The following is a 144,179-nucleotide window of genomic DNA, read 5'->3' on the forward strand; positions in this document are numbered from 1 at the left end:
GCTCTGAAATCTTCTGCTGGTGAAATGTGCTGCAGTGGGTGGAGAAAGGAGGCCTCATCCCTCCCCAGAGCATCAATGTTTTTTGTGATCTCAGGCTGCCAAAAAACTTATCATTAGTTTTATAGCCCCAGAGAGGTTCAGGGCCACAGCCAAAGAAAGACTGAAGTGCTCGAAGCAAAGCTTTGTGGGACTTCAATTGCCAGAAAGAAAGTTAATTTCCCAAACTTTGCCCCCCAATCTGTGTATGGTTGGGTTTGGGTTGCACTTCTAAGGCACCTCACTTCCCCCCTACACAAAAAGAGAGGGTAGGTGCCTGGGTCTAGGCTTTGCATTTCCACTCTACAGGTCAGCAGTCTATACCCTAGATCATGTACTTCAGACCTTGGAGCAGGCACGGAGCAACGTTTGCCATGCCAGGGATTCTCTGCTGCTTCATTTTTTTTTAGTTTTAGTGTTCAAAAAACGGGTAGATGTGGCACTTTGGGACATAGTTTAGTCTAGTCTACCCTTGATTGGTTTAGTGTGGACTTGGTAGTGTAGGTTAATAGTTGGACTGGATGATCTTAAAGGTCTTTTGCAACCTAAACGATTCTATGATTCTGTGATTTCTGGAGGAGGCTTGGCTGGTGGCCGTGCAGTGCTCCTGCCTCCCTGACCACCCTGCAGATAGACCGTAGCCATTCCTCTGCTCTCACCCAAAGTCACTGCAGAGCCTGAACTCTGACTCCCAGCTCACTCTTTTCTGTTTGTTTTCAATGCCACGCGTGTCTCAATCCCGTGCATACTGTGTCTTTGTGGCGAACACAATGCATGGGCGGCTCTCTTCAGTTAATAACCAGGCGATGAGCAAGCCTGCAGCTCCTCAAAGCACAATGAGGAGTTTCGTAGGTGCTTTCCAATGTTTTGTTGCAAGTTCGTGAAAACTGTCCCAGGGGTGTACTAATGCCCTTGCACATTTCAGAAGCTGCAGGCAGGGGGATTTTGCAGAACCTCCTTGCATACAAGCTCTTGCCACAGAGAGGCAGCCTCCGCCAGTAAGACAGAAAGAGGAAAAAAACAGTGAATGGGAAAGAGGAGCTTTGTAGGAAGCATCAGTAAATGGGAAAATAGGGACAGTATAGTCAGGATGTGAGGCTGTGCCTGACCCCCTCCCGAAGTGCCCCTGCACTTTGTACTGTGGATGGAGGCAGCACTTCAACGAGGTGTTTTACCTACAGTAACAAGATTAGGTTTTCCTGACCTGTGAAGGCAAAAAGAAGTTTTATCTGATGTGAAATGACAGTCATGTCTTTGCAGCAGCTGGTTTTCAGGGCCAGGGCAGCAGCGGTAGCTATCCTGATGGTTTCTGTGCCCTCGCTGAACAGCTTGGGGGATTCCCGAGCCTACTTTCTGCCACCAAGGGACCTTGCAGGTGGAGATCACTGCATTCTAGCACGGTAGGCAGTCTAAAGAGAGCATAAACAATAATTTACAGCAGGTAGCGATTTACTAAAACCGTGAAAACCATATATAAATTTCACCCGTTCAGTTAAGTGGAGGACTTGCCTGGATTTTTTCTAACTGAATATATGGACCTTTGTTCCTTTTTTTTTTAAACTGGGAACCCTGTGACATCAACATTCCTGAGGACAAAAGTCCTTAGCTTTCCACCTGCAAGTCAAGGATGTTTTTCTATTAAAATCCTAATTGTATCAATGAGGTTTATTCATTGTTTCAAAGCTACGAGTAACAATTAGCATGCTGATGTTCACTGATTAAGAGAGGAGGGGGGGGGAAAGTCTAAGGTAAATAAATCAACTTAAAAATTATCCTTTTCTGCAAACAACAGCTGCACAGGAAAAGGAAGACTGTTAGCCATCTTTCACTGATGTACTAGGCTGATCCAGTAGATGCGTTTCAAGTACTCTGCGGCTGCAAGTTAATATATCCTACACTCCACAGGAAAGAGCCATGCAGGAAAACAAAAAAAAGGCAGAACAATTGTGTGAACCGAACGCCCCATCTTATTCTGAAAACATCTGGGCCTCTGAATGTTTCATTCATTCATTTGGTTTATTTGGTGCCCAAGCATTAGCAGCCTGTCTCGGTTAATAATAGAAAAAGCAAATGTTGATGTAGAGGTCCTTTGCCTTTTATTTGGTAGGACATGGACTCAGAAAACAGGAACTGCTCGGGGGCTGAGGCTATACGAAGCATGATGAGATTCAGTATGGAGGAGGATGGCTGGGACGTACAACGCTGGGATTATGGAGGGGATAAGGAATGCCAGCAGTTTTGGAAATACTGGTTTATCGAAGCCTCAGTTCAGCACAAAGTACAGGAGTGCTGTAGAAAAAGACTACAGGGGTGAAAGAAATAAATGGAGGATGAAATGCAGACTCAAAAAGTCTGGGATGATTTTGGCAGAGAGATTCCAAAAAACCAGGATTTTACCAGTCAGGATGTCACAGTTTCCAACAACTTCTGTCAAGCTCAGCCATGGGACTCTCTTTCGGTGCTGAGGAGTGTCCTGTGAAGGGTTAAGTGGCAAAAGAGCAACTGCTTCATTTTAGGTAAATAACACAACAAAGCCTGGAAATGCAAATTCGTTCAGAAAAAGCCTTTGAACAATCTTTTTTTTCTCCTCTCAAAGTTGTTACATTCTAGAGGTTTAAGAAAAGTCCTCACTGTTTATTGTCGAGTGTTTATTACTGCGGATGTCAGGAATGGCTGACAAGTTTACATAAAAAATTCCGGATCTTAAAATTTTCCCAGTTGTTACTTTTCCTTTTCTACTGCTTCATCTTTACAGAAGAAAGGGATTAAAGTGAGGTATTTTGTTGCACTTTTTCCTGTGGTGAATTAACCCTTTACCAACAATGATAATGAAGACAGCGCAGCTATATGGAAATTAACTTGACAGCCCATAAACACGAGAGCCTGTTGTTCACTGGATTTCATTTTAATAGGCATTAACAAAGCTTTTGGGTTAAGTAAGCAAATGGAACTAGCCCCGAAACATTTCATTTCGTAGCCATTTTCACAGGGATTAGCTATCCGTCTGAAAGGCTTCTGAGGCTTCATCTGGCTTTTTAATTCAAATTGTGCTGAATCCATTGCAATTCCCTTTTGATCCTAAAATGCTACAAACAAGTAAATAATATCCATTGTGGATCCTTACATTTCTTGGTAGGTGTCAGATTTATAATGAGAAATCTGAGGTTGGAATGGTGCAAATCTGCACTGCTCTGCCAAGGGTAGAGCCTGCCTATTCCCAGATCTTAAGTTAGTGGGAATCTTTATTCTACAACAATAATTTTGCCTTAAAAAACATCAAAAGTACATACATGAGCTTAAGGAACAGCTAAGCCTGTTTCTCCTCCTCTCAAATTTTAGGCACAGTTTGTGCCTGGGCTGAACTTGAATTGGCTACAAGCTCTGTGGGTTGGGGCACCAAGCTTGTGTCGCTCTGCAAGTTAATCAAAATTGAAGTGACATCTCACTACAGACCTCAATGCTATCATTCTGCTCATCGTCATTCTCAACTATCTTCCCCTCCCAGAAGTAATACAACAATTAACAACTGGGTAAGAACAGGAGCATACTGTGCACACTTTATTTGCGGGTTAAAAAGTGCGGAGTAGCCACAGTGCCTAAGAATCAAGATGAGTGGTTTTAATAATCGCTTCTGACTGAGAGCAGCATATGGGAAATTAAAATAATGCTTTTATACACGCTTGGGCTAACCAAGTCTTCCAGTCAAGAGAAACCACAGAGCTTCCTAACGAGACAGTTAGGAGCTCGCTGTAGGAGTTCCCATTGGGCCCACAGCCAGTGATGGTGGTACCATGCTGGATGGCCGCAGCTCTGCACAGAGGCATCAAAGCTTGAACACTTTGGTGATCCTGAACAGCTTAACGGAGTTGTACCACATTGTGCCTGGCATACCAGAGAGCAGCCCCCTATTTCAAGCCAGCCCTGTAAAGCTGAGGACCACACTGTAAGTGACACAGTGAGTGCATCCTCCTGTGACCAGGAAACAACTGAGACTGAATGGTTCTGGGCAGAAGTCGGTTGGGGCTGACACCTGGCGTAGGACCATACCGGTGGTTGCTCACTGAGTGCTGCAGGGATACTGCTAAATTGGGGCTGAAGAATGCTGGTCAGGGGGTGCTGATGTTAACGCGCATCACAGGAATGTAAGTGGTGTAGCACTACCATGTCCATTGATACACGCTTCTCAAAGTATTGAGTGGATGGAGTTGGGTGATTGATGGAAAATTGTTTTCCCAGGGATTCATGATTCAGCCATGGTTGCATCCTTTTCACCTGCCTTCATACAATTGTTTGTTTGCATAGATATTTGTGAAGAGTCTTTTATTTATATGAATAAGTATTATTCGCACACAAGTGAATGTACTGACACATGAACAAATGGGTTCCCAGAAACACAAGCACGCTGTCTGTGGAAGTGATCACCCTGACACCCTATACATACACACTTACTTGATGCGAACGTGACTAGAGAAACCAAATGTAAAACATGCAGGACAGCCAATAAATGTCATTAATGTATCCCAGCCAGGAAGGAAACCAGCTATTTTTAAAACAGGGATTTATAAATATAGCTGAATGTAAGGCATGCTCTGAAGAGGACAAGCAGGACTCGAAGATGCTCAGTAGCTTTCCTGGAGCACACAGCTTATTCACCATCCTTATTACTGGCCCAGACCCAAGTAGAGCAGAGCCTTTCTAACATCCTGTTAACATGAGTGTCTTCTGGTCTGTTAGCTAATAGCATCAGCACATCAAAAAAGTCTGTAGAAATATGTGGGACAGGGCTTACCACTTCTGCGGGGCTCTGTTGCAGATTTCTGACTCATGAGCAGTGGAGAGGTTGAGAGTGGGGTTTTCTGTGTGTCTGCCTCATGCTTTCAGGCATGGACGCTCACCCTGTCTTGTGGCACACATGAACCTGAGCATGGTCCTTCACAGGTTGGGCCAAGAGAGCATCTCTCCACATTCTTTCCTCTTTTCAAGAATTCAAAAAGTCCCAAAAGACTTAAATTGCCCTAGCAAAATCCCAACACAAGCACCTGTGCCTTACAGCTCATTCAAGACTCTTGAGTCTCCAACAACAACTACTGGAGGATCCTGCCGTGCAGCTCCTGTAAGAAAGATGTCCTCAAGTGATGTACATGAGTAGGATCCTTGGATAGTGGTGTTGTCTGAGACTCAGGAAACTGAGAAGCTCAATGCCTGGAAAAGTCTGTATTTCCGTGCTAAAGAACAGGAATGTAAATATTGTATTAAGATCTTGTATATAACATCTGTGATCTCAACAAAGGGGAGGAGGAGGAGGAGGTTGTCATGAATAAAACAGCAATGCTTACTACTCAAAGGTTTCTATTTCAAAGATTTTAAAAAATATTTCATGTGTTATTTGCAAAGTTGTATACTAATTAAAACATGCACTGAAATATTTATTAAGACACTGCATCTCTCTCTGCTCCCTCTCTTAAGCTGACTAAGAGATATTATATCAGCTGCTTTGGGGTTTTGTGTACAACAAACAGCCCAGAGGCTTAATTTTGTGCAGCACTTCTCGAAAAGCTATGACTGCAAGCTGTGCTTCAGCAGAGTGTAAGGTTGAAATGTAGCAGGATATTGCTGTTTTAATGTTCCTATCACATGGGTATGTAAGGCATGGGAGGTAATCAGTAACTGGTTATTAAAAATCAATTTACTCCAGTGTTCTACAGTGCAGACATCCACCATCATAAATAATGTAAAAAATTTTAACTTTGTTTTGAATTTCCTAGTACATGGATTAAATTTTCTAACTTTTTTTTTCTTGGAGCTGCAGTTCCTGGAAAAAAGAGGCCTTGGAAAGTTGTTGTGGGAGCATTAAAACATTTCTGGACTGATAAAAAGGACACAGATTTTATCTTCTTAATTTCCTGTTTTGAAACCATTCTTATGATTTCACAGCTTTTATTAGTGAATTCACTTATTAGTGAGTTTTTGGGTTTCCCAGTCCTGCCAACATTGACTACATGCGCTAATTAGAAATTAACATAATACTTACATTTTAAGGTGATTTTTTCCACTCTTCCTAAGTATGAAGACTTGATTTTATTCTCTAAATTACAGTTGTAGCCCATAGCATGAGCTTTTACTGCGGCTGTTCAGGAATTGTGTTTTTAATAGCTGTTTTCAGTAGCTTAAAAGACTGTTGAATTTCAGTCCATTTGGGGATGTTATATTCCAGAGTGGGAGTCGACCTTCTCCAAACAAATTTGGAGAGGCTGGAGGAAGAGAGAAAATGTTTGCCCTTCTTACTGAAAAGAGATGAAGACCCTCAAGAAAACTTATTGCCTCCATGCTTTGAAACGATGGCTTACTTTCACACACACAACCCCCCATGTTTAAATGCCATTATTATGACGGTAAACTTATGCATAGAGAAGGTCAGAAATGCCACAATTACAACAATATACTTTCGGGGGGGTTCTTTGTGCATTGTGATGTTGACCCTACGAATAGTATTGTGTACTTTTTCTCTGTAGATGCTACACTTTGCCGAGCAAGTTGCTTTCACATGACTCAAATATTTCTGATTTAGTTATAAATACTGGAATAGAGGACGCCAAGCTTCTCTCTTCTGTTCTACAGTACACTAGATGTCTCTTTTGTTATCATTACAAATACCCAGTGGTGTTAGACCTTCATGTCTCTCCTACAAGCTCACAGAGCGCTGTGGAGGAACCATTTATTTGGAAATTAGAAGTATCTATTTAACACCAAGAAGGATATTTGGTATTCTAAGAGCTGGATTATACCAAGGTAAGTGAAATTTCTTTCAAAGCTATTCTAGATTCACATAGGTCATAGTCTGGGGAGAGGCAAGCCTCAGTTACAGGTTCCTTTGAGGCATTTCTGCGGCCTCAAGGCTTCTTGGACTCACGTTCTGTCCACAGCTTTCTCCCTTAAGCAAGGAGCAGGCATCATAGCCACTGGAAAGGGTTTCTCCCCCTTCCCCTGTGCTCCCCACACATCACCAGCCCAGCAGCTGAGCAAGGACTGCTGCTGCACGGAAGGGATTCAGTGGTTACATACCTTTTTTTTTCCAAAAAGCAGCCTCAGACTGATCACCAGTCTGAACAGCAAACCCAAAGCAGACAAGCTAATGCAGGAATGGCAGGAACCTCATTCAGAGCCAGTTTGAAACGCAGCAAGCCCACCGCCTCCAGATTGTGCGGACTGTACTACTGCATGTGCACACTGGTTCTTAACTGTATTTCTTTGCAGAGGACTTTTTGCTTAGCTTAGTTAAATGGCAAAAAAATGCCGAATAAAAGATCATTGCAAAAGGTACTATAATAAAAAATGCCTTGTGATTAGGACAAGAAATATCAGCAAAGGAAACTGTGGTTAAACTTTATTCCTTACTTTCCATCCATCCAGTGAAGTATTGCAGTACTACTGTGGGAGGCTGTGGAAATGCCATCCTGGAGGGTTTTAAGGACAGGTTAGCAAAAGCCTCCCAGAAATGGGTTAGGAACTGCAAATCCTGCATGGGGGTAGAAGAACAGACTGGATGAGCTCTCAGTGGTTTTTTTTCTAGCATTCATTTCTATAACCCACCAGACACCAGAAATGGGGCCGCTATCCCAGTTTAAAAATGATTCCTGGAGAAACCTGTACAGTTTATTTGCGCTGTGATGGATCTTCCAAACCCCACACTGAGCAGCCTGCCTTGTGTGGTCCCCAGCACTTGCTGCTGTTTCACACCATCACTGAGCTGTCAGAGAGAAGAGCCTGGCCATCACCACTGGGGAGAGCGGCTGTGGTGGCATGGCAGCCTGGCGCCAGCAAAGCCTTTGGCTGCGGTGCCACAGGCAGTCACTGCAGCAGAGCCATTTCAGGGGAGGGTGCATGCTCAGCCCCCCAAGGGCTGCAGACGCCTCTCCCTGGTGGAACCACGTTAGCTTTCTGCTTCATCACTTGTGCAACTGCGGCTGCCACGCAGCACACCAAAACAGCTTAAAGCCAGCTACGCTGCACTCTAACATGTTCAAGTGCATCCAGCATCCACTGCTCTGCACTGACCTGACTGAGTCACCACTGTTGGAAACCTACACTTTGGAACAGCAAGAGAAGTCCATGTCACTTTGCCTGCAAACTGGACTGATTGTCTTTCCACAAGGAGAACAAACAAAACTCTCTTTCAGGGACTGAATTTCAACCCTTCTTCCATCACACTCCATCATCCCCATGGCCATTGCGATAGTTGGTGGTCTAAGGAGACATAAAAGCTTTAGCTTAACTACTGCACCGTTCTAACAGTAGGCACCAGTAGAAAAGAAAAGCTAAAAGGTTTTTCAACTCTTTTAAGATCTCATTTTAAGATTTTAAGTCCCAACAGAAAAAACAGTGTAAGTGTGGCTCACACCGTCTTGAGGGGACAAATGAGCTTAGACAACTCAGCAGCCAACGAGCAGAAGACGGGGAGCTACCAAGCAGGACAGCTTGATGCCAAGAGCGAGCAGGGAGCTGATGTGCCACCAGCTTCATCTGAATATTCAGGAAAGTTAGTTAAACGGTGACACCTTGTCCTGGCACATGTCCCTATCCTCTCCTGTAAAACAAACCCTGGCACACAGCACATGTCATGTCACTTGCCTTTTTTTTTCAGAGGAAGAGCAAAAAAATTCGGCACATTTGTGAGACATCTGCATTTAAAGGCACAATAGCAGAGAATGTAGATGACTGTGCCCTTCAAAAATAAATCCCAGGGCATGTTTTCACAGAGTGCTTTGTGCCCTGCCCTTGCTAGACTGGGGAGTCTTAAGACCACAGTCACATGGATTAAGGCAGAAGCATTGCATAGACTGAAGGTATCAGCCACACTAGGCAAAAATTTCTGGATTACGATGCGTAAAAGCTAGCGGTAACTGAGATGGCAGAGATTTGATAATGCTCCTAAAATTGCCTATGTGAGTTTCCTGGCTGTTCATGGCCTGGAGGAAATGCTTTCTAGGACTAGGGTGGTGTGCGTCAATCAGCAGTTCACACCTGCCAGAGAATTTGTGGGGGGAGCTGTGTAAAAGCTGGATGCATTTTGGGAAGCTGTGGGGCGAGGTGGTAGGCAGGGTAAGTGCAGCAAGAGCAGACGGAGCAGTGGGCTGTGCCAGGCTGGGCAGGACACAGGGAGGCTGGCAGAGGATCCAGGCTCCTTTTTGGAAATAACTCTGAGGTGCAGGTCTTGGTGGGGCAAAACAACCACTTTGTTAGTGCAAAGCGAGGGCTGGGGGGAGGGTGGCAGCTTTAGGGGAGCTCACCCAGAGCTGAGTCCCCTTTCCCCCCTGTCCACCGCTTTCACTTGCAGACATGGAAAGTGTTTGGCAGGAGGACTGTATTCCCCCTCTCCCAGCTCACCTGGGAAAAGCCCAGGCAGTGGCCACTAAAATGTCTCCAGTAAATCCTCCCTAACACCCTCCAAGCCTGTGCACTCCCCTCAGCACTGTTCAGGCAGCCTGGGTGGCTTGCATGGTGGCTGGACCCTGCATGGGACGGTCGGCCACGGAGCAGTGACTGGAGCCTGCCAGCTCTGCAGCAGCAGCCGCTGAGCCAGTGTGGCTGCCGTTAGCAAAGAAGTCTGAACTCAGGAGCAAAGAGCGTGCTTTCCAAGGAGATTATTTGGCATTTAGTGGTTGGCCTCCCAGATGATGGTGCTGGTCATCGTAGCAGCAACTATGCATTAGCTGGCTTCAAGCACAAGGTTCATCTTGCAAATTACAGATGAAACCAGAAAAGTTGATCAGAAAGGAAGACTCTTCAAAACTCAAAGCTCATGTCTCCGGCTTGATGGAGAAGCAGGTTTTTCTCTAGTAGCAGGTAATTATTCTTCTGTGGAGTGTAGATTTTGTGAAATATCACAAAACACTATCATAAATCAGAGAAGGCTAAACCCTAAAACCTCACATCAGAGACACTGGGTTCAGGCTTCCCCTGGAAACTTATTGCTCTGGCTCTTTATCCAGGCCAAATCCAGGCCGAGGAAGTGCCCACATTAATCCATTTAAGAGGGAGGATCACAGCAAACGTCTCATGACAGCAGCTGACCTTATAAGAATGCCTCCCTCACCATGGCAGAGACTTGACATGGGTGCCTGAACATGCAAAGCATTTGTTATTTTGAACTGCTGCACTGGGACAAGAGTTCATAACATCCTTGGGATCCCCAAGCCTTGTTCTCTAATTGCTTTTCAACCTGAAATCCAGTCCGTTCGGAAGAACTCAAGTAAACGTTTTGCAGTATTCAAATATCTGAGCTAACTTGGAGAAAGCAGGATCTTTAGTCTCCACAATAGCCATTTCTCAATGGAAATAGAAGGGAATTGTTTTTAGGTAAAGAAATATTTGGTTTCAGCTGGTTAATAAAAAAAGAAATTGCATGTGAGAGTTTGTATTGTCAAATCCTCCTGTTAAATGTAGAGAGAGAAGGGTTGCAGAGCATGGCTCCAGGCTGGGACAGTAATACAGCATTATCCCTGTTCCCCCTCTGTTACAGCTTTAAAAATGATCTGCAGGCTGCACCTCAAGACAGCTCAAGAAGAAGGGTCTCACGGAGCGGAAATAAACACCATGTTTTATCACCACAAATTCCTTCTGTCTCCTGCCTGACTCAAGTGGATGTAATCTAGGCTGGAGGCCTAATGTTCATGTACCTTTTGATATCTTTCTGACTGTGTAAAGGAACTGCAAATGGGGCATAAGTATAATTTATACATACTATAGCCTCACTTTTCATTGCCCCAGTACAGACTTGCTAACTGTGAGACTCAGGCCCAGAAAGTTCACATTAATTCAGGCATTTGTTGTTTCTTTAAAGTGTAAAATGGCAGTTGTACAGCTGAAAATCCCAGTGGCAGCACCGTAGCTTCACAAGAGGAGACAAATAAAGCATTCAGTGTTCAAAAAATACCACAAGGGCCAGTCTCGGTGAATCTGCTGATCTCCCCAGCATCCGTCAAGCAAAGTCTTCTCAGAGAAAAAGCATCTGTGTTTGAGACTTCTCATACATCCGACAGCTCAGGAGGTGACTCACACACTGGGGGGGCTGGTGTAGAGTCAAGCTGGCCAACTTCAGTCAAAACCAGTTCTGAGAGCAGAGAGAGATGAGCGGGAAGAAAGAGAAATGGCTCCGTTGTTACAGCCACGCCACGTGACCCCGAGCCCAGCTGGGGTCAGGGCAGTGGGGAGGCTGCCGCTGCTTTCTTTGCCTCCCCCTAGGAAATCTGGGCTTCGAGACGTTTTTTGCTCAGCCGTGGAGCAGCCCGTGGCATCGGGCTGCACTAACATCTAAGTCCGCACAACCAAGGGATCAGTGGCGGGCAAAGGCTGGCAGTGACTGCTTACGCCCCGTGACCACCCTGCCAGGCAGTGCCCCAAGAATCACGGCACTCGGTGTCACTAGAGCTAGGATCCAGATTGCATTCGCTGTACCCCAACCTGCGTTACCTGAAGTGGGGAGGAGGAGGTCTGTGAGGAAGGGAGACCCAAGCAGTCAGCACAGTGAGAGAGCTTTCTGGGATTTGATACTGCTCCCCTTAGAGCATCCATCTCACCTTCCTTAGTCCTCTGCACCAAAAATGTTGTTCACAATTAAAACCGGTTCTTAAAGGCATGCAGGCTAACTCTGCTGTTTAACAACAGATAGTAGCAATGCATAGATAAGTTCTACTTATTTTCTTAATCTTACATTAAGCCAGGAATATGTGTTTACATTTGGGATTTCTAAGTATCATGCTTCTCATGTGTGCCTGATTTTTAATGATCTCCTGAATAATTCATTCTAAAAGCCTCTTTATTTTCTTCTCTCCAGTTTAATTAACCTCTTGGTGCAGTCGTTGGGATTTTACCATAAAAGCATAATGCATTTTGCATTAGCGTGTAACTCATGCTGAAAGAATCTGAGTGCAGCCACTAAAGGGTTAATAGCAGGTTCTGACTTAATGCCATTTTATTATGGATGATGAATAATAATAGAACATTTTCTTTATATGCCTGAGCACTACCTTAGGATATCCAGGAAGGAGTACTCATCCTGCCCAGCGCCACCGGCCAGACCTTGGCACACAGCTTCCCCCTCGCACTGAGACAAGGGCAATATCCTGCGTTAGTTTCTATGGAGTTCTCCCTACCCTTCCCAAAAGACTGAAGAAAGCTCCCAAACGTATGCCGGTCCTCTGCCAGAGCCTCAGGTGACAAATGTTATAGGAGATACGATTGCCATGTCAGAAGACTCTTGACTGACACGTGCTTTTGGGTTCCCAGGTAGAGGCTGTTAGGGTTGTTACCGATGGACCCCATTGACCATCCCATCCAAAGGCTTGGACTTCATCAGTAGAAAAGAGCATTTCTCCTTTCTGCTGCAAGTTGGCAGTGATTATCAATAACTGAGTGAGCTAAAGCTCCTTGTTTAAGGAGCTACATTGCTTTCTGCAAGAAGAAATATTTTTTTTGCTTTGCAGATGCAAGTTGGTATAACGTGGTAGTGGACAAGTCTTTATGAATGCCCACGTATGAGGTATCTTCTTATTTCCAACATATCTTCTGTCCCAGGGTTTCTAACTGCCCTATGACTAATTGTCCTCAGCTCTGTCACCTGGGTGAGGACACCAAAGGGAACCTTTGCTTGCTGACCCCACCAGGGTGCTTTAACTGCAAAGCCAGCTTTCCTGCAAAATGTCCCCTGTGCTCATACAGGCTCTCAGCAGGGGCAGGGGCAGGTCACATCTACACCTACTTCAGAGGCAGAAGACCCTCCTGATGCCTTCTGCCATTTATCCCATCTCTGGGCAAGTTTCTGTATCCCTTATTTGGTACAGAGTCATACTTGACCAAGTCATGCTTGGGTCCCCTTAGTGCGAGATATTCCCAGTGGACCAGCTGAACATCACTTTGGTCCTATGGCGAGGGATGGCACGGGGCCATGTCAGGCTGCGCTGGGCCAGGACCCAGAAGATGTGCAAGAGGTCGCAACAGCAAGGAGCTGTGTTTTCCCCTGGGCTTGTGAAAGATAACCCATCATTAGATAAAAGCCCGTCCCTGAAGATTAGAGAACCACTCCTAAAATAGGCAAATGATTAAGCCTCAGCTGGTTTGGTCTGGACTAATTAAGGCCAAGTCTTTGGCTGGGAAAAGTGACATGGGATTTAAATCAGCCCTGCCACCATTTCAGGAAACAGATTCTCTCATGCTGGTTTTTTTTTTTCCCCCTGTAACTATTGTCCGGGTTCGGATTGTCAAAACACTGAGTGGCGGTTATTCGCTGTTAATTATTTGATCCTTTCTTAAGATCCTCTTATGCAACTGCTTCACTATGCAATTAAACAGCGGCAGGTTGCCACATGCCAGGCGGGGTATGAGGAAGCCGGCCGTACCTTAGATAAGCAGCGGGGGTTGGCGGGGCGGCAGGGGCCGGGGGCTGCGGGCCAGGGGCCGTGGGTCGGGGCGAGGGGGACGCGGCGGGGGCAGCGTTTCCTATGCACAAGCTGCACCACTGCCTCGGCTTCCTGAGCATCTGCGGCTCACGGGACGGGCAGGCCTCGCAGCTTTCCCAGTAGAGGCCTTTTGCTTCCTTTCCGCTGAGACAAAAATATAATAAACCACCTACATTTTGCAACAGGGCTAAACTGAAACCGCCTGGGTCAGGGGGTTTCTCTTCTCCCTCACTCCTTGCATATACACACATGTATGCATACAAATACAGCCTAAAGAGTGCGGCCTCGGCAGCAGTATATAAATTTGAGAGAGACAATCCAGTTCCTACGTTATTTTTCATGGGATTCGCAGTTTGAAATCTTTTGCAATTCTCTTTACCAGACCTTTTAGACATTTATTCTTTCTTCAGTGCACAATGCAGCTCAAGCTTTAATCAGAGAGGCAACCACTGCCTCCATAAGACAAACAATGACTCTAAATTATTTTGGTCCCAAAGGTTTCTGGAGACATTTGAGGAGTTTGCATCCTGGGTTTTTTCTGAGTGTGGATGAAAAGCCAATACTTTCTGAGTCTTTGATATTGCAGACTGCAAGGTGTCCCCCGCATGACCACAGGAGCTCAGAAAGGGACAGAAATGGCACTCGAGTGGCTCCGTTCCCTGTGATTTGAGGGAGCTCAGAGAAGGGATCACAAAAGCCGGAGCTGGGCTGCCTTTTGCTACATGGGGGTCTTTCACCTTGCCCTGGGCAGCAGCTGGCATTGGTACCCCGGCTGGAGATGGGGAAAAGCCTCACCGCTTTCCTTCAGGTGCTCTCTCCTGGCACATAAAGCCTGGTTTGCAGCTTATTTAAGGAGAAATTTGAGGGACAGGTTTTTATCTGTGAAACCTGAGGTGATGTGGTCCCTGGGCACCAGCGCCTGCCTCACTCCTTGTAGGACACCGTGGCCAGCTCAGGCACTCCGGCTGGGAGCCACGTGTTTCACGGGGAAGGTGCCGGCAGGTGACATCTCCAGTAGTCCCTGGCACTTGCTCGTCACGCTAATCCACCCCAGCCTCAGTTTGTGGCTCTCAGCCCCTGCCCTTCTGGGGAGGGAGGGGAGCCCAGCGGGCAAGGGGGGTGTTTTTAGGCATGGGCATTTGTCCAATGGTATAATGCCAGGGTTTAGTTTACTAGGTTACCTACATGTATAAAAATGTGTTTTATTTTATTGTATTTTAATACATACTAAATGCTTCCAGCTCCAAAGACTTCTCTGAAGACTAATTTAAAACTTTTTCTGTGTTGTACATGGAGACCATCATACTGTTCTACAGAAGGGAACATATGCATGAGGACATTACAATAATCCGTCTCTTGGTGTGCCTCTTTATTAATTTTTTGGTAAGACCTTTCCTACACATTAGCTCAAAGAACTAGTATCCTGTATCTGGGACTTCAACATTAAGAAAACATTCAAAGACTGTTTGCCTCTGAAGTCTTCAAACTTCAAACTCCCAGCAACAGTTTTCAGAGAAAAGAAACTAGCAGTTTGTATTTCTTACATTTTAAGTAATTTTAATATTTAAGGAATTTTAAGTTTAGTTATAAACTATTTGACTCAGATCGTTAAAAGCTGAACTATGAGTAGAAAAAATACATATATTTAATATTTTTTCCTGTGTAATCAAGTAAAGATTATGCAGCCAGAATTTAGGCTGTTTGTGTTTTTCCCTTGTAATAAGACGCTATTTTTTTCCACAACATATCCTAGGATTAGAAACATATACCAAAAGCAGTGCTTAAATCCCAGCCAATTTAGATTGTTTGATCTTGTTTGTTCCCAAGCTTCGTTCTCAGCCAAGAAAGTTAGAATTCTCTGTCCTAGCAGATTATTATCATCTAAAATTATTTGCACTGAATGAAAACATATACGAAATGCAGATAGCTTGTGGGCTTTACAGATCACTGCGGAGGAAATTCCTTCAACATACAATCTGTCTGTCCAGCTGTGACTTGCTATGTGTTGAAACCTTTATATGCTAAACATATGGTATACAGTTTAAGTCTCCTCATGCTATGGATAGCACATCTTTGAAGGCATGACTTTAAAATGTTCCTTTGCTTGGGAGACCTACCAATGTGCAGCAATACTCTTTCGTTGGGCACACTGAGCCGATAGTCGCTGACTCTTTGCCAGCAAATGAATTAGGCGGGGGGACAGGCTCAAGCCATGCCTTAGCATGGTTTACGTGCTGCAGAAAAAGTCCTATAGCCCCAGCAGGGACTGTTTTATAGAAAACCTCAAAAGCTGAGCAGAGCTGGTGTTTACATACCAAAAGTGTGACTTTTCAAAGGAAAAAAGACACTCAGAAGGTTTCTGTTGCTGAAGAGTAAGTTTTCCTTATCGAGGCGTTTGTGCCAGCACATACACTGCCATGTTGTGTATTTAAAGGTTTTCCAGATCACCCCAACATGAACCCACTTGCTGAATTTTCTACCTGGGGATCAGCTTTCCAAAATGTCTAACTACCCTGTGCATCTCTTTACAGGATAGCATTGCAATGTTACAAGAAATGTCATCTAAAGAGCATAGCGTAATCCTCCACCATAAATTATGTTAGTCAATCTTCTGGAAAGCTGAATTGCCAAGGGCAAAACACCACCTCTCTGTGCCTGTCAAACTGGAGTAATAATAATACTTACCTATATCACAAGGGTGCATTTAGGATTAATTATGCCCCCTCATGCCAAGGATTAATTTATCCCATGGCATTCGGTACTGCCACCCATTAGTGGTAATTTGTATAACTAATTATTGTGAGGCCTGCCTGCCAATGTTTTCTTACACACACACACGCACACTCTACATTAACTTCTTTCTAGTAGACTTTCTGTCACTAGCAGAAGTTTTGAGCAGATCTTTCCCACCTAGGTCTTGCTCATGTTTTCCTTATCTTTAAAGCAATCTTGACTGATGCGTCCCCAAGCAGTCTGGGCTATTTGTCCATAAGGTGCAAGTATTTCCTGCTGACATTTTAGGATACGCTTCCAAGCATCTTTCAGAAAAGGAAGTAGAGTACAACCCAGAGAGATCCTGCCCCAAAAGCAGGCTGCGAATCAATCTTGCAGCTGGTGGCATTAGATTATGGCTTGCAGCTCACCAAGAAGACTGTACAGCTCGGTCACATCAGGGCTGAGGTAACACTCACTTCTCAAAATTAATTGGAAACCTAGTTTCCATTTCCAGAAGTCATTTACAAACTGACTGAAACTGTTAATGATTAAAGGATTCACCTCCCATAGCTTCACCAGTATAAATGCCGGCTTTGTAGGCTTGAGTGATTCATCCCGTCACAGGGGAAGCATCCAAGACAGGTGAAACAGTCTCGCTGTCGGTTACAGAAATATACCGGAGTGGGGAGCTTGTCCAGGATGCCTAACTTTCAGACAGCCAAAATTAACTGCAATTAATCCCACTTTAATATTCTTTTGAAGATTGGAATTAGTTTGTAAAGTCACTGCAGCCCGGAACATCAAAGGTCAGTGAGCACCTCACTTGGGCTCTTTTCCCAGTTCTGAAAATGTCTCTGCATCACATGAAACTCTGGTGCTCAGTGAAAAATGCCTGCCCGGTTGTATATCTGAACTTGTGAATACAATGTCCTGTATCTAGCACAGTGCACTATACTGTTTGCATTCATTAAATCCTTTTCCACTGGAAAATTGGCTCTCCAGCTTGGGCTATGCATGACACATAGGAAGGATGTCTGTAATCACTTACACAAATGTCCATATCCTTCTGTTTTTCCTGCTCCCTCCTTACTGTCTCTCATGCCCAACCAAACTGCATCTTAAACTGGGAAATGACAAGCCATGAAGTATTTTCGATCAGTTAGAATTACGTTTGGGTCTCGAGTATCATAAAAGCCAGAAAAACTGCATTTACTAAAACCTTTTTCTCTGAAAATGTATTAATAATGTATGATCATACTTTGTAGATAATGCAATAATTGCTTGCTTGATTATATAGCCAAAATAATAATTTTCAGAGATGTTTGATTTTTGCCTGGTGACTACATTTTGTATCATTTTCAAGGCAACAGCTGCTCATCTATTTGTTCTGGTTCAAAAAAACAGCTCTAAATTGAAAGTGAATTACTGTAAACCTTCCACAGGCATCTAATTTTACTTTAAAAATACATGCAGCCTAAATGGTCTTATACTCAGGAGGGGAAAATCCACACACAAAGTCCATGTTCAGAGAACTCAGCACACTGCAATTAGCATCACACCCTGCCAAAACAGACAAATTATGCACCCAGCGAATGCGCATTCACACACACACACGGGTGCAAAAACATGTGCTGTCTTTCAAATCTGGTTTTTAAATGTTGATTCTGCTTCTTTGCCCCGACATGATGGTATTTTATGTAGGTTTTTAAAGTACATGCCTATTTCACTAAATAAATAAAAGTAAATACATAGAAATGAATAAATAAATAAATAAAGGTAAAAAAAGAAAGTAAATAAATATAAGTTGTAAATATAAGTAAATAAATAACTAAATAACAGTTAATAAATATAAGTTGTGACCTTGGCTAGGCTGAAATGTATTTGAAAACCTGTTTGGGTAATGATGTGCAAAGTAATGGACTTTGCAAAACCTGACCTCCAAAATTGAACCAATCCAAACAAACATCTAGGGATAAAAAAGTACCTAAAAAAAAAAAAAAAAAAGATATAAATATTTGCCTTTTCCTTAAAGAAAAGGGAAAAATCCAATGGTGGGAAGCAGGACAAAGCTGCAGCTGCTTAGCTTATCTGCTTCACTTTTGAGGTTGTTATAAAGATACTCTGCCTAAGGTTTTCAAAAGTCATCACCTTTGAACTGACTGTTTCCACCTACTTCTGTACCAACATGACCAAGGCTTGGTGAAGGCCCCAGTTTACAACCTTGTCCAGACCAGCTTGCTTTCTTTTAACGTGTGTAGGTGTGTTTTCACTGCTCAAATTCAAGGGTGAAGCTCTCTTCAGGAGAGGCTTTCCCACCCCAGGTCTGATGCCATGCAGCAAAACCATCAAGGAGACCATGCTGCTGCTGGGCAAAGCCCACCCAGAGAGGACATCCACCCTCACGTTGAGGGCCGGCATGGCTGGTACATCACCTGGTGAAGCTGAGCCTCCTGCTATGGGCATTGCTGCCCCAAGGAGGAGGCTGTTTGGAAATCAGATTGCACCACGGACTGTTGATTTTTTATTGAATTCTGCCAACTCCTGCTTAGTTTTGCCAGCTCCTTTTCTTTTAAACAATGGGCAAAGTGCTTTATTTTTTGCATAGATCTGGGTACATTATTATCTAGTTGTCTTCTCCCTTATTCAAGTGTATTTGCACCATGGCCAGGCCTGAGGTAGGAGGCAATTTAGGGCTTGGAAAGAGTTGTGACCAGATGTAGCGGGCAGTGTAAATGGGCTCCCTTCTACTCAACCCCACTTATTAGATCCTCATTCAGGGTGCTGCAATTAGATGAAGTAATGTCTGAGACTAAAAGAGGGAGAATGACCTTGTTCTAGGATTTTTTTTTTTAAATAAGACATTGAAATTAAAACAAGGAAACATTGCACTGGAGAGGAAAATGCAAGAAAGAAGTTGCCAATCTGGTTAGCGAGAGGCTACTTAAAACCTGTTTCTAAATGGGAACTTGGGGTGGAGAAGGAGAAGGAAACACCTCAAAAGGTATGGTTGGTCATGGCATGCAGGCTAAAGATAAGAGCATCAAAAAGAGAATCTGTGCAAGGCAGGTGGGAAGAGGTCGGTGCTCAGAAATGACCCCGTACATTTCGGGTGGGAGGCAAGGAGGAGCCGCTCTCACCCCTGCTCCTGCGGACACCTCTCCCTGCCTGGCTGCACTGCAGTGCCTCCTCCTTGTGCTGCCTCTGCCCAGTCCCCTGAGACCACAGGAAAGATTTCAATAAAAATGCTAAATCCTGGGAGACAAGCTTAAAAAAATTAAGAAAGAACAGAGGCAATCTATGCGGTTATTAACTGCCTGATTTAAGGGGTGATTTTTGCAGTCATTATTGACCTGATTTCAAATCTTAAAATATAATAAAATATGGTTAAAAAAAATCCTTAAATGATCTACCTCCAGTCACAGCCATAGGTTGCTGTTCTCTGAACAGGCAAATGTAGCTGAGGGAACAAAGTGGGAGGCAAGAGCTATGATACTTCTTGATTTCAGCTGGTTCTTCATACCACGCAGCACAAAATCCTACCTGCTGAAGGACCAGATGCTAGTTTGTGTTGTGTCTAAGCATGAATTGAAACCTTCTTTAAACCAAATGTAATGGGAACTACCTCTGTTTCAATAAGGCCCTTAATGGAACGGCGCAGGCATCAGCATGAGGCCTGTTTTTATTTAATACATTTCATTATTCATGATCTAGAATTTTACAAAGGAGTCAATTAATTACAGTCGCAGAAAAAACAAAACTGGAAGGTACATTACTATGCTGCTGCCAGTAGTTAAAGTCAACTATTTCTTTGCCAGGAAGATTTTTTTTCCTTCCAGCCAAAATTAGCAGTGCAATTACCCCAAATTTCTCTGTCTCCTTGCCCCCGGAGCAACTCCTTTAGGTGGTGGAGGTGGGTGCCACTGACCCCGCGGGGTGCCTCCCAAGGGGGCTGTATGTCTGATGATGACACCTGTGCCAGGGTAGCTCGGGAGCTGTGTGACTCTGCTTCGAGCTTGCTTCTTCAGACTGCACAGACTAAATAGTACAGAATACACGCCTTTCGAGCCCTCAGCTCATCTAGCTGATCTACTTTTATCCTTTCTATATACTTCTTCCCACATACTTCTGAGGCAGGCACGGAGGAGAAGGGGAGCAGATGCGCAAGGGCTACAGGTGGGTGCTGGAAAGCACTGGTGGGATGTAATGAAGAAGATGCTTTGGCAGGAGCCATCCTAGTAACAACGAGAAACCTCAGAGGCGACCAGTTAGTTTAGCAAGTCGCATCTGTGGGGCAGTTGGTAAAGCAGTTCTTTTGACGGACTTCTCAAAAATAATCACATCTTTTTTCATGACAAAAGGCCTCTGGACACCAGGGTGAAAAATGCTGCTCAAAGGCTAGGTGGAAGAATCATAACTTCTGAAGTATTTGTTCTTCTTGTAGAGTCTCCACGGAAGTCTATCATGCATAGTCATGTCATAATATGCATAATATGCATAAGTCATAATGCATAGACTTGTAGCTGGCTGTCATAGCAGCCCTGTACAGCCCACTTTCTACAGTTGGGTTAAAATGCTAAAATCTATTGCAAAAGGATTATATTAAGTGTGTCTGCTTGGAAGTGATAGACTTTCTGAAGCGGTACTGATGTTCAGGAATGGTCTTTTCAAGTTCGGCATCTACTTAGCCAGGAGGGAGGATTTGGACATTATTAGACAAAATGAATCGTATTCATATGGTGTTTATAAAATACATTTGGTTGTTATTTCCCACTGCAGCAGATGGTACCCAAAATAAGAAATTACCTGGAACCTCATTACCAACTGCATCAAGTCTGCACAAGACTGCTCAGGAAAGTAGGAAAATATTCAACGTTTTCTTTTGAAGGCGGCTTTGCTTACTTTCAGTCTCTTAGAAAAGAAAGTTCATGGAAGATAGTCATCACAAATATCCACCTTGACACTGGACGAAAAGTTAGAAGAAATACCCCTCCTCATGCTGGAGGGTACCAACTATCAGTCACTGCCTTGGGTTAAGAAGACACATCCCCACCATGAGGCAGCTATTCCCAAGGTACATGTGATGGATGACTTGTTTCCAGCCTCCCCTGAAGCAGCTGATGGGGCTGTTGCCCAAGACTGCAACGCTAAATGCCAGCACTCATTTTCCAGGGAAATGGCTGGTCCAGATGTCACTATATAAGCATCCTGGTGTCATATGATTAGACCATCCCACCTTCCCAGCCACAAGGGATGCAGATAAGGTTAATTACCCAAAGATTCAGTACTCAAGAGGGTGCCCATCTCTAACACTTCCCTATTTTTGGCATCGTGCGCCATAGATTGCTGGAGTTCTCAGCCAAGTGCGCAATCTCCTGTTTCCGTTAGTTTCTGCCACTGTCATGAGTTACCGGAGACAAGGACGAACATGAAGCACAAAGCACAGGACAAGGTGTGGTGCCAAGACCAATGCTAAGAGCAGGAGGATGCAGCCAGGGAAGGAGCCTGAGCTCCTGCAGCGGCTCTTGAATCTGAAGCTCCTACTGACCATCTGCAGCTGTGTTTAGCCATGTAAATATCAAACGCAACCTTGCCTGGTTTTGCTTCATTTGCTTATGCTGGTTGACCCTTCACCATGTCCACCCTGAAGAACAGTGGCTGCTGTTGGCAGGGGCTGAGCCAGCAGCGCCCAGAGTGCAGGAGCCCTGACTTTCTCCCAGATGCTGGGAAAGCCTTTTCCTTTCCCTCTGAGTTTGCTCCCCCTCCCATGGTCGCTGTAACCTGTCTATATAGATGATTCTATGATAAGTTTTGAGACTGGATCTCCCCATGTTTTGGGTCTTTGTTGGGTGTTGTGACCCCACAAACCCCGTTCTCAGTACAGCTCTTACAACTCAGCCTTACTGCGGGGCTCCGTCACTCCTGCAAAATGCTGCTGTGGTGGCTTCACCTTCCACATGGGTTTACAAAATGTCCACCCCCATTTCCCCACGGGGTGGGAATGACCTTCAGCTGGATTCCATGGGAGGCACAACTGGTTGCCCCAGTACTGGCTGCTTGTCTGGCTGGCCAGCTGGCCACCCCTTGTGGAAGATCCCCACTACCCCCTCAGGGAGGCTCAGCCCAACCCAGTCCAGCCCAGAGAATCGGCTCCAATGTTGCAAAGTTGGGCTTTCCTCCTTCCTCTCCTTCCCACTTCTTGACACATTGCGTGATTTCATATTTCGATATGCATTTGAGCCTAGACAAATGTGGGCCAGTGTGTAATTCAAGTTTAATTGCCACCAGAACAATTATTCTTTTTCATTTAAAATAACCATCTGTCTGATGGTCAAGCTCTTTAGTAGTTACAACTAGAGAAAGAGCCGTCCCAGAGAATAATAACGCTTTAGTGTAGGAAAACTGTTTTTAGCCTGTTTTCTAAAACTTCCACTGAGCCCCAGAGGCTGTTTTTTTGTCACAGAGAAGAAACAAAACAATTTTTGTTCAAGTTCCTTGTGCAAAGGAGCAGAGACGTTTCCTTCTCCAGCTGATACGCTGTAGATCAGCTTTAACCATATTTGCAGGTATCACTGTGGTTAGGCTTGTACGTAACCACAGATTACAATTCGGGTGCCAAACAATATAGAGAGCTCGTCATGTGACTGTAACGATCGCACGGCGCAGCGCAAGTGGGGTCCACAGTTTTCTGTGCCATCATCTTTGTTTTCGCACTGGCCACATGCAAGTACAAAACTGCAACTTCTTCCTGTCTCTTCGTCCATTGGAAGGAGAAGGCTTCGGTGGGCAAGCAAGGTGCACTGATACTCATCCACAGTCCTAATTTGTGCATATCCGTGGGCTTGGGTGAAAATTAGGCTCTGCTCCAGAGAGGCTTTTGGTATCAGAAGAAGAAATCTTGAAAAGACAATAAATCTGCACGCGCTCTCTGTGCTGGTGACAGGGGCCGCGTGCTGCTCTATAAAACTTGCAGGCATCAGGCCAGAAAATATCCTTGGTGATACTGTGATGTTATTTCTGAAGATATTGTTCTTGTAATGTAAGTGGCTTGAGGTATTTCTCATGTAATATAAGTGGCTCCTTGGACTGTCCAGATACTAGATGGTGAATGAATGGGTTGAAATTCTTACTCTCCAACTGGTTAACACATATTTTCTTCATAATTTGTAATTACATTACTAACGGCCCTGCACTGTACAATGCAAAATACTTCGACCTTCTATCAGGAGCCTCATTTTTCTTTCTCTCCCTAACTCTGAACTAAGTGTAAAGTGTGAGAAAGCAGGTGTGACGTATTTAGTCCTAAATAATTTTCCACCATGAAAAACATGGCAAAACATGGTTCTCCTTCAGCCTTCCCCCTCCCTCCCCTCCTTCCTTTCAGGAACTGATATTTTAAATGCTCTTTGCTTTAAATAGATGGATGACAAGAGCAGGTCCAAACCACCGTCACACGGTCATTCGCACAGGCGTTGCTCGGGGCAGAGCCAACAGTGCCGGTCTGATGCTGAGGAGGTAGATCCATCTATTACTTGTGATTAGAAAAGTACCAGGGTGGTGATCGGCACTCATGACTATCACACGGCCTGGGGAGCCTACATAATTGCAACAATAACTTACAAAGATGGGTAAAGGGAGATTTGCTCATAAAGTCGTTTAAGAGGAGGCCAGAGGGGCTTGTGTCAAACTGCGCCGCCTGCCTCAGCAGCGCGTTTGCCTGCGGGACGGTTCTTTCTGCAGCTGCCCTACCTTAAGAACCACACACACACACAACCCAAGGAGGGAGCCGGAGCCTCCCCTGCTGCTAGAGAGAGGCCTTGAGCACTTTGCCTAAAAACAGGATCTTCCCCATTGTTGTACTGCTAAGCCCTCATAGAAAAATAAAAAATATTAAACACAGCAAGATCTGAGGCTGGTGAGGCAACTTTATTAAGCAACAGTAAAAAAAATTAAAAAGCAAAGAAGCATTAAAGAGCATAAAATACATATGTTTTTTTCCTTCCCAGCTCTTTGGGACAGAAGCTGTAAAGAAGCAGGTAATATGCTTCCTGCTGGGATTAACTGGCAGAGTAACCTGGGAAGCAAATCCTCTGGGTTAACTCCTACACTCCTAGAGAAATTCCTGTCCCCTGTCAAGTTCTGCTGGCTTCTCTGCAAGGGGACAGTGAGATATAGTGCAGACCTCCTCCTTGACCCTTGAAGTGCCATACGTGGCCCCAGAGAAAAGCTGGCTGGTGAGCCCAGGGCCAGCATTGCTGGGGATGCTCATCCCTGTGCCGGGGTCCCAATGCTCCTGCTGCCCTGGATCCCGCTGATGCATCCCTGCAGGGGCCGTGCAGCAGAGTGCAGCGAATGCAGTCACTGGAGGGATCTTGCAATAATATTTTTATGATAAAAAATCTTGGTTTGTTTTGTTTTTCCACTTAAGTGGCCAAAATCAGCTTGGCTCTTTTTGCTGCAACTTTACAAATGAAACCCAAACAACTGCTGCCATTCAAAGGAGCCTGAGAAATCCTAGGAAGTCTCTAACGAGCTGATAGTCAATGGCCAGAAAGGAGGCAGAAAGGCGCTGGTCAGCCGAGTCCTCTGGGCTGCTGCTGGAGCTACCTCCCTGTGACCCAGGGCTCTACTCCTGCTCCTCATTGCCAGGCTCAGACACTCCCTGGTAATGCCCCAGGTCTCTGAAATCTCCAGTGGCTTAACCATGAGCTTTTGAAAGTAATTATAATCCTGGGATTCTATTAATTTCCTTGGGGGAAGGGGAGGGGTTACCGGTACTGCTTATATTTGTATACTTTCTCCATGCCCCAAAATGCCAGAAGCTCTAAAAGAAAAGAATAAAACTTCCAAAATGAGTTATGCCATTAATTGTAATTAAGCGATATGATTTTATCCTACTTAATTAGTTTCATCAAGATAGTTCAAAGGATGCTGCCAAACATGCTCTACAAACATTTATTTCCATTATTAAAAGAGAAGGTATTCTAAAACATACTTAATTCCCCTGCCGCCTTTTAGTGTCTTAGTTCTCTCAGACTGAATAGCTAAAATTTATTACACCAGTAATTTCCCTCCCTTCCCTCAAAATGAAGCCGCTGGCAGGCACCAGGATGAGCGAGGACACCTTTGCAGGCCTGAGTTATGAAGGGATGAAGCCAATGTTTCTTCCTCCACTGCCGCCGGGCTTGGCCGCGTGCTGGTACCCAGCACGAGAGGCTCGTCGCACTTCTGCTGCTCTCAGCAATGCAGCAACTCAAGGCTATCCTCAGGCAGGCAGGGGGCTGTGCAACTTCTTACTGGTTTTGGTGGAGCAATTGCCATTTTTGTTCTGTCGTTTCTTGTTCAAGGAGAAGTTTTTCTTTTGGTGCTTTGTCTACCAGAGTGAGTTGAAACCCAAAATGTGCTGCACAAGAACTCTGGAAATTTCGAAATAGCACTACTTTCTGGAACAACATGAGTAGCTAATGTTTGTCCCCAACAAAAGAAGAAAAATGCAAACAGCTTTTGAAGGAAAAATGACTGAAAGGAAAAATACAAAAACGTTTTCATCTCATAAACAATTTTGAATTGTTTTGCTATTTTAACTCAAAAGAGGAAATGCCAAAACCAACATCTGGGAGGTTGCTATTGCTCTTTTTAAATTTTCTTTTAGTGCACTGAATGGGCTGGAGGCATGAGGAATGCCTTTTACTCCTTTCATCCCCAGCCCACCAGGCAGCTAGGCCCGAGTCGGCTGCCCTGCTCAGCAGCCCTCCTGCCACCCTGAGCAGGCAAGCCAAACATGACATGTTATTTCAGTCACCAAAAGTGAGTGCTCAGATGTGCCACTAAGCCAACTTTTTTTTTGATGACCACACCAACACCCCCCCCACCCAGCCACATATTAAGACCAAGGCCCCATGCCCAGTAATGATACTTAGACCAGCCAAAAGCACGTGCAGTAAAATTCACAGAAGTGCAACCAGCCACTGGTGCTGGTACTTCTCAAAATATACATATTTGCGGGAAGCCAAAGATTATTTTGCAGTTTCTGCAGCTAGAGAAAGTATGGGGGGTAACTTGCACTACACACTGATGTGTACTGATCTATAAGGGAAGCTACACACTGTGTCTTCCCGCGTGGCAACCAGATGGTTGGATAGCGTTCAACCTGCCACGCGAACCCCTTATCTGATGCTGCTGACTTTGCTTAGTGAGGAGCGCAGGCCCAAAGCCCAGCGAGCCCTTCGGGGTCAGATGGTTTCTACTGCCTATCACAACCTAGCTAACATGATTTCCAGGGCAGGGACAGACAAATCAAGTCACTGGAGCTATCACTGCTAGTAAATAATCTCTGCTGCCTGATTGGCAGCTGACAGACAATAGTTCTCACCAAAAAGAGTGACCAATAATCAATTTATGAAATATGGACAATCTTTCAGAAAACATAGCCTTACAGCAATTTTGGGGCATAAACTTACTAGTTATAGCGTAATCTTTTAAGAAATTAATGCTCAAGAAACATGGCAATGGAAGGTTGTATGTAACCATTATTCATAGTTACAGAAGTTTCTGGAAACCACAATGGAACTGCAGAGTAACTTTTCATATTTTTGTTATAGCTTCGGTTCTAAACCAGGGGCTAAAAAGTCTATGCAGCTGCTCCTTATCCTCTGTTGAGACTCAGACCTCCCCACAGGACAAGAAGGAAGTTTCCTAATCCATGTACAGGAAGAGGGAAATGTTTCACTCTCTCGGTTTCAGCCTACAACGCAGTAGAATTAAGGATGCTGTTGTCCAACCTCTCCAGTGATCACGCTGAACATTTCAGTCCAGGGTATGGCTGGTTGTTCCCTGGTGACTTGGCCAGGTGCATCGTGTCTCCATTTACAGACAACCTCCCCAAGACCTATATGACGTACAGACGTGAAGGAGAACCAGAAACAAAAAAATCTGGTGGTGGTGATGCATGTTATTCTCGTCACTGACACCATGTATCAGTATACATATGTGTCCACAATCTTTCTTCTTGTCTCCCACAGAGCCTCCAAGAATTTTCTTCTCTAGCTAGTAAAGAGAGGAAGAATCATTCTGTAGTGTTCAGTACAAGGGTGGGATTTTCCTTTCTACTTCTAGCCAAGTGAATGTTACAGCTGAGATTCTCCAAAATGCCCTTGCTGATTGCAGAATCACAGAAGGGTTGAGGATGGAAGCCACCTTGAGGTCATCTGGTTCAACCCCCCTGCTCAAGCAGGGCCACCTAAAGCCAATTGTCCAGGAACACATCCAGATGGTTTTTGAGTACCTTCAAGGATGGAGACTCCACAACCCCCCTGCGCAACCTGTGCCAGTGCTCGGTCACCCTCACAATAAAAAAAAGTGTTTCCTGATGTTCAGAGGGAACCTTCTGTGTTTCAGTTTGTGCCCACTGCCTCTGGTCCTGTCACTGGGCACCACCAGAAGTAGCCTGGCTCTGTTCTTTTTGCACCCTCCCTTCAGATATTTGGTCTATGATGGTCCATGGTCCTGACAGTCCATGCTGGTAACACGGTACTAGTTTCCCTTTGTATCTGGGTACAATAATGCTTTGAAGGACAGATAAAATACATATTAAATGCCTTCCTGATGTGCTTTTCTATGTAAGGTATTGCTTAGAACTGGCACAAGAAAGTAATTCAGGGGGAAATGGTCCTCGTGACCATGAACAGGAATGGAGGCGGTAATCATTGCAAGCCTTGTAATAAGGAAATAGGAGAAAGATTTTTTCAGAAAGCAGAGATGCTGTATCCTAGGTTGCTTCAGAAGGGGAAATATTTCAGGAAAATAAAATTAATGATGTGCTAACCGAATAAATATGTAAAATACCTCCTTTGGCTGTGCTAATTGAGAATTCACAAATTATTTGTAGCAGTTCAGCTACTGGGATGCCTCAGTATGAAGTCTACTTTGCTTGAATGGGGGCATAGACAAGACAGGAGAAAAAAATTGTTCAAAATCAGCCATGATCTTGGTATCTTTTGAAGCACTATTAGAAAATTATGACAATGCTAGTTGTGGCAAAGCCTGCACCTCCTGGCTCCTGACAAAATTAGTTTTTAATTTTCTTAATTAGTTTTAACAAACAGAGCCAAGACCTGGGTGGAAGCAAAAAAGAAAAAAAAAAAAACCTGTTTTAAAAAGGAAGATCTGAAGGAGGCGAGGTCTGTTGACAGAACAGAAATGTTTATGGACCAAAACAGTCGAGGTCTGTTTCTCATATGAGTTAGTAGGCGGTTTTGGTAGGATAGTTCTATAAACTTTTGCTTATATGCTCTGTACCTACTATTAAACCATGCACCAACCATGCTGATGCAAACCCTTATGCAGCAGAGGACCAAGTGTGAGCAGGTGAGTCACAGATTTCAAACCTGGAGTAATTAGAGCAGAGGGTCTCCCACAAAGATGCAGGGTACCTGCTCAGCAAGGGAAGCATTAAGTTTTCTCTTTATGCCCCCCACCCACCCAAGCAGCGCTAGGTATCTCATGCTGCATCCCCTGTGGCATTGCATTCGGCCAGTCCAGCACGCGCTCTAGTGCCAGCGTGCAGGAGGGGACAAGAGCATGTGCATGTACATGTGTTTGAGCGAAGGGGGAATATTCAGCATCACCGCAGCCTTTGAGTGGCTCCAACTGCCTCTGCAACCGTACCCTTAATAACACGGAGATATTTTTGTTCGGTTTTAAATACTGTCATATAGACTGCATCAACAGTCTACAGGACGAATCTTCTAGTTGTGGTTTTTTTCCAGAATAAATCTGCATCCAAGTTTCCAATTATTTGTCCCATATATTCACAGGTAAAGAACCTTCATAACAAATAAACATTACGGTTTTCTGGCACACATTTGCAAAAATGGTTCAGAATGCCGAACTTGACCTCTGTGTGGCCAGACACCAAGATTTTACTTCGACCCAATTTATTGAGACTTACATGAAAATATTCCATCTTAACATAGTACACATTGGTAGCATTTGAATACATATTTACAGATTTATTTGAACTTTTCTGAACTGCAATTCTACAACTGAGCAACATATCCATAAGTGTTTCATAAACTTTCAAACACTTACATATTTATACATAAAGTTTTTGCATATATATATATATAAAAAAATATTTTTGAGACTCGAGGACTGAGGATAGTCAAAAGGACATTATTGCTACATTTCCATATTTACAAAAACAATGCATAAACCTGCTCAAACACCAAGCCATTGCAAAATAAGTTTCAAAAATCCCAAAATTATAAAAATATAAATTTCAAGAACGAAAAAAACCAAACCTCTTTCAGCTAAGTGTCTATAAAGTACCGAGACATCTATAATTATAACAACTAGTTTGTCTACAGTTGCTCTGAAAGCCAACACATTACGAAAGAGCTTTTATAGCATTAAACTGAAAATGCTCAACAAGAAGTATGCATAAGAGTGCCTCCAAACAACTGGCTAACTTTGGAAAGGTGCAACAGCCTAAGTAAGTTCAGTGCAAATGGCTAATTTTTGACTTAACTCTGAAAGACAGATTCCTGTAACAACAAACCAAATGCACCATCATAGAAGGAGCGGGGTATTCAACATAACCCAAAATGTATGACCAGTGTGTGTATTTACAGTTACCTTGCATTTGGGCAGTTAGTTACACATTTAAATTGCATGTAAACTCAACCAAAATCCTGGTAAAGTATAAGTTACAGAGTGCTTAAGTGCATTGTAAATAAATAGGTACTTAACTAGTACTCTGCCTCTGACAAATGCTTCTCTCAATGCCTTTAGTAATTTCTAGGGGGCAGAAATAAAGGAAGAAAAGAACTAGCAGTGTTTCCTATGGGCAGAAAAGGGGTTAGAAAATACTTGAGCACAACCCTGGGCTCAACAGATACTAAGCCCAAAGCCTCACGTCTGTCAAACAAGACTGAAGGGATTCTTTCTTTTATCCCATTTATAAATTCAGCACTTCCCAGTTAGGCTCTTCTTCATTATGATCTCTGGACCACCATAGAAAGATGAAACGACTCGGGGCGGGGGAAAACAGCCCTTTCCAGTTAGCACTATCCAAGCCTGCCTGTGGGAAAGATTCACCTGGGTAGGACAAGATAAAGCAAGGGCCCCCAGGAGAGAATTTTTTGCCTCTGCTCTCACTTAGATAAGATGACTCGTTAAACGGCCTCTCCTCCAAACACATAGTTTGCTGGAAGCAGCCCTCCTCCTCTATTCTGACCAACTTGGCAGGGCCCACCTATCTTCGGTGAACACTTTTGGACGTAACTATTAGCAAAACAAGCATCAAAGCCCTCAGGCTCCTGAGGCAGGGGTGCGCGGGAGAAGTCCAGGCTCTGTGGTGGGGCGAGACCCAGCAATGGGCAGCTCTGTCGCTGGCGGGGAACAGGCCAGTGGGAAGTAGTGCATATACCCACAGAAACCTCGCGACCGGTCTGCAAGGCTGACAGTGCGGGTGGGAAATAAAGATGAAGAGCCACGCTCTTCTCCCTCCTATGGTTCAAACCCCAGAGCTCCTGGGAGGGTTTGCTGCTGTGCAGACCAACTTTGGAAGGGGCTTGGTTCCTTCACCTCTCTTGCCTAGGTACATACAGCACCCTCGCTGGCCTCCAACCTACAATACCTGCTTAGCAAAGCTTCTCAGGCTTGGCTGGACGTGGAAAGGGGTCTGCAAAAGCCATTAGCTTCATATTCGTTTATTTCTTAAATTCAGCAAAACAAGATTAACTAGAAAACGACTGTATGCCTTCCAGGCACGGATCCAGAGAAGGATCACCACAGATTTGGTCTGATCTGCAGTCATCTCATTCCACACCCTGGCTCAGGATTTCTTTTGTTGGTTGTTTTTTTTTCTTCAGATCAGGCTCTCTACTGCAAATACACACAATATAGCAAAATATATACAGCTTCAGTTAACATTGCAATGATGCCTGTAACTGTGCTCAGCAGATTAAGTTTATGTGTAACAGTGTGTGGTAAAGGACAGTATTACAACAACATTTCAGCTACACAGTGGTAGTAGTGAGTAAAAGTAAGAGAAATCATTGAAGCCGTCCCTCTCTCACCCCCTGCACAATACAAACAGCTAATATATCTGGGCCTCTCTTCTTCCAGATGCCACTCAAACATCTTCATGTACCAGGAGAGGCTGAGTAGATGAAGCACTGCTACCCACCGAGTTAATCCTCACCGAGTGATCTGGAGCGTTTCCTTGACTGGAAGGTGGAGTTGAGAAGTTTGCATAAACCTGCAGAAGCCAAAGACCAGTGTCAATACTCTGTAGACCGCTCCCTTCATGCATACTTGGGAGAGCTCTCCTTTCCTAGCCTTTTCCCACTGTGTGCTACATACTGCCGTGGAAGGGTTCCAGCTCAGGTGTTTCTTCGCAAATCCAAAGAGAGTTTCAAAAGGTCTTGGGCTTAACTGCTCTTTTAAAGAGTCGAGAACCTCAATCTCAGTCATTAACACCACCGCAGTTTCCAATTACATGCCAAATTTCAACTGAGCTTGAAAAAAAACACAGGTTATTACTAACTCCCCCAGAAACCTCACTAATATTTCCTTCGCATTCTTGCTTTTGTTTTAGTAATGCCTGCACCTGCCAAAAATACGCTACAGGATGCAATTGAACACCAGCAGCTTTCAGTTTCCTCTTTTCTCAAATTGTCAGGAAGCCATGTATGCCGTGCCCAAACAAGGCATCCAGAAGGTAAAAGAAAGCTTTATTTTTAAACCAGTTTTTAAACTTACTTTTTTAAACCCCAGTAACACAATGTTATTGCAAGAGAAAATTCAAGTTTCTGATGTGCCTCCAGTTTTTCTTTGGACTGTTTTGTCCAATTACCCTCTCAGAAAAACCTTTTACTAGGGAATGGTCGAAAAAGCAGTGTATACAGTTTGTCACGACATACCTCCAAGGTTATATAAATAAAGCTAGGGGAAGCAAGTCAGAAAAGGCAGAAGAACACTGAAAGCTCAATGCATGTGTCCAGAAAGATTTTCTAATAAAAGCTAAATATACTTCACTTCTGAGATGTTTCCCAGATTAATAAATTTTTTCATAGTTTAACATAAGATGAATTTATGCAGTACCACTGCATTTTGTAACATCAAAATTGATGTGCCAGGTCTATTTTGAGTGAGAAACATCAACCATGCAAGGAGTCTTCTCCAGCTGATACATTTTGGGTATGGACTTAGACAGCTACTGTCTAATGACACAATTAAACAGAAGTGAGTAGCCCAGACATCATTCCTACCACCCAAACTGACAGTGCAAAGCTACATAAATAATACCGGAAAATTAATGAAGCACCCGGGCTTTTTGCTCCTCACAGCTCTATTCTAACATCTTGCTTGAAACTGCTTTGACTCAAAAAACGTGACGATCCATAACTTACCCGGGGGGCATTATCTGAAAGCTGCTGCTCTATCAGCTGTACGATTTGTTTAAATGTGGGTCTCTGTAAAGGATCAGCATCCCAGCAACTCTTCATTATGTCATACCTGCAAAGACACTGAAATTAAGTACTGTTCATGAGGAAATCCTTAGAGCTCTTATCTCACTTCTGTTACTATTTGAAAGAAAAGTGTGGCCCAGTCCCACAGTTTACCTTATTTAAATGACTTTTAAGAATAGAAATAGTGCTGCCAACACCTGTGCTTGGCACAGTCCAACAAAGGACTCAATACTAATGGGAGTCTCTGGACACAGTTTTCTTTGACAGCTTGCTAAGTGCCAATCCATTTACAAAACAGTGAATTAGGGATGGCTCATAAAGAAGATCAGTAGCCAGTCCTCTTGCTGTCAGGAAGTAGCACAAATGCAGATGCTGTACAGTCTGGTGATACATCTCACTGACTGCTCTATCTGAATTAAAAATGTTTAATTATGTTCTGTGATCTGTCAATAATTTATTGACAGGGAGCAGATGCCATGACAAAGTAATCAGATGGTACAAGGCATGAGTGTATTTCGTTGCTTGTAACAACACAGGCATGTATTCCGCTAGTTAGAGTACATGAATTATTTAAAACGTGAAAAGAACTTAAAAAAAAAAAAAAAGACAACAGGGCAGCGCAATGAGCCTTATTGCAAAAATGGAAGCTTCCCTTCCTTTGCATCATTGCTAATGTTTGGTGATTAGAGGTGCTGGTTGCTCGCTTACATTTCAGGTGGTGCACACTCAGGGCTGAACATCCGGTATCCCTCCTTGATCATTTTATAGAACTTGGAGTCCACGGGCATCCCTGGATATGGGCTGCTTCCTGTTGAGAGAGCACATGAGAATCTCTACTGCATCTGCAGTAAAACCAAGAGGAAGCAGAAATCCCCTGAAGTACAGAGGTTGAAGGAGCTTACCTAAAGAAAAGAGCTCCCAAAGCAAAATCCCGTAAGACCAGACATCACTCTCAAAGGTGTAGACGCAATTGAAAATACTTTCAGGTGCCATCCACTTCACAGGAAGACGAGCCTTTCCATGGAAAAGGGAATAAATTAAGACAATGGACATAAGACATACAAAATTTACAAGATAAAATTAACCTTTTTTACTTCTTAAGTGCTTTAAATACTCATTAAATCAAGAAATAGAAGTATCCAACCAAAAATAGAAACCGCAGCATCTTCGAGTCTCCAAGTGCTGCATGGTTCTTGATCCATCTTTCTGTGGATCTACCAAACTCATGCAGTTCCTTGTAGTCTGATTTTCTATATACTGTGTGATTCCTTCTGTCTTGTTTACAAGGAATGGCAGGAAGTCAGAGCAAAATAATATATATGACCATGGCATGGTTCCTTATGCAAACATGCGGTCTGCTTCCGTGGACTGGCTACCATAGGCACACAGATGAGAGTCACATAGTCAAGATGCCTCAAGGCTTTAATCAACAGTCAAGATATCTGCTTCAGCTCCTCAGTGTATCAGAAAAAAAAATTAAAATTCACATGAAAGAAATATATATTGACATTTTTCATAAGTTTGCATGGGGAATGCTAACTGGAGCAGAGGAAAGGGCACAGAAAGCCTTTGGATTTGTTTCCTCTCCCTGCTTTGCCCGTTCCTTGTCTAACTGTAGGAGCCAGTCAGGCTTCTGTCCTAAGCACTTGTCCTGCTGTGGGAGAAACTAGACCTCTTCCTTTCAAGCGCTCTTGAAACGACGCGTCCGAAGATCTATTTCAACCATACTATAGAGAAGAGCCTTGATGTCTTGTAAGAAAGGAGACCCAACAGAAAAGGAAGTAAATGGAAAGGAAAAGAAATGAGGTGGAGGAAAGGCAGTATTTGCCATGGGCTGGCTCACCAGAGAGGCAACCGGAGTTGTCTATTTCCTGAACAACGCAGACAGCAAACACTCTTCCTGGCCAAGCCCCCAGCTGCTGTCAGCAGCACTGCCTCCCAGCAGTGTCCATGGCTAGGAATGCCCCAGCGCTCCTGATCTGCTTTAAGATCAGGCCAGATGCTACCAGACACCTCCTGCAGCCACTGCTTCCTCTCTCCTCCCCAGGCAGCTGCAGCCTATCCTCCTCTGACCCTTTCAGGCTACGTGAAATCCTATTGTCAGGGAACTCAGGAAAATTAAAGGGTAGCCTAGACATGTAGAACTTCATTACTTACTGCCCACTTCCCTCCTAAGCTGCTGGTCTGCACTGCCCACTCCCAGGAGCCTTGACTGATCAAACAGCTCCTGACCTGACCCTGAGCCTGAAAGCAGCTTTCTTACACTAAATGCCACTCAGTATTTTGCCAGGACAGCCATTCCTAAAGAATTTCTGCTCTTGTTGTTCCCTGACCTCAACTTCTAGGCACCCACTGGCTGGTACCAACATTGTTTTTGAAGACAACCAATAAATCCTTCTCTCCCACAGCCTAAAATAGGGATGCTGTAGGTACCTGGGACATCAGAGACTGCTGGGTGAAGCAAAGCAGCAGAGATATCTCAGATACCTGAGGTGCCATGGACTGACTGAGGTTAACCAAGCATGGCAAAACACTTCGGTGAGAGATGCTCAGGTGTGGGATATTCTCTCTTTGTCAGCTTGCCCAAAGACTGGATGGGCAACCTTCCATTTGTGTGTTGTCAAGTCCCTAACTAACGACCAGCCTCTGACCATGGAGCACTCAGCAGGGCTGGGGAGGAGGGCTGCCTTGTTGAACGTGGATCTTCTCGCCTTTGAAAAATGGTGCAAGTGAAAACGTGTACTCTGAAGGCAGTGGATGGCTGCATGCATCTGATGCAGACTTACAACATTAATCCAGGTCGCACAAATCAGTTTGAGATGAAAAATACCTATAGTCTGTAGCACACTTCTCCAGCTTAACTACAGGCAGGCTCAATTTTCTTTTGTAGTGGGGCTCCTTTTACTGCACTAGCACTTTAAAGGGGACTTCGAGTACTGCCAAGGTAATCTGCACCACTTCAAAGTTTCTTTGTACACCTGCAGAGGTCTAGTACATACCAGTGTAATCGGTACTCTTCTACATAGGAGGTTTTAAACTTTTCTCATCAAAATATAGTGTCTGGTTCCAACCCTGTTACAGGGTTTGAATTATAGCTGCAAGTTAAAGTTGTATGTTACACATACGAAGTTAAAATCTGTATATGGCATCAGATAAAACCAAGACTTTTTTGCCTCCCACTATGCCCTAATCAATAAACTCACACTTCAGAATCCAGTTCTGTTGTCTGAGTGATGCTTTAGAGCAAAGAACAGGATGCAAACCCCTGACTCTTCAGGTATTTTTAAAAGAAACTATTTCAGTAATGGACAAATATAGCAATGCCCAGAGAAAAAGTTTCAAAATAATTATATTTAGGATTGGGCTGCCAGAATATTCCAATGGCAAAACTTGCAATTACTCACAGAGCTGTAACTTTTAGTACATTCAGATATAACAGAAAGACTGGGCTTTATATTGGGGCAGCAAAAACATCTCCTCCACTACAACATACATTCAGACACCAGCACATTTTTTCCAGTATAACACATGCATATACGAAGGGTTTTGTCAGTACACACATCTATGCCAGGAATTGCCCCTTCTAATGTTCCAGACCAGCACAGATACATACCAGAATTGGGAAATACAGATTTCTGCCTAAGAAAGACTCTTCTTTGCAAGTCAAGACAACAGGAACCCTCCTAACTTAAAACAGGTGGATGAAGTATCACATATACTTACGTTTCCTTTGACCACATAATTTGAGTCATTCCTTATATCTCTTGCCAGGCCAAAGTCACAGATTTTTGTTATCCGACCATGAGTTAGAAGAATGTTTCTTGCAGCCAGATCCCTATGAATGCACTGAACAACAAACAGACAAGCAAACAATGCTATTTTATAATATCCTTAACAGGCTGTTGCTTAGTTACATGTTTACTTAGCTATATATCTTACTGCATTATGCATTTTATGGCAAGCTGAAAGTCATAATGAAGCCATAATGATAATGTTAATAAGCTTACTTGGATGATTAAACATTCTAGTGTACTATCTTTACTATCATGACATTGATCCACATGGTTAAGGTTGTCTATGCATTTACTTTAGAAAAGACCACTTGCAGTCACTGAATTTTCTAGTGTTTCACATTTGCAGCTGAAGTTTAATGTACTTTTTCTCTGACTTGTTAACAAAAAATCACTGGCTTGTTTCCTAACACAGGACACATAAGGGGAAAATGTGGTTTCTTTCTAAAATAATTCCAACCGTTTATTAAGTAGCTATTGTAGTTGAGGGGAAAGTGCTGAAAAGCTGAAAATAGGGAAAGTTATGGTAACAACTTCAAGTCAGGAAACTGAATCCCATTTCAAAAATACTCCTCTGGAAGACTTGAATTATTAAGTACCTAGGAGAGTTTTATAAGCAAGCCTAAGTATTTGAAAATACTGGAAATTTTCACATGCCAGTATCTTTCAATGATTAGTCATGTGTTTGGTGACCTAGATAGCTTATACTCCAGTTTTCACTTGAGAAGTGTGCATGCATTTGTAACTGCAGCTCCAGAAGTGTGCCTGAGTTTCCCAGCAGTCACATTTTCTTTGCATACAACTGTGGAGCCCATGTGCATTTATTAAAGAATGGAGGTAGGTCTCTAACAAAATGATCACTTTTTTCACCTGGAAAGGAGAGCGTTAAGCTCCCACTTTACTGACGGTATATAGTAGGCAGGCCACAGCTTTCCAAAAAATAGCCGAAGATGGTTCCATTTTTCTCTTCATTATTTTCTTTGAAATACAAAACTTTATGAGTTCCCTACAAAAAAATGACTTAAAATATCAAGAATTATGCAAATCAAACTCAGAACATTATAACTGCAGGTTGCATAAGCAACTTAATCTCTGTCCCTTTTGTATGCTTACATGAGGAACTATTTTTAATGACAATTACTGTCTCAGGGGACTCTCCTTCACCTCCCAATCCAACATATTCTCCACTTTGCATATGAAAATTACTGCACTGAAGCAGTAAAGTGAAGGAATGGCCAAGCATCCAGCATGTCTCTGCCTTGCTCCTCCAGAATCAGTGCAGTTTGCACTGAATAAAGACTTTGTCCACTGGAGGAAGCCGTGTCTTGTGATTAAGGCACTGTGTACTTAATAAGGAAATTATCGCCCCAGGACAGGCTCCCATCCCAACTCCTGCACAGAGGCACTTTTATGCCTCTGAGCCTTGATACACAAACAAGCTGCAGAAGAGCAGCTGGGTACTCTGCACTGCTGGTCTGCGTGGACCCATGCAGATGCAATCTGAAGCATCTTATGCATCAGCCCACACTACTCTGCATTTACTAGCTGGAGCTAAGAGTGTGTATGTACACAACAACAGAAAAGGACCAAGCACAGTAATGTGTTAGTGCAGTGCAACTTAATTCTGTGATAAAGCAGTTAATTCTGTGCTGCAAAAGCGTTACTGCACGTTACTTCTGAATCTCACAGTGAGGTGGTGTTACACTCATTACTGCCTTTGCTACTCAATGCCACAGTGTCTGTTTGCATCACTGGAAAGACTATAAAGAAAACAGTCACTGGGTATGATGCATAGTGAATCCTAGGGCTATTCTATAGGAAAATAAGAAGAAATAAAGAATACGTGGGCTAAGCACTGGATGTCCTGAATAGTGAAGGATGCAGGAGTCTGGTGAAAACCATTAAAATCTGGAATATAATGTGTTTGCCCGTCAGGCCTGTTTTGAAGCTGTTGATGGATGAAAAATAAACTAAAGGGTTTGGAAGGAGGAACAGCGGAGGAAAAAAATCAAGTGCAAGAGCAAGTTTTAATGTGGACTACCTTTGGAGCAGAATTAGAGCCACATTTCCCACTACTAATACAAGATCCCAGGACTACCTTATTTTCCTTAAATTGCCTAAGTTTGGTTTTGCACTTTATCCAAGGTGCACCTGTACTATCCTGTGTCTATATTAGTTACAATGTTTACATGTTAAATGGCATTTTTCCAATAAAATGTAAGAAAAAACATAGGAAGATCATAATTATGCTGTGCTCAAGACTTCTGTTCTTTATAAATCCCTTTCTGTTACGCAATACCTCTCCTACAAAACCCAGATAAATGTCTGTTAAGCTCAGGGTAGCCAACAAAGATTCTTTGTGGGACTCCAGGCTGATTTTATCTTTCCAGAAGATGAAACGCCAAGACATATCCTGTGAATTAAGCCATACTGCTAAAAAAACAAAAGCACACGATGTGATAGCTGCCCTGTTTAAGTCCATATTCTGCATGACACAAGTAGCAAGTGTAGCATTGTTTAAAACTCATGCAAACAGATAGCTTTGCAGCTGTCTTCATACTGTTCTTTAGTTTGTAAACTCTCCAGCAGTGCCACAGAGAATGACTCTTAAACTCTTGAGATGTAATTGTTTTTTAAAGCGTCCACACTTGGGTTTCTCCCATTAATAACTCCTTGGGGTTCCTATGGGTTTCATTGCCTCCAAAGCCATCAGGAGTTCTCATGAAACTACCTGTGTGCTCCAGGAAACAAAGGAGGGGCTGAAGATCAAACCCGTAAGAGGCACCACCCAAGCCAGGCAGGGTTCAGTTGTACCGGCCATCTTCCAACACATGACATTGTTAATCAGTGGAGCCTTGGGGTGCAGCAAACATACTTTGCTGCAATTCGTCTTCTCTGTCTCTTCTCTTGACATTTCTATGACTAGTTTCTGTTCATGAGCAATGCTACTGATTCTACTAACCTGAACTGCGGATATGCAATAGCACTGCTTCATGTTGACTACTGAGCACCCTAAATTGTGTTTTATGGGATGTAAGACACCACTTTTGGCCAATGAGCACAGTACAGAACTCCAACATTAGCCAAAGCTTCAGATACGAGAAGGAGCATATAAGTTTGCATTGCTTGTTGAAAAGAACAGAGAAATATTCAGCATTTAAATGTGTGGATCACATTAAAACACTGAAAGTTATGCTAAAGGAAATCAGAAATCTACTGATTATGTCCAGCTCTGACAAATTCTTAACTTACATTTTTGGAGGCAAGGAAGCTCATGCCCTTTGCCACCTGGTAAGAAAAGCTTAGTAGATCTTCGACATCTAGAGCAAGTTCATCATCTTCCAACATAGAAAGGGTAACATCCTGATCGGTGTAGGTTCCTACACAATATAGACAACAACAGCTTTTGAATGGAGCAAGTGTAATAATTTAGAAACACAGTTGTCTTAATGTTAAACAAAACAGTGATCTGAATAAGTACCAGACTAGAGTCACGTAACTAGCCCATCGCCAAAAAGCAAAACATAATCCTGATACTCCATTTAAGTCCAGAGAAATACAAGACACTGTAATTTAGCATATTGTTCTTTCTCAAGCCTTCTCATATCAATTAATGAGTTTTAATTAGAATCATAGAATTGTTTAGGTTGGAAAAGACCTTTAAGATCATCCAGTCCAACCATTAACCTAACATTACCAAGTCCACCACTAAACCAGTTAAGGGTAGTTGTCCCCATCCATGAGAGAAAAGTATGATAAAACTGAAAAAAATCTATGAAGCCGCTCTCTCTGCACTTCCACCAGCAAACAGAATTCCTTGTCACTGTACTCACCAGACTTCACTGGTCGTTTTTTATCAGCTTTTGGTGGAACTGCATATGACACTCCTGGTTTCATGTCCATGTACTCACTGGCAACATCACTGTTGAGGCAGCAGATGAAATGAAACATAGTTTAGTGAAAAAGGTCTCAAAAGCTGTCCAAACAAAAAGCCAAGGTTACGCCAACCTTCCAAATATAATGCTTTACAAATGATCAGTAGATTGGAAACTCATGGGTGTGTAAAACAGATGAGGAAAGGCCTGTACAGAAACAGGTTTGTCAGTACAGCTAATGATAGATCTCAAAGTTTGCCTCAGGTGAGTAAACAAAACGCTTCACACGTGTGCTGTTTATACAGACTGCACTCTCTATTAATTAACATCCAGATGTTTCACAGGATCTGCTAGTGCTTCCTTCTTCTGCTTAGGCCAACTTGTACCAGAATATTTCAGCAACTCAAGTGACAATTGAAATGCAGAAGACAAAATGGTAAAAAATGTTAAACTTAGAGATTCCGAAGTTCCCAAGGGGATTCATATATATTTTGAAGAACCAGCCAAGGCTTGGGACAGCCATCTGCTACATTTTTTAAGTTTAAGTTTTCTTATTGCTATATATAATTCAAATGTACAGATTTTCATACTATATGGTTTATAAATATACAGTTAGGCACCTTTAGAAATGATGGATGTACTTTGGCATTTTTCACTTCATTGCCATTAGAACTCACATACATAGCTCCTCCTCAGCCTGAAATATCTGTTTAGTTTATGAACAATAAATGCAGCCACCGAGCTAACATGGAAAGGAGTAATGAGTTCACCAGTAGCTTCAGTCACCACCACAAACATATCTGATGCATTTAGCAGCTGCAACTTTACAGTAAATACTAATATGAGACTTTGGTAAATACTCTGCTGTTAATACCTCAATTTACAAAATGAGCTCAAGCAGTGAGATTCCTGCACTGAAAAGAGGACACACCTCCCATGGCAAATCACAGATTTGTGTTCATCACCTCAGTGGTCCCAACCTCTCTGGGGCATCACACAATCCATGTATTGCCACAGCACAAACAGCTTCACCGCTACTACGTCTTGCCTGGGACAAAGGACTTTACCACCTCCTAAGGGTCTGCCTGGTTCTTTTGTGTCTGCCAACACAAAGTAATGGGTCCACTGGGGCAATAAACAGACTAAAAATAAAAATGGACAGGTATCATAACAGCCCCTAGGTTTGGTAAGTTATGTCTCCCTCACTTTGCGAAGTGAAGGAGCGAGCAGGAAATCTGCTTGGAAACGAACTTGGAAAGAGCTCTGGGCTGGTATCTAAAACAGAGCAGTTAAAAATATACAGATGAAGTAACTGAAAAAAGCCAAAGTACAAGAGCAATCTCAGAATCGTGACACGGGTCGTGTCATCACAAAATCTAGCGAGCTACCAGTGGCAGCTTGCCTCTGATACTGTAAGGGACTGGTTTGATTTTGTAAGAAGTCATTTCTGAAGGCAGGAGCTTAGGAGAGCTCAGAGTATTAACACCCCAACACTGGGGGAATTGTCATTCAAGCTGCTAAATGAGCACTGCCAATGTTTAACAGGAACGATAAATACAAATACATACGAAGATTAGAGCCAAGGAGTTGCATGAAATAACTACAGGAAATTCGATAAAGAAGTAAAACAGAGAGTGTATACAATCAATCGCGCTCTGTTAGAATAAACCACCCACTGAACAAATCGTCTCTTTAATTAAATTGTTTCCTTGCACAGCAAAGAATCTTCAAAGCCTGCTGCATGAAAGGTTTCTCCACATTTCTTATTACGAATAAACTTTGATATCTCCTCCTTCCCCATCTTGTAAAAACACAAGTACATTCAGCAAGTCATACTTACGCCGCAGGATCTGCCTGATGCAAAAGGTTCTCGTAAACTGCTGTTTCTGCATGTTCTTCATGTTTTGGACAAATAAATGAATCTCGTTTCCGTCTCAGAAAATTTAAAAGATCACCATAGCAGCAGTATTCTGTAATGACCAGAGTGGGACCTGTAGATGTACGTGATGTTTAGAAAGCAGGTGAGTATTTCATTCATAGCAGAAAACCTTACATAAAGATAGCATTCAGGCAAGCGCACAGGCTGGGCTATTAAAAATCACACTGCTTAGCACTGTCTATACTTGAAAAGTTATAGAAAAGTAACCCGGCATCTTCCCTTTCACAGATCAGCACCTATTGTCCAGCTAAAGCTGTGTCGCTCCCAATTAATTTCCCTCCCACACACCTCAATAGCATTGCATTGTACAAAAATCAAACAAATAAGTCTTTTTCTCTTTCTTCATGTGATAATGTTTCTGGCCAGACACATCTGTTTGATTTTGCTCACTTCCTGAAGGAAGTTATTTGTTCCAAATGTTAGAGTAATTCAAGCTTCAAACATTAATCCTTTTGATTCACTTCTGTTTACAGTAGAGCTTCACACTCCTTCAGTAATGTTTTGGAAATGATGTAGAGTGTTATATTCTGCAGTATAATAGGAAAAATCATTCAAACAGAACAGCCTGCTGCGACAGAAAACTACATTGCACAAGGTCTTAGAATATTAAAATGAAATCAGAAAGGAGAATCAAGTCATCTCCAGCACGGATGTTTATAGATCAAATATATGTTTTCTGAGTGAATGACTCCAGCTATGGCCTTTGAATACGTAATTGCACTGCGTGTTGTCTCATCTGTAAGGTTACCCTGTACTGCCGTTTCCTAACCTCACTAGTTTATTTCCATTTTTCTGCCGTGTCCTGATTTCAGCTGGGGTAGAGTTAATTTTCTTCCTAGTAGCTGGCACAGTGCTGTATTTTGGATTTAGTATGAGAATAATGCTGATAACACACTGACGCTTTAGTTGTTTTTAAGTAGTGTTTACACTAGTCAAGGACTTTTCAGCTTCCCATGCTCTGCCAGGTGCACAAGAAGCTGGGAGGGGGCACAGTCAGGACAGCTGACCCAAACTGCCCAAAGGGCTATTCCATACCATATGACGTCATGCTCAGTATATAAACTGGGGGGAGTTGGCTGGGGGGCAGCAATCGCTACTTGGGGACTGGCTGGGCATCAGTCTGTGTGTGGTGAGCGGTTGCATAACTTGTTTTTTGCCTGGGTTTCTTCCTCTTTTTGTTGTTTTCCTTTTCACTACAATCATCATTATTATTATTATTATATTTTAAAATTTTATTTCTGTTGTTAAACTGTTTTTATCTCAACTCATGAGTTTTCTTACTTTTGCCCTTCCAATTCTCTCCCCCATCCCACCTGGGGGGCTGTGGGGGTGAGCAAGTGGCTGTATGATGCTTAGCTGCCAGCTCGGGTTAAACCATGACATGCAGTTAAAAATTGCGGCTTTCGTAATAGCAAAAGTAGTGTTATTGGCGGGATTTTCTTACAGATGCCACATTTTTTCAGCTGCGACAGACAGGCATTCAGGCCAGTGAGCCTACTTCATTGACCGCTTAAACAAAATTGTTTCATCCTATTTTTAAATCATTAAATGTGAAAGTGAGAAATGTTCTGCCTCCATCTAAAACTATGAATTTTTACAAGCTCCTTTTCTTTGAAAAATGCAGCAAAAACTTAAAGAGCCAATATTTGGGTAAGCAGCAACACCATCATTCATATTAAAATGCATATTAAAATATTAAATTAAAATTTAATTAAAATTAAAAATACAGGACTGTATCACTGTATTGATACTTCAGCTGCTTTGTAGCTTTTACTATGTATGAAAACAAACTTATTAAATTAATATTAAATGTGAAACATTTGGGTTGTGCAATAGTTTATTTGGAAAATTCTTTTTCCCAACTTTCTGCTGCTTAGATTTTTAACTTCAGTGGTGCCTTAACAGATACATTTACAGTTTAAACAGAAGGCTGGAAGACTATACAAGACAGGCCTGTTGACTTCACCTTGGATACCAACAAGGAACCAGTTCACATATCTTTTCTCATTCATGAGAAACAGTGTGGTTGAGGAAAAAACTTATGCTGTACATTTTGTCATCTCTCATGAAGAAAGCACACAATGGCTCACGTGAAAGAGAACAACAGCAACCTTCCTTTTTAGCTGCAGCTACAGTGGTCTCATTACTGCTTTTAGGATGAGCAGCAATCTAGATTCAGGGAAAACTGAGATTCAGAAATTCACAGGTGATAATCATGATGTTCTGCAACCTGCCTAAGCAAGAAATGTATTTAAGATTTCTATACTTAACGCCGCTGTATTCTTGTTCACAAGGTTCCTCCTTCTGGCAATAAGAAAGGAACAGAAATAATCAATAATCTGTTGATAACCCCACCTCCAATAGTGCAAGCTCCAAGCAGATTCACGATATTAATGTGGTTTCCAAGGTAACTTAGCACTTTAAGCTCTGACATCAAGGCTTCTCTTTCTGTTAAATGGGCACTTGCTGCAAGGCAAAGCACAATGTTCAGCACGTAACGACCAGAAGGCAGTGAGAAAAAATTGTGCAGTATATTACAGCAACTTACGTTTCAACATCTTTACTGCTACTGTCATAGCAGCATCAGATTTAAATAGACCATAAGCAGTGGCTTCAACAACTTTTCCAAAAGCTCCAGCACCAAGGGTTTTACCTAATAAAGCAAAACAAAGTACTCTGTAATTTCTTCCTGAAGGGTTCAACATTCTACTTTATGATATCAAGGAAGGTATTGTAGATACGCCGGCTTGCATTTTGCCCCAAGCAAAGTATGAGCAATTACCGCTATTTGCATTATTGCACATCTTTTTCACAAAACCCTGCTGTGTTGACCAAAGCCTCATATGAGACTTGAAGGTTTCACCTTGCAGATGAAGTTAAATAAATCTAAACTAACCAAAACTCAAACGGTTTCTAGGAAATTCCCATTTGTGATCATAAGGAAGTTGCGTTGGGTCTATGTAAACATAGTTGTTTCCATTTATTTCTTCAACAACTTTCCACTGAACTTCGTATTTGGGTTTCTGGAAAGGAAAAAGAACGGCTGTCACTACCAAAGCCTCCACAGACAGCTCACACACTTTCCTAACTCAGGCAGAGGGGCTTCTGATTTTACCTGCAAATATATGTACACCAGGATCATGACTATGACGCACATCAGTCCTGCGGCGACTCCAAATGCGATCAGTAAAGGGGTGAAAAGGGTATGGGTACGGATTTGTTCTGGAAAGAAGCAGAAAACTCTGCTTAAATACTGAACAAGAAAAACTATATTAAAAAGATGCAGGCGAAAACCTTTTCTTGGTTCTTCCTTGTGAAACACAGTTTGGGGTTTTGACTTTCCCAGATGTGCTCCAGGTACATCAGAATGGCTTTCCTGAATGAGCTGTGGGGGACAGAGGTGGGACAGAAACCATGCAGTTTGTTGCCTCAGGGGTCTCAGCTTCATCAGTTCAGGAGGCGTGACATGAAGATCAATTAATGCAAGGGGTTTGCATGATCTCAGTCAAGTTAAGTTAGAGAAAGAAGGTATTTTCTGAAGTCCTAATTTCTTCTCTTTTTTTTCCCTCCCAAGTATGATCTCTTTACAAGTAGAGGTTGTGCTGAATAGCAAAGGACTACCGTTCCAGTAAAACCCATCTGCCCCAAATCTGGCTTATTTGTTTATATGTTGTATCTGGGTGTAACAGAAAAAAAGTAGCAGCAGAACATTTGATTTTGCAAAGAGGAGCACAGATTTACAAACACATTTTGAGTCATCTATGTTCCAGTGCTTTTTTTTCCCCCACAAATCCACAAATACCGCTACAAAACTCATAAGCCCTTTTGCAGTATGCTGTTGTTACTTCTTTTACAACAGCAGGGCCCTTAGGCTCCAGTCAAGTTCAAGACCGCATTTTCCTGAGACACTGCAAAAACAGTGAAAAAATGCAGTTTTTCCTTGAAAAAAACCGATGGCCTAAATAGTCAAAACAGACAAAGACAGGGAAAGAAAAAGGGGGAGAGAGAAGGAAAGCCAGTGTAATGCTGTAGGTGGTTTGCCCCTGTGCTGCACAGACAGAAGAAAACCAGCTAACTACTGCACTGCAGACCTGGAGCCATAAAAAGATGACACCACAATATTCATTGAAAAAGCAATGCTTTGACAGGCAGAACACGTAGCGTAATACGTTATCATACGCTCAGCCACGGTACCATAAACTTTACTATGGCAAAGGTAACCCACTTAAAATCCTCTTAGGGAAACAGCTGAATGGCACCCACGTTTTATGGTCTCATTCACTCCAACCATTACCTTTAATAGCGAAGTTGAAGAAAGCAGAGGTCCTGTCCCCATTGCTGGAGGCCTCGCAGCACACGGTGCTGGTGCTCCTGAGCATGCTGGTGTTAATGGTGCTTTCAACCAGGATTCGTTCAAATGATGGCACTGATGAATTTGCGTAACTGATTTTGACATCCATCGGGGATATTGCCAGTGAATTAAAACACCTGGGAGAAACAATACTGACAGTTACCTGCCATGGATTGCTACCTGGAATGGATGTCAGGTCCTGCTGTTGAGGCAGGCAGTCACTGCCAGACCATCAGATAACCGAACAACACTGCTCTACAAAGAGGTTCAGCTGAAGATCTTATCCTCAAAACTTAGCCTACTCACAATGTCTCATTGTCTTCTATGTAGTGGGTGAAATGGATACATAGAATTATAGAATAGAATCCTAGAATGCTTTGGGTTGGAAGGGACCTTTAGAGGTCATCTAGCCCAACCCCCCTGCAGTGAGCAGGGACAGCTTTAACCAGATCAGGGTGCTCAGAGCCCCAGCCAACCTGACCTTGAATGTTGCCAGGGATGGGGCCTCCACCACCTCCCTGGGCAACCTGCTCCAGTGCTTCACCACCCTCATTGGAAAAAATTTCTTCCTTATATCCAATCTAAATCTATCCTTCTTTAGTTTAAATCCATTATTCCTTATCCTGTGACAACAGGCCTTGCTAAAAAGTTTGTCCCCATCCTTCCTATAGGCCCCCTTTAAGTACTGAAAGGCCACAATAAGGTCTCCTCGCAGCCTTCTCTTCTCCAGGCTGAACAACCCCAACTCTCTCAGCCTGGCCTCATAGGAGAGGTGCTCCAGCCCTCGGATCGTTTTTGTGGCCCTCCTCTGGACCCACTCCAACAGGTCCATGTCCTTCTTGTGCTGAGGGCTCCAGAGCTGGACGGAGTACTGCAGGTGGGGTCTCACCAGAGCAGAGCAGAGGGGCAGAATCACCATAGAATCACATACACCAAGCCCGACCCAGCGGGACACCATGAGGTCTTTGCATTTGCTTTTGGCTAGAGATACCTACAGGTCTGTAAGTCTGCTATGGGTTTTGTACCGTTCAACCTGCATCTCCAGCTTCAAGCAGTTGTGGTCTATTACCTACTCTTGAAAACTTTCCCCAAGCATCATTTTATTACAGCACAAAAAAAAATCCACAATGTACATACAACACCATCAAGCTTACATGCAGCCAGAAAATAGCCAGTTCTGTTCTCTCAAGGTGCTGCCACTCCTTCATATGTCACATATTTACTACATGACCACACAGTTAAGATAAAAAAAAGTACTATTTAAAAAAGATGGGGAAATAGCAATTATTTTAGGCATAAAACAAATTACGCAGGAGGGAGACCCATGACTTGCTAGCACGAGATCTACAACCACAGCGAAGTCAACCAAAACCTTAAAACATGCTTCACAAATGCTCATTTCACAGTGAAACTCTACAATCTTTTTAGAAACATGGTAACTAGACATCAGGTTTTATTCATAATAACTCCGAACTTGTTTACTTGTCATATGCTGCATATTAATAGAAATCTAATTACTTTATGTCTTGAAAAATTATATCATTACATAATAAAACAAAACATAACAGCCATATTCACAAGTGATTCTGTGATTGTCATTCTGTGAAACTGCGTACAGAACGTGTGTCATTTGGGGCCAAACAGACACAAACCTTGGCTAGCTTGCAGCAGAGAGAAAGTTTGGCTTTTACTTTTTCGCAGCAGAAAATGTTGGTTATACCCCTTTCAAGGATGGAATGCAAAGGGGAATAATGAAACGTACCCTTGCCTTCCCCTCAAACCACTGCAAATAATACAATGCCAAAAATGGTGAAAACAGTGATGCAATGTTTGAACATAACTGTTACCGAGTCACTTTATATTCCTAATTTTTAATTATAAATTGGGTGTGGAATAACCTGCGCAGACTCTGGTTTACTTAACTCACCTCTGCTCAGTTCCTGGGCAAAAATACCAGTATATGGTAGGGGCTGGGAATCCAGCTGCTACACACTGAAGAATACCATTGCTAAGCATATCCAGAGTGAGAATCTCCGGTTTTGCTGCAATAAACAAAAACGAGAGTCACACATTAGGGGAACACAGAGTTTGCATTGCCACTTGCTCTTCACCCCAGCAACTTGTGTGCATCATCGTCCGTGGAATTACTCAGGTAAACAGAGCTTCGCATGTTCAAGGGTGTCCCTGCCTGAACTGGTGTCCTGCAAACACTGACCATCTGTGAAAATATCAGTTCTTACACTGACTGCTTGGGCTGGATTTCAGAAGAATACCTTACCTCCACTGAGTATTTGGTTTCATGACAGATCCTAAATCAGCAAAGCCCAGAGCTTAAACAACCCAAAGAAGTGTGTGCTGGGAACAACAGTGCAGTTCCCGTTCCTGCACAGAATGACTTTACCTGCCTGTAAAACAGACAGCTTCTTCACAGTTATAAGCGTACTAAATCTGTCAAACCACATCTCTCTTACATCTGCCCTTTGTATTAAATATTACCACCGCAGCCAGAAAAGGAACGACAGTGCAAGGCAACCAGTGCAGAGTCCCCACAGAGGACACATGTCCCTCTAAGATACCCCTACTGAAATGCCCAACTGCCTGACTCTGAAACATTGCACACAGAGGAAGCCAATATTTGGCTGAATGTATTAGCTTTCCAAACAATAATTCATGATGGCTTTGGTAGCTTAGAAAGCAATGCAGCTAGCTGATGCCTCCCGCCATGTCCTGCACCAGAGCTGGTCCTACACTTGTTTCAGGAGCCACTGCTTCGAGCATGGCAGGAAAACAGAGCGATCAGATGGACTTTACAGTCATTAGGCCAATGTCATAGGCTTCAGCCAAGGGCACCACCAACACAGCAAGATGTTTTTCTGGGAGAAACTTGGCATTAGAGGCCTTATTTCCCGTAATTACCTTAGCTTCCTTGCAAAATCACCCAAAAAAAGAGAATGGGAAAAAAACAGGTTATATTCCAATGATGCTGCTCACCCAACAGGTACAAGTTAAGAGTCCATTATCAGTTAATGTAACTTTACAGAAATGTAAGATGAACTTCTAATATCCTAGAAAGTTGTGAAGCTGTATAGACTACAGTGGGAAAACGCAGATTTATTTCAGATAAAATCCACGTACAAAGACTGCACGGCGTTAGTTTTTAATGAATATTCGACTTGCTGATTAAATTAGAGGCAATAAAGCACATGTATATTCTCAATCACATAGCATCTCCTCATGACTCATATTACAGGAACCGAATGTTCTTTCATTTCTAAATCCGCATGTTGTGTTTTATGCAAACACCAAGAACCAAACATTGTTTCAAAATGTTGAGATGGATTATCAGCATTACTCATTTGGTGAGGAACTTTTTGATAGCGCACAGCATCTCATCCAGCCTCAGTGCTCATGGAATACACATAATCCACTTTTCCGAAACTCCTATCAAAATAGTTGGATTGTGAAATTGTAATTACCTAATTTATTACCCATGTGCAAGCAATTTGTTTAGGTATATGCTATATGTAGGCAATGCTACAACGCAATGTAGCAACTCAAGAAATGAGAGAAATGAAAAGTCACGTATAAGAGAAGAATGAACATTAAGCCCCGGAAAAAATATTGATTCGGGCTGCATCTAATGCTTTGAGTGAGGGAAATGAAAATGCCCATGTTAGTCAGGCTTTTTTCTGCTGTAAAAAACCAGTGCAATAAAAGCCTGTCTACATGGCCGTAAGTCCACGGGGACTCATCCTGCAGCAGCGGAGGGAGACGAGAGGCTGCGCAGGGTTAACGCCTCCGGCAGCCCAGCGGTGAGGGGTCCAGCCCTGTGCCATGGGAAGCTGAGCTGCAGCAGCTTTGTGAGAGCAGCTGACCTGAGAGCAGCTCTACCCGTGACGTGAGGTCCCTGGTGAAGCGCTTTGATGTGGCCATGAGCGTGACCAGCCTCTCGCCACCAGCACAGAGCACTCCCAAGCCTCCCTGGCTCAGAAAAAATTAAGGGATGCGTTTCACTTGCGGCAGCGAAGAGCCCCCCCCCCGGCTGCGTACCCAAAGGGATTGAGGCGGCCGGTACCACCGGCACCCCGGGCTGCGTGTCTCAGCACCTGCACCCCTTTCTGGCAGCCAGAGCTTCTTCCTCATCCACTGGCACAGTTGCTCCAGGGCATGCTGGAGCAAAGACGGACTGGCTTTGGCAAACAGATGCCAAGCTGCCACCCAGCATCTTCTTTAACAGACATTTTACTGTGCTAGATTTTACGACTTTCACTGCCTAATTACCCCTGGTATCAGACAGGCTCTTAATGACTAGACTTTGCTTACTGTTTTGACTTTAACCCTTTAAATACCTAACTTTTCATTATATTGCTTGGCATGTGTGCATATTGCCTTCCATAATCAGTCATTAAATGTCTTAAACTTCTAATTTCACTATGTTTATTAACTGCTTTTCAGCTTTTATTAATGTTGATTTTGAATGTAGCAAAGAGGATTTATCCTGTTCAGTAGGAGGCCACCCCTATCTTATCTCAATGGTCTGTATAATAATGTCGTGCATTTAATTGCTTTCTACTACTGATTTACTTTTCTTCATCATTAACAAAGCATTCTCTGTCACTGCAGTCAAAGAGAGAGGGCCTTCCTCCTGGAGCCACATTTTCTGGATCAGAATGAATCTTTTTATAATATCACAGTGACTCCTCGTTTGTTCACGGCATATTCCAATGACAGTAAAACCTCTGAGCTTGATCTATAACGCCGTGACCAGCGTTCTCTTTGCAGCATGAGCCCCAACTGCATAGGTAATATTTTCTTGACTATAATTAAGCCCAGATATTATTTTGCACTAAACTCAGATACTAGTTAGAAGATTGCTCCACTAATTGCTAGATGGACTGCACCTTGCCACTCTGGAGATTTCTACAATTTCTTAATTGTAACTCAGTTCACTATGCTGCTTGTCAAGTTGTAATTTTCTTTTTGGCTCCTAATTTCAGAGCTCCTTCCTTCCTTACTTTATGTCACATTTACTATGACTGACTACATTATATTTTTTTTTAAGCAATTTAGTATTGTTTCAGATTAGCATATGCAATTACTAAATGTGTTTAACTCCAAGGCAAGTATTTCTGCACAGGGTTTTTCGTGTCTTTCAGCAAACGCTTCAGGATCGACTGTTGTTTATGTGAAGACATTCTCCTGATTATGAATCCTGTTTTACCTGTTTGATTACTTTCTGCTGATTACTTGCCCAAGCCAGATGTGTAAACATCATGAGCTACATCCCAGCAATTTATGCAAAAATCCCCGCTGACAACAATGCCAGGTCAGGACGCACCATTAGATCAGGATCTGACCCACCCACAGATGACTGACCTTTGGCAGTTACTCTGCTACGTCAAATAATATGGTATGTTGTCGTGCAGTTTGTGTTTCGTACCTAGCTGATAAGCATTTTCCAAGCCACTGAAAACAGGTTATTTTTCTTACAAACAAACCCGTAGAAGAATCAATCTGTTTCATCTCTTCTTTTCAAAATGAAAAAATATTTGCAGGAGCTTAGTCCAAGTGCCAAAAGAAACTCTTCTTGAGTCAAGTGTGTCAAATCCATCTGCTTCAGCAATGCCTGCACTCCGCCCAGAGCTGGTGTGCATGGTAACATGGGCTCTGCTGACACGGTTTAAACGTCTTCATTGCATCCCAAGGCTGATCTTACTACTTACAAAACCAGTAGTTGAAGCAAGAGGGGAGAAGACTGAATGCTGCTGGTTGCACAGACAAGACATTCAGAAGAACTAAGCCATCCGTGCTCCCTCCTGCCTTGGCCATGCTGCTTCACCATGCTGTTCTTAGTCTGGTTTCCTAACCATGAGCCACAGGGGTTTTCAGCTTTTATCAAGTAACAGATTCCTCAAAAGGGGCAACACGGAGCTCTGCACCGAGAACGGACACCTGATAATGACAAAACTGTGGGTTGGGGTTTTTTTCAGTTCTTGTGCCCAGACTGCTCCCAAGCAGCCTGCAGAGCCTGGGAGAGGTGGGAGGCCCACAAACAGCCCCTTGCTCCCAGCATACATATGATGCTGCAAGTCAGAAAACAGCATCCAGCCTCATGTGAACTGACAGTTCCACAGGCAACCTGCAATTTCTCCCATTCCTTCCCAGAAATTAAACTTCTGGCTCAACAATTTGCTCCACTAATCTGTAAAATAGTACAGTTATCCCTCATGACTGTAACCCACACTCATCCACAGCGGCAAAGGACATCAGAGGTCACCAATGCCCTCATCTCAGAAATCACAGCTAGGAAACGGAAAAGGCACAAGCATAAAAATCACAGCATTCACAGATGAAGGAAGAAATGCCATGTTCTGAAAGGAACCCAAGTGACATTTCTACACCCAAACTATGGCATTGCTAATAGTGATGCTGCAAATGTTGACCTTCAGTGATAAATGAGAAGAATTCAGAAATTAGTATCTAGGATTTTGTGCATTTGTGCAGCCCTCGATAGTCCTCCTCTACATAAGCCTGTGCCCAGAGAAGGACACAGTGCCGCTGAAGCACAGCAGCAACACAGAACTGTATTTGCAGCACATTCATTCACTTTCTATACAGTTCCTCCTGCTGGGCTTGAAGGCATCATTCTCTGCCTCGCCTTATTTTCTCCAGTTTGCCTGCAGTCGCCTCCTGGTTTAATTTTCCTTAAGCTTGGCCTTTAGCAGCTGCCAATATTTGTTTGCTGAGAGCATGAAATGCTCTAACAGGAGGGCTCTTCAAAGGAGGACAGGGTTTCCTGAAGGTTTCATTGAATTCATTTTGAAATTTAGCTTTTGTCTTGAAGAACACTGTTTGGAACTGAGACTGATGCTCTTGTTTTACAAGCATGTCCCAAAGACGACAGCACACGTATTTGGAAATCTATGCAGATTTCTCTAAAACAATGGTGATCTATATTATTATACAGAAGGATTTAGACACCAAAAGGCACAAGTGAATAATTCTTTCAAACTTTGCATCCAACTCAAGAAATTAAAGACAACTAATAACAACTTCTCTGCCAAAAATGCAAATTATAATCCCCGTATATCTCGCTCCACCTTAAATTATCAAACGTTTATGGTACACGCTTATTTTTGAGATAGTCTTTCCAGGTGCTACAGTTTTTTTCCTGTATAAACTATCTATCTGCTGTCCGGTAACCTCTGGAATACGTTCGTTAGAATGGAAGGTCATGCTGGATAGTGGGTGGATTTGTGTAAGTACTCTGCACTTCTGTATCTTGACATTTAAATAGTTTTCTAGCATGTGCTTCACTTCAGAAAACCTCTCATACACTGAACCACAGTGTGACATCTTGCGCATACATTATGTTGTATAAAATACAATGACTGTGATAATGAAATATTTCAGACTGTTCACTTTACTTACTTTTCACATAGACATTAAATGTTACAGAGGAGCTGGCATCAGAATTGGACACAAAAAATGTGTAAATGCCTCCTTCTGTTCCTTTTAATCGGGTAAGGTGAAGTTCATTTGTATAACTGTAAAGAAAAAAATTAAGCATTACTGATGCTCATAACTTGCGGTGAACAGGCAATTGCTGCACGGAAGCTAAGGAGTGAATCATTAGCTCACCGCCTTCTTCTGCAGGCACTGTCCATGCCGACACTCTTATCTTGCATTACGACTGCCTTTGCACTACAGCATCCGAAAGTTTTGCCACTTCTAACACCCACAAAGTGCGCCTGGGTGACAGCTCAGCACCAGGCTCGGACCCCGTGCACACACCACTGCCTGCTCCTTTTCTCGCTGAGGAGAGAACCCAGATACACAACCCAAGCCACACGTGCTAGGTGCTACACTGGACTTTTGGAGGACCAGGGCTCAGGAGAGAACAGTGCACAGCAGAAATAAAAGCATAAGCTTTTGCCCAGAGCACTGGGCTCTGCTGTGATGGTGGAGGGAGTCTCTGCACACAAACAGCTTTACATTCTTATTTTTGCTTATTGGGCAGGAATGGCATCTTGTAGGTGCGTCGTGAGTTTGTGGCCCACTGGTCCTCAGATGGTGTGGTTAGCTCAATGCTATTCTAGATCTAGGTTAGCAGACTTTGCACCGTTTACTGTGGTAAGCCACGCAGACTACGAGATCTTTTATAATCACAATTTTCTCACCGTCTCCACTTTCGTCTTTCCACAGCAGACTGTAGTTTGCTGTTCCAAAGTGAAATCAATAGCACTTACAGTCATTCATATTACCTGTTGTTGCCCACAGTCTTGAACTTAACATAATGGTCTGATGAATTCTGTAATGTTTCGTTCATGTACATCCAGACTTCCTCCTTTGGTTTTGGATATGCCTCATATTCAACTGTTAGATTTCCATTTTGTCCTGCATTTATATCTATTGTGGTATTCATTGTTGCAAACAAACGGACAAATCCTTTAGCTGACGGCCATAAGAGGAGAAGAAAAACAATTTCAGGGACATTCAGAAGATCGTCAGTACCCTAACCACACTTAAGACTACTCGAAGACCTAGTGATCAAACATCCAACTGCAAAACAGGAAACCTTATCTACAAAGCAGAGCTTGAACCCTCACCTGCCAAAACCAAGGCCACTAGCTATGTATAGCAATGAGGCACAGGACTTAAAGCAGCCTTGAGTGCCTTAACAAAAATAATTCCATCTTCTGGTGACAAATAGCCTCTATTTGCTTTTGGAAAAATGCAAGCATGTGCTTGCTTTTACTCAAGTATTTACATTTTTCCAAAAATCAGAGTTGCTAAATGTAAGGTACAAAAGAAACACTAAGAAAAAAGCAAGATAAATTGATCACTTATAACAATAAAGTAGAGTATTTCAGGTTTCTTTGTCAAGTGTAATTAAGAATGACATTACAAATGAAGCTATTAAAAATTGTTATTAGAGAAAAATGTGCTAAGTCCACAGACCTGGATGCCAATAGTCTTAAACTAAGGCTTTTCTGTGCATCTACTGCTGGGTCTTAATCTTTTATTTGGCAAATACCATTTATCATTGTGCAGTTCCATTCCAAAATATTATGTGGAGCAGCATCCTTACTGCAATGGGTTTAATTTCATTAATAAACTCATCAGTTTCAGGATTATTCACTTTGAAAAGACAAATTTTTCAGTCCTATTACACAAATTCACATGGGAATTATCAGTTTGACAGGCAGATTGCAATTACCAGGAAACACATTTAGTGAGAGAGCTTGAATTTAGACTGAAAGTCAATCTCGGATCCCTGCTTCTTCCCACTTTCTCGTAATCAAACTGCTGTGGCCAGCTGGGCACCTGAGCTCGGGAAAACCAGAGCCAGCAGGGCTTGGTGAAAGCATATGGAGCTGCCAGAGCACTTGACAGATGCTTCGGAGAAGAAAGGATGAAGTTAAACTCACAGCAGGCAGGTATGGTCTAAAATGCTCTCCATCATTAGAAAACAGAAAAAGGTTTTAAATCCAGAAGCTGAAGACTTTTAGTTCCTTTGCAGAGCTTTTTTCTATTTTCTGTATAAACACAGGATCCCCTGTGCAACCTAGATTCAAAATCGGACCCAAGAGCCTGCAAATAAAATTCTGATTGTGCGATCAGTCCCTGAAATGGTTCTAGAAACCGTTTATGATTAGCTAAATCCACTGCTTAAAAAAGTAATTAGGAAATTTACCAAAAATACCCATTATTTCTTGTAACATGTTTGGCTAATGTTAAAGCCAGAACGATTTAGAAACAGATACAGTTCCAGGATCTCTCCAGTACATGCCATACACCACTTCCCAGGACCCTGGGAGCTGGCATAGTTCAGATAAATATAGTCAGTTTGACAATGAATGGTGAAAGGCAACCAGGAGACAGAGTTTATTTTATTTTAAGTCAAATTGGAGAGGCTGGGGAGAGAAAAGCATCTCGAAAAGGAAAGACTTCAGCTTTTCTCTGATTTTTTTATTAAATCAAACTTTGCATTTTACTAAATACAAATTTGTTACTTTATTTTCTACTTTTTATAATGCTGTGCTTTATTTTAGTCCCCAGACCTTCCAAATTCAATCCTTTTTAAAGCCACATTTGCATACGTTGTAGTCCTAAGAATCTCTGTAGTTAAGAACTTCCCTCTTCTTATAATAAAAGCTTTCATATTGTTCCCCGTGGGTAAAAGATTTTCTTTCATACTTCACACTGTTTCACTCTTTTACATATTAATTTAGTCTCTCCTGTAAAAAAATGAGGAAAACATCACCATTATTATAAGCCCTACCCCCTCGAATGGCAGAGCAAGGTTAAAGACACTCAAACCTCTGCCACTCTGCTGAAGATCTGACCCACATAGGTCAAATACTTCTGTTTTCTTTAAGTTACTGGGGAAAGCAAAAAAAGAAATGTTGCAGAAGTATCTGTGCAACAGAAAAACAAATTTGAAAAGGAAAAAAGATCCAAGGCTACCCTTCCCTCAGTTACTGCACCCTTGAATGGTGAGGAACTGAAACAATTTCAGCCAACTACGCAGACTTCTTCAGAATGATCTTATTAAGTATACCAACATGTCCTTAATTGGTTTATCAAATTAGCAGGTTTCAGCAGCTTTAAAATTCAAATGGCACTGTGTGTCAACCAAGTTAATATATAGCAGACTCTAAATGAGTCTGTTATTAAACCAGAGGAGGGAGGGAGTTCACTCACTGTTAAGAGACATGATCCAAAACCTGTGGAAGTGAAGGGTAGTGGGTTTACCACGAGGGTGAACTCTGGAACATTTCATGTTGTCTATGCAGACTGCAATGTTCCTCGTGGCGTTATTTTAAATAGAGGTACACATATAGCTTCTACATAAAAAACATTGACACGCGGATGTCAGCGAAATTTTCTGTGCTTGGCAGGCAAGTATTAAAGATACGCTTTGTGCTTGCACTGCCAAATTACTTAAGCATAGGGATAGTACTAGGCAAAGGTAAATTACTTGCTTCATTAAGACTGGATTAAATTTAAAATTAAACCAGGAAGCATGAGACAAACCAGAGAGATGGAAACACTGTTGGATGTTTTTTCTAACATCACATTCCAATAACATGCAAAGGGTTGTAGAAATTAAAGTAGTCATACACACCACACCACTTCCTCAGCCATTCTATATGATACCAGTCAGCAATAAACTTTTAATAAAGCAACTTCACTCACTGAGGTTTGGGGGAAAGGAGAGAGGTGGAAGGGAAGTGTTCTCACTTTCTACCTTCCGTTCTTAGAAATGTTAAGATTTCTACAAGAACTACTTACCTAGTGCTTTCAAGGTTACTGTGGCATTGGTTTTTCCAAAAGGGTTTTCTGCTTGGCATGTGAATTCTCCAGAATCATTAACTCCCACTGAACGGATGTTCAATGTTAATTTCCTTTCGTATCCATAATCACCCAAATTTCTGCTTTTGCTTGTAACAATCTGTCGGTAAAAAACAATTAACATCTAAAACACTGTGTATGCAGCATCTTTCCTAGATAAATTAAAAATAGAAGTAATTATAACTTTGCTATATTAATATTCATAACTTTAAACCGGAATAATAAGCCAGCATGACAAACCTGTCACTAGAATCCCTCCATGCAAAACAAGTGTGTGATCAGCTGTCTTTGGGAGATAATGTCCTCTCCTAAGTCCTATCCCCTCCCCTTATTCTTTATTTTTTTCCTCCTCAAGCTCCACTGCGAGGCAAGAACATGTGTGTGTGTGTGCGCGCGCGCGTGTGTGTGTTCACCTGCCCCGAGAGAGCCCAATGGGAGAGATCAGCCCTAGCCACAAAGCTGAAACTCTAATTTCTTTGAATATTTCAAACATACAGAGAAAAGACTGTGGTGCCCAAGGTCAGACCCAGCTCACTCTGGCTAAATTTCTAATGCTGATGAAGGTGAGGAACCGACAGAAGGTTTTATTTGCACTAACAACGCTTCTAGCTGTAGGGCTTGATGCAAAATGAACACTGGGTGTTGACTTTCCTAATGCTCAGAAGCTGCAGCTATTGTAAAAAGTCATTGCAACTCTGAAGTGTGTTTCAGCACTCAAGTGGTGCCTAAAAATCACTGATCTCTCTAGCTGTTGCAATGCTTCCCAGTGAATGACAAGAGAGGATTTAAGGTGCTGGAGCTTCATTTTAAACTGGTCACTCTATGCCCCGAGCCCGTGGCACCTCCTCATTGCAGACATACTGCAGAGAGACCTGCTCATGGCACGCTTTTGCTCCGGAACCCACTCTGCAATCCAGATTTATTAATCTTACAGGCAATTGGAAACTTCATTTTCTTTCCAAAGCGTTGAGTATATCATGACTCTATGCCTACGCACACGTGCTGGAACTAAAGAAAAAATAAATGCTTTGAGGTGTTGACTTTACTTTCTGTGAGAATGCCTGGTGTGGTTGGAAAGACTGATAAATTTACACTGATTAATCCACATGCAGACCTGGACTTGTTGTGATTTTCTAGCAGAATGATTTCAATCCTTGGAGATGCCAAGAGGTTCTAGATAAATTTAATCTTCTCAACACATCTGGGGTTCCTCCTGAACTATAATAATCACAAATAGCAGTTTGGTTTGTATGGATGTGCTTGCTTATAACAAGTCTCCTAATTTTCAAAAGTGGTGATAATTTCAGTCATACAAGGGAAGTGTTTTGGCTTTTTTTCCTTTGACCTGCTCAGGACAAAATGTAATTCTGCATCTATATACACATGAATTTTATGTATTCTGTTTCAGTGCCAAATTTAATTTGATAGTCAATATTTAAAAGATAGCATTCCATGCTATTTACCGGAAAGGTCAAACTTATTTGGTCAAAAATATTTTCCTCATGGCTTTTACTCATAAAATGAAAAGTGATAAAGCACAAAAACTTAAGGAAAGACCCTGATTTCATCACACTGTAACAAACAAAACAGGGGGAACAATAGAAGAAATGAAGTTCTCAGATGAAGGACTTGTAGTTGACCTTGGCGCAGGACCAAAAGCCTCATCTGCATGTCCCATGCTGCCTTCCAGTCATTTAGATCACCTCAACCCTTGGAGCTGTGAGGTGGGATTTCTGGAGCAGTGAGCACTTAGTGGGAGCAGCTCTGCCAGAGCCAGCAGATTAGCTAAGCATGGCACACCCAACCCCAGGGAACGGGCCTCCCGTTCGCTCTCTGCCCGAGGAGATGTGATTTATCCAAACATCACAGCATCACAGAAGCCTTTCTTTCCATACACACATGGACTGCAGATTACGTATTCTAGTCACTACCATTACCAGTAAAAGACCAGCCAATTAGCATGGGAACATATACAGCATGAGTTACTAACAGGTCTTCACAAGGGCTTTTAATTCATTTAAATTTCAGGGTATACCCAGAAGACCAAGAAGCATTCTTAAAAACAAGCCAGTGCCTCCTGCTCATTTCAAAGGCAGAGCTGGCTGCACACTGGCTGACCAGGGGAGGGAATCTCTCTGCCCCTCGTCTGCAGAATAGCTCCACGGCCAGTAACGAACTCTCCTGGAGCACTTAGCCTACCAATAATTTAATTTGGTGATGCCAGGCAGTAACTTCATCTATCACTACAGACAGAAGCCAGTTCACTGGTTCATTTTTCAGAAGTTTCCCAGTTGGTGAGGCACACCATGTAATTTAAATGAATTAATCATTCCTGCGAATGCTTACTACTATTCCTGTCACATACAACCCTATGCTAATTAGCAGGTATTTTACTGTTAATGATAACGACTAGAATATGTAATTTGCAGTCCATGTGTTGATATTTGCAGCTCCCATTGATTGCAATGTGATGTGTAGGCACTCCGTGCTTCCGTATTTAGGCAGCCCAACAGAGGTCACCTAAACTTCACATTGAAGAGCCTAACTTTAATTTCTGTTTGGGAAGAAAAGCCTGTGTGGTTGCTTTTCCTCCCGCACGGGCATGGGACAGTTGTTGCTGACCCCTCACCAGTCTGTGGGATGCAGGACCTTTGGAAATGCAACAAAACCAAACTGATACAGCATCAAGTATCCAAGACAAGCACGTGAATGTCTACAGAGAGTTTGCGTACTATGCTGAGGTATACATGATACAACTAAAGGAACTCACCCCACTTTTGTGAGAAATCCAACTAGCTTGTACGCTGCTATCCACATCCGTGATTATGCATGTAACTTCAAATTCTTCCCCTTCTTTGAGAAGCTCATAGCTTTTGGATAAGGTGATGACGGGAAGAGTTTTGTGAACTGGAAAACAATTCAGAAGTGCGTTACTTTTCATTAGCTTCAGAGCTTCCAAGGAGGGATAAAAATCAACAGTCATTAACTTTCCAATAAAATTTCAGGCCTCCGAGAGGTGTTTAAATTTCTTTAACATATTACACAGTTGTTCCTTTACAACAAGCACATTTCTGCTTCGATCTCCCTTCAAATTACACTTAAAGTTATATTATACTTGTTAGAGCTTAGCAACTTGCATGAAGAAACTTGAACGATGTTGAACCATCAATGAGACGATTCATTCTACGGACTGTGATTAAAAAGTTGCACTCTGTAACTGAAAACATGGTGAGGATCAGCCACTGAAGAACCACAGCCTAGCATTAATTGCAACTTTTAATTACAAATGACTACAGCTGATGTGAAGTACTGTCTGACAGATCCCTGAAAAGCCCCTGATGGACAGCCTAGGAAGGACAGGTACACTTCAAGGACTTCAGCACACCTGCCTCTGAGAGCACCACAACCTGTGTTCACGGTGAGGGTTCAGAGGTGGCTGGAGCCAAGACCGTGGACAAGTTCGCCACCCAAGACACAGGTGGTTGCAAGCAGCCATGGGCTAGCTGTACCCCTGTTCTGCTTTGGGGTGTTTTTTGTCAACAGTCAAGTATATTTGAGGACTGGGTGTCTCTTATCTCTGCAAAGCTCTTCAGCTCTTCCTGTTCCCTCCACAGTTTTTTTTTGTTTTCATCTTTTCTTCAAATTTTCCTCATTTATGAGACTCCAATGAACTTCCCACTAGGGTTTTTATGCAGGAAGACTCACTTTCAAACCATGAATGCAACATGTATCAGATAAGGCCTTCCAGACTCTCTTCCTGCCTCTGACACAGGCTTTGTAGTTGTCTTAGGTAAATTATAAGAAACTTAGGAAAATGTTATGCTTTTCAGCCATTGATACTTTAACAATAATGTTTTCCTCATGTTCTACAGAAGAGAACAAAGAAACATGTTTGCTCTCTTCAGATATAAAGGCTCACATAAAATTCCCCTCCCGGCATTCAGGAGTACCCAAGAGACAGGAGGAAGCCGGTGCAGAAGGCATGCTGTGTTCTCACCCGCCTGCAACATCTACAGACAACCAAAAAAAAGCCGCAAGGCCATAAAGCCCCTCATTGTTTTGAGAATGGCTGGACATAAACACTCCCTGTGCTATCGTAGTAGGGCTGGTGTATGTCTGAGTACACCTGCACAGCTTCCTGTTTCATGGATGCCTCTTCTGTCTTTCTGCACCAGAAACTCAAGCCTGGGGGTCTGAGCACCACGGTTATGATCACAAAAACAATGCCCACCAAAGGGTCTCCAACACACTTAAGTCTCCAGCCAAGGAGATGGTAGGAGTTTTACCTGATGAACTTGACAAGGATTGAACAATACAGCACAGTAATTACGACACCGGGGATGACAATACTGCTTTACTGCTGATGGTCTTCAGCAGGTGCTTCCATTTACTGCATGCTTTCCCCCAGATGGAGAACACGGGCAGAGCGCCCAGGTCCCGTGGGCCACCTACGGCTGCCCACCATCAGTGGGCCGCTGGCGATGGATGCCAGGTCAGCACCCTCCCATCTGAAGTCACTGCTTTATCGAGCGAGTACAGACCTATCCCATAAAAAACATGAACAGTCCAATACTATGCATTCTCCTGTGTCAGAGAAATGTCAGTTATGTCAATCCACTGCTTGGTTTCTTTGGCCATCACTGAAAAAACAGTTGGGAAAAAAAACCCCTTGTTACAGAACCAACAACAGAGACAGCAAGAACGGACTTGATTTTTGTCATCAAAGGAGAATGCCAGAGATGCCTGTACCGATTAAACTTTTGTTCTCTTAGTTGAAATTTAGTATTCATTAAAATTCACTATATGACAGTTTGCAGAACACCAGGAAAAAGACTTCTTCAATTTGCCAGAGCAAACTGCACACTTGAGATGGCCTCTGCTGCCCTGCCCCACCACGAGGAGCACGGCACCGGGCAGGTCACACAGCCCTGGGCAGGTCACACAGCCCCAGCCGTGGAGCAAACACCAACGTGTCCCCTCATCACACCGCAGGGTAGACCTCCTTCACCAGCACAAGGGGCAATGCCGGTGGTGGCCTGGCCTCAGCGCCTAGCGCCTGGCACAAAACAGGCAGCGGGGGGAAGCACACCAGCCCGATGGCCCCACCTGCACACCCCCTCCTCCGGCAGCAGCCCTGGCAGCACCGCTGCCACGGCATCGCTGACGGCTTCAGGCCTCTGAAAGCACACACCCAACCAACACAGCCCCTATCTGCCCCTCTCCTTTCAACAACAAAAACCCAATGGGACACCTTGGCCATGTGAACAGAAATGCACTTGCAGCCAACAGAAACTCCCGGTGCACAACCTACACATGGGCACGGACAGGGGATGCTCCCTCCCCAGACCTTACTGCAGCCTTTGCATTGCACACACGCCTAGCGGGGACGCGCTCTCACCTGCAGCAAGGGGTTACTTCATTCAAAGAGCCCCAGAGCAACACGGAGAATAAACTAATTTACTTGCCCCTGAGGAAATGCCAAGCCAGCTTGGCTTGCTGAACCGCTCCCTCCACTTCCCTCCTGGGCATTTATACAGTGGATTAACGACACACGGCGTAACCTAGGCTCCAAAACGCCCAGACAAAACTAGTCTGTAATGTACTGCACAGCCAGGCATCGGGCTTCTGCTCCTTCCCAAACCCATTTAACCACCCAACCCTAGGGCACAAGGGCGCAGGAAGGTCAAAGTTAGGGCATCATCAACAGGTTTGCAGAGCTAAGTGGTGCATCTGGCAGCTCAGCCACAACGCATTCCTCATCATGATCTGGGCATGTGGTTGCTGTTGTGACCATCCTCACTCATGAAGATGGAGACAAACAAGGGCCCTCTGCTCCCCCAAGCTCTGCCTCTCCACTGAATCCCTATTCTTCAATGCCATCAATCAGTTCCTCCTGCTGTCACTTGTGGGTATCAGACTTGTGTTGTGAGTCAGGCACCCAAATCTCCACCTTGCCTGCACAAACCTGTCCAAACCTTAGGGCACTGGTTCGTCCTCAAAGTTTAACAGCACAACCCACATTTATTAGACTGGTGAAAAAAACACCTGGAAATCACCAGGAACAGACAATAAAAGTGATCATGGCCAAGCCTGCTCAGCACAGCCACAAGCCAAATGTCACAAGATCGACTTGTGCCCCAACACAACTTGCCCAGAACAAGCTTTCTAGGCCCACCACCCTCCTCTGGACTGCCTGCAGTAGTCACAAGCACCACAGAGCAATATCCTGGTGCTCAAGCACATCTGGCTTTGAGGAGAAGATTCCAAAAACCTCCAGAGGAGACCACCACCTCCAGCCTCCCCATGACAAGGTCAGGACACAAGGTGATGCTTCACAGCACTTCCCATCAGCTCCTGGGAGATAAAGGGGAAAATCAGGTGCTCCACAAGAAGGTGAAAATCCTGTGTTACCTGGCCTCACATTCAGGAAAATGTGCTCCGATTTTTTCTCAACTCCGTTGTGCTTGGCCAAGCACTGGTAGCAGCCCTTAAATGACCTCTGTACGTTCTTTATAACGATGCCTTTCTGGGGATTGGGAATGAACGTCATATTTTTGGGGAGAGGTTTGCCATCACATTTTCTCAGCGTGAAATTTGAAACATCTGGATCTGTTAGCGGGCACACTAGCAGGATGTCACTGTCTTCTTTTCCATAGATCAGAGAATCAACAAGGAAGAGCACGTTTGGATCTGTGAAGAAACACAAAGACCTGTCAGAGAAGCTGACATTGCACAGGGAACTTCTGACTACCCTAACTCTGCAACTGGGCACTTACATTAAGGAAAGTTTTACATTCAGCCAGTAAAACCGAGTATTACCCAATTCATGTTTACCAAGAGACAATAAATTTCATTTTAAAAGAGCAGCACAACGGGAGATGTGCAGTAGTATTCAATACCAGACACACTAAAGAATCATGTGCACTAAAAATAATCTTACTGCTTTTTTATTTGGAGATGGATTTTTTTTTTGCCTTGTTTAGCTCCAAACCCTCCACCCTCCACCCCCCAGCAACAGTAAACAGATTTTCACAGGCCATTAAAAGTGATTTGCTTTTAGCTAGTGGCAGGTCTGTAAGGTTTCATGCCCACAGGAGGATTTTGAAGAAATTTATGAGCAAATGGAAGTTGAAAAGCACCTAAATTATGGTTTTCACTTCTGTAAAATACATAATCTAAATAAACACACATTGTTACCAGAGGAAGCACCAAACAACTTTTCTCTCTCTCTCTCCCCTCCCTGAAAGCAGAGGTTATTTTTAGCCTCCTTAGAAAAAACTGGGCATACAAACAGCGTATCTGATTGAAAAATTGTCATGTAATGTTTCACGAGGTAACTTTTGTAAAGCATTTCATCTCAGCCAACCAAGACACATACAGTACTTTAAACTTTTACAACCAAAGTTGAAGTCCATGACAGCTGATGACCTTGAAATGCTAAGAACCTCACCATTAATAGCAAACACAAAAATAAAGGATGGTGTGGTGACAAACACTCTGTAAAAGCTTATTTCAGCTCCCATCTGCCCCTCCCTACAGAGTAGCATGAATTAGAAATGTAGAAACAGAGGGAAAAGTTTTCTTTCTTTTTTGCAAACTGGCTTCATACAACTTGAATGATTAGAGATGAACAAACCATGACTTAACAGGGAAGACTGAGAGAATTTGGTTAAGATGATGGACAATGTGCATTTGGCTTAAGACAAGAAGTACCAGGCTGAAAATGAAGCATAGGACATTTACATAAGCAATTAGGAAATGCTAAGTCGAAGGTTGCTCATAACTGAACAGAGAAGTTACTGGCTGGTTTCTACCTTGGAGTGAGGGTGTAGTTTTAACCTCATTTGATACTGCCACCCAAGAAGCCCCCACAAACTAAAAGCTTTGAAGCATCAGTCCAGAACTAGAGGATGGAGACTACTAACAAGTGCAAAAGTAAAAGATGTCTGAACAGAACCAAAGTGTGATGTTTTGCGCACGGAGATACTTAGAGAAATTCTATGAATAGCTGTCACTCCTGAGCTGGAAGAGCAGTGGACTAGAAGAGCTCATCTAAATGTCCCTGCTGACAGAGACTTAACTGATCGGTTTCCTCTCAGCCCACTTTTTCTCCAATATGGACAGAGCCAAGATATCTTCACTGTACAGAAAGTATGGCTCCCTAGGAAAAAAAAAGACATTTTTGAAAATAGAAGAAAAGAACAAAGACCTGTTTCACTAATAGCTGGAAATGCAGGGAGGGCCTTGGCTGGGGGAAGCAGAATTGCTGAGGTGTTCCCCTCCCATCTTCCATCCCCCTCTGGAAGGGAGACATCACAGTGAGAAGACATGAAAGGATTTGCTGTAGGGAATCCAGGCACAAACAAGGCTGCTCATGGTCATGTTCTTCCCTTCGCGGCTTTCCACCCCAGGTACATCTTGGGTAGCACTTGCTTTCTGGGCATACCTCAGGTTTCCAACACAAGATGTGGTCGTGCTTATTGTTGCTTGTGTCTGAAAAGACTGGAGATCAAAATCAAGAGATTTTTCTCTCTTATGTAGGTGTCTGAACTAGCTTGATCTTCACTAAACTTGCCTGGATAGGGACACAAACTGCTTCTATAGACACAACACAGGCACTTTCTGCCAAAGCAGAAAGGTGAAAGAGGTAGGCGCCTACAGTCTGTCAACACTGTGTCATCCTCAGTCACAGAAGCATAGAAAGTTTGTTTTTAGTAGATCCAGATGGATGTAAGAGATAAACAGCTGCCACCATTTTATGTGCCACGTGGGACTGCACAGCATTGAAGTTCTTGGTCCTGTTCTCTCTTCATTCCCAGCTTTACAAGCAGAAAGCGCAGGGGGTGCTTGTGGCAACCCCACAAGCAACTGAGCTCATGGCAGCATCTTCAAGGTGATGTAAGATGTCATTAAGCCACGGCCTACTGCAAAATGATGGCCAACCTCACAAACATACTTATTTTACTGCCAGGAACTTGTCAAAGTGAAGCTTGCACATTTTTCACACAATTAAGGCAAAGAAATTAACAACATGTTGCATGAGGGCCACACAACTTCTCTGATGCTTTGGTAATCATGCTCAGTGGAAGGGAGAGTTGCCTGCTGTCGTGAGGTGAAGGAGTCACTCATGTAATGGAAGGCACAAACATCTCTATAATCACAGCTGTCTGGGATAATTACCATGACCTTCAGGAAAACAGTCATGGTAGATAAAGTCAACAATGTTTGTCACATATAGATAAAATACATGCCAGATTTCCTTTAGTCATAGTCTCAGAGAAACACAGAAGGTCAAGAAAACTCATCTATGCTAGCTGCATGGCTATTTGGGCAACTCAGGAACAGTTAAAGGGCCACTCTTTAAATTGTGTGGTCACAATGTCAGATATCTTCCCTGGGGAAAATACTCTTCACTGTGCTGTGCTGGTATCTCCCTGTCTTGGAGAACAACCTTGCAGTAATTCTCGAAGGACTGGCACGGTTCAGAGGAGGCTCTTTGAGGCAACGCCTGTTGGACAAAGAATGCTGTCTCCAAGAAAATGGATGCTGTAGGACTTTTTCCCATCAACAGGTAAGACAGACCACCAGAGCTATGTGAAGGAGAAGCAAAATAACTGTCTTCCTTGGAAAGGAAAAGGGAATGCAGGTATGGTAAACTGTCAGCTTGAGGGCAGCTGATGAAGCCACAGATCAGGAGCCAACAAAAGAAAAGAAATCTGAAGAAAACACTGGACGAAGAAGAAGGGTAATAAAGGATTGGGAAAATGTGTCAGCGCAGAGGCACTTTTTTTCCCATCTGGGACATTTCTGACCAGTCACAAGATAGATCAAGAGCTGGAGGCAGAGGAATCATTGCTACCTGCTGGCTTAAGCCTGAGAGCACGGCCTCGAAAAGCCAAATCCTTTAGCTAACTGCCTCAATACATCAAGAGCTTGAGACCAAACCTTACATGACTCCATACTGATGGATGGCATGGAATTAGAAAGACATTTCTACATACTGCTTGCTTCCTCACAGTACAACTGACTCGTACAACTGATTCAGGTCACTTCACTTAGCTTCCAGAAAGAGCGCTCCAGTATATTTCACCACAACACAACAGCGCTGTAAAGAGAAACCCATCCAGAACTTTGCTCTGGTGACAAAAGCCATTGCAAGCAAAGCTGGGAGTGAGTTTTCTTTCTACTAGACAGGGAAGAAGATTTCTTCTATCAGACTGTGTTCTCCCTCTGTACCTCAAATTCATTCCCTCCTCCAGCATTTACTGTGCTATTATTTTGGGAGTGGGAAGTGGGGGGGAGGAAAGCAAAAATAATGCCTGCACTGATACTTACCTTTAACAAAAACATAAAAAGAGGTAACAATACTCCCTTTGCTTTTGCATATGTATCTGCCTATGTCTCTGACTGTTGCATTTTTGGTGTACCACTCTTTCTCATTGGAACTCCCTGCTTTTGCCGATGGGTCTGAGTTCTGGAAATTCCAAGTCACGGGTCCATCCTCGTTGCACTTCAGCCTTAATTCCTCCCCTTTATTCACAACCAGTGAAGATTCTTCATGGGGCAGTGAACCACCTGGCAAAAAAAGGCACAAAATACAATGCCTGTCAATACAACACTCTCTTTTTTTCTGCAGCGAAGTTGTTATTTATAGTTGTCTATATGCAGTTAATATTTTGGGAGTTATTTCTTAAAAATACTAAGCTGCAGTGGCACTGTGCAATTCTACAGACACCTTTTGGTTTGTAAGACCTTTGGCACACAGAGCAAATAACCACCGCAGACGGAAACTGGCCTTTAAAAAAACATTTGAAACTAGTTTCAGATGCACCAGTTTCTGCAATGGTTTGGCTTTTGAATGGGAACAGACCCAAGCTATTTAAAAATTAAATTCAAGAACATATGAGCCTGATTCTACATGGCAGCACTTTTAATCGTTCTTTGTCATTTACTCAGTATGTTGCCAAGAACTAAAGTTTCCTTGCTCAACAGTTATCTTTTTTTAACCACTCTCTCATGTATTCAGAAGCTCCACTCACAGTCTTAGATTAGAAGTGTCCAGTTTAATGAAAGCATCAGTACATGTTTTCCATACTTATTTCTTTAGTTGAAGTGCCAATTTGTCATCTCTTTACCTCCAAAAAAATTTATGCAAAATATTCTTCAAGCTTCCACCCCAATACTACCAAATTATTTTACTGAGGTACCAATCTCCTAGTCACCAAAGCTGCTCTAAATGACCTCGTAGCTTCTCTTTCACTAAACATACCATGACACAACTTTTTAAAAGTTCTCAGAAAATAAAGCTGTGTAAAATCGGCAGCCTCAGTTTACAATTCCCAACTACTTCCCACTTTACACTGCGTACTTGGAGAAAGAAGCACATACAGGCTTCTCTGGCTCCACTGTTAAGTTAAAGCTGGGGATTGCTGAGTTAGCACACAGACCTGATGTGGAAGTCTTCGTGAACCTACAACATGGAGCTCATAAACAAAAACGCATATAAATTCTCACTACTATGGACCTACTTGAACATCAGAAGAACACACACAAATATTGAGGTGGTCTTGCAGCAACAAACCTCCTCTTTCAGAGTAGCTCTTTAGTCCTACAAGTAATCCTTAGCTTACAGTAACTGTGCTGCTAGCTGATGTCCTTCTCATGTGAAGCACAGTTGTACAAGATTGTACAACATCCATATGTAGTAGCAGAGTCATGTCACTGAAAATACTACTTGCATTCAAAAACACACTCTGCGTCTGCTTTCAGAGGCTGAATTTCCCTACCCACACAGATAACAACAGACGTTCAAGCAAAACAATCGGATAATCATTTGGGATGAGATTATATACTCCAGACTTAATTCACTCATCTCACAGCTTTAGTTGTTCTTAAAGTATATAGTGGATTAAGACCAGGTCAGGTAACTGCTCCTCTTCCTGACAAATCCACCACAGAGTAGGAAGCAAAGGACGATCAGACCACCTGCAAAGTCTAATTACTTTGTTTGTGGCCTGGGTTTTGGAGGGAGCCCTCATTCTCTCCCTATCTCCCTCCCATGAAGCTTTATTTATCAGTGCTAAACCCAACAGGCAGTCATTTTTCCAGCACCACCAGAAATTTTCCACATGAGGTCCACCAACCCTGCATATACGCCTCCATGACTGTATGCATAAACAAGTATCCTAGAAATAATAATTGCCAGGAAAAGGCAGGAAAAGAACCACTTTTAATTTCAAATCTGCTACCTCAGAGTGCAGGTGTGAGCCTGAGCCGTGACACAGCAGCTCAACCGAGGAGAGTGAAAGTCCAAGGTCTCAGGAGCACAGGTCCCAGCCAGCAGTGGCTCTGCAGACAGGAGAGCTGGAAAAACCCTTTGCCTGGGACAGAGGGGGGCCTGACAGCAGGGTAAGGAGAGGCAAGGAGACCTCTGATTTGCAAACCCCTCAGATCAGAGAAAGCAACTTTCAGCACGTTCAGAAGGCAGAAGGCAAAGACCTCTGAGAAGGTCTCATGAAAGACCATGCAAGTTCTTCACGGGGATGTCTTTGGAAGACTTCTCTGCTGCTTCCCCCAGGCCATGGGGTTCTTCAAGCGACAGATGACATGAGCTGCACAAAACAGCAAACATGCAATGCTGTGTCCCCACTATGGTGCTAGGTCCTCAGACGAGTCACAGAAGGCTGGGAAAGGAGAAGACTGGGACATCCTTCACTGGCATCACTCCCTGCCTGCAGTGAGCAAGGTCTCAGCCTGGCCCCTGCCAGGGGAGGTACGTGTGCGGCCAGGCTGGGACAACCTCCACTGTCCACCCCCTGCCCCACCACGAGGAGCACGGCACCGGGCAGGTCACACAGCCCTGGGCAGGTCACACAGCCCCAGCCGTGGAGCAAACACCAACGTGTCCCCTCATCACACCGCAGGGTAGACCTCCTTCACCAGCACAAGGGGCAATGCCGGTGGTGGCCTGGCCTCAGCGCCTAGCGCCTGGCACAAAACAGGCAGCGGGGGGAAGCACACCAGCCCGATGGCCCCACCTGCACACCCCCTCCTCCGGCAGCAGCCCTGGCAGCACCGCTGCCACGGCATCGCTGACGGCTTCAGGCCTCTGAAAGCACACACCCAACCAACACAGCCCCTATCTGCCCCTCTCCTTTCAACAACAAAAACCCAATGGGACACCTTGGCCATGTGAACAGAAATGCACTTGCAGCCAACAGAAACTCCCGGTGCACAACCTACACATGGGCACGGACAGGGGATGCTCCCTCCCCAGACCTTACTGCAGCCTTTGCATTGCACACACGCCTAGCGGGGACGCGCTCTCACCTGCAGCAAGGGGTTACTTCATTCAAAGAGCCCCAGAGCAACACGGAGAATAAACTAATTCACTTGCCCCTGAGGAAATGCCAAGCCAGCTTGGCTTGCTGAACCGCTCCCTCCACTTCCCTCCTGGGTATTTATACAGTGGATTAACGACACACGGCGTAACCTAGGCTCCAAAACGCCCAGACAAAACTAGTCTGTAATGTACTGCACAGCCAGGCATCGGGCTTCTGCTCCTTCCCAAACCCATTTAACCACCCAACCCTAGGGCACAAGGGCGCAGGAAGGTCAAAGTTAGGGTGTCATCAACCGGTTTGCAGAGGAAAGGAACAGATCAGAGGTAGCATTGCATAGATTAATGTCATAACTGACCTTCTAAATGAGTGCGGATCTGTCAAACCATATACATCGCTGTGATGTGTGCAAATGCTGACGGGTGCTGCAGCAACAAACCCTTCCTCTTCTGAAGACTGGCTCTGCGGTCCTACAAATAACCATTGCCCCATGGCCCTCTAATGCATACCACAGTATTGCACAGTTGGACCGGATGTATAATAGCCATGCCTGTGCCGGGGGGAACATTTCTCAAAAATCAACACCACCTGCATGCAAAAACACACTGAGTCTGCTTTCAGAGGCTGAATTTCCCTACCCACACAGATAACAACAGACGTTCAAGCAAAACAATCGGATAATTAGTTGGGATGAGGTTACATACTCCAGACAATTCACTCATCTCACAGCTTTAGTTATTCTTAAGGTATATAGTGGATTAAGACCAGGTCAGGTAACTGCTCCTCTTCCTGACAAATGCACCACAGAGTAGGAAGCAAAGGACGGTCAGACCACATGCAGAGTCTAATTACTTCATTTGTAGCCTGGGTTTTGGAGGGAGCCCTCGTTCTCTCCCCATCTCCCTTGGATGAAGCTTTATTTATCAGTGCTAAACCTAACAGGCAGTCCACCAGCGCCTGTTTTTCCAATGCCACCAGAAATCTTCCACATGAGGTCCACTAATCCTCTACACAGACTCACATGACTGAACATATAAACAAGCATCCTAGAAATAATAATTGCCAGAAAGATTAAGAAAAACATAATTTCATATTTTTATGCAACGTTTGTGACTTTTACCTACTCTTTCCTCTAGCACTCATCATACCCATTCAGGTTAGGAGTTCAAAATTTTTTAACGCTTATTATCAGGACTATTTAGCAAGTTGGTGAAAAGTTTTTAAAGGTGGTAAACAACACAGCAGAGCATGGCTCCATCCAGAGCACAAGGTACGTGTTACGTACTGGAGCTGAGGAAAGAAAGGCGTAGAGGAAACAAGCGCACTGTGGCAAAGCCACGATATTCCAGTTGAAACCATCACTGACATTTTGAGACAATCTTGTTATGGTTCCTTTATGCAGCCTACAAATTGTTAGCAAAACAGTTTACAAATTGAGTTAATGCCTTGTGCAAAGGATTCCCACAATCTAAAGTTTTTTTCTATTGCCTTCTGAAAACAATGTTTCTTCCAAGAAAAGTATGGCAGTGTAAGAACAGGTTGTAAATGCAAGAACTATCAGATGCGCTTAGTATTAAGCACCTAAATATCGCCTGTCTTTAAAAGATAAGAATTAAAATGGGTGCTTTAGGAAGATGGGAATTACTTTGTATCTCCTTTTTGGAGGCATAGTTAAGTAACGGAAATCTGAGAGTTTAACCAACAACTTGTAATCCAGTGCACTAATCCCCACAGCATGTGTCCATCTGCTATCTCTTGATCTTTTCTCAGACTGCTAACACCTCACACCCAAGAATGCTCCATTTGTACCACGCCTGAGGCAGGACAGGGCTCCTCCTGGCCCGCTGGTGCTCTTGCGCACTCCAGTAACACAAATCATGAGCATAACTGTGACTAACACTAATAATCTGGGAATCAGTTGCGTTGTCAGGATACATGCCAGGGATGGTAAGAGATCTCCAAGTGCCAAACCCCAAGGGATATGGAGTCTGGTGTCTCCTCCCAGGGCTCCACGTCCACCCCAGTCAGGACCATGACTTTACCAATCACCAGTGTGGTTGTAAACTCTCTGAGCAACAGGATGGAGGAACCCATGGCTGCCTCCACTGAAGATTTCCATGCGTAGGTGTGCATCCTTACTCTGTTATCTGACCCACACCTGGGCATGCCTCCACGCTCTCCCTACCTCCTTATACCTTGGAAAAGGAGGTGGACCACTACCTCATTAATTGGCTGAGTGTCACCACCTCTGTGAAGCCCACCTGACCACAGGGACCCCACAGGACATGGGGAAGAGAGGAAACCCATCCTCTGCCGCCATGGCTCCTGTGGGCTAGCGGGGGCAGGTGATCCCAGTGATCCCACTGTTGGTCAAGGGCTGTAGATCCCACTGCGAAACATCCAACTCTCTCCATACACTGCATAGCCAGAGTACCACACTGGGGTTCTGGATGACCCTCGAGAGTTGTTATCAAGGGCAACTAGCAGGTAATTATTTATGCTAACAGAGTATGTTGATAATGGCAAATATTTAATAATTAACAATACATTTTAAAAAAAATTAAAATATATATATAAAATAAATTGCAAAGCCTAGAGTTGCACAGCCCAAGACCCATTTTGGATGTTCTAAATTTGTGTCCCGCAGCTGAAGAGAGTCACTTCCACTATCCTAGCTTCTCCTTGTAATATAACAAATCAAAGTTAAAAACTACAATGCTCAGATCACTTGTGAACAAGGTTGTGTAACTGAAAAAAGAAGCAGAATATATGAATATATTACAAGCAGCTTCCTAAGCCCTAAAAATGAAGGGGGAGGGAGGAAAGTGGGGGAGTACAGCAGTTGTGACTTCTGCATGCAGAAGAAACATCTGGAAAACCGGGCTGGAGGAATTAGAAAACGAAACAGCTCTAGATAATACCAATCGGAAATGCAGGTCAAATTGCAGGGATATGATTAAGGACAGCAGAACGTTCCTGTAACAATTAAGGGATATGCAAACAAAAAAAGCTTTGGCTAAGGAGTGCACCATCCTGGAAGAGAAAAAATGTTTCATGCGGGATCTTTTCAGCCTCAGCCACAACACTGCTGTAGCACAGAAAAGCACGTCAGGTGCAAGCCCGCATCATGCTCACAAGCAACTGGAGACCATCTCCAGCTGCCAAGCAAACAAAGGAAGTGGGACTGCCATGGAATAAGATGAAGAGTCAAGCGGTGTGGATTTTATTCCCAGCTCTGCCACAGATTTCCTGCACAACCTTAGGCCAACAGGTTAGTCCCTCTGTGGCCATTTCCTCTTTCAACTCTTATCTAAACATTAAAACAAGAACAAGAAGTTTGTGGCCGCTCTATAGCACAACAGATTGCTTTCAGAGAAACAAAACAAAACAAAACAACCCGGTGCCTTATCCCACCCCCTTCCACATTAAAGTTCCCTCAAACGTCTCCAAGGACAGGGGCACAATGCAGCTTCACAGTACAGCCACAACCTGCTCACACCCAGTACCAGCTGTTCTGCCAAGCCCACAGGACTGGCAGCAACCTGCCAGCAGGTTCATTGCTACCCAGCAAGAGCAAATCCCTCTCCCTGCCTCTCCCAGGCCTGGGACACACTGTAAGGGCACAGCAGGCTCTTTGAGATTCTGCCTCGTCCCCTTGTGGGGGTCCATAACCTTCATAGTCACCAGCAGTCCCCATGTAAGCTGTACAAACACTGCACAATGAAAACAATGACCTGACCATGACCTGATCCTGACCATGATTGCTAAACCAGTTAATGTTCTTCTATGACAAATGCACTGAGGAGCTAAACTTCAAGCTAAACGTCCACAACTTTCGTGTAAGATTGTGGTGATTAGATACTATTAGAGAGACTACTTTCTTTTCAGTGCCTATTCATTCTGGGCACTGGGTTCATTTCAAGGGCTATCACACAGACCTTACTCACCGCATTTTTCAGTTTCTCATCTACAACAACATAAGAGAGCAGAAACAAGAGATAGGCTTTATCAGTTAAAGTAGTGGCACTGTTGTAGATGCAATGGTCTGGGGATATCAGCAAGACATGGCTTGCAGGGAGGTAATATCCTCTTTCAGCATACCCAGCACTGCTGGAAAAATGAACATGTTTTCAGACACACAAGTCTCCTGCAGGTCTGAAAGAAAAGCAGAAGCAAAAATGTCTCTTTTACACTACTGCAGAATTCCTAGCCAGAAGCCTACCCGGTCTTCTTTACAGTATTAGTTGGTCTAATTGAAGAGTACTGCCTTTCCCACTCTGTCTCTCATTTGTTAAAGCCACCATGACATTTGACATACGCTATGATGGAGAGGAATTTAAGACCTTTTCAATTATATTGTCTTTGTCCTGCCATTTCATGCCCCAAGGAAACAAATAAAGTGTCAAACTCGCATGTTAATCACTCTGAAACAACTTTAATTTACTCTGATATCTAAAACCTCCCAGATTTCTCAAAGGAGAGATGCTATCATATGCTTACTTGTTTTGTTCCACTTCACTGAACAGACACTCTCCCTTATGCTAGATGAAAAGTTTAGCAATGGCAAATGTCAATTTTAAATGATTTGATCTGAAAGCTACATCAGATCCTGTTTCAGCTATGCTGCGGGGGAAAAGAAGGCTAGCAGTATAACCTTTTACTTCACAGAAGAAACCGTCCACTCCAACATACATGCTAGCGTCTTCCCCAAAGACACAGACCAAAAAAGACCAAAGACGTGATTGTCCCCTGCAAGCATCACGGACTCTCGGCATATATAAATGTCACAAATCCTTGCTGATAGAAACACTGACTGGCTCCTCTGCCCCAATTTCATCTTGGAGACTGAAAAATAACTTAACTGTCACCGGGCATGTATTACAGGGTCTAGACTGATCAGGCGTGCCCGCAGAACTAAGTGGTTTGTTTCTAACCCACCTAACAGAGTCAGTGCCATCTGCTGACCAACAGACTCTTCAATGCCGTGTGCTTCCCAAGCAGAAATGCTCCCGCGCTTGCCCTTGCTCTAAAGTTTTGGATCCTCAGAGGCTGTATGTTACTAAGCAGAAAACCAGGGGAGAGGATTAGTGGGGGCTTTGACATTTACCCAGCTGCATGAGGGCAACCGCTGTCTTCTCATCCAGCCTTCCCCCCCCGTAGACCCTTCACCCCGAACGGGAAGGGGGCAGAAGAAGGGCACTGTGGAGGGCAGAAGGCGGGAGCTTGCCAGCCCAGCACTCAAAGGCGCAGCCAAACCGACTCCACCATAAAGGAGAAACGGGTATCCCCCAACACAAAGAGCGAGTGTGGAGCCAGCCAGCTGATTCCCACCCATGGCAAACCCAAGAGAGGAAGTGGAAGGAGGCTGGAACAAAGGCTGTCTTTATCATCTGTGGAGGCATGAGCGTGGGCAACCACAGAAGCATGGACCTTGGCTGTGGCTGTGAGACACCCCCTTCTGCAGTGACGCCCCATGGGATGCTTTGGGATTGCTCCTACACCGACCTGCCTCACTAAACACCTCACACCCTGGGAGGGCACTCCACAGGACAAACAAAAGGCACTTGGTGTTTACTCCTTGCAGAGAAAACAGCTCTGATGACTGAGGAGACACCAAGCTACACCTCCAAACGAGATGTGGTTAACCAGAAGAAGCCAGTATTAGAGGCAGGTGGCAAGAAGACAAAGCCAGCCAGCTCTCCAGCCCCTGCATACCCCACTCTCCCAGACAGACAGACACAGGAACTTCAGGCAGGACAAGCGTGAGCACCTGGGCTGATCCCCGGCTTGTGGGTGGAAGCCAGCAGATGCTCCCGCAGAGGGTCTGGTCGCAGCAATTAGCAATGCAGCTAATTGTACCTTGCTTCCTCACTTCAGAAGCAGGCTTAGCAGAGCAGGTGCTGCACATGACCTCCAAAACAAACATGTGAGACTTGCCCTATACATGCAAGTGCAACAGTCCCTCAAGGCAGGGGGCTGGGGGAAGTAACTCTGCCTTCCGGAGACAGAGACGCACCTTCCTCTTCCCCCAGCCACTTTGTTTCCACTTGCTGGGGTGAGGAAACTCCAGCCATGCAAACAGGCCGCTTTTCCTGCCTAGCATGCAGCTTTCCCTTTCTGATCGGCATGCCTCACTCTGCTAATAGAGGCATTTGTCAAAGGCAGACACGTAGCTGAATATAATTCTAGTTTAGCACATATACTAACCGGCCACGGTACGATCAAATGGCATGCTCCTTTCCATGGCTGGGTATGATACCTTTCTGAATCCTCTTTTTCTGGGAAGTCATGGCTTTGGGGCTTTTTCTGGTGTTTTGGGGTTTGTTTTTTGAAGGAGCATCATATGTACTATAACAGTCCAGCCACTCATCTTGAAGCACAATGAGCAACAACCTATTCTAGATGATTAATTCATTTTATTACAGCACGTTGACGCACTATGGTCTCTTACACCTAAACTTCCCACCACAGAAGGAATTTAGGCAATGTGCTAATGAACAAAACCAAACCCCAAGCACGACTGACCTATCACATTTTTTTAAACTAGAATGGTCTAAGCTTAAAACAACTACCCGCTAATTCTTACTCAAAGAATACAGAGGAGAGATAAATATATGTGTATGTACACACACAAGTAGGATATGCAAAAAAAGAGCAACTGTTTGCCACAACACTTGTCAGCATTGAGATTTATACATTTAGACTGATCCTTACTCCCACTGAATTACTGCCTTCTTCCAAAATCACTTATTAACCAGCTGTTCCAACAGTTAGTTTTATCAGCTGTTAGACACATAAATAAACAAATTATAAAGTAAGTACGGAGAATGATTAGAAGGAATGGAAAAGTGCACTAATGCATAGTGTATTCAAATTCAGCTGTCATTCATCCAGTCTATTCCTTTAATGGCTTTTTCTTCTCAATTCTCGTCGCTGACATTTACATTAAAAGGTGCAGTATCTTTCAACTTCCATTTTGAACGAATGTTCCTTGTGATGAGCAACACGGGCTTGAAAGCATGTTTTCTGAAATGCGTGAAAAGGTAGTTTTAATGAAGAGAAATGAGAAAACTTGAGAACAGTGAATCGTTTTGCAATCTGAATTAATGCCTATTTGGAAAAGGCTCAACTGAGGAAGGAGATGTAAGACTTTTGGCAATGTGAATTCTAATTATTTCAAGTCTTGGCAGTAATTTTATCAAATAGTAGCAATTTCATTAAAAGGTGCACTGGTAATCATCTACATAAGGCCTCCAGAGGGGAAAATATACCAATAATTGCATAATTATGTTATCATTGCTCTTATGATGGACCACATTAAATACCACAAAGAGGAGCAATGCTTTTTACTTTCTCTAGATATTCAGCTCAGTACTTTTTCCTAGAAGATTACAGCAATAAACAAGACTTTCAGATTAATAAATATGTTCAAGAAATTTTGCAGAAAAGACACAGCTTTCTTTTATGTCCATATTACTTTGTATTCTCTTTTCCTTCACTGCAAGAACTGACAGATTCATGAGAAAAATTCTGGGTTTAGTAATAAGATAGCTAAAGTATTTATATAGCTGTGTTACTGAAATACAAGTCACTGCATCACGTCATGTATCCACATGGCACACAGATCCATTTAAGAAGCAGGTTTTGGAGTACTTCCATATTTCTCCGTATAAATTAACTTCACCTATTCAGTGATTTTTAATAAGCCTGCAATAAGTCAGATTTCCTTTGTCTAACCAGTGCATAAATTTTGCTGCTAATTAGGATGTTGTTAAAATTTTCTCGTAAAAGCGTTGTCTTACAGACAATACCAAACCTAATAAACGCATTTTTAATGTGTTAGTATTACAGAAGTATCTTTGCACGTGCCTTCTGAAACTGTGACTAGGACAAATTCTGGGGGATTCATCAGCAGGTTCTTCAGAACCTCCTAAGGTAAACAAATCTTGCTAACACTCAGCAAGATCTGTCACTGATGTTGTCTTGGAAGTACCTTGAATACAGAGACTTAGATATTTTTCTGACAACCCAGTTTTGTTTCCCCCGTCGTCTTCTGGCAAGGAGATACGTAACTCGGCTATTGAACTTAATCTCCAATGTCAGCAGAAGTCCCACTTACATATTTTGCTCACCAATTGTACTGTATTTCCTAGTTTACTAATAAGCCCTATCATAAACTGCATATACATGGTATATACAGGTAGCTGCTTATTGAAAAAGTGGCCCTCCTTCCTACCCCCGGAGAGATACACGAGAGGGCATCGCGCTGTGGGCGCACCCTGCGTACCTGCCGAAGCAGGGAATCCCACTTCTGATGGTCCCTAGTTTATGGGAGGAGACCAGAAATACAGGGTTTACTTCTGCTCCTTCCATTTGACCTCTTTTATTATGCTGCTTACCTCAAATCCTAGGTATGGTGATATTAGCATTATTGCAAAGTCAGCAATGTTATGTATAATACCTGGAAGTCAGACGTGCTATGGAATAGGAAACTTCAACAGCTTGTGTTACAATAAACACTACCGGGAGGAAGCTTTTATTTTGTTGAAGATAACATAATTACTTTTCAAAGTTAAAAAGTTATGCTCATCCAGCCACAGAAAGCACTTTCATGCCATATAAAATAGCAAATAAGGAGGCAGCAAAAGTAGACAATCGGGCAGTCGCTGAGGAGCAGAAACTGACTGCCTCAGCACCACGTCCTAGTGCAGAAGAGCATCTAAGACATATGAACAGAACGACTTCAAGTAAAAATACCATATTAAACTGCATATTTAATATTATAAGTAAAAATGCAGCATTTTCATAATGCCTACTTTCCTTTTAAAATGTAAAAAACATTCAACACTGATTTTGAAAATACAACAACATAAATTAAAATTTACACCTCCTCTAATCACTAAAAAAAAAAATCAAAGGCAAAAAAGTATTCAAGCTGTACATTTGCTGCCAACATTTTAAAGATAATCACACTACTGAATTCATGGAAGTCAGTAGCTGAGCACCTCTAGGCAGGTTGTGCCACAGCAATAAACCAGCCTTCGGCATCTGGAGTTTCCTAGCAGGTGCAGAGAAAATATTTTCTTTATTTCAGTTCATTCAGTACAAGTCAATTAAGCAACTAGTCCATTCAAAGAGGAGCTACTGATCAGGAGTTGAAAAAAAAAAAACCATGAATGTTTCTTTCCATTGCCATTCTAAGAATAAAAAGAGGATGAGATGGACTAGTTCTAAAATTTTTACAGCACAGAGATTAGAAACCCCAGTTTTGACTACAGATAGGCCTTTCAGACATTAATTCTTTATTTCAAAACATTTCTCAATGAGTTTTTTCTTCTGAATTGGCTGGCTTCTATGTGGTGCTATTTATCTAACGGAAGAACATTTCAGAACATTCTCGTTTCCTTCATTGTAATCGATGTAAATCATCGTAAAAAATCAATTATCTAATACAAGAAATGTCAACACTTTCTGTTTTCATACTAAAACGTACACAGGAAGAATCAGAGTAAGTGCATCTGTAACAAGCTACATAATTGCTTAAATACAGGCACAGCGATTAATCAAAGTAAGTATAACATTGAGTGCAAAGGCTATATTTAATTAAAACTTTATCTCAATGGTAATAAAGGAGGTTAAACCTTTCTTTACAAAATGATTAAGTACAAATGCAAAACAGTTAAAATGAGGCTTACTGTTGGCTGATTTAAATCATGATTAAAATCAGATTACAATGCTTTGAATCAAATTGAAGCACACAGTAGATGGGGAGGTAACTATTTTGTTAAACCTGGAAGCTCTACACTTCTTACCTGGAGTCAGATGTCAATTTTACATATCATATCTTGAGGAAATGCAAACAAGTTGGAGAGGGCTGAGAAGAAAAAGAGGAGGAGTTACAGAAGATGCACCAAAAGAAAAGGCTGAAGAAGTTATGTCTGTTCATCACAGAAAAGAGAAGTCAAAGATGTGATATTGTCAATGTGTAAAATGCTATTTTAAAGAGGATGGTGATCGGCAGTTCACTATATCCACCAGAGCAGGGAAAAAAATGGATGAAATTAAGCGAGCAGCAAGGGAGATTTGGTTAGGTATCAGGAGAAGCTTTTGAACTTTAACAGTAGAAAAAATGTGTGGTAGACTGCACCACAAGTCTGCCTTAGAGCAGGTTAGATAAAAGTCCACCTGGGAAGATCTGCTCTATCTGACCCGGGGAGAGCAGGGGACAGACCAGATGACCTCTGCAGGTCTCCTCCAGCCTTACTCTTACAGTTCTCTAGGAGCATCCTAAGACTTGCTGTGTCTCTTAGAAACCCAGCTGTGGGAGGCGGGTGAATGCGTGAGAAAGTCAGAATCCATTCAGCAAAGAATGAAGCTTCTAGTCCTGAGGGCTGCGGCCAAAAACTTCAACATGTGACATTGGTGCAGCCATTAACTACTGAACAAAAAACAGATTAAGAGAGACAAGTGCAAGTTTTTGATCTCATGATACCCTTCAGCAGGAACCTAGTTAGTTCTGCATGGCCTAAGCATGCGAATACCCAAAACACTTCTATTACACAGCTCATTTGGACCTTTCTCCTCCTCTGAAACATGCAAGCTCTAAATGACAGGTTATAACCAAAAAGTTTCATTTTTTTTTCCAGTGTGGCTTTTGCACAAAACTTTTCTTTAAAAGAAGTCCACTCCATGTCATGAGGACCATGTTCACCCAGCATGAGTGGAAGAGCACTCTTAGCTTAAGACAATTACTGATGGGAAAAGAAAGCGGATGTAGGACTAACCTGGCATTTGCCAGGCTTCCAAAGAACCTGTAAGAGATGCATCCCTCTGACCTTCAAATTTCCCTGCCACGGTTTTCATCTCCTCTTAACTTAAATCAGCCCATGCATCCTCTTTATCACTTAGATTTACAACCGTCAGTGCCTAGTTGACCAGCAAATTCTTCTCCATATCAGATATTTAATGGTGATATTACATGATTACGGACTCAGCTGTCAGATGACATTTAAAGTCATAGACATTTAACGCTGTCAGCCCCTCCAATGGCAAAACCCCCTGTAGCTGATAATTTTACTAAATCATAGAATCATTTAGGTTGGAAAAGACCTTTAAGATCATCCAGTCCAACCATTAACCTACACTACCAAGTCCACTCTAAACCAATCAAGGGTAGACTAGACTAAACCATGTCCGAAAGTGCCACATCTACCTCTTTTTAGTTACAATTTTGAGGAATGATCTGTATGGAGCAGCCCAGGAGTTGCATAGCATGGTAGCAACATTTGAAACTTTGCCATTATTTACATGCCCATAAGAGAAAACATAAAGATAATATAACCAAAAGCCTTATGTGGTGCACAAAAAAATTCTGTTGCGACACGAAAAACATCATTAAAAATCAATGTAAAGGTATATCTGAAAACCTATGTTTTCAGAATGAATCAATATAATCCCCAAGAGTAAGTCCGCTGAGAGATTAACATTTACTGTGCTTTCTAATTGGTATACCCTAGAAAACAGGAGTCGCGTTCTCCCTTCAAACACAGATGTTTACACTCCCCTTACGCTTTTATCACTTAACGGCAGCAATCTTGGCTGGGGGACAAACAATACACTTCGGTTGCCATTAGGCTTGGCAACCGGCCAAAGAGACTACTCACACGCGTAAAATTGCGTTCATTTATGACTGTTTGCAGGATTCATTGTCAAAGAGGGTCCTTTCGGAAAAAGCCCTTCTAGTTTCCTAAAAGTCACTGAAAAAGCCAACCACAATACTTCTGCATTCAAATAATATAGAAGAGTAATACTACCCCTTTTATGTTAAGTCCTAGTAATTTGCACGTGCATTCTCTTTGGATTTTCTTAAATAAATGTCCAAAAGATGTAATACACTGAAATCTGGATCACCATTTTCATTAGATGCCTTTAGCATCGTCTCTCCCCTTTTGCCTAAGGTTACAATGAACAGTTTAAGCTCTATTTAAGGCTGAAGAGACTCATCAGGGGGAGCTGAGTTTCTGAAGGACAGAAACAACTGCAAGTTGTTTCTTGTGCAGGGGAATATTCAGAAGGACATTCAGAAATTACAAAAATGCAGTTTTATACTTAAAGGGAGAGGGTACTTAGAGTAAATGCAATGCATTAGGATATTAGACCTCATTTCCTCTAGCCATTCTCTGAACAGCTGAAAGAGACTTAAGGAAATGAGTCAAAATCCTGGAAGATGTTTATACTAGATGAAAAAGAAAACAACATCTGTAAAATCATGTGTCTCACACACACAAAGCGAGACAATGTGCAACACTTGATCTCTGCAATGGCATTCATCTTCATGGACAGGCAGAAAAAGCTGCAAAGTGGCTTAACCTTGAGCAATTACTGCCTCTCTTCTACAAAAGATTGATATGAGATTAGATCGGTTGTCGTGTATTATAGATAAACATATATGTTGAAACTCCTTGATGCTGCGCAGTTCTTGTTTTATCCAGAATTTGTTATTCCTTACCTTCAGATTACACCAGAGTGTTGACTGAATGTTCAGGCTAGAAAGCAGCTTTCCTTCAAACTACAAATGCGTAATATTTGGTATTTAGTTTGACAGCTCCAGATATGCCTTAAAAATCTTCTGAATAGCTTGCGCTGATGAAGAATTATAGTTCAGACAGAAATCCAAAGAGTATAGAGGTATCATTAGAGTCTCACAACAGATCAGAGAAAGAAAAGGACAAGTTTCACTACCAGAAACTCCTACCGACTGGAACATGATTCAGATGTTCCTCCTAAGACCTGTCCTAGTTTGTGTTTACATGTGCTAAAGACATATCCTTTCCGATTCCACCTGTATCCTAGTGCAGTATGTCCCTTCTGGAAGTGACTCAGGACCCTTTGATCACTCCAGGCACCTGCAAAGCAGCATTACTGTTTGGACAATCGACGATAGGTTTCTGGGAGGGCTGAAGCAAGGTGGAAAGCCCACGGAAAGCCAGTATAACCCAGTGGTACTACAGCTGCAGTCATCTGTCGACGAGAGGCTCCTTCTTGCGGAATGAGCACGTGGAAATGCCTCCAGTCTCTATGGATGGTACTTAAACGGGATGCGAATGAGAGTCTCACTTCTTGCCAAATTTATCACATTATTTATTATAAAGCCTGAAGCAAAAATCACTTACGCACTTGCTGTGAGAGGGTTCCCAGTTGTAACGGAAGGAAAAAGAGTCGAGCATTGAGCAATCTTTGACATTTCCATTCTGCTCCTGCCAGTGGCTTTGGGCCACATTTCTGTGCAGGACAATCTGCGCTGCCGCAGGGGAGGGAGGAAAAGGAGAAGGAGAGAGCAGAGGTGGAAACGGGGGAGTAGGGAGGGCAGTGTACTGAGACCGTTTTCGGGGATCAAGGCAGCAACTGAGTGACAGCAATTAGAATCCTCATCAAGTTCAATCTTCCTCCTTCAAGCCTCCTCCCTCCTGGCTGACAGGTAGCAGGAAGCATTATGAAAACAGACATTCTTCCCCCTGGGCACAGGGTGAGCCTCTTATTACTCTGCAGCCGACTGAAAAACAAGGCTATATTGATGGATGCTGAAAGGAACCATGTCCAGCCTTCCATGACCGCAGGATGGAAATGCCACAGAGACTCTGGCAGAGTACTGAGGGGTGGGCGAGAGGGTGAGCCTTGGGGGAGGACAGGAGAGGCACAGAGAAAAGATCGTTCCAGAACATTGCATAAAAGGAGGACTAGGCAATGCCCAAATGGAGGGAAAAGTGGAAGCATATGTCAGGACGCAAGAAAAACAGAAAGTAGTAAGGGGCTGTGGACAGAGGAGATGAACGGTTTACCCTCCAAGAAGCTACATTAAGCTCTGTTTTCTACATCCTTCTTCCCTACTTGCCACCAAAGGAAGAAGCTCTTGACTAAAAGCCAAAGAAAGATATTTAATATAAATTTATGTACCAATAAACAACAGGATGGGTCTCAGTAGGGACTATGGGAGATCATCCAGTCCAAGCGTCTGCACTGAGGCAAACCCAAAAGTAACCCAGGGTCACGCTAGCTCCAAAGTGATCCAGCACAGCAGATCAGCTCTGTCCTGCCTGTCACTTCTGATGGCTCCTGCGCCCCTGCCAGATATCACTCTGATACCTTCTCCAGCACAAAACTAGCCCTGAATATTTCTACATCTGTGTGATACACAGATGATGCACATACGTACCCAAAGACAGTTGTCTTTTGCAACAGCAAGTCATTTATGCCTACTACACAGTGTATTTGTGTCTACACAAGTTTATCTGACATGCCCCTGAGGTGAAACGTCTCCCGCAAGTAAGTGTCTGAACCCAGAACCAGAGGAAGGATCACAAGACAGGTTCCCTTCTTGCCTCTCCAGTACGCTGGGGCCTGCATCTCATGACTTCCAGGAGATGCTGGCAGTCTGACCTGTTTCTCACGCTTTCCTTAAGCACAGTCTAACCTTATGATGAAGGACAACCTTCAAGTGCAGGCAAGAAACACATGAAGTAAAGAAAGTTGGTGGGTGTTAATAATTTCAATGTTTTTATTCGATTTTTTTTTATTTTTTTAAATTTTATTATTATTTATATTATTATTTCAAGGAATAACCCATTGGTAGGAGACTCTCCCATCCCTGTGGCCAGAGCACTAGCTTTTTGCAGACATATGTGGGTATTTCTCAGTAGGAAAGTCCAAACCAGCAGGCATCACACTCCAGATTATCAATAAACAAAAGGGAGAAAACTCAGAAAGTTACCCAAACAAAACTATTAACAAAAATGTTCCCAAATCAACTACTGCCCCCTCTCACATCCCAAAGTAAAAGTGCTTACAATGAAGAAGTGTAAATTGTCACTACTGTTAGTTCCTGGTATTTTAGTTTTATTTGTTCCCAGCAGCCTGGGCAGAGACTTGCGGAGCCCTCCCCGGCTGCTCTCACACCGGTTGCTCTGCAAGGTTCCTCTCTGTTGGTGGCAGCAGACGTCAAACACCTAGCCCTGTGCATCGCTTCCCTGCATCTTCAGCTCGCTCTCAGCTAAGGAGCAAAATACACTTCCACGTTATCTGCGTTCAGACTTTGGTGCACAGGGCCAAATTCCTCCCTGGGTGCAACTCCTCAAGCGCTAAGCAGCAAGCTCCTTACGGCACCTTCCTCTGTAGGCCTCCAGATGCCTCTTAAGGCTACAAACCATGCAACAAGCTGCACGGCAACTCCAAAAGCCATGTGCAAAGTTGCCCGGCACTGCAGCCAGGTGCTGTGTTTAACATCACTAGCCCTGTGCACTACGGCCGTGAGGTTAGGCAAGGAAACCCCCTTTTATCAAGGAAGTGGAAGGCAACCTTTCAATTTATACCCCACGCACCAAAGTTTCAGCACTGACTGACCTCCCGAGGGCCTGAGCGGCACCGCTCGCCCTCCTCTTCAACGCGGAGGAGCGGCAGTGCCAGCGCAGACCGGCTCTGATGCCTTGTCCCGCGGTGAGCCGCCGGCCCGGCCCCTCCGCACCGCGGGGCACGCACCCGCCGGGGCGCAGCGGGGCAGGGACCCCCGGGCAGGCACGCACCCGCCGGGGCGCAGCGGGGCAGGGACCCCCGGGCAGGCACCCACCCGCCGGGGCGCAGCGGGGCAGGGACCCCCGGGCAGGCACCCACCCGCCGGGGCGCAGCGGGGCACGGACCCCCGGGCAGGCACCCACCCGCCGGGGCGCAGCGGGGCACGGACCCCCGGGCAGGCACCCACCCGCCGGGGCGCAGCGGGGCACGGACCCCCGGGCAGGCACCCACCCGCCGGGGCGCAGCGGGGCACGGACCCCCGGGCAGGCACCCACCCGCCGGGGCGCAGCGGGGCACGGACCCCCGGGCAGGGACCCCGGGGCAGGGACCCACCGGCGGGGCGCAGCGGGGCAGGGACCCCGGGGCAGGGACCCACCGGCGGGGTGCAGCGGGGCAGGGACCCCGGGGCAGGGACGCACCGGCGGGGCGCAGTGGGGCAGCGAGCCCATCAGCCCCCCCCCAGGGAGGCTTCACCTCCCCCGGGGAGCGCCGGGCACCTGACGGCGGCGGCTCGTTGCCTGCCTATTGTTAACGGCGGGGACATTTTGTACCGATTACCAGAGAGTTTATTGTCAAAACAGCCCGGCCCGGGGCGATGGGGGCGGCGTGGGGGGTGGGGGGGTCCCTGCCGACCCCTCTCCCAGCCCCGGATAACCGCGCACTGCAAACAAAGGACTTTTTTTTTTTTTTTCTTTTTTTTTTTTTTTTTTTTTCCCCGCCGGGGCGTCCCGCAAAGGCGGCGGGGGGCGATGCCGGGGCAAACCGCGGGCTGCCGCCGCGACTCCCGCCACGCCGCTGCCTCCCCCCCCCCCCCCCCCTCCCGCCGCCGCAGGGCCCGCCGGCGCCGAAGTTTTCCCCGCAGCCTCCCGCCCGCGCCCGCGGCTCCCACCTGCGGGGAAGAGGCTCAGCAGCAGCACGGCGTGCGCCAGCTCCCGGGCGAGGTACGCGCCCTCCATGCCGCCGCCGCCGCCCCCCAGAGCCCGGCGCGGCGCGGCTGCCGCTCGCAGCGCCCGGCGCGCAGAGATGCCCGAGCCCCCGCGGGCGGGCTGCGGAGTACAGCCGGCCCCGCCGCGCCGCCGCCGGCCCCGCCTCCGCGCCCCCGCCCCGCCCCGCCGCGCCGCCCCCCGCCCCGGGCATGGGCGCAGGTGAGAATCTCCCCCCCCCCCTCCCCCGCCGAAGGGGGTGTGTGCTGGTTTGCCTCGGGGGGGGGCTTCCCGTAAAGACCCCAAATACCCCCCCCCCCCCAAACCAGAATGATTTCAAAAAGCAAAACCCCGAATATGCACGCAGTGCTGTGGCGGGGGGGGGAGCTCGCCCTCCTCACGGCTTCTGCCGCGCTGGGCAAGTGCTGCGGGTCGGGGTAAGCAGCTGCTGAGGAGGGGTCGGGGCTGTGGGGCTGGGTAAGCGCAGGGAGCAGCGTGGTCCGGGCCGGGGGCGGGGGCGGGCAGGCCGGGCATGGGGCCTGGGGACAGAGGGAACATCCCTCAGAGGGCAGGTTGCAAGTCTGTGTAGCTCCGAGTCCTCGCTGATAGCTCCCGGAGGTGTCGCAGCAGATTCTCCGTGCACCACAGGTAACGCCTCTGCCCTGGCTCACGCCGCTGAGACCTCAAACTCTGCCTGCTCTGGGCCGTCACCTGTTAAGGGTCAGTCAGGGCAGCAGAAGTGAGACTTAAAAGTATATGCTGTGACACAAAAGGAAGGCTTGAAAGAACTGGCTGGTTTGGTATGGAAAAGAGAAGGCTGACAGGGAGCTTAAACATGGAAGAGGTTCTTACAAAGAGGATTGTGAGCAATTGTTTTTCATGTCCCTCAAGGGCAAGATAAAAAGTAATCCATTTAGTTCTTAGGGAAAAAAAAAAAAAAAAAGGAATGACTTAAATGTTAGGAAAGCACTTGCAAAGAGTAAGGAGAATTTAGTCTACAAATGCACTGCGGAGAAGAGGTTGTGGAATCCCACAGAGGGAGTTTTTTAAGCACCAGTGAGACGATTGACGACGAGGATCTGGAGGCACTTGCTTCTGTAGCTGCAGAGCTGGAGTGGAGCTGCTTTTCAGGCAGAAATAACACAAACTGCAGAAATGTCTGTCTTCAACACTGCTTTGTCAGTCAGTGTCACACACTGCTGAGGTGAAAAAAAGGCATATAGGTGACTCAGGCAAAGGAGTCATCCATGCATTCACCAGCTGCGCTCTGCCCGGGTATCCGCAGGCAGCGCGCTGGCAGGCAGGTGGGGGAAGGACACACAGACTGTCAGAAAACTCACACCAACACTTCTGGATGCACAGAAAGATGTAGGGGACACATGGCAAAACCTTCACCTGTGGAAAAGCGTAAATGTAGACTTCTTGAAACGTGTAGGTACAGATCAGAAAAGTTATTGAAGGTAAATTATTCTTTTTTTTTTTTTTTTTCTTCATCTTCTTTTCTTTTTCACTCCTGTCACATTTTTTCCAAGGTTAATAGCACTGTCCCATATGGTCCAGCATGAGATGAAAGTCTTGTCTTATATGTTTAAAATGGCGCTCTCCATTTCTTTACTCTCTTTCATCTCTGACAGCCAGTCTCTTTTGATGGGTGAATCCTTCCCCTGCTGCAAAACGGAATACATTTTTGCTAGCACACCAGCAATTTCAAAATCAAACATCATTTTAAAATCATATTTCTCACTAGGTGCTAGCCTGATCAAATTAATTCCAAGTAGAGGAAGAAAATAGCTGAAATACTTAGATTTTTAGTGCACTCCAGATTTTCCAGGTGTCTTTGGGCTTTGTTTTTGTAGGAGCAAAAAAGGGAGTTGGAAATTTTTTATATAAATACCTGGAGCATTTACAGTTTAATTTCTTAAAGATGCAAAGGCAGCACACAATATGCTATGAGAGGTTTCCACTGAAACATTATCAAGGAACATGTGACATTGTTATTGTGACAGGTTTCTCCCTGTTCTTCTTGATTAGTGCTCTTTCAGTTAGTGGCTTGTCTTTATGTCCTGCACATCCCTGATCACATGAAGCCAAACTCCGCATGGCCCTGCATCATGTGCCTCATTTTCATGAGCATTAGCTGAATGTTAGACATCTCAAAATCAGAGTGGCAACAATATTCTCCGTGTACTTTGCCTGACTATAAATAGCTACAGTAAGTGGGAAACAAAGGTGAATTGGTTTTAACCTTGCCACTTCATTTATTTTTAATAATCGTAATGAGGAACGGAGTTGCCCTCTGTCCAGTGTATTGCACTGAATGCTGTAAGTCCTCTCATCCGTATTCTGTTTGCATTATAGAAGAAAAAGAAAGTTTCGTAAGCAGCGGAGGATTCTCTTAGGTCTTTTTTCTATCTTTGTCCAAAATATGTGAGCTTAAGCTGAAAAGGCTCTTCTCTGCATTTGCAGCCGGCCTCACATGTTCCTCTCTTCAGTCGTCACTATGGTACTGTGGCAGTACGTTAGGACAGGTAATGCCATCTTTCCTCATCGTCTGCTGGAACCAACTTGCAGTAGGTGGATATTTTAGGGGGGGGAACAAAGAGAGAGGTCTACAGACTTTGGAGGCAATGGATACAGATTTGGAGATACAAATGATAAGCTTGGAGAAATATATAAAACTCTGTATTTGGAAAGCTCACTTCAGTTTGAAATCCTTGAAGTGATTTAACACACATGAACCAGCTCCATTGAATAGTCAATTCAAAAGATTGCTTTTACACATCCATGGGATTGCTTACTGGAGTAAACACTGAACAGATCGATAGTATCGGTAAGATTAAGCTAATGTCATTGAACAACTGGTGCCCTAATGAGGGACTTACGTTATTTCTGTATCTGAATGAAAATGCATTTGGAAATTAGCTAGTTTGATGGCTTTAAACAGTTTATTTGTCAGGGCTATGAAAACCTTTTTATTCTAAATCTTTACAGCATAAATAATCCGTGGCATCTATTTTATCTATGGCACGACATATCTAATGAGAAGAGAAGCAAATACCCTTCTGATACAGCCAATCGATGCCAGCTAGAATCCCTCCTGATAAACCCTGTGATAATGACTTCTTCTATAAGGTTAGAGTTTCCTTTTTCTAAATTGCAGATTGATAGATCTTAGTCTGGGGCATCGCTGTTGCATATAAAATGGCAGCCCCAGCAAGCCAGACAGCTCCAGAATTAACTCCTCTGTGATTCCTGAAGGCTCTGAGAAATTATGAGAGTTTGAAATGTGTATCGATTTACCAATGTTGTGTAAATGCTATCTAATCATTGGCATGAAAGTTTGTTAAGCTTTTTAAAAGTGAAAAGTGGTTAAGTTTCTGCCTTGTGCGTTCATCTAAAATAGCATTTCTGAAGCATGGCTGTCAGGAATGTCATATAACCACGGTGCAAAAAATATATACTCAGCACTCTGCTGTACCTTAATTTTAATCGACAAAACCATAGCTGTGAATTTTCCGAGCCTCTTGTTTATTAAGCAAAAAAAAAAATGTGTGAAATCTGCTGGTCTAAACTGTTGTTACGGCAAGGTATAATTCAGCTGGACCTGTTTTCTAGAAGCCTTGAGATTTCAGGACATCCCACTGCCTTTAGTTTTGTTAATTTCCAGTCTTCTACGTCCTCACACTGACACGTAAGGGTGGGTGAGCGGCAAAAATTGGTAGTATTTGATAAGCATATGTCTTAAAACTTCATTTGTCAATGGTAGGACTTTAATGTCTTCCGTGCCGTTTAACTGGAGAAACTTCCACTGTTTTTAGCAGGGATGACACTAAAATTAACGCAGATCAAGTGGACACCTTCATCTCCTTCCCCCCTGGAATACGAGCCTTCAAAATGAATCCATTCAGTCTTACTAAAGTGGGAGGTATCTCTTATTTCCTTTTAATGCAATTTTGTGAAATAGTCACTAAATCCCATTGTGCCCGTGATCTTAAATCAGCATTGCTATCCTACTTAATTAAAGAGTTTTCCAGCATCGAATGTCAAGAGCCGAGATATAATCATCATTGAAGCTTGAAATATATGCTGTTTTTAAAGACATCTCGTATTATCACATGCATAGCACACTATTGTAAAAACTGTCTTATCAGTATAAGCTTAAGTGGAAAATAAAGGCTCTAATCTTCTTGATAGCATTTTTTGTTAGGTTATAGCCTGCAATCTTACTAAGAAAAGAGATTTGTTTTTATGAACTGCCAAGTACAGTTCTTGCCTTTATCACTTGCTGCTTTATTTGCACAAGCCACTGTTGAGAACTGACTCCATGCAGCAACCTAGGTCTTTTCAAGTGTTGTTTTGACTTATTTCATTTTGTTGCTAGGCTTTTTTTTTAAAGGAGTTTTACCATATCAATATAATTGTGGAGAAACAGCTGATTTGGCTTCCTCAAAAGCGTTCTCCTTTCCCAGCTTGCTGCTCCTTCCCATCCTTCCCTGACCTTCCCATGCATGGCAGCTTTGCGCTGCAAACCTGGAGGGCCTTGTCCTCGCCCTCTCTGCCTGTTCCCAACAGGATATTAATGCCTCGGTTGCTGAAAACATATCCAGGCTCTGCATCTCATGACAAGAACTAACTTTGCTTTGCTGTTCATAAAGAGTCCTTCTGTGTTTTCTCACAGTGCTTTGCCATATCTGAAATCTAAATAAATGGCAGGCATTTTTCTTTTGAGGTGATTAAAGCCACATGAGATCCAGTTGACTCTTTGGCATTTTTGTTAAACTGCGCTATTTTGCGTATGAATTTGGGGATCAAATAAGAAGAAAGCTAAACAAAAGCAAAAGAACCCCCTTGACTGAGATGATATATGCCAAAAGTGTGAGGTGGAGAACAGGGTGCTTGTCTTGTCTGTGTTCTCTGAGTGGATAAACTGAAAAGCTTGCTTGTTTTATCATGTGTTGTTTGTCACATCGCCTCTCAAAGTATCTTTCTTTAACCTTTTTCAACTTAGCATTATTTAGGTATGTCAGAAATTGCTTGGATCCTTTTTAGCCTTGCAAGGCATCTTCCAAGTTCTTTCGGTCCCATTTTGTTTACATCTTTGTGTAGTTTGCAGAAATGTGTCGGTTCCCCTTTATTCGGCTTTGAAACTTGTTACTAACCTGGGTTGTACTTTATGGGCAAGCGGCCTCTCTTGACTCCCTCCGCCAGTGCTTCTCTCACATGCCTGGCCTGGAGCACTCAGCCTTTGTCAGGGGAGCATCATATGAGCCTCCCGCTCTCTCCCGGTCCCATCCTCAGCGCCCGCTCTGCCCGTCTCCTTGTACAGAGCAAGGCGGATTTGTCACAACCCTGCCACTTCGTCTGCAACAAGGATGTCAGTGTCCAGCCTTAAAACCGTTATTTATTAGAGTCAAAGCATTTCAGAGAAGACAGTTCTTAGAATAGTAAACAGGCTGCACATGTGACCCACTTACTATTTTTCATAGAAAGACCAAGAAGTCTGGTCTCCCTATCTGCTTTTCTGCAAAGCTTGTCTCAGTTTCTGCTCAGCTTTGCTCAGTTGCCAGGATGGCCATGGGCAACTGAACTTCTTAGAGACCAAGGCACTTTTTAGATAGCATCTCCATCTTTGAGCGGGTAACTCCCAGCTTGGGTAAAGCAAGGCTTGCAGTTTGCTGCAGATGGATGAAATATCCCCAGAGCTAACAGCTTCTCCATCGCCTCTCACTTCTGCCCCTGCAACATTTTGAGTCACCCCTACTAAATTAAAATGCTGTAGACGTTGTTGCCTTTCCGTATGTGATAGGTAACCCTTAGCAAGGCAACGCTGCAGTGTCTTGGGGTACTGCACAGCAGGTATGCACGTATTTACGTTTTCATTATAATCTATCTTCACAGTTCTTGGTAACCAAAAGTCTCTAAGAGCTTATTTTCCTATTAGTCTTATTCCATTTTCATACAGCTATCTTGTACTGCCGGAGGCCTTTGGGGCTTTGTTTTTCCAGCTATGTATATTTGCGAATGCACTGTGTATTATAATCCCCAAGCCCACAGTGCTGACAGACGGCAGGAAAAACATACACACCATTGGGAGAGTAAAGAGCAGTCAAAGGTGCCTCCCCATTAGGAGGGTCATGCCCATCACATTTATCTTCCAATCCACTATTTTTTTAACCTGTAGAAGTTTTTTTCAGTCTTTTTGATAAGAGTTTTCAAACTGTGATGGTGCAGTCACCTTTGGAAATTTCTGTATGTAGCCTGTTATGTAGCGTAAGTGAGCTTTTGCAGACACTTTCAACCACCTCCCCAATGGATGCTGGCTGTCCTGGCATCCTGGGAAGGCCTGGAATTGCATCTTGATGAATTTGCATTTTGATGACTTAGTTTGTCCAGGCTGGGTAACCAGAAAGAAAAAATCAGTTCGTGAAGATGCCCAGGAATAAAAATGGTATTTATCCCTGTGAGACAGGTGTTGTAAAGCCTCCTGATATTAATGAAATCGTCTAGATTTAGAAGGCTTGTGAATTTGGACCTTAAGAGGCAATATTCTATTAAATGAGATGGCTACTTCTCCTTTTTTGGGCCATATCAGTTCAGCATGCTCAAATTCAGTCAAATGAGGTTTAGGATACATTTTCTGGGACCATTTTTCTAGTTTTTCTCAGTACATTTAGGGACTTCATATTAAAACGATGCATTGCTGAGGTGTACAATGTTTATTTAGGTGTTTCTGCATGTTTTTCTGTACGTATCTGTCTGATTCGTGGTATAAACAACTGTGTTAATGTAAAAAATTCTGTTCTAAAGACCATATCTGGTTTTGTCCTGGTATGTTCAGCTGATTCTTTCTTGCGTGTTGTTTCTCCTCCTGAATTCAATAGCACTGCTGGCAAACCCCTAACCCCAGCTGCTGGCCTTGCATAAGGCCAGGCTCTGGCTTGTGTACAACTTCCCGCGCTCGGAGGACTCTGCTATTAGGAGGTGACCCCCAGCAGCTGCACCAAGGTGCATTCTCAGAGCTCACCAGCTCTCTGCACCTGCAGTGGAAAAGCCCTGCCTTCACTTCTGCGTGTCTTAAATCTTACAGACGGTTATATTTCAAAGCCTTCCTTCCCTGCCCCAGGTTCCTTAATTAACTGCCTATAGAGCCGTCCCCCACTGATAGGCAGCTGCCTTTGGGGAGGGAGCTGCTGTCACCTGGCAGCACACGGGACCGGTTTGGGACAGGAAAGTGGCCAACTAGAACTGAGATTTGGGATTCTTTGGGGTTCACATAGAAATTACGGCGCATCCCTTTGCCATCTGCTCCTTGTTGGAAATAATGCAAATGTAAATGTCAGTTTTGCAGCTTACGAGCCCGTTACCCCTCTAGGCATACAGCCTTTTTTGCTGGGGGGATGTGCATCCACTGGGACTCAGCTTTCGCAGCTGATAGCGTGGTTTCTGTGTCTGCCTCCATCCTGAACCACTCCTCTGTCATTCAGGCCTGCGTTTGTCACTTCACTTTGCAAGACGCTGGCTGTGAAATAGGCTTAGGAAGGTCCTGACCCTTCTCTCCCTAATTCTGTCCCCTGCTGTAGCATTTTAACTTGCTAGCTCTTTGTTTTGCTGCTACAGCTGTTTTGAGGAACCGCAGAAAAGGTTATTTTTCACCCCTAATCTAGTCCGTGATCTGGTTTACTGTGTGGCTTTGCAAACAGGTCTACTGCCAAACTGAGGGAGGAAAAGCAATGAGAACGAGCAGTGAGAAGGAACTTATGCTGGCTTGCTGCCAAAGCCAGCACCTCGCAAAAGCAAGCCCTTTTATTCTACAGGAGCCGGCCTTTAAATACCAAAGTAAATGCCAGGATGCTTCTATCTGAAGCCAGGTGTGAAGGTACTTACAGGTGATTTCCCCATTGTAGATGGACACCTAAATAGCCAGGGCAGTTTAAACAATGCAAAGCAGCAGGCCCGCTCCTCCTAGGAGTCGATATCTTGGTTATCTCGGAGCTATTTCCCCTGCCTCATGTCAGCTGGCCAATCATTCTGTGCCCAGTCCGGGCTGCTGCCGCCGCCGCCTTTATTTATCCTTATATTAAATGTTATACAAGGTGTCGATTATAGGTACAATCTGCTAAATGCATGATCTCTGATGTGTTACCAGCCCTCTCTGTACAGCCCACATATGGCCCATTGTTAACACAGATGTCAGCAGAGGAACAGCTTGCTTATCTCGCTACACCTCAGAGAGCTCTTCTCTCCCAGCTTTTGCTCGAATTCATGTGTCAGAAGCAGATCATTTGTTTGGGGCTTTGGGGATGAAATTAGTACAGCAATTAGGATGTGGCTGTGGCAAATGTCCACTCATTAGTCTATGACAACATGCACTGGATTTATGACAGTAACAAGAACCCAAAATAACATGGTAGGTTAGCTCCTTTCAAAGGCAAATTTAACAGGTGCTGTTTGCTGAATCTGAGTCAGAGTGTCAACCTGGGGTTAAATCTTGGGGCATTATTATCTGTAGACTCTTGATGCCATGTTAATAATTCTCGATGCACAACCACTGTACAGCTGATAAGCAGAAATACGTAGAAAATGTTGTAAATAATATTTAGAATTCTTTTTTCATCTTCTTTCACAGATGATTTCTCAGTTTCTCTAACACGATCATATGATGAAGCATGAGTCATTTTGACCCTTGAAAGCCTGGAAGAACATTAGCATCTCAAGTTCCTTTCCCCACGCTTCAGAAATCCTTCTGCGAAAAAACACTGGAGGTATCCAGAACTAGCAACACATCACAACCTTGGGCTAATGTTTGGCTGATACTATCAGTCACCGATAGAGTAGAAAACTGCAGCCTATGTTCAAAGCGATAACAGGGTCCTGGATCAGCACATCAAATGTCCATTCATTTTGTATTCATGTCATATTGCCGTGTGGTCAGCTACATTGGATAAAATGTTATTGATTGACAGCTCATGGAGTTTTGCTTCTCTTAGTTCTTTATTAAAGACAGGATCCCTATTGAAATTAGCCAGCTGAGGCTAAGATTCACCTGAGTCTAAGGTAGATGACTAGGTGCTGTCTATAGCCAGTGCAGAAATGCAGGCAGGCACCTCTGGAGTGATAGTCAGCCAGCCTGATGCAGGTGGGATGAATCAGCCTCTGGAGATGTCTTTCTCCTCCTCAGAGGGAATCTAGACAACTGGTTTAGACAGATACCTCACTTTCAGATGGCTGAAATTATGTGAAAGGACAGGACAAGGAGTAATGGTTTTAAACTTAAGAAGAATAGATTTAGACTAGACATCAAGGAAGAAATTTTTTACCATGAGGGTGGTCAAGCACTGGAACAGGTTGCCCAGAGAGGTAGTGGAGGCCCCATCCCTGGCAACATTCAAGGTCAGGTTGGCTGGGGCTCTGAGCAACCTGATCTGGTTAAAGCTGTCCCTGCTCACTGCAGGGGGGTTGGGCTGGATGACCTCTAAAGGTCCCTTCCAACCCAAAGCATTCTATGATTCTATGAAATTTGCATATGCTGTTTAGTCTCAAAGGTCAAGAGGCATTTCCTTTAGATGCCTAAAAACCAATAAAGTGAATGAATACAATCAATGAGTTTCTTTTGTAAATAAATCCAAAGCAGAACTACATTTAGACATGGAGACTCAGTCACAAGCACAGATCTGTCTAGATCTTGCATCACTACCAGCTATGTTTCGTATCACTTTGCGGTTTTCAGCTGTGAATGGCACAGCCTTAAAGAGGTCTGCAGGTCTCCTTGTGCAGTGGGAGAAAAAGGACCCTGCAGCTGCCATATGGCACTGGGATTTGGGAGCCCCCTTGCACTGCCCCGTTGGAGAACTTCAGTGAAGTTTCTCTGTGCCACAGCGTCTCTAGCTATAAAGTGCACTGACCTCCTTTGCAAAATGCTTTGTGCTCTTTGGCTAATGAGGGCACCATAAGAGCTAGGTATTAGCCTCCCAAAGCAGTTCCTGAGCATCTCCAGTGTGTGCAACGTTCATTTCCAGTATGCCTCTGGGCCTTGTTAGCTGGCTGGTATGTATTCCTCCCTGAAGCTCTTCTCCTTTCTTTGCATCAAAACCAGCATAGCACAAAGGCTGCGGGTTGCAGACGCCCTCTCACTCAGTTTCCTACCAATACCTTGCTTGAATGGTCATCCTTCCATTAACGGTGATGTGGAGCGAAGAATATTTCCTGATGGAGTCAGCAAGCCCAGCAACTGTATTTGTAGGTGAATTCCTCTACCGGTGCACACTGCCGTGCTTAGTCCTCTAGGAGTACTTGCAACCCAGTGAGACAGGGTGTAGCTGGGTGTTTGTAAGCTGGACCAGCAGCAGTAGTAGGTACCAGAGCCTTCTGCCTGCCTGCTTTACCGTGATGCCCCAACACCATGTATTATCAAACTGGTTGTGCTGCTGTGATTTGTGCTCCCTCCGTGCTTCCCCTCCGTTGTGCTAGGCAAAAGTGTATGTGGCCACATCGTGGATCCAGGCAGGGAACTAGCCTAGATGAAGTATTGCTACAATACACAAAAAGGTGGTGGAGAACAGGGTTGCTTAAATTACCACCACTGTCAGTGAGGTGCATCACGGACTGCAGCCCATGCAGTTGTTTTCTAGGTCTTCGTTGTCTCCTAGAGCTGATGACTTCTGGCTGCCGCCTCTGATAAAGTTTTCAGTTCCTTCAGCTAGACTGTGGTTCCACATAGATTTTAAAATTGCCTTCTACCAAAGATGTTTGAGATAAATTGCAGCTCCTTTTTCACAGGCATACTGAAGGAGACACAGGGAATGCTCTTCTCAGCTCATCTGCACTGAATCTACCACTGGCAGGTGCAGAGCATCCCCAAGCAGGAAGCACTTTGGGGCAGGAGAAGGGGAGGGAGTGGAGATGGCTCCCCAAGCAGTCAAAAATACTATGGGATTACCTTTCCTACAGCTGCAGGAAGGGTCTGGCCTCAGGAAGCTCTGCACAACAGACAGGCTGCATTACATGTTTCAAAAAGGGATTTCCTCCTTGGCACTAGCTCTTGAGTGCGCTCCAACGTACGCCCAAAGCTCTCGCATCTGTATCAGCTCGCTGGCGGGCTGGGAGCAGAGCCTTAGTGCCACTTGTGCCTTGTCTGCATGATCCCCTCTGCAGGGGGTATTACCAGAAAGCTGTTACCCCAGGTTGTATGACCTATTTATGCTGATGTCACTACATTAAATAGCATCATCAGCAGTAAACCTATCTTGGAAGGACCATGGAAATGAACCATTTGTGCACAAATTGCTGGAAGACATTAGTGCGTTCTCAGGTATGATGTTTCTGAAAAGACTCAACCTATATGTTATGTTTTCCGCAGACGACTTTAATTCATATTCATTCATAGCCTTCTTGCACTGTTTGATTGACTGCAGCTGGATAAAAAGGAAAATGTTTGCTAACATTTTTTAGCCAAGTATGCAACGGTATCTCAATTTTAACAGCAAGCATATCTTTAGAGAGCATCTTTTTGTTAAGCAAATTATTATAGATGCTGCTCAATCTATAAAGGAGCAGTTTCACTGTTCTTCTGGTTCTCTTTTACTTTTATGATAATCTGAACATTTATAAGACAAGATATCATTTAGATGTTCAAAATAGAATCATATTTTTGGACCATGACATCAGTTTTTATGCCATTTCACTCTATTTTGAGCTACAATTAAAAGTTCTTTTTTAAACAAACCATATCTAATTTCTGTGCTAAATCAAACCAGGCAGTGAGGAATGTTTTTACTTTTAACTAGAATGTCATTAGAGTCAAGACATGCAAGTACAATGCGGAATTGTAAGACATCTCTGAAAAAAAAAAAAAAAAGAATTGAATGCAAAGTCTTTGTCTACGCTAGAAGTGCGGTTTTTTAGTAGAGAAATGTCAGCAAACCTTCATGAGGAACCACTGCTTGCACCAAAATAAAGTGATTTCCCGCTAGAGCTTGTTCCAGTTTTCTGGACAGAAGCAGCAGTACCAAGAACAATTTTGCCAGCCCAGCATTTGTGAGCACGACCGTTGCTGAGAGCTGTGTATTATAGACTCCTCCTTGACATAATTATTTCACAAATTTTGGACCCAGCTAATGCTGTGATTAGGAGCTTAAACCAACAGAATTAGCACAGAAGTGACATTCATTTTTACACATGGAAACAGTATGCAGAAAATGTGCAATAAGTATTTTTCTCTTGTTGAATATTAAGTTTGTAAATAGACCAAAGTTCCAGTTATTTTTACAAAACTACATGATGGGCCTAAATTCCTTTACAGTATGCCTTTAAAGGGCCACACATTGCATATATATAAAAGTTATATATAACCGCTATTTCTTCAAACATATCATTGTTCTCGGAGAATACAGCCCGTGGTAAAATTGAAGTTTTGAAAAGCAACTTTATTTTTGGTTTTGCCAGACAAAGACACAGCGTATGACCAGTGTCTCTTGCAGTAACTGGAGCTGCAGTTTTCATACTCAGCTAGCACAGAAAGGTGAAACTGCATTTAGCTAAAATCCTCCCAAAATTGTGCGCATTTCTTAGCCATTGATGACCCAGGTCAAAAATTCAGCCCCTGTGGAAGTATTGTCTTGAGCATGATGCTTAGACCTTTTGGGCTTAGGGCCCAAAAAAAAGTTAAGTGTTGAATTCCTCCCCCAGATGGTATTAAAGAAATGGAGCATTACCTATGACCCAGGGGAAGGCTGTAGTATCTGGGACTTTGCTGTCTCTGGCACTAGTCAGTGTTGATTAAAGACTAGATATGAGCTAAATGAGAGGCACATGACTGTGCTTGGTTAGCTGTAGAAGGAGTCAAATACTCAGAGCCTAAAATTACGGTCTGAGATCTCTACCTTTAATACTCTCCATGACTGACGGGGAGGCTCACAGGGTCATTCAGCTCTCTCTTGCGTTACTCCGGGTCTCTGCAGCTCCTGCTACAGGAAGATGTTTCTTCCCGGCTCTGTCTCGGAGAGCCGTGCTCTGTGGTGGGGCGAGACCTGAGCTCAGTCTTTCATGTTACTGATGGCTAGGACCTGCCCGTTCCTCTCCTCCACATGCTGCCTCACTTTATTGTGATTTTTCTTGTTTCCAGCCTCTCCTTTCTCATTCCCAGCCTCCCATCCACCTCTCCAGCCCCTTCTCTTGTCACACTGCCTCACTGACAGTTAAAACTTTCACAAGCTAAAAGTGGTGAGGACTTTTCCCAGGTTATTTCATCTTCTGATCCATATGAACAACTCTGCAGGTATTCAGGGCAGGATGCTGCTGTGAGCTGAATGTGAGAGACCGCTCCCCATCCTGACTTGGAGTGTACATCCAAGTAGGAGAAAGTAAATCCCTCTATTCCCAGTATGCCTAGCAAATCCGCATCTCTGCTAACCCTAGGAAATCTCTCCCAGATACACAAGAATTGCCTTCTTTGTTTGACGTGTTTCCTATCTATTAAAGCAGGACGTCCCCCAGTTTCTTTTTGGTCTCTTTCATCTTTTCTTTTTTCCTTTTTTTGTTATTTTTTGGCTTCTATACTCCATTGCAAATAAGAATTTCCTAATTATTTCTCATCTAACCCTTTAAAAGTTTCATGTGATGATGACACAGTAAGGAAATGAAAGAAGAAAGATATATTTGTGAATTGATCTGGTCAACCTCAGGCTTTGAAGTGGGAAAAATTTAGGTCTAGGCAATCCATTTCTGATGTAAATGTTTCAGTCGTATATCTGGAGCCCCCATTAGCAAAGGGGCAATCTGTTATAGGCTCTCCCTGTATGAGATGCTTTGTGCACATCTTCTGTGAAGAAAGAGTTGTAAACGCAGGAGGTGACTATTAAATTGAGGGACTGAAAACACCACTAATAATGTTCATTAACAGCAAGAGAATTACTACTTTTTTTTTTTTTTAACGTGAAAGGGAAACAGGGAGATTTGGTTTTATTGATATCTGCAAGATAAAAAAAAAAAAAAAACCCAGCTATTAGGTCTCCAGATAAATATATTTCCTTGCAACACTAGATGTGTAATTCCATGGAAACAAACACACAGGCATAAACTGCAAAGTGCTTGGGGGCATTTTTAACTTATCAGCATAGGAAAAAGGGAAAGTAAGTATAAATGTCACAGAAGCTATAACCAAAATTAAGAGAGCATGCATTGTGTTTAAATCTTACGGATAATGTGCTAAAGATTAAGTTGCATACTAATAACACACAGCACACATTTTAAAGCTGTAACACACAAGTCGGATTAAAAGAACAAAAAATAATTTAGTAACATAATATAAATTATATTAATATAGATCTGTATCTGGTGCAACTCCTGTTCCCATTTTTAGGAGGCTGTTACTTAAGAAACTATGGTATTAGTCCAATTTTTCTAAATTGCAAACAAAACCCAAGGCCGCAGTGGTGTGTGAGAAGGATTTAACCTCTGCAAAATCCCACTGGGCACATTAGACAAACAAAGTTTACTAAAACTGATGTCGGATTATAGAAATAACTATTCTAGCAGATACTCTTCTCATTGATGCACTTTGGCAGCATTGTTTCATTGTTAATATCATAGGACAGAGTTGCGGGAGCCTCCCCATGGGAATCCTGCTGCGACCTCAAATATTAGCATAAACAGCTGAGTTTCTGCCAGGTTTGGTGACCCTGCAAAAAGCTGCTGCAGCTCACTCGAGCTTGGAAAGCAGCGCTGTCCTGGAAATGACTTGCTGATCGTTTGTCCTGACCTTTCATACCCCTGGTGCAAGGTTGGAATAAAGGAAGCTAATAATTACATCTATTCCTCCAGATGTGATGGTGGAGCCTGTGGGCAGATGTATTGCTTGAATCTCATTTGCTCAAATTGATTTAAATTTTATGGGGTCTTTTTAATGAGTAGGACCAGTGGCTGCTGCCAGGAACGTAGTTGCATACATGGAAAGGTGGCAGTAATTGTGTATGTGAACCACGCAGGGGCTTTCCTCACTTTTTTTTTTTAACTCTTGCACCAGAAAGGTCAGGTTTTGAAAGACTTTCCGTAATTCCTAGATAGAAACTAGTGAGGAGAGACTTTTTCCAAAAGCCCTTCTCAGAGCACAGGTAGATCCGTGTGATGCCACACAAGGCTGGGCTCTGGCCTTCTGAGTCTTGACAGTAAGACAGCAAGCCCCGAGTCCAGCATTTGTTCCAACACAGGACCTGAGAAAAGCTTGGTTGGCTTCCAAATTCCTACATTTTCCTGCCTATTAAGTTGACATGCATCTGGGGCGGCTTGATTCTGCAGCATCTATTTCCTACAGAATTTTTTGTGAAGAAACTTGAAGTTACCTTTCTCCTCCACTTGTTTGGAAAAGGCACTGAACTTTTGATTCAAACACATCCAGCATCATAACGTGCTGGGGAAGATCCTCCGGGCGTTCGCAGCTTCTTCAGGCACTGTCTGTCATATTTGGATTCAGATATGCTGTAATTTATTAACTTTCCCTCTGCATATGTTGTGTGTCTCCAGCAGACCTAGTTTCGGAGGAAAACTTTATAACATGGTTTTTCAGAATGCTTTTTGCAGGGATCTCTAAAATAATAAGAGTTTCAATCAAAGGGAAGCGATTGCAAAGGAAAAGGTGGGAGAAAAGTGAACTTGCTGCAAAGTTCAAAATGTTTCCAGCGATTACTAGTAGTTTTCCAATGCATCTAAGTGTTGCAGTATGAATTATGTCTTCAAGCAGTTCTTGAGCCTTCACAATACAGATTTTCAGATATATTTGTTTATGACTGGGGCTTACTGCATAATGCAAATAATGTAGCAATACAGCAACCATGAAGCATGACATAAAAAATACGATTAATGTCAAGCTCACAGATCCAGTGTCTGTGTGATGCGTCCTCAAAGCGCCCTTCGCTTCTGAGTTACACATTTGAAATCAGGAAGACATAGCCTAATTTTCATTATCTTTGGATGCTCAGCAGTGTTTAATAAGAATGAAACTTATGCATGCATTTTCTCATAAAGATCAAATCTCGCTTGGAAAACTTGATAGCTTTTCTTCTGTGGCTCTTAATTCTTTTGGTAAATTAGCAACTGAAGAAAACTTGGTAGTGGTAATTTGAATTAAAAACAGCAACAACATTTGATACAGTGCCTTACAAAGTCTTACTCTCAAAATTAATTCAGAATAGCTTGGGCGTAAAAATTGATATGCAAATTGAAAACTGCAAGACTTAAGCATAACCAAACTGGACATCTATAATGTTTTCATAACCAAAAAGCCTTTCTTCCTCCATGGGAATAACTTTCCAAAACACAGTAATTCTTTGTTTGTAGAGCTGTGGTCCTGGCCTGAGAACTCAAGGCATTTTAGAAAAGTTTACAGATTCTGTAACTGTTCTAGACGTACAAGCACAGTATGATTTCCTATGCTGATGAATTCAACAAAATCAATATTGCCTTACCCCTTGGGAGTTCTAGATTTGCCAGGATTCTGTTATTTGGAAAACCTTCAGGTCTCTGAGAGATACACAGCTTATTCTCATTCATTTTTCTTGCTGTTTCAAAACCCCCTACATCAGATTCCTCTACTTGATCCTGTGTGATTTGAATAGAATTATTGTTGATACCAGTTATGATTAGTATAAATAAATACATTTTATGCACAGGGTGCCGAGTTTTTAGATATGTTGTTCCCCGTTGCTGTCTGCATGCCTGAAGAGGAACCCTAATTTTCATAGGAAGACCCTTCCCAGCAACCCTTTTTGATGTTAAAGATACTTTAGAAATGCAGGTATTATTAATCACTATTATGTCATGGGACTGCTGAGCATTTTCTGCATCTCCAGAGCCTGTGGCAATAAGGCTCAGATGTTCTTCCAGTAGCAATTATACCTTCAGACATATATATCTTTGTAGTTAAATACACTTTATTGTGAACATATATCAAATTAGGTATGTATTTTCACGTATAGTTGTTTTGGACAGTGATATATTGCAGTGCAGTAATCAAGACTTAAGCAAATAAAAGAGATATTCCTCACCTTTGAAATGTCTGCAGAATTACTCGGTCCCTTCTGTAATGTAAATAAACAAGGCAAGAGGTTATATGGATAGTCAACACTCCAACCTAGTACAGGGCACAACCGGACAGATCTTCCCAATGCCAGGTAAAGGGCAGGTTACTTCCAACAGAGTTGCAGTGATTGATGTTAACTGCTTGCAATTAAAGAGGCTTTACCTAGAGGAAAAGGCTGGCTGCTTTGTCCGGAGAGGTGAGAAAACAAACATCGTGTTCCTAGACAAGTATCCTCCCAGAAAAAAGAGAGGAAGGGAAGCTGTCAAGAGGACAATACTTTTGCCCTTGCAGTGTAAGGCTCAGAAACCAAAGGGGTCAACTCTTCCTGAAACTAGGGATTGACTTTTTGACCTCCAGAAGCAGTTCAGTGTTTTCAGCTCATCTGAGGGCCCATCATTCAGATACAGGACAAGTTTGGTGGGGCTGGACATGGAGCTGCATCCGCCCCTCTGCCCACCTGGAGACCTCACTGTGAGCCAACTCATGCTGCTCAGATTGGAGATCATGTTCAGGAATGTCTCAGGGATTAGAGATGTCTCAGGAAATGGGAGTTTGCTGTGACTGAGGGATTTTTGAATGTGGACAGACATTTAGTAGTACCCCTGTTTGAAGTTTGTTCAGCAATGACGTCCCACGTGGATAAGACCCAACTGTGAGAAAAGTTACCAGTATGCTTTATCACTGTTTTTATGGAGTCTGAGACTTACTCAAATCAAGATCCCACAAATGTGCAGCCTTGGCTACTTTCTATTCCAACTATCTTTGATACAGGGCTTGGAAGGAAGCTTTGAAGATGTGTTTTTCCATGGTTTCCATTTATCAGAAGGGACTCATTGCACAGAGCCCTTTGATGAAAATATATGGGCTTGCCAGCCTGGTGAGGGCACAGTCACACATTAGCTGTGTCTGCACCCAGAGCTAGTAGGGCAGAACCAAGCTCAGCTACAGAGTCATTCAGCCATCTGCTAGACTCTCAGATGGATTAATTTGCTCTAGTGCAGTGCTGTCTATGCCTCTGGGGCTTAGCTACCTCCGTGGCTACAAGTGAGCAGCTCGTGGGCTGAACCAGCATGCATGACAGGAGCCCGGCTGGAAGAGAAACTTGCTTCAGTAAGACACGGCAAAGCAAAATCGTTAAGACGCTTCTTCCCACCCCTCTTCCCCCAGCATCTTTGGTGATGTTAATTTTTAGGTCTCTCCGCAAACACCTTCAGTCGCTGTGGTGGGTTGAGCCTGGCTGGATGTCAGGTGCCCACCAAGGCCACTCCATCACCCCCCTCCTCAGCTGGACAGGGGAGAGAAAGTATAACAAAAGGCTCGTGGGTCAAGATAAGGACAGAGAGATCGCTCACCAATTACCGTAACAGCCAAAACAGACTCAACCTGGGGAAATTAGTTATGACCAATTAAATCAGAGCATGATAACAAGAAATAAAACCAAATCTTAACACCTTCCCCACACCCCTCCCTTCTTCCTGGGCTTAACTTTACTTCTGATTTCTCTACCTCCTCCCCCTGAGCAGCGCAGGGGTACAGGGAATGGGGGTGGCAATCAGTTCATCACACGTTGTCTCTGCCGCTCCTTCCTCCTCAGGGGGAGGACTCCTCACACTCTTCCCCTGCTCCAGCATGGGGTTCATCCCATGGGAGACAGTCCTTCATGAACAGCTCTAGCATGGGTCCCTTCCATGGGGTGCGGTCCTTCAGGAGCAGACTGCTGCAGCATGGGTCCCCCATGGTGTCACAAGTCCTGCCAGCAAACTTGCTGTAGCATGGGCTCCTCTCTCCATGGGTCCACAGGTCCTGCCAGGAGCCTGCTCCAGCATGGGCTTCCCACAGGGTCACAGCCTCCTTTGGGCACATCCACCTGCTCCGGCGTGGGGTCCTCCCCGGGCTGCAGGTGGATATCTGCTCCACCATGGACCTCCATGGGCTGCAGGGGCACAGCTGCCTCACCATGGTCTTCACCATGGGCTGCAGGGGAATCTCTGCTCTGGTGCCTGGAGCACCTCCTCCCCCTGCTTCTTCAGTGACCTTGGTGTCTGCAGAGTTGTTTCTCTCACATATTCTCACTCCTCTCTTTGGCTACAGTTGTGCACGTTTTTTACCCCTTAAATATGTTATCACAGAGGCACTACCACAGTCGCTGATAGGCTTAGCCTTGGCCAGTGGCAGGTCCTTTTTGGAGCCAGCTGGCATGGGCTTTGTTGGACTTCTAGCAGCTTCTCACAGAAGCCACCCCTGTAACCACCCCCTACCAAAACCTTACCATGCAAACCCAATACAGTCACACTCTACTGATTCCAGTTGATGGTCTTCAGCTCCATAATATACAGCTTCTTGGATATGATGTGTGGTCGAATGACTTGCAAACATGGAGAAGGAGTGTATTACTGCTTTGTTGCAGGTGGCAAACGTTACTTGGCGTGGTAAGTTTCCCCAGCCAGGAGGGCCAACAACTTATTAACAGAAAATGCTCAATAATACTTACTCTCACCAGAATTCAGTTGTCAGACCCAGAAATTTACTCACTGTTGATCAGCAACATCTAAAGCCAGTTCTGTGCTGAAAAACATTCCATCTAATACTTTAACTGCCATTTTCAAGCACTGAATGAGCTGTGCTGGCTCTGCCTGAGTGTATTTCATTACCCGAGATACACTTGAGGATACTACCTGAAAGACAGTCATCCCTCCCATCCCAGCCAACACTTCAACCATTGTGGGAGCCTCCCTCTGACTCAGAATTTCTATCCGGGCCCAAATCGTCTTCTTGCCCCATGGGTTTCCATGGAAATTTTCCATGTTTATGAATCCACATTTTCTCATGAGAAACTGCTTCATCAAAACATTTCCTTCAGCTGCAGTTTTGTTTCACTTCAAAGATAAATGCTATGGCAAGACCTGCATGCTGGGAAATTTTTAAGTCAGATGTCATCTTGAATGTTAAAAGGAGCCGTTTTTTGGGTTTTGTACACAACACATAGTGCCCAGCATTAAGTATTTGAGGTAAACCACATTAAACTAGAATAGCATCAACAGTATACAACATTTAGCACTGCCTGAACCGTGTCCCAGAGCTGTCATTTTTTTCTCATCATAAACTGTGGTGTCACCAAAGCATTGACTGTTTAGAATAGTGCTTAAACCTGTATACTTACTAAACTCCCCTTATTTGCTTGCAAATAAACCAGTGTGTGTGTTGGGGAGGAGCTGTCGACATGCTGGATTGTTAGTGTGTTTGTCTGAGTAGGGGCAGTACAGAAGATGTTTGGCTCTGTCTAGAAACCTGGATATGGTTCTTGTTCTGGACACATGCTGACTCCCATGTCATGTTGCAAGCAGGGACCTGGCCACTCTGACTGCAAAGACAGCCATGTGCAAGGTTACCCATATGCTCACCATGTCTTGGAGGAGAATATATACCTGCCAGGCAAGCGGAAGGAGAAGGTGGAAGCACAACACTGTCAAAAAGGGTGTATGACAGTGAGGTACCCTCTCCAGATCAAGACATTTGAAATTGTTCAGCTACATCTGCTCAAAGTCACAGCTTTGCTGGTAGGTGGCTGGACACTGTGCCAGAGGAGACAGTCTTTGGCTCACAGACCTTTGTGTCAGGTACGTTGGGGACATAACTCTTATATGGCTTATCTTAGTGGAAAGTACTACCAGGATAGTTATATTAAACACTCTGATGAAAGTCAGGTGGGGTCTCCTCTTCCAGAGCAAGTTCATTATCCATGCTGAGATAAGGATTAGTGTCCCTCACTGTCACAGTTCACATCTTACTACAACAGACCAAAATACCTCTGGCCTCTCCAAGCAGTTGTCCAAGGCTCCGTTCAGCTTCAGGCACACATTCATTTCACATTCACAGGATTTTCTTTCAGCTCTCACAGCAAAGGCTCATTTATTTACAAAAATGAAAGACAAGTTAGATTCTGAGATGCATGTATACGCTGTAGATCAGCGTATCAGCCCAGTCTAAGCTCTCAGAAATAGTGCCAAGCCTTCTATCTCCAAACTGGGCTACATCCGATAAAGCATTTTGGTCCAGTGTGTGTGTGCAAATTTATGCTACTTTAAATCTGGTGATATCACAGCAATCTCTGCGGACTGTCATTCCAAGCATGGAGCCAGAAGATGTTAAACATCAGCTACAAAGATTAAACATTTAAAATCAGCAGGTCTGGATAACCTGCACCTGTGATTTTTAAGACAGCTAACTGAAGACAACCAAGGAGCAGAAATGGTGATTTTCAGCATGCTGGAAAACTTCCAGCAGTTTCCAGAAGACTGGAAGAAAGTCAATGGCATGTCAGTATTTTAAAACCCTGTAGCAGGAAGCTTGGATATTACAAGTGTATCAGAACTATTTGGAAGCAAAACAAAATGTTGAATTGTGGGTATAGAACTTGATTTTAAGGATAGAAATAAAACTGTTTCAAATCAAAATTGGCTTATAGAAAACAAATCTTGTGAAACTAAAATAATATCTTTTTGTAATGAGACTGAGTTGGAGACAAGATTTTTTGGTCTCAAACTATGACTGTTCTTATCATCTCAGTTACTACACAAACACTTTTTGGGTGTTTGGGTGGTTTTTTTTTTGAGCTTCTTGTTAACAGTAAAGGTGTGAATGATAAGTTCTGGGTTGCTTATTGTTAGGGAGAATGTATGTGTTCACCATTCTGTATGGCATGAATGCCAGGATTGCACTGACTGACAGGAGCAAACCGTTTCATATTAACCCCCAGATGCAAACTTCTGCAACCCTGGTACCTGCTCCCTGAGATTGCTTTTCAGATTAAAATATACCTTTAAAATACACACACATTCAAACAAGCAATTACAAAAGTTATTAAAATAAAGGGAGAAGACATAGTACTACTATTTTTTTTTTCAGAAACTCTAAAGCATCAGAAATTTTGTGTTTAGACTGAGACTGAAAAAGATAAAGAAATATTTAAATGTCATAGCCAAAACTTACAGAAATAGCTCTTGGGTTCCAAAATGACTAAGCAGTTCTGACCAAACCTTCTCTCCTTTGCTCTCATTTTGAAATATTGGAAAAGGTAAGATCCATATTGCTCACCCATGTAAATGGACTTTTGCATAGATGAGGCAAAAACTAATGATAGCAAGATAGTGATGGCTTTGATTGTTGCTGAGCAGCTCATGTTATGCAAATAGACACATACTGTTTCAACAGATGAGTAAAGGGCAGTGGCAGGTAAGTTCACCAATAAGCCTTTGTTTGGGATGTTCTTTCTCACATATTCTCTCTTAAATAGTCAGGCTGTGGCATTATGCGCCAAAATAAATACAACTTAGTCGTCTGCTGCACATCAGCAGCATGCACCAGATGTTTGAAAGCTGTGAATACATTTAAAATGCCATTTTACAGTGTCTGATTATTAAATAGGATGAAAATTTTGGGCTCTGTGCAGGAAGCTGCAATGACTGTCTTATCTATGAAGGATTAATTTAATTTGTGGCAGAATGGCTGCATTTCCCCGCTGCCAGAGAAAGTGGAAGAAATTAGTATGGTCACACTCTTCTTGAAGAGGATGGGAACAAGCTTCTGTGCCTACATTAAGAGAGATGGTGGGTTTATGTTGGTTTGAACTCACCAGACCTGTAAATTGAGAAAAGGTAAATGAAGCCTTTTTAGAATCCTGTGTAGACATTCCCATGTGGAATGAAATTGGTCATATTGCATTTTGATTTAATTCACTGGTGGGTGAAGCAATCACCTCTCAGTCTCAGCTGAGAATTTTCACTAGCTGATACTGGTGTTTCCTGTTGTGGATGACCCCATGAAATGCAGCCACAGTCCAATGAACACAAAGGATCAAATAATCACAATGTAAAAAGTTGCTGCTCCTTGGCTGAAAGTTGCCACCATGAAGCTGGGAGATGTGGAGTTTATTTCACTTTTCACTGGTCTGGAAAGCCCAGGTTTAGGGTGGTCACATCTCCAATTCTCTAACCACTGTCTGCCACCACCTAACACAAGCCAAAAGCTGCATGTCTGAGATCTACAAAGGTACTTGGGCACCTATCTCATATCAGCTTCCCATGGGTGTCGCTGGAGATGGAAGATGGAGCCAAACCACTGTTCACTGAGCATCGCTCCTTAGCTCCGTAAGAAAGGGGTCACTAACGTAGCAGTACAGCCAGGATGTGTGTATTAGCTAACACTAGTAAGAGAGTCACAGCTTATTTTGGAAGAAAGAGAACTTTTGCAAGGATAGCTTAAATTAATAAAATGGCCTGTACTTGCCACTGGGCTCTTCTGGTGGTCCCATTACTCCTGCATTGAGGTATACCCCAAGGCAGCTCAGGGTCCAGCTGTGCTAGTGTTTCCATTTGGATCAGGATGGTGTTTTTGAACTGCATGTCCCAGCATGCTTTGTGAAGCAGTGTTGGAAAGCACAAGCTGGGTTCTTCTGTGATCAACCTAAACCGGATGGTGCAGATTAGAGGCACGCCCACATGGGGTTCCACCCACAAAAGGGGGAATCATAGAATCCTAGAATGCTTTGGGTTGGAAGGGACCTTTAGAGGTCATCTAGCCCAACCCCCCCTGCAGTGAGCAGGGACAGCTTTAACCAGATCAGGGTGCTCAGAGCCCCAGCCAACCTGACCTGGAATGTTGCCAGGGATGGGGCCTCCACCACCTCCCTGGGCAACCTGTTCCAGTGCTTCACCACCCTCATTGGAAAAAATTTCTTCCTTATATCCAATCTAAATCTATCCTTCTTTAGTTTAAATCCATTATTCCTTATCCTGTGACAACAGGCCTTGCTAAAAAGTTTGTCCCCATCCTTCCTATAGGCCCCCTTTAAGTACTGAAAGGCCACAATAAGGTCTCCCCGCAGCCTTCTCTTCTCCAGGCTGAACAACCCCAACTCTCTCAGCCTGAGATGGTCCTGGAATGGACCAGACTAGAGCTAGTCTGAAGTAAAACCTCCATAAACTTTTATATCATGAACATCAGGTCCTCTGCACCAGAACCGATTTGCTTTGCAGCTCACCCTTAGTGCTCTGCACTGCTGCTGCTGCAGATATTGTCCATGGCCCCACACGAGCTTCATGTGTTCATCGTGTCTAAAGGTGTCTGTGTAAAACAAAATGGCATTTTCTGTCTTCCAGCTGTAACTGAAAGAGCTGCATACTCACAGAAACTATTCGGTACAAAAAAAAAAAAAAAATCTTCTATTTGGGACAAAAAAACTCTCTTCAAATAAATCTTGAAATAAAATGAAGATGATAAGAAGAGAGCAACAGAACACCACAAAGCATTCCTCAGAGGGAGGTCTTGAGTCCCAGCGCATGGGGCATTTTCTGCAATGGGCTTGCATATTCCTCTCCAAAACCCTCAGTATCTATGACTAAAAGGAATAATTTTCTAATGCACCTGAGGAACTGGGTAAGTGGGTGGCAAGCATAACATCCAAATCTTTTTCATCAGGAAAATGGAGTTTTACACAGGAATTTTTTTGCAAAAGTGGCTGCTTCAAAAAATGCCAAGATTTTTTGGAAGGCTGTATGTTGGATAAAACTCATGAGATTTTCATTTTTCAGAAGCTTTCAGGCTATGATCAGTTTAGTGCTTAAAATCTGGGGGAAATTTTAACCAAAAAACCCAGCATGATTTTCTTTTTTGCTTATGCATAAATCTTACTGGGAACAGGATCCATGTTAAAAGAAAACACAGAAGGTCTTCTCTAAAGTGCTAGAGTTTACTACAACTGCCACAAAGTAAATTTATGGAAATTTTTTGAGAGCAAAAGAGGAATGTGTGAATTCAGATCCAGAGGTGAAACAGAAATGGAGGGGGATGTTGGCAATTTTTATTCCACTTGTAAAGTAAAAAAGGAGTGATTTTAAATTCACATTTTTAGCGTACCTAGTTTTTAAAAACAGAGAGAAAATATGATGTGCTTCCACTGTGACAGAGGTAACTAAATCTAGATGCATAAATGCAGAAGCAGATGTAGAAATATTATACTATTTAGAAAAAGCTAATTGATGGAAACCTATGATAATGTTCAAGTGATGTTTGCATTCACCTCCATGTTATTAGTTAATAGATACGTAATGAAAATTCGGGTAAGAAGATGGCACTAAAAATCCAAAGCTGTCGTTTCTGACACTGCTGTCTACCTTTTTAGCAGCCAGGATTTTGTGCAAGGACTGTTCCCTTGGCAGACAGAGAAATCCTTTTTGTTATATTTTCTCTCTCGCCTGCTTGCTGCTTCCTGTCTGCATGTGATGACGAGATGTCATTTCAACACACAGCGTTGAGACGTCTGACAACAGCCACTACACCGTCCCAGTGTGAGCTACTTTCACTGCCAGAACCGGGACACCTTGAATATGAAAACATCCAGCCTGCGGTCTGACACAGAAAAATATTAGTCCAGATGCTGCAGGTGTGGGAAAGCACTGCACTCGGTCGGGAGAGGAGCAGGCGCCTGGCTGCCAGCTGACATTGTCCACGACGCTGCGCCGATGCCACCAAGCACGTAGATCCCGAGGTCTTCCCAGCTGCAATGTGGAGCAAAAAATTCAGAGGGGGTTCTGGTGCCATGAGTACTGCCTCAGAGGGCCGGGACAGTCTGGCGTGGAAAACAAGCTTTCTCTTATCTTTCAGACCACAAAGGTAATGACTTCCACTAGATTCCTTGTCCTGTGTCCATGCAAGTCAATGGCAAAATGCCACACGGTAAGAGGCTCTTTAGAGTTTTATATTGCGGGCAAAAGCCTCCTTTGCAAAAAGTTGTGCTGACTAGTACTGCTCAATTAATTTTTATTGCTTCATTAACCCATGGTATTTATTTGGAGTGCACTGAATTGTCTAATGGTGTCACTTTTTTCTTAAGCTGTAATATTGACCGGTGCAGTACAGTTGCCTGCTACTATGGCATGCATAGCACTAGCACCTCAAAATATCAGCAGCCCCCAGCAGTGAGGATACATGGCAGAATGCATATGTGCAGGGGTCTGAGAGCGTGGCAGGGTGCCCACCGTGACGGGAAGCAGGGCAGGGGCATTGCAGCTCTAGAGGGGTGGCAGGGGACACGAACTTGGGTTTGGGTTTGTGGGAGGTAGAATATGCAGTGAAAGGATGGGTGCTGTGGAAGGAGCAGGTTGTCCCCGGGAAGGGAAAAGAGGGGACATTTTCTTGCAGCCACCTCCTTGCCTGCATGCCATGCAGCCTGACTGCCTCCAGCACTGTTGCTTATTGTAGCCACCAGTGGTGACACCTCAGCAAAATAAATCTGGCTGCAGGTGATGAAAGCAAGCCATGTCCATTTTGACATCAACTTGTAGTGGAACCTCAGGAGAGTCCAAGGACGGACCCTGTCTCCTGCTGGACACCAGGGCTTGGAAAGAAACCTGAGAGGTCATTCACACCACCCCACTGTCCTAAGACACTTTCAACTTTCCCTGAACAATTAATCAGAGAAGTTTGTCCAGGCACATTGCTAGGGATCCCTTGCCTCCTTTAGCAATGTCTTCCAACATTTCATCACTGAGAACAGTTTCCCTATTGCCTCATGTAAACCACTCTTGCTGCAGTTTAAGGCCCTAAACCTCTTGCCCTGTCCACCCAGGATGAGAGGAAAAGTTCTCCCTGTCCTCCTTCCAGCTACTTCTTACATATCTGAAGACTGTTATTATGTCTCCTTTCCATCTTCGCTTATTGAGGCAGCCATGACAATAGCAATGTTCTTTAAGGTTTGTAATCAATAGACACGGAAAGAAAAATCAATCAGACTGACTTCTTGAGGGAAGCGAATTCTTTGGCCTACTTTGTGGCAATGAGATTTCCTGACTGACCAGAGTATTGCTCTGTGTGCAGGGGATGGGGAGGCAGGAATAGCTCTGGGCTGTGCAAACTGGGAAGGCAAGTGAACACTGGTGCGAAAACATCTATTTACCTGGGGGGGATTTTTTATGGTACTTTTCTAAGGCAACTGAAGAAACAATTTTCAAAGGTACTTAGCCATTAAGTGTAAAAAGAAAGACAAACCCAGCCTCAAAAAGGTCTTTAAAGTGCTCCATCATCTTCAAAAAGTTTTTCCCTGCATGCTGTTATCAGGGATTCTAGCATGGAGCCACAAGTCCTGTTCATGCAAGGACAGTGCGTGAAGGAAAGATATGGCAATGGCTGTTTCAAAAGATCAAATTCCCCTGAATGAAGCCAGCAAAGCAGACTCCGTGTCACCCGGGCCAAACTTCCGGCGGAGTGGAGGTCCTCTGCGTTTCACACGCCACAACCTTTGGGGCACAGTCACCCCAAAGTCTCAGAGGCAATTTTTAAATATGAACAAAGAAAAAGCAGCACTAAGTAATTATTACGTGAAGGGCTACAGTATAATTAGTGTTAGGTCATATTTGATTCAGTAGTTTTATTGTAAGATCATTGATCAATAAAATGTTCAGAGATTTCATATGAATTAAAGCTTCAAAGTCTCACTTCAGTATCGGTTTTATTTTTTACATCAGTCATTGATGAAGATGGCATATGCTGCTATGCTAATCAATTCATTATTCCATGCAAATACCAGCAAATCAATTTAAATATGATTAATTGAATTATGTTAATACCAAAACAGATGCATGCACTTCCATTAACTTGAAACAGGGTATAATCAAGTAATTAAAAAATAGCCTCTAGATACTGGGAGATTTTTAAAGAACACAAAGACAGTAAAATTCTGGGGACGGAGTGATGACTGTACAGCTCACAAGTGCAACAGATCCATTAACAAAACAACCAGCTTTTCAACTTACTGTTGGCTATAACCAATGTGTTTCTCAACTGTAATGCAAGATAAGAACACGACAGTTATTAGTTTCAATGACTCACTAAATAATAGAGAACAAGTACATATAGCTTTATCTCATCTCTATAACCACCATAATCAATGTTCCCACAACTTGAAGGAACACTCTGTTGTCATTGACTGTCAAAATAAGCTACAGCTGAGAACTGGCTATGTTTCTGATTAAAATAATCTGGCAAACTGAAGCAAATTAACCCTGTAGTGAAAATGATGCACTTACTTCAATGGGTAAAAGCAGCTTATTATGTGCAATGCTCTGGTCAGTGCTTAGATAATATTCTGCAGAGCAATGCAAGGAGAAGGGCCACAATCTATCACCTTCCCGATGCGTTGAGGAATTGCGGGGCATGGGGTTTTGTTTAGTTTTGCACACATACATACACCCACACAAATTATCCAAGAAATACTCACTGAATCTATTTCAAAATTACTTTTGCTGGGTGCTATAACATTGTTTTCATTGGTTTCACTGAAAAATACTGATATCCCATAAGGCAAAAAATTCTGTTTGTGAAGTTTATGGCCCACTGAAGCAATACGTTAGTGTGACTTGTCACAGCAATAGCCTAATTTGCCTGTTTTAGGACACGAAACATAATCCTCTGGCAACGTGCAAAATATTTTATTTTCCCTATGACAATTAAGGCTGTATAATGAAGAAGAAATGTATCCCTATAGCTAGGGCTCTAAACAGCTGCAGCAGATTTGTGCTCGGTTTCACCTTTGACAAGTTTTTCCTTAATCTTGCTGTATCTGTTAAATTGTGGTAATGCTACTTTCTACCACTCTTTGTCTCATGTTTGGACTGTAGCTCTTCAAGGCAAGAGCTGTCTCTTTTTATGTGCAGTACTGCCAACTTAAGATGTTTTTCATATGTCTTGTGATATTTGATGTTTTCCCCAGCTCTTGTCATTACGTGAGAATCCCAGTGTTCATTTAAAAAAGGAAAGTTCCAGTCCTAATGGCTGTAGATAAAAGCTCAAATATGGGCCATGCATATACTGTAAGCCTCAAAGAGTAGAAAAAAAAGAGGATAACAAATAACAGGAACCGTATGTTTTTATAGCTACTGGTAGATCAGTGTGTGTTTGTCCATTTTTAGTTGATTACTTGTGAACCCTCCATTTTGGGGTTTCTTCCTCAGTACATACAGCACACAAAACAATGCCATTCTCACCTTCTGGGACTGACAGAGCAGTGGGAGAAATCCCCATGGTGAGACCTCAATCCTGCCTTTGGACATGCGAGTATGGACCCCTCCTTTTGGGGATAAGGCTGCTGGAGTCAGTTTGGGTCCTCACGTCTCAGTGCTTGAGAAAGGCAAATTTTGTTCCTGTGTAATCTAGCACACCATTAGTAATGAGCATATGCCACTGCTTTGCTGGTACACGAGACTCAGCACTAGCATCCTCTCAGCACTCTTCTTTTTCCTTAGAGTAATTCTTTTTCTCTCTGGGTGTGGATTATGGTTTTGTGGTAAGATTTGGCACCATGCACACTGTCTGCAAACACCTACTTCTGCTGCTGGTCCACCCCTGACAACTAAGTGGTGTTCAGCTGATAGGAGAGCTGTTTGCTCACCACTTCTCCTCTGAAGTGAAGCTGTTATGTCAAGACTCCCTTGCAATTTTATTCTTGCAGGGGCAGCAGCTCCCTGCTAATTGGTGGTCTTGCTTTCAGATGGTGCCATCCTACCTGTAGAAAAAAACACTTCCTTATCTACACTTCGAGATTTCAGAGGCCCTTCTCCAACAACACTGTGTTTTGAAGAAAAATACCATGAAATGTGATGGAAATCCAGGAGGAAAGGAAAACGAGGGAGGAAGGAAAGGAAACAACAATCTTGCTCAAAGAGAAATATCTTTCATTACCTGCCACATCCATAAGAAATGAAAGAGAGGAAAAAATACCATTTTGTTTTCCCTTAAGCTTTGCTTTATTCACAATAGCAGCTTCCTTTTCCCTATGACAGAAGCATGTATGTGTATGTACCGTTTGGACCTTTGGTCAGCTATAGCCAGTACTTTTCAGTATGGATTTCTCTTGTTGTGAGTTACCTTTCCTGTTATGCCTTGATGACGTTGGTTTTGGCAGGAGATGTGTATTCTTTCCCCTTTGCTACTTGCTGTCCAGAGGCGCACTGCAAATCCCAAGCAATTGCAATACCTGCAATACCTGTGGTTTTGGACTGCAGTGTAACAGTTGACTGTGGTCTGCTGAAGAGCTTAACTGTTTTCATGATTTCTGCTGCAGGAAAGTAACTTGGTCTTTTCCTGCGAGTTTTATGGTAGATTTGCACTGAGACCCCAACTGAGGAATATGCTTCTGTGACTCCAGAGCAGTACTTCTTCTCCATGCAGTACTTAAACTGGCAACCTGGTATGGAAATCATGTCTTTAACCTAAGTTTCCCTATCTGAAATTACACTTAAGTTGCTGTTTTAAAGAAGCATGAGATCCTTTGAAAGAATGCACATGATGTCTTATAAGCAAAATACCGTTTTGGTTTTAAGCAGCATAAACTCCTTTTTGCCTTTGTTTCTTTGCTCCAATGTACAATTTACACTACTATCTGGGTGAAGGATAGGAGACTGTGTTGGGTACAATGCACTAATAAATTAGGTCATAGTACCTGATGAGTTGTAGCACATCTGTCCCTTTGCAGAAGAAGCAGGAACAGTGGAAAGATCCTGCACAAGTCCTACGATCTTATTGGTCACAAGGTAAATAGTGCAGGAGATTATCTGTTGAACAGTAATAACTATTCCAGGTTTCCTGAACTGTCAATGAGCTGCAGGCACCAGGGTAAACTCATCTCATGTATCTTTGTAACTACAATACTGATGTGTTTCTCCTGGCTACCAATTTAGGAACCCCTAAGAGCTGATAGGGGAAAACAGGGGGGTTAGGGATTAATTAGTCAGAAGCATTGTACACATCTGGTTTAGGATTAAATGAATCATATGCCCAAAGTGCTTCTTTTCTTCCAATGCATATGCTTAGCAACCAACTCAGATACAAGTGTTTTCACTGTAGCCATCTACATTTGATCAGATAAAGTTCACACCAGTGGACTCATTTCTGGTCTGGAAGGTACTTTAGACCCCACAGATGGGCCTTTCTATCCATAAGCTCCTTTCAAAACATCCTTCCCATCAAGCTCATTATCTTCCCTAGAACTCATGCTTGGCATTGCTTCAGGTGGAAAGCATTATCATTTCCATTGTATCATTACCATCTTTATAACAGCTGGGTAAATAGGGCACTATAAAAAACAGATAGCAGCTATTCGTTTGAGATTTGCACTTTGGATTGTAGCTGTGGCCTGCTTAGGTTATAATTTACTGTGATTTATGCTGAAGAAATTTAAGATTATCATCTTCATCAACATTTTGCAACCTTCAGCGTGTGTGATGTTAGCTACAAGTTACCAACCTGGTTTTGCATCAGTACGTTAGCTAGATCTGACTTTCTCTTGACTTCCACTAGGATTGGACTAGACTCCTGAGGCTCACTCTAAATAACATTCCTAGAAGCAATGCTGGACATTTTCCAACGTATAATAACCGTCTCCTTATATTTTAAGAACCCAAACCTATTGTGTTGTAAGAACATGGTAGCAGAACCGAAGGAGCAAGGGAGGATGATAACAGGAAATCTTCTCAAACATATTTGAACTACCACGTATCTATCACTTGCAGTTCCAGGGGCACTGCCTTGGGATTTTAACAGGGATAGCGTGCAGACTCTGCATGCATGGCGTTTTTAAACAGTGTAAACACTGGCAACATAAATGAGGCACTTGCCAATCTTTGTGAGAATTACATCATGCAGCAGGATTTAGAGATAGCTGTACAAGCAACCTCCTCATTGCTAGTGTCTTACAGTCAAGAAACTCTTCCTATTTCTTAATCTAGTGACAACTTTCATCCCCAAAGTCCCAGACTTCCACATTGCCAGCTTGAGTGCCAGCACAACTTCTAAAATGACCAGTAGAGCCTGATACTGTAACATAACGAGTTCTTCATGGTCTTACGTCAGTTCTCTCCAGGTACACATGGCTTGGTAGTAGCATTTTGTCTAAAGGGATTGCGGTTCTTCCCCCAAGTTTGCAAATTTGCCTTTGTGAAAGTTAAATGAAGCCTGGCTGACCTCTGTGATTTCCTGTAACAGACCTTTTTCAGTCAGAATAACAAACCTCCTGAGTTACATTAAGACCCAAGGCCACAAACACAGGCCAGGGACAAGACTACTCAGAGCTAGATGGACAGGAGATTTTCACTGGGGGAGGATGTATGCAAGTGCAGGAGGTGGATATTATTCTGTTGGAGCTACCTGTCTAGCACAGCAGGAGCCAAAATAATCAAGGAAGAGTTGCAGAGAAGCCTCACGGACAGCACTTGCTGTGCAAACCCAGGAAAAGCATTGGGAGACACCTCTGTACTGGAAGGAGGACTGGAAGTGGCCAGCACAGAAACTTTCTTCTGGTATGTGATTCCTCCACGTATGGCTCCGGGAAATGGAAACTGTGTGTGATTTTTTTGATAGGTACATCACAACAAGCAAATGCCATATTCCATGGTCAGCTTGTCCTTAGGCTGGCTTCAACTTTCAAGACCCAAGTTACTGGCAGGTGATTTGTATGAGAGGAGCTAACTCAGTGATTGCATACTTCATGTCATCCCTGATGAAATGGCTGGACACACAAAAACAAATCTCTCAGGGTGAAGAGACTGCAGAAAATAAAGTCCTGGGTATTTAGGCAATCACAGGATGAATGTGATCAATCAGTGTGATGCAACCAGAAAAATACAGATGTACTTGTGGGGCACATCAGCTCAGTGTTTCTTGTAGTTGGAGACGTGCATGCTGTTGTACAAGTGACTGTTACAATCCAATCTACACTGCTCTGTACAAGTCCATACTCAAAAATGTGAACTCCAAGTGGGAGAAGGGCAAAGAAGGGTCATTAAAAAAAAGAGAAAGGTGGAGCATTCATCCCACAAGAACAGAATAAAAGAGCGTGGGTGGCTTAGACTAGAAAATGCAGTTACAATTGCTCTGTATGTATCTGTTAAATGGCTTATCACCAGGTAGTCATTAAAGAATTAAGAATTATTTAAGTAAGATGGCAACACTGGCACAAGGACAAATGAGACGAAAGTGACAATGAATAATTTTGAGTGGGAATTAAAAGGCACGTTCTCATCCTCAGATGCCCTAGAACATATTTCCAGTTGCACTAAGAAACCAAAATGTCTAAGGTTTTTAAGATGGGCTTGTTGTGACTAAGCAACAGTAGACAGCTTCCTAGTGTATCCTGCATTTGCCTTTTAAAAGAATACAGGCAAAAAGGAAAGCTCAACATTTTGTTGAAAAGAAGGTCTTTGTCAATGATGGAAAAAGTAACCCAAAAGAAGAGCCATGCATATTTAGAACCTCAAGACAGGAACACCCTTCTTCACCTAGACCCCAAACACTTTCTTTTTTTCTGGCTCAAAGCCCATCGAAGAACAATTTGAAGCCAGACAGTTCCTTTCTGGCTTCTCATAGATACTCTCTGCCATTTGTAAAATTGCAGGAAACAATCTAAAGTAATTAGTTGGTGGCAGGAGCACCCAGGGTACATGGAGGGTTGTGCTGTGTTCAGTAATCTTACTCCCTGGATGAAATCCTGTCTTCAGTGAAGTCAAGGTGAATACTGTCCTTGATTTCAAGCTTTTTTTTTTCAGTGTTTCTGACACTCATACATTCATGCTTGCTATTAGTCACCATGTCTCAGAGAAAGAGGCAGAACCTGGTAGGATGGTCAAGGGGTATTTATTCCCTAAAAAACAGACAACATGCCAAACCAAAAATGATGGCATTAGAATGAAGCTCAAGGATTTTTTTTGGCCTTAAAAAAAATTCTCCATCTATCCATGACACTGTAAATGTAATTTCCCTGTGACATACTAAAACACTGAGCAAGCACTGCTTTTTCTCAGAGGTGTTTTTTAGTTTGTAGTTCTTCAATCTTCATTTATGCCACTTCTCCTTCAAATGTTCTGCTTGGGTTTTGTTTATGTTTTCTGTCTTCCCCCCTCCTCCATTCCCTTCACCCAGCTGGAGTAAGATGCCACTGGAAAGATAAAATATGAAGAAAAGCACCTGGTAATTCAGATGGGTTTGAGTAGTTTAATGTCCTTTCTAGTTTTAAATTCTTTAGGGTTTAGCCTCCTTCTTAAAAGACGTTTCTGATTCACTTACCTGAGATTATGCAAATCACTGCTGAACTCAGAGCAGCAAGGGTTATTTCCCTGTATAAAATTAGCAGACACTTAATAGTAAGACACATTTACATTTGTATAGCACATTTTATCTCACTGGATCCCAAAGCACTGCTGAAATGTAGTAGGACTTTGAAACTGAGAAACACTCTTGAGGCATTAATTCTCACATTCTCACTAATTTAGCCCACTGATATTTGTGGAGTTATTCCTACTTCATACCAGTGGAAATCAGAAGCAAACCAACCCGTAACTTCTTCCAATCATTTGGCAGAGTTAATGAATTCATCCTGGACCATTTATTACCTGATTATGAAAGCTTCCTGCATGTTTTCTCCAATTGCCTTCCTCCACATATTCACAAGAACATACGATCAAAAAAAGTATCCAAAATGGACTTTTTTCAAAGCCATAGCCATTTTGCATATAGCTGGCAGGACATAACTGCCCATCCTGGACTAGGTTTGCAGCTCATTTGGTCTGCCATTAAAATTATTCAGAAGAACTACTTTTCTGTGCTTTGAGTTCAGCCTGTTCTGTCCCGCTCCATATATTCCCCGCTTTCATAAACACAGGCTCATGTGAACGTGTCCTCATCCTATCCTGATAGTTGATATCCCTGCTGTTTTTTTTCTTTTGTTGTGCTTCAAATTGACTTATAGAGAAGCTTATGCTGTACACACATGTCCACATCTACTAGTTATATATTTGATCCCATCTTATGATATGTACTTTATGTACATTTGTACATGATTATGATACAGTAAACTTTTAGGATAAATCAAATCCACACTCAAAAGAAAGACAACAGAAATATCAGGAGCAATTGGGCACTCCCCAATGGAGATACATACTTCCAGCAGACTCCAAGAAGAAAACACTGCAACTTGAATAACTATCACCATTTCTTGGTAAGATCTTGGTTTTGTTTTATAACACCTCATTCCATTACCAGACCAAGTGACAACACAGAAAATTTTCAAGTATTTGTCTTTTCTTAAATGCAACAGCATTATCCTCTAGCCTGGAAATAAACAGTAATGCCATCATGATGTCTAGAAAATCAGCCAGATTTTAAACCTGTTTTCCAGAGATTTCAGAGAAAAGACTAAAATCTGTTGTGTCAAATACTCAGGTAAAAGAGGCTGAAGCTGGATTACTGATATACCTGCCTGGTATCATTAGCGTGCTTCTTGCAGTTGTCCCTGCATTTGCCTGAATATGTGCATTAGGCTCAAAAAAATTGGCAGACAACAAGGCTTTCTGATAAAGATGTAGGTCTTGAGCCCCAGCCAGATGTCAGCAGGGGCCTTTTTATGGACTCCAGTAGGAATTGGATCATGCCTCCCTGGCATGAAAACTTAATATATCACCTGACAAATGTTGAGCTCGGCTATTCTAAAGCCCTGAAAAGAAAAATCACCAAACGGGCTTTGCTCTGTGCATCGAATAACAGTTCTGGATGTGTGGCCTTTGTTGTTAGTATGTTCATGAGAGACACCTAATTAGATTAGGAGGGCTTTAAATAAGGCAGTAGTAATCGGCTGGGAGAGCCCCGTGCAGACTGGCCAGCAGTGAGGAAAGGCAGCTTCTCCTACAGTTACCAAGACTACAAGGAGCTTTAGTGGCTGGAATGGAAAAAGCGAAAACCAAAGTGCAGGTACAGTACTGAGGTGCGAACTGGTGACTTGGAGGACTGTGCATTGAGAGCGAAAATGATGGCTTTTTACGATGGCTAATTTTCCATCCTGGGTCTCAAGTCATCACTGAAATAATTTCTGCCATTTTAAAGGAGAAGATTCGGAAAAGAAAGGCAAAGTGTTTTCCCTTGAGCATCCCAGCACCTCTTTCAAAAAGGAGTGAAAAAGTGAGGGAAGGACAAGATGTAAGCCCTTGAGGTGCTGGACCTGATGCCCGGCGCTGCTGGCAGTGGTTTGCACGAGCTGCCGGGTAGCGCGGTTGTGTTGCACTGTGTCCCCGTGCCCACCTTGCGCTGAGATGAGCGGCTGCATTCATTGCTCAATGACGTATTAGAGCATGTCATCAGTAATCAACCTGGGTAAAGGAGGCTGTATTCAGACTTTTGGCGATGCTCTCTTGGCATGCCCAGTGAAGCCATTCTGGTGGGACTGGGGCCATGTGGGACGGGCAGTGGGCATGGAGCAGAAGCCTGCAAGCCTGGTGCCAGTGGATAGGGAGGGAGCAGAAAGGAGAGCACGTCAGAATAGTTTAAAGCACTGTTTATCATAAACACCCTTCACGGTCAGTCATGAAATGAGGCAGCAGATATGAGACAAGAAACTAGAAATGCTAATGCCATTTGTAAAGCATGAGAAAAATAAATACGCTGCTATTTGACTGCAGCTAAACATCAGCTCACACAAGTCTAATTAATTAACATGGCAGTTAATTAACAAGACAGTTTTGATCTGCTGTAGCAAAGCTTTGAAATACAGTGGCTTGCTAAGTCATTTATTTCAGTCAAAATTAAAAGCAAATATTTTTTTATTGGCACATTTGCAGAGCTCCATATTACCCTAATGGCATCAGTGTGGCATCCCAGCCATCTGAATCCAGTCAGAATTAATCTGAGATTACAAAAGGTAAATAAAGGTTGATCTAGGTCAGGGAGCATAAAAGTGGCCATGAGACGCCCCCAGATAAGCTGGGTCCCTGGTAAAGTGCAACTGGCCTCTCACAGCCTCTTGTTTGCTGGTTTTGGTTATTTCCTTCTCAGAAATCAGAGCAAGACTGAACAAATGAACAAGTAGGCCAAGAAGACCTGGGATTAGTTTTTTTTTCTCCCTCAGCAATGCATCAACTAACTTGGGATCCTGTATTTTAAAGGAAATGCCACTAGTGTAGCCAAAATCCTTGGCTAGCCCAAGTTGCCACGACCCTGCACAGTAATGCTAGGGTGGCTAGAAAAGTAGGGGAAGAATTCTTGCTGCTGATTGCAGCGCCAGGACAAGTGTCTACGGCAGCCATTAATGTCCCCCTTCAGTGGTGAAGATATTTTCCTCTCTAGGCGTGGTCTCAGGCAGACCTGGTGTCCTACAGACCTGGGGACTGGCACCCAGAGGAGAGGAGAAGATGCACATCACCACGACATCTGTGAGGCGTTGTAATTTAGAGATGGTTCCAGCGCAGGCCACAAAAAAGAGGTTTAAAAATACCTTTGCCCTTTCAAGGGTTTTGTGTTGCACCCGCCAGAAGCAGAGAACGGAAGCTCACCTTACATTTTAATCAGTCTTTCCCTCACTTAATTTTAATCTGACCCTGAGTAATGCCCCCTAAGAAGATTCATTTAGAAGCAGATTACAGCATCTAATTTGCTAATGATGAGACATCATCCTCAGAATCACAATCTTCCGTCGGGACTTAGCAGACGCATCAGGAAATAAGATAAAAATGTCGTGCCCCCCTCAGCATTGTCTTACAGCTGGAGCACTCATCCCCAGCCCCTGCTCCTCGGGTGGGAAGGGCCATGCCTTGCCATACTGGACTGCAGAAAATAAGCAGGAAAAGCCTGGATAAGGGTATGGTTGGGTCAGAGATGTGTGGGGAGGAAAAAGATGGTTCATGTAGCTCATTGCTCCAAGACCAGCAGGCTCAAGTCAGCATGTGAGTGTAAGTCACAGCTGGCCCATGCAACTGAGAAATGTGTTATGGAGAGGCACTGATTTCCTATGTACAGATGAGAGATCAAACGCTCCCAGTTTACAGCCAGAGGGAAGGACAGCAGGTGTTTCACCAGGTTCGTGGTCAGGTGTATGGGCAGGAATTTCTGGGGAAAGCAAAGAGGAATCACAGGACGCCCCTGGGAGTGAAACAGGGGGGAGCCTGGACCACTTGCAATGGCGCAAGGAAGGGAGGAAAGGGGCTACAGAGACATCCTCATGCTTTGATTAAGAAAGGTGTTCAGATAATAGAGATGTCAGAAAAAGTAGAGTATCCTCTGTATTCTCTGGTTATAAAAAGGTTTGTGATTACAACCTGATTCAGCTTAAATTCAGTGGAAGACTTAAAAGTTTTTCAATTTCTAGAGGGTGCTTTTGTGTAATGAAATGAATTCTAACAACTGAAGAAATAGAAAACATGAATGGAAAGAAAAGCATTTAAGCTAAAGGTGCCATAGTATCTTCAACTTTTATCCCAAGCAAAAGAAAATCTTTCAGGAAGGGCTCCAGACTAAGCAAACTGAGTCAGCATCTCAGAAGTCATATTAAGAGTAGCAGAGAGCTCAGAAGTATTGCAAAAGGTTTTGATCAGCAAAGAAATCTGTGTTCAATAAAAGGAGCATTGCCAAAAGTCAAGCTGAGTCAGACCTGCGAAGGATATTAAAAGACACAGCAAAAGGTTCTCCAGCTGCATGAAAGAAAGAGGAACAGGTAAGGAAGAAAACTGTAACAGTAAAGCAAAGATGAGGAACTAGCTTCCCAAAATTGCCTGGACCACACCCTGCACACCCATCACACATGCAAAGACTGAAGGTGTTTGGGGAGTGAGAGTGGCCATCCCATCTCATGGCAGACCCAGCCCATGGGCCACACAGCCTGCCCTGGCTTCCTGCCAGTCCCCCCCATCACGGACACACAAGCAAGGAGGGCACATAGCTTTAAGCAAAGGCTGAAAACTGAACGGGGGAACTTCTACAGTCAAATATAAATGCTCAAACAGAAAAACTCCTTTTCCTGGGCACCACTGTAGTCCATAGCTCCTAAGGCTGGGGAAGGGATTTGGAAGGGCAGTTTGAGCTATAAACTGAGACACAGGGGAAGAGCTGCCCCTTGCACCTCATCCCCAGGCGTTTGCTGGTGTGGCACCAAGCAGGAGCTGCTGCCAGCCCTGCAGGGCACCTTTTCTACCTCGGTCTCCTTGACCTCTCTCCTCCCTCTCTTCTCCTCTGACACACCTCCTGCTCCAGCAGTGCTCCCTCCAGGATGGACTCTCAGGTATACCTCCCTCATGCCCACTGCAGTACGGGGACAGGACACAAAGAGGTAGGAGAAGGGGTTTTGCAGCCTTCTCTTGACCGTAGGGGTCTGTAGAAGACAGTGACACAAACCCACCAATCCTGCAAGGATATATGGCATGGTGCCCTTGCTAGTGGCTACCCACCCTGCAGCCCCAGGTAGTCAAGGATAGAGTTTTCTGTGGGATGACTGGGATAAACCCATTTCTTGTGAGGAGTGGGGGAAAGCCCAACTCTGAAGAGGACAATGCTCCAGGGACTGGTATATTCCTCCTTGCCATGGGTGACAAAATTGTCTTCTGCAACCTCTTCTTCTGCATGGCAGGGAAGTCAGGGTGGGATGTGGAGGGAAGGGTTGTTCAGGGTTGTCCAGGGAAGGAGGGGAAGTGGAGATCTGGGGCTATATAGGGAGGCCAGAGCAATGCCTCCATGGAAAAATTGACCCCTTTTTTTGGAGTCAAGAATCTCCTGTTGCTTCCAGTGTTACAAGGTGGGGGATGGAGCCTCTAAGCACAGCAGGGTCATCCCACTAGTGTTTTCGGTGCATCTCATCCATGATGCATTGCTGGTCATCTAGCCTGGGGGCTGGGAATCATAACACACAAACATCACACCATACACAACAAGCTGCCTCTCCAGCCTGCCCTGTCACTGGACAACCAACAGGAATTTGATTTAAAATGTGCTTATGTGCCATTTTAGCCCAGATAGCAATACAGCAGACTAGTTGTTGTCTCTTAGTTGTCACAGGAACTCTCAAGGACTTACTTGCCTCCTAGAGAGAGGATCTCATGATGCTGTAGTTCACACATGTACCTGGGACCAACGATGGACAAGTGTTAGAACACATTTGTAACAGAGTTTCTCATTTAGTTGTCTTCTCATACATGGTTCCCCTTTAGGAACCAAAGTGACATAAAGTAAATGGAAAAAGAGGATTCACATCAAACTGCACTATTGCTCCAGACCAACTTGCTAAGGCAGACACGGCCAGCAGACATGCTAAAAGAGGTGAGGAAACTGGATCCTTGGCAGACAGAGGTTCTCCAACAGCCTCCAACAGCAGCTGAGTTGATGGGGAAGAGGAAACTGGTTTTAAGATGGAACTTTGTATGTTTCTGAATGTGATTGCAAGAAAACTAATTGAATGATTCAGGCATCCCTTCCTGTTCTGTGTCCTGCATTGCCATGTATACCAACACCAAATAGTGAGAACTAGTAAGATCTGCTGATTATCCCATTACCACCTGCTGGAGATTTTCCCTGTTTTTCAATAAGCCATGACGACCATTTATTAAGCCAGGGATTTGGACTAGATTCACAGTGGATTTGATCTGGATCCTAAACTGAGCTTTAACATGTGCTACAATTTGGTTTTTAACCATTTGTTTCAAGTAAATAGCTTTCCTATGGAGAAAAAGGTGTTGCATAGGTCTCTACAGAAATTATTGCATGGCCTGGACCTGTACTGCATGTAGATAAGAAAACTTGGCTGAGTGATATGAAAATAGGTAGGACAATTTCTAATGTAGGGGAAAGTGTTGTTTGGGGAATTTAACAGGAGATTGACAAATATAGTTTGGCTATCAAGTATCCATAAGTGCCATTAAAAAGGACTCACAAAGATCTCAGGTTTTACTTTAACTCTATATATGGAACTACAAATATTATACAGTACAATTTTGCTAAGTAACACAGATTGTGCATATGCAATAACCAATTACTTAAACCGAAAGAGAAAGAGAAAAGGAAAATAAAACTTACTTTAGCTATCCACTTGCAAATAAAAATGGCATGTCACACAATAAACTTCAGGACTCCATTACTGAAAAAAGGCATCAAAAAATATCACACTTACATTTCACCAAAATAATAAATGTGGGTTGATATGGTATCTTTTACACTCAGGAAATTCCTCACAGGTTTGCATGATGACACATGGTTGCCTGATCAGTTGGTCTGTAGCAAATTTAGCTATAACACATTCACCTCTACTCATAGAGATATTTCAGTTTTACAATCTAAGGGAAGAAATACAAAGTTGGGCAGCATATCAGATTTAGAAATCTGTCTGCACTTTTTTTGCCTAAAGAAAGTCATGAGCTCTTCAATACTAATTTTTGTTACTTCCTTTTGGAGGAGGAAGGATGTTATGGAACAGGGTTTGAGTAAACTGGAACTGGGCTTGAGGAAACAAGACAGATGAGTTGGGGCAACAGGAGAAATTCTCTGTTGTCATTAATTGAGATGGACTCCGACTAGAAAGAACTGAGCGAAATTTGCGTGTAAATGGTGGTAGCTGATAGCCATCTGCCTTAGGGGAAGGACATTCAAAAGGAAGTGCTAAAGAATCTCCAGGAAGATACAAGCACAACATTACATACTTACATTCAAATCACTCTCTGAATTCACACAACAGCATTTAAGGTCTAAAGAAGAACTAGTCTAACCCACCAGAGATATTGAAGTATCCAGCGCCCCTTTCTCAAATAATCGTAGGGTAACAAGGATCAGTTGTGATCATCTGGTGTGGTGTCTTGTGGAACCTACCAGACCAAACTACCAGACATTTTCAAGTCAGTTCTTGTTTGAACTAGAGCATCCCTTTTATTAAAAATAAAAATCAAAGTCTTATGATTGGTTTCACTGATCCTCTGACAAGGTTTTCTAGTAGTTAATGACTTTCACCTTTAAAAATTTGCACATTTCAAGACTTACCAAGTTGACTATTGATTTTCTGCCACTGGATCTGATTACATATTTATCTACTAATTTGAAGCCTGATGATGAATGTCAAAAGCCACATTTGGCTTTTGCCGGTGCCACATTTCCCAGTGACCATGTACAAATTGCCAAAAGTTGCCCAGAATCAGCCCTAGTTCACAGCAAAGTCCCTACAAGAGTTTCTGCAGAGCCTCTCCTACCTTGTCTTGGTAGGTTTAAGTGACCCATAAATGACAGCAAGGAACATAACTTTATCTGCACCACTGGAGCAGTGAGGCACTAGCTTCAAATCCCCACCCTGTTTTGGGTGAGACGTGCATCCACATCTCCCGCACTAACCACAAGCAAAGGGTGGCTGGAGCAGGCTTTGCTCAGACTCTTCTATCGCAAGGACTATAATTTGACACAGAGGGATGTTGCAGCCCTGTGGTGAGGGTACAACGCCTGGCGAGGAAGCTGGCTGAGGTCCTAACCTCAAGGATGCAGTAAGTGCAGTTCCCGCAACAGCTCAGGGATGTGCATGCCAAACCTTGCAGCTGCAACTATCATTTTACATATACTGTGACACTGAGGCAAGCACTGGGAGGTGATTTAGCTCCTAGGTCCTCTTGGCAGTAGCCCTGGAGGGCCCCTAGCAATCACTGAAATACATGACCAAGTGAATAATAGTAATTTACTAAGGCAGGAGAGCAAAAGGAAGGTACCAAACACCATGTACAGTAGCTTTAAAGAGCTCAGTTCCTCTTTAAGCTCCTAAAGGGGAGTCGAGTCTGATAAAAGCCACAAACAGATTTATCTCCAGCACTGTCATTTTTTAAAAGCAAGAAGCAGCATGAACTTTCCCAGGATCAATCTGTGGTGTGTCTGTCTGCCTCTCGGTAATGCATGCTTACAGGTGGTGTAAATGGCCCTGACACCCTGCAAAGTCTCCGGCCCTCTCACGTCCCGGTGGGCTAATGTCAGGCTGAAGAGAGGCCACTCCAGGGCTGCCATCACAGCCTGAGAGCACGACAAGCTGTGGAAACAGTTTGGCCCCTTGTTCTGGGTCTCAGGAAAAGCCTGGGATTTGGTCAGTCATTACAACACTGAGCACTGGGAAGCTTCAGTCTGTGTATGGATTTAGGCCCCTGTTAATTCAATATTAAATTTGCCACAGGAAATGTGCTTCTGGAGCAAACACTGTGTACCTTTTGCCAAGCCAACAGAGTAACATTGGAAAGAAAACAAAAATCTAACAAATAGTCTTCTCTCAAGATGTGGCATAAAATCTTTCCTCACACATGCAACAGAAAGTACTAGAGCAAGTTAATCAGGAACAACAAGGGAGGGCACAGACACTGTCAGGGGCAGCACAGGACATCCGCAGGAATAGTAAGGGAGATGGGGGAGAAGGGGAGATACAGGGATCCTCTGACCATTAGACCATGTTGCCCTCCTGGACATGGAATTGAATGTTTTCCTGCAGATGGCAGACAAAATCCTTCACCTTAATGTAAAACCAGAAAGAGGATAGAGGATTTGCTATGGATCTAAAAAGGTCCCAGCCACACTGGTAAGAATCAAGACCAAGTCACATCATGGAATTAATTTTTTTCTGTGGTTTGTTTAGAATTCTTTTGAGTGAAAATAGGAAATGGCTTTTTTTCTTTCAAATACCACATTACAAAAAAATTAAGTGAAGAAATTAGGAAATAGGAAAATTAAGAGTTCCTGTGCAGCCTTCATTTGACTCCCTTTATGCACATACTTTATAGCTTGGTCTCTACAACACTTTCTTTTCACCCCATGGGGCCCATTTCATTCACTGAAGGTCCTGGAAAGACATATTGTGAAGGAAACAGTGGTTTACAGGCAAAAAGGACAGACTTGTACTTGAGGCAGTGGAATGTTGCCCTAGAGGACTGGGGACTGAGTCTACAAAGGATTTAAGCCTTGCACGTAATACCCTTGTCCATCCACCCTGGATCTGATGTTTGTGGCATTCACCCAGAGCCTTGCAGAACGTCTCGGTGCCCCATGCCGGCAGCAGTGGGGACAGCACAGGGCCATCCATCCCAGCCAGGATCTCCTCTTTCACCAGGAGCAAGCACTTCGGCTTCCTCCTCTCTGCTGATTCATTGCTGCCACTGACACACTGCACCCCACCATCTCCAGTTTCCCTGAGACACATTTTGGACCTAAGGCTAGGCTTTTACAACTAATCATTTTAATATTAGAAACAGAGATACCAGGATCAAATCAGAGGTAAAACGTAATACTGTTCTGCACTTAAAAACACTCTCTCTGTGCCATTGCAGTGTCTGTCACCACGAAGTCCTCCAATGTGTCCAGGCCATGGAGATGGGACATGAGCTTTCCTACAGCCATCCATCTCCTGTCCTCCCCTCTCCCTGCCCACTTCCTCTCACCTGAATCGTTTATCTCCATCCTAGCTCTTACATTGCACTATTTTGTCTTCCCGCTCCTAATTTGCTTACGCTGCAAATGTAAACTTAATGACTTGAACTTTATCATCCCCTTTTATTAGTTTCGTTCTCTAGGATAAGGTGACATAACACACCTTTTGAAATCTTTATGAAGTTGCAACAGCATGCAGCATACAACTGTTAAACATATTAATCGGACAAGGCTTCTGTTAATCTATGAACTCCAGTGTATTCTCAGCAAGACCCATATGGACACAACGCAGGTACAGCATCAAGGTGTTTTGTCCACACTACCTGTCCCTGTTTTCACTTTAAAGATTTTGACATCACAGCTACAACAGTAGACTGGGAATTGAGGTAATTTTTTTAGGGAGAGGCACTGTAAAGTGGTATTCATTAGTATTCATCAATAATTTTCCATGAGGAAATTAATAATTTCATATTCTCTGCAGAGTCTGAAAGGTACACAGTAATTAAAAGATGGGAAGTTTTGCATACGTATCTACATTTCGAAGACTGAATGTGACATGGGTTTTGTAGGAAAAATTATCTGATACCCTAGGACTGTGTCAAGATGTGTACTTGCAAGAAGACATGTTAAAACTGCCTGAGGCGCCTTCTTTCAGTCATTTTCTGTTCTGTATTTGATTACACAACTGTACCATTCCTGTAACTTAGAAGTAGCGTTCAATGGATTCTAAAACACTTACTTCCAAGAAAGGAACATTTAGAGATATTCAGGTGCCTAAATATAAGAAGAGCTGTCTAATGTCATTTTAGATGCTCCAAGAAGCCCGTCTGGCTTGCAGCTGCTGCTCCAGCAGGGCACAAATCCTGCCATAAATCCTGTGTCAAAGCTGCCAACACGTTTAGATGACTCCAGCAACTGCCGTCATCTCCAAAGGCATTATGTTTAGGTACCTGAATCTCCCCATTTAAATTACATTTGAACACTCAAAACAGAGACTCATCAGATAAACTCAGATATAACTTCAGCCAGGATTTCCTAGCCACAGTGCACGATTACTCTCATTTCTCTATTTCAGTGATTCCTGCTTAGTTTTGAGTTTATTGCCTCTCAGGGTCTCCAGGCAATTTTGGCAAAATGGCTGACAAATCAGAAGCGGCTTGCAGAAGCGTGGTCTGAGGGAATACTTGTCTGCATTCAGAAACCAGCAGACGTGGCATTTCCACTGAGGCCACTAATCCTCATGTAGCAGGGTGTTAAAGTTATAAGCATGCAAGCGCTGCCTCTTCTCACCCTGTTTGCTGGTTTATGCTGGTTTGGGCATTGGGGTTTTGCCAGAAATTCATCCCTGAGGTAGGCATGACTTGCAGTGACAGAGAAGAGAAGATGCTTCTGCAGTCTTAGGGCAGGAATGGGAACAGGCAGAAGTGATGACAGGACTATGCTAAGGTTACACCAGTACCCATGATATTATTCCCATCAGGCAAATCCAGTCTGTGATGCTGTCTTTAACAGGGTGCAAAGAAGCCTATGTGGATACTTCAAGAATATTACAAGCTCAAAAATATGTGTTGTCGGAAGATTTAAAGTCTTCTAATGAATTTCCTCAAGCTTGTATGTGTTCTGCAATGCCTATTTTAATGGTGTTTTCTGGTTGCAGGAATAACCTTTGGCATGCCGTCTTTAGCTTCTTTGCAGATAGAAACTGCTAAACGATTTTCCCACCTAATTTCAGTGGAGTTAAGAACCTAAACATCTTTCTGCATTTGACCTTCAAACCCTGCTTATATTAGAAAATGTTTAATATTGTTTTATAAGAATAGTACATCTGCCTTGCTGTGGGTCAGCTTATGTTCACAAAAGAGGTTTTGTGTCAGTGCAGGTTGTATTATTTTGCCAGTCAGAATAAACTGTACTAGCAAAACGACTGTTTTAATGTGGGCTTATATCTACAGTAGAGTTTTCAGCACTATTCCTAAGTTAGGATATGATTTTTTTTCACATTACTATCTGACATTCATGCAGGCAACAGCTTCTAAATGCAGCTTAGACCAAACAAGGTGAACTTTGCTCAGCTCAGTAAAGTGTTAATACCATCAGTAGCAACAGGCATGAGAGAAATATAGTCACTGCTGCTAGACATCAGAAAGCTGGTGACACAAGCTAAGGTATTCCAGATGCTTACCTGGAGATATATTCAAGCTACTCTGACCATCACTACCTTGTGCAAATCAGTTTTACTTAAGGTCTCTCTGTATGGATATTCCAAGGGAGACACACCTCACATTTCCAACCACTTTGTGATATATGGGTCAAATAGAGCAAGAAATATCATCTTCTGACACTTCACTTTCTTAAAAATGTATTGTCTATAAATATGCTTAAATGCTGTGAGTAACAACGATGTTTTCTTCCTCCCATGTCCTGGTTGCCTTGTGCATTTAGACCATGGGATCCTCTGAGTAGGGTCAATCTTGTGCTGTATTTTTTTGTGCAGAGTGACCTTTAAGTTTAGCTGTTGTGATTACACCCCAACATAAACCAAACTGCAGACAGTATCAGTGTAAACATGACAGACAATACTTCTGTGTAGGAACTGTGATCTTCCCTTCCCTGTCTCAAAAGTGCAGTGCAGAGCCCAGCACATGTAGGCACCAAAGCTGAAAAAGAAAAAAACGCTCAGTTCCGAACTAGTTCCATTAATTCTTTTTATTTGTCGTTGCCATGGTAATTATACACTTAACAAGGTAAGCTATAGTCTGGAAAGTTGTACTGCTGATGAAAAAGGCAGCATCTCAAAGTCAGAGAATATGGTGCCCAAAGACATAGGTGCAAAGATTTAATTCCTTTTTATTCCTTTGTTCTGCCATATGTTTTTCTGCTAGCTTTATAAGCTCTCCATTAAGAATATCAAATGCTGTTAACTCTCTTTCCCTTGCCTGTCATTGTAGGCTTGCTGCTGGAGCTCAGAAATTAGGGGAAGGACCTGGGAGCCCCCCTGACCTCGTTTCTACTCCGGATGGCGAGAAGATGGCAGGAAAAACAGCTCTGCCCCTCTGGCCGCCCTCACAGGACCTCCTTGACTTCTAAGAAACTTCACTCTGCTGCCTGAAACTTAGGTTGTTCTGAGAAATGATATAAAAAGATAATTTTTTATATCTGCATCAGATAGTGTTATTTGTATATCTGTTCTCTGGCGTGCTTTCCCTTGTTGCTCTGTGTGGGTCCTTCACACAACAAAAAAGGGAGCTGAAAAAAGACTTTAAAGAAAGGAAAATATAGAGCCTCATAATTTAACATAGGGGTTCAAAAGGAGGTGAGAAGCCAACAAGCTTAAAATCAGTTTGTTTTAATCTCCCTACTGTTTTCCTGAGACAGTGTTGTGGTTTAACCCAGCAGGCAGCTGAACTCCACACAGCCGTTTGCTCATTCCCCTCCCCAAGTGGGATAGGGGAGACAATCGGGGAAAAAAAAGTAAAATTTGTGGGTTGAGATAAAGACAGTTTAATAGGACAGAAAAGGAAGGGAAGATAATAACAATAATATGATAAAAGAATATACAAAACAAGTGATGCACAATGCAATTGCTCACCACCAGCTGACCCGTGCCCAGCCTGTCCCCGAGCAGCGGTCACTGCCCCCCGGCCAACTCCCCCCGGTTTATATACTGAGCATGATGCCATATGGTATGGAATAGCCCTTTGGTCAGTTTGGGTCAGCTGTCCTGTCTGTGCCCGCTCCCAGCTTCTCACTGGCAGGTCATGAGAAGCTGCAAAGTCCTTCACTAATGTAAGCACTACTTAGCAACAACTAAAACATCTGTGTGTTATCAACATTATTTTCATACTAAATCCAAAACACAGCACCCCTTATTCTATGCCGTCTATGCCACGCCTAGGTCCCACACTTTCCAATATATTCCAATTAATCACCACCACTTTTCCTGTCTTTTGATATATACACACAGAGATATCATTCCCTTAGTCTATTGGCCATCCCTATAAAATGTTCAATGAGTTCATTTACTCCATGAATTTGGGCTCCATCTGTCATAACAGTCCTTCAGGGCAGGACAGATAATGTGTGGTGTTGGATTGTTGCATGCTAAAGTCAGTTTTGGTTCCATTATCACTGCACTTGTCTGGTTCTATCATCACTCCACTTTGCTCGGTTTCATCCAAGTTCATTCTTCATTAATCTAGGTGATTCTTACTGTAATACCACTGATATGGCATATAGCCACAATAGAAGAGCTGATATACAGTGTGGTATAGCAATTAACATCATGCAATTTAATTCATTGGCTATTCTCACCTAAAATCAAATCCCCTTGAGGTACACATTGGAATTCCCCATCCTCCCACATCACCCACCAAGTGCATCCAGGTCTTTGAGCAAAAGCAATCCCATTAATGGGTTTGCCTTTGCCCAAGGCAGGAATAACCCAGACTGTTCCCCAGCATATTTATGTGCACTACAGGGACTTTATCCCCTTCTACAGTACATAAAAGTTTTAATTAGGCAAGCTCAAATGGCAGATCCCCTAGAGTTGACTAACCAGGCGGCTTTTGCTGAATGAGCATCCCAGTGTTTGAACGTCCCAGCACCCATTGCTCTCGGTGTAGTCTTTAACAGTCCATTGTATCGTTCAATTTTCGCAGAGGCTGGTACATGATAGGGGAAGTGAATATACCCACTCAATGCCATGCTCTTTGGCCCAGGTGCCTATGAGGTTTTTTTTGGAAATGAGTCCTGTTGTCTGACCCAATTCTTTCTGGGTCCTTGCTTTTCAAGGCCCAGGATAATGTTCCAGGCGGTGGCATGAGGCAGAGGATATGTTTCCAGCCATCCAGTGGTTGCTTCCACCATCGTAAGCACATGGCGCTTGCCTTGGCAGGTTTGTGGGAGTGTGATATAATCAATCTGCCAGGCCTCCCCATATTTATATTTCAGCCATCATCCTCCATACCAGAGAGGCTTTAACCGCTTGGCTTGCTTCATTGCGGCACGTTTCACATTCATGGATAACCTGTGCAATAGCGTCCATGGCCAAGTCCACCCCTCAATCACAAGCCCATCTATATGTTGCATCTCTTCCTTGATGGCCACAGGTGTCATGGGCCCACTGAGCTATAAATAATTCACCTTTATGTTGCCAGTCCAGATCCACCTGAGCCACTTCAATCTTAGCAGCCCGATCCACCTGCTCATTATTTCCATGTTCTTCAGTGGCCTGACTCTTGGGTATGTGAGCATCTACGTGATGTACTTTTACAACCAGGTTCTCTACGCGGGCAGCAATATCTTGCCACAATGTGGCAGCCCAGATGTGTTTACCTCTGTGCTGCCAGTTGCTTTGCTTCCATTACTGTAACCACCCCCACAGGGCATTTGCCACCATCCATGAGTCAGTATAAATTGCTGGCCATTTTTCTCATTCAGCAATATTTAAAGCCAGCTGGATGGCTTTCACCTCTGCAAACTGACTCAGTTCACTTTCTCCTTCAGCAGTTTCTGCGACTTGTCATATAGGACTCCATACAGCAGCCTTGCACCTCTGATGCTTTCCCACAAGACGACAGGACCCATCAGTGAACAGGGCATATTGCTTCTCATTTTCTGGTAGTTTATTACACAGTGGGGCCTCCTCAGCATGCATCACCTCCTCCTCTGGTGATATTCCAAAATCTTTGCCTTCTGGCCAGTCCATGATAACTTCCAAGATTCTTGGGTGACTGGGGTTTCCTATTCAAGCCCATTGTGTGATCAGTGCAACTCACTTACTCCACGTAGCATCAGTTTCATGATGTGTACAGGGGATCCTCCCTTTCAACATCCAGTCCAGCACCCAGTCGGGGTGCCAGCAGGAGCTGTGCTTCAGTACCAACCACTTCCAAAGGAGCTTGAATCCCTTTATACACTGCCAATATCTCTTTTTCAGTTGGAGTATAGCAGGCCTCGGGTCCTCTGTATCCCCAACTCCAAAACCCCAGGGGCTGACCTCAAGTCTCCCCTGGTGCTTCCCGCCAGAGGCTCCAGGTGGGGCCATTCTCCCCGGATGCAATGTAGACCACATTTCTTATATCTTGTCCTGCCCAGACTGGCCCAAGGGCTACTGCATGAACTATCTCCTGATTAATTTGTTCAAAGGCTTGTTGTTGCTCAGGGTCCCATTTGAAATTGTTCTTCTTCCAGGTCACTTGATAGAGAGGACTTACAATCAGACTGCAATTTGGAATATGCATTCTCCAAAAACCAACAACGCCTGAGAAAGCTTGTGTTTCCTTTTTGCTAGTTGGTGGAGACATGGCAGTTATTTTGTTGATCACATCCATTGGGATCTGATGACATCCGTCTTGCCATTTTATTCCTAAAAACTGGATCTCCTGTGCAGGTCCCTTGACCTTACTTTGTGTTATGGCAAAACCAGCCTTCAGAAGGATTTGGACTATTTTCTTCCCTTTCTCAAAAATCTCTTCTGCTGTGTTGCCCCATATGACAATGTCATCAATGTATTGCAGGTGTTCTGGAGCTTCACGCTGTTCCAGTGCAGTGTGGATCAGTCCATGGCAAACAGTAGGACTATGCTTCCATCCCTGGGGCAGTTGATTCCAGGTGTACTGGATGCCCTTCCAAGTGAAAGCAAACTGTGGCCTGCACTCTGCTGCCAAAGGGATTGAGAAAAATGCATTAGGAATATCAGCTGTGGCATACCACTTGGCTGCCTTTGACTCCAGTTCGTATTGAAGTTCTAGCATGTCCGGTATGGCAGCACTCAGTGGCGATGTCACTTTGTTCAGGCCATGATAGTCTACTGTTAGTCTCCACTCTCTATTAGACTTTTGCACTGGCCATATGGGGCTGTTAAAGGGTGAGCGAGCCTTGCTGGTCACTGCTTGGCTCCTCAGTCGACGGATCAGGTTATGGATCTGAATCAGGGAGTCTCACTTGGGGCGATATTGCCGCCAGTGCACTGTTGTGGTGGTGTTCTTCAACCCTCAGCAACCCCACAATAGAAGGGTCCTTTGAGAGACCAGGCAGGGTAGACAGCTGTTTAATTTCCTCCATCTCCAAGGCAGCTCTACCAAAAGCCCACCGGTACTCTTTTGGGTCCTTGAAATACCCTCTCCTGAGGTAGTCTATGCCAAGGATGCATGGAGCCTCTGGGCCAGTCACAATGGGGTGCTTTTGCCACTCATTCCCAGTTAGGCTCACTTCAGCCTCCAGTACAGTTAGCTGTTGGGATCCCCCTGTTACTCCAGAAATACAGATGGGTTCTGCCCTTGTATAGCTTGGTGGCATTAGGGTACGCTGTGCACTGGTATCCACTAGAGCCTTATACACCTCTGGGTCTGATGTGCCAGGGCCATCGAATCCACACAGTCCAATAAACCCTTTCCTCCACCTGGCTGGAGGCAGGGCCCCTCTAGTCCTGGTCATAGTATTTATTACTCATTTCTTGTAAATGTGAGTCAGAAGTCTCTTCATTAAGATCACAAATAAGGTCAGCCCTTCTACTCTGTCTGGGGAACTGCCCACTGGAAACTGGAGCAGCAATTTTCCTGGAAGAACCCCCTTTTGTGATTGTTTTTCCTTGCAATTCACGTACCCATGTCTCTAGGGTTGAGGTAGATTTTCTATCCCATTTCCTTACTGTGTATTTCTTCTTAGGCATAGGGGAAACTGATGCCAGCACAGGTTGGTTCTCTGGTTCAGCTGCAGTGCCTGTCATCAGGGTTTGAGTAGCCACAGTGCCTGTTGCGGGGGTAGATCTCTGGATGGTATTTTTAAATAGTTGTTTAACCCCAAACAAGACCTGAACCACATTCAGGAGACATAGCAATAGGAACATGCTGGTTTGAACATACCAAGGATATTCAAAATTCTCAAGAGCTTTTGTAACTTATCTGAAGGAGAAAGGGAAGGTGAAGGAGTGTGGGAAAGTGTCCCCCCTGCCTCCCCCATAGACTGGTTCTTCAAGGAGAAAAAATAAAGAGTGTAATTATTAATAGTTTGCGAGGGGTGGCTCCTGAGGTATGGAGATGACAGCAATGCCAAGTACGAATACCAGATTAGTCCCACAACCAATAATTTTATCATATCATAAGCCAGTGTTACACAGTGCAGCAAATTATAATCTTGGTCCAGCTCCCAGGGATGATAAACAGCACAACAGGGAACATACACTGCCAGTAAGGTGTTACATAGCATAGATTTGAGAGCAGGCACGACGACTTTGAGAGCAAATAAATCAACATTGTGACCCGCGACTATTAAACCAATATAATAAATGTTTATAACAAATTTACCTTAACACGCTATGGTCAGATCTGTCATTATCTCAACCCTTCACGCCCCGCGTTGGGCACCAAAATGACTGTTGTGGTTTAACCCGGCAGGCAGCTAAACACCACAGAGCCGTTTGCTCACTCCCCTCCCCAAGTGGGATAGGGGAGACAATTGGGAAAAAAAAAGTAAAATTTGTGGGTTGAGATAAAGACAGTTTAATAGGACAGAAAAGGAAGGGAAAATAATAACAATAATATGATAAAAGAATACACAAAACAAGTGATGCACAATGCAATTGCTCACCACCTGCCGACCCGTGCCCAGCAGCAATTGCTGCCCCCCGGCCAACTCCCCCCAGTTCATATACTGAGCATGATGTCAGATGGTATGGAATAGCCCTTTGGTCAGTTTGGGTCAGCTGTCCTGTCTGTGCCCGCTCCCAGCTTCTCACTGGCAGGTCATGAGAAGCTGCAAAGTCCTTCACTAATGTAAGCACTACTTAGCAACAACTAAAACATCCGTGTGTTATCAACATTATTTTCATACTAAATCCAAACCACAGCACTATGCCAGCTACTAGGAAGAAAATTAACTCTATCCCAGCTGAAACCAGGACACACAGGTCTTAAAATAACTATAGGCTTGGAGAATTTTTTGTTCCAAGATAAGAGCCTGGCTTTGGTGACTCCCTGTAAACAGGGCAGAAACCATTGCACCTGGTTCAATGGAGCCATGTTTCTCTTTGTGTGATCATGAATCTTATGTGTCCTAACCTCAATATTTACAATATTCTGCTGTACGTTTTCTTATCACACCTATATCTCCTTTCTTTCAAGTCCCAAATTTTAAAGATCACAGCTATGTTTTCATGGGAAAATCTTGAAACCAGTAGCCTCCAGGACATGCCTGACCACATGGCAAAACATAGCCCTGTTAACAGTAAGTGACCTTTCTCCTAAGCCTTCAGAAAAGAACCAACAAAAAGTGGTAGACGTATTTCTGGAGCCAAATCTGTTCACATACCATCCTTTTTACTTCAGTCATCCCTCACTGAAGGAGAACTTGAGTTTTGCTTTTTTATAACTGCTCTCCAACTGTATTTCTTGTAACATAATTCTGCTTCACCTACACCGTAAGCTCTTGGGAACAAGGATCACATTATATCATATGCTTGCACTGCATCCAGCTTGAGGGCTAACGCACTATTGCTATGGAAAAAAAAAAGTGTTAGGAAGTTAGAGGAAAAGCTTGCAGAAGAGCCTGTTTTTATAATAAGGACATAGGGAAGCAAAGCTTACAGTATCTATATTTGACCTTTAAGAATAAAAAGAAGAAAAAAAAAAAATCTGAGGTTTTTTGCATGAAGAATCAACGCTACTCTAGAGCAAACTGTCTGTTAGAAACTGAGGATTTGACCTCAGTCTGACACACAGTGGAGAAATTTGCAACACTAACAGTCATTTGACTCTTACAGCACACCATGCTGTGTTCACACAATCAGCCCAGATAAGAAGAAAGTGTCCCCAGTCTTATTTCTTCCCTTTAATTCATTCCTTTCATCTTATTTTTTGCAAACCTCTCTAGCATTCTTGCATATTCCATGCTAAAAAAGCTTTAATGAAATGGGAAAGGGAGCTGCAAGAAACTGGGACTGGCCTGAAGATGCTGTTTCTGTCACACTCATTTAGTCTTCCTAGGACTGAATGGAATATTCCTATAGCAATGTACTCTTTAATCTGCATTAATTTCTTCAGTTACATGGTAACGGCTGATGCATTGTAGTAATCACTGACAAATAGAGTTGGTTGGAGTAGGAAAATTGGATCTGTAGCAGAAGGAGAAAGGAAATCTCAAATCCAAGGAAAATAAAAGCCTAATTCCTGTCTATACATTGACAGGATGAACCTGAGCTCAGATCGAAAGCATTTCTCTGAATAAGACACTTTTGCAAGAACACAGAGCTTGAGACAGAAAAGAGGGAACCAGCTGAGAAATGCTTCCAGAATGAAAAATTCCAGAATTCAGAGTTTTCTTAAATGGAAAATAAAACTTGTCTGCACAACTGGTTCTACATCACCTGCCCAAGTCCAGAACAGGTACAGAACTGTACTTCTTCAATTGTTGGTCTCTGACCATCTCAGATCCTTTCCTTCAGACAGTTGCCCATAATAAAGAGGAGAAAAATTGAGAGCTGACTGAAATGGACTGTGTGAAAATGTAAACCAAACAACATCTCTGTTTACTTGTCATTGCAAATGTTTCTCTTAATTTGGCTATTGCAAATGGTTTTGAAAAAGTACGTGTATAATTGACATATTATTTTTGATATGAATAAAGCATAAAATTTCCTTAAACTCTCAGGAATCAGGCCTCCCAAATCCCATCAAACTGACCTAAAGTCATGAAGCATGCTTAAAATAACACATTTTGGATTCTTTTTATTTGCCTTTTAGATCTGATCTGATCTTCTAGGTGAAATCGCTTCATGTTTTACATTTTAAAAAAGCTGGAAATGTTATAGAATCTTTATTCCAAGAATGTAAGTTTTAAGAAATGCATCAAAAATCATGAAACTTTAAATTAAAACATGAGACTTGGCAGCAGTGGTGAGCAGTAATTCACTCTTCCAAACACTTCCTCACCCTTTCAAATAGAAATCGCTAATCGTGAGAAAAAAATTCATAAACGCAAATTTGTAAAGCACAGATCAAGCCAGCAACATATAATTAGTTCTTATCTTTTTTTTCTTTTTTTTTTTTTTTTTTTTTTCACATTTAAACCAAAAGTAACATTAATTTCACTCATCTATCTCCAGTTTCCCGGCACTGGTCTGAAAATACATGTAGGGAACAACCCCAGCTTAGCACCACAATGCCCTTGTCTTGTCCAAATCTGTGTAAGTTCACCAACAACAGATCACCTAGCTGTTTGCATACAAATTGATCCAAGCCTATTGACTTCCTTTTCTGTAGTTCTCTCCCATGTATTATGCAAAATTCAGCAGGCAGATATTATAATCAGCACATTAGTCACTGAGCAGACACCTCCAATTTCCTTGTAGCCTCCCAAAGTCACATTCTGCTGCCATTCTGAACCTCGAGTATTTTGTGGAGTTGGCATCTCTGTGTGGGTACAATGAAGCAGGACAAAATGAACATGCTACAGTACCACAATGGACAACTTCTGCTGATCCTCTGGCACAAGCGTGTTTATTTTGACCCTTTGCCATCTGCATCAGAGGAGAAATTGCAGGAACCCTGCAAAGTTTGGAAGGATTGTTAATAGACAAACATCCTCTCATGGCCAGTGCAATTCAGCCTTTCTAATGGAATTCAGCCTTGCGTTAGAAAGCCTGGACTGCACCGAGTAGTATGTCTTTCTTGCCCATACACCCCTAGACTTGCTGGCAATGTGAAAACTCAGAGTCTACCCACAGTTTTCACTGAAGAGTTTCACTCTGGCAGAGCTGCGGAGCGGTGGTAGCTGAAGCTCCAGTGCTTTTGCTACTGCATGGTGCCAGCACAGCACTTCCCAACCACATGCTGCTTCACTAATTTCCTAGAGTAGCCAGAAGAATGGGAGGCTGGGAGAAGGAGGGTACAACACTGCAAAGTCAGGGGCTGAGCACTCCGGAAATCTGTTAAACTCCCTTCCTCCCTTCTGGCATTGGCCGCTGATCCTTCTCACTGGCACGGCAGAAAACTTCACCCCATCAGCTGGTTCTGGTACCCACCCAGGGGAATTGAAATCATCAGACCTACCGCCAAAGTTTTTGGCTA

General features: G+C 43.4%; 1 protein-coding gene across 1 annotated transcript; it reads right to left on the reverse strand.

Moving 5' to 3' along the window:
• Positions 1-31,338: 31,338 nt before the first annotated feature.
• On the reverse strand, positions 31,339-87,851 carry KIT (KIT proto-oncogene, receptor tyrosine kinase). Its single transcript, XM_075709157.1, has 21 exons — positions 87,785-87,851; positions 68,327-68,566; positions 64,403-64,681; positions 60,762-60,898; positions 57,932-58,091; positions 54,898-55,087; positions 54,065-54,180; positions 48,561-48,675; positions 46,577-46,770; positions 45,398-45,504; positions 45,179-45,305; positions 44,831-44,935; positions 44,638-44,748; positions 42,184-42,334; positions 40,302-40,390; positions 39,721-39,848; positions 36,401-36,523; positions 33,580-33,691; positions 33,386-33,485; positions 32,618-32,723; positions 31,339-31,464 (listed from the first exon to the last, which is right to left on the reverse strand). The coding sequence occupies exons 1-21, from the start codon at positions 87,849-87,851 to the stop codon at positions 31,339-31,341; spliced, it is 2,883 nt and encodes a 960-aa protein (XP_075565272.1).
• Between the last annotated feature and the right edge of the window lie 56,328 nt (positions 87,852-144,179).

This window comes from Pelecanus crispus, chromosome 4 (genome assembly GCF_030463565.1).
Source record: "Pelecanus crispus isolate bPelCri1 chromosome 4, bPelCri1.pri, whole genome shotgun sequence".
NCBI lineage: Eukaryota > Metazoa > Chordata > Aves > Pelecaniformes > Pelecanidae > Pelecanus > Pelecanus crispus.

Excerpts from the sequence above, each read along its gene's own strand:
- KIT (XM_075709157.1), bottom strand. The coding sequence starts at position 87,851 with ATGGAGGGCGCGTACCTCGCCCGGGAGCTGGCGCACGCCGTGCTGCTG. Across the intron at positions 58,092-60,761 it reads GGATTTCTCACAAAAGTGGG|ATTGTTACAAGCAAAAGCAG; the intron begins GTGAGTTCCTTT and ends TTTTACCGACAG. Across the intron at positions 33,692-36,400 it reads ATTATGTGGTCAAAGGAAAC|GCTCGTCTTCCTGTGAAGTG; the intron begins GTAAGTATATGT and ends TTCCATGGAAAG.